This window comes from Amphibalanus amphitrite, unplaced genomic scaffold, assembly GCF_019059575.1.
Source record: "Amphibalanus amphitrite isolate SeventyFive unplaced genomic scaffold, NRLGWU_Aamphi_draft 000278F_arrow, whole genome shotgun sequence".
Taxonomy (NCBI): domain Eukaryota; kingdom Metazoa; phylum Arthropoda; class Thecostraca; order Balanomorpha; family Balanidae; genus Amphibalanus; species Amphibalanus amphitrite.
In genome coordinates, this window is record NW_024881773.1 from 550,127 (window position 1) to 668,577 (window position 118,451).

At 50.3% G+C, this 118,451-nt stretch overlaps 3 protein-coding genes and 1 long non-coding RNA gene across 9 annotated transcripts; 3 read left to right on the top strand and 1 right to left on the bottom strand.

Annotated features, from left to right (window-relative positions):
- Window positions 1-260: 260 nt before the first annotated feature.
- Window positions 261-1,432, bottom strand: LOC122387242. Its single transcript, XR_006257533.1, has 2 exons — window positions 1,325-1,432; window positions 261-828 (listed from the first exon to the last, which is right to left on the bottom strand). It is a non-coding gene; the product is annotated as an uncharacterized LOC122387242 (long non-coding RNA).
- A 3,932-nt stretch (window positions 1,433-5,364) lies between these two features.
- On the top strand, window positions 5,365-12,486 carry LOC122387241 (DCN1-like protein 3). Of its 2 annotated transcripts, none has more exons than XM_043377290.1 (3): window positions 5,365-5,526; window positions 7,767-7,879; window positions 10,302-12,486. In XM_043377290.1, exons 2-3 carry the CDS (start codon window positions 7,792-7,794, stop codon window positions 11,144-11,146), a joined length of 933 nt encoding a protein of 310 aa, XP_043233225.1. In that variant the 5' UTR covers window positions 5,365-5,526; window positions 7,767-7,791; the 3' UTR covers window positions 11,147-12,486. The 2 variants fall into 2 exon arrangements, with proteins under 2 accessions (XP_043233225.1, XP_043233226.1); XM_043377291.1 differs by having other exon boundaries at window positions 5,368-5,520.
- A 1,158-nt stretch (window positions 12,487-13,644) lies between these two features.
- On the top strand, window positions 13,645-87,555 carry LOC122387238 (cytohesin-1-like). Of its 4 annotated transcripts, none has more exons than XM_043377286.1 (10): window positions 13,645-14,058; window positions 48,954-49,027; window positions 69,754-69,818; window positions 75,649-75,764; window positions 79,788-80,051; window positions 83,167-83,289; window positions 85,108-85,245; window positions 85,859-85,977; window positions 86,478-86,656; window positions 87,040-87,555. In XM_043377286.1, exons 1-10 carry the CDS (start codon window positions 14,031-14,033, stop codon window positions 87,116-87,118), a joined length of 1,185 nt encoding a protein of 394 aa, XP_043233221.1. In that variant the 5' UTR covers window positions 13,645-14,030; the 3' UTR covers window positions 87,119-87,555. The 4 variants fall into 4 exon arrangements, with proteins under 4 accessions (XP_043233221.1, XP_043233220.1, XP_043233219.1 ...); XM_043377285.1 differs by lacking the exon at window positions 13,645-14,058 and adding an exon at window positions 15,934-17,294; XM_043377284.1 differs by lacking the exon at window positions 13,645-14,058 and adding an exon at window positions 42,495-43,374.
- A 6,599-nt stretch (window positions 87,556-94,154) lies between these two features.
- Window positions 94,155-109,161, top strand: LOC122387246 (glycine-rich cell wall structural protein-like). 2 transcript variants are annotated; one of them, XM_043377301.1, is made up of 5 exons: window positions 94,155-94,166; window positions 107,335-107,529; window positions 108,107-108,189; window positions 108,433-108,489; window positions 108,796-109,161. In XM_043377301.1, exons 2-5 carry the CDS (start codon window positions 107,524-107,526, stop codon window positions 109,043-109,045), a joined length of 396 nt encoding a protein of 131 aa, XP_043233236.1. In that variant the 5' UTR covers window positions 94,155-94,166; window positions 107,335-107,523; the 3' UTR covers window positions 109,046-109,161. The 2 variants fall into 2 exon arrangements, with proteins under 2 accessions (XP_043233236.1, XP_043233235.1); XM_043377300.1 differs by lacking the exon at window positions 94,155-94,166 and adding an exon at window positions 94,533-94,554.
- Window positions 109,162-118,451: the final 9,290 nt, after the last annotated feature.

Consider the following 118,451-nt stretch of genomic DNA (forward strand, 5'->3'; position numbering starts at 1 on the left):
AGTTAAGTTTTGTATTGCTGACCTTGCGTCCTGTAATTCATGACGCCGATAGAGTCATGTTAGCATCTGTCAATAACTCAAATTAATTTGAGATAGCGGGTCAGCCCAATGGACTCGGCAAGACCTGCCGGATCGGATGATATGCGACAGCCGACATTACCTCACTTTGACCAGCCTCGTGACCTGAGAGGTTCTGACCTAACCTTGACCCGAAGGCCGGAGCCGTTAACAAAATACGGTTATATGTCATAAAACGCTGATTCACGTTCAAGTATACTTTTATTGTCCAACATATTATTATTCATTATCACGCTATCAAGATGAAACCAGTTTATTGTCATTGGTACACATATTTCTCCTTGAGTCGTGGGCACGATGCAATGACAACTAATGACGAAATCTATAGCACATTGGTTTTCAGCAGCACCTCTACGAGTGATGAGCATAATTTTAATTATTTTCAACGATTTAATCGTCATGCCCCCACTAACGCCACATAGCAAGTCAAAACGCTCGGCTCCCTCAGGAACAGTCTCATTGAGAACTTTTCGAATCTCCTTTCCCGAGGACCTGCGACAGTTGTACATATGCAGCCGGTGCTCAATCGTCGGAACTGTCAGAATCTTCTGAGTTCGAGAGACGAGAGGGGCGAGAGACAGCCGACGAGCCGCGAGAGGGGAACGAGGAACCGCGAGAGGGGAACGAGGAGCTGCTGGAGCTGAAAGAGGATCCTTGAGAGAAGGAGTTTTGGATGTTCTGCAGCTGGGTGTTGAAGAAGCCTCCTAGTGGATTTCCATTGTTGAACGTGTTGAAACCGCTGTTAGATCCCTGCGAAAAGAGGTGTGATTTCGGTTAGCAGCATTTTAGATGGAACGATTATACGATTTAGCAATACCTGTGCAGCGTGGATGGGGTGAGTGAGGGACACTACCTTAAGTGAAAACGTACAAACAGACTTCATAATGCAACCTAATAAAAGGACAGCCGATTAGCGAACTAGGTTATTATAATATTCATTTAATAGCTCTGCCTGATAGTTTTTATTTTTAGAGCGTGGCCTGAGACTGGCCTCGTTTTAAGGGTTGTGTCTGTGCCCTACCAATCACGAACACATTTTTTATAGCAACCTGATCAATAAACTTCATTATCATTCATTATCATCACCTTGAAGCGGAAACAACACCTTTAGAAATAAATCATCAGCACTCTGCATAGTGCACACTGTGTTGCAGCACAACTAACGGCACTACATATCCGACGTTAACCCTCGCCCACAGCCTGCCTGACTTCAAAATTGTAAAATAACCCCCCGTCGACCACTCACCCCACTGAACGAACTGAAGGACGTCACTGCTCCGGGCGCGGAGCCGACGCGGTTGAACCCGCTGCGTACTCCCAGCCGTGTACCGGTGCGGTACCCCGGTGTACCGGCGGCAGGGCCTCGGCTAAGGAATTTTGACTACTGGGGCAAAAGTGTGTAAGCCCGCGCCCTGCTGGGGGAGGGGGTGTTTGAACATCCCCTCTCATTGCTGTTTTTCGCGAATATCTCAAAAACGGCGGCATGGAGCGCCACCGTTTTCGGCACACCTTATCATCAACCAATTCTACACATGTTGTAAAAATGTCAGACCAAGGTCATTCAAGGCCAGGTCAATACAAGTCTTATCATCAACCAATCCTACACATGTAAAAATTTTAGGCCAAGGTCATTCAAGGCCAGGTCACTCCTCATAAAATGTTTCGGTATATGCCATAGCTACACCGAGTGACCGATCGCTTAGACCCTTTCAGCGATCGATAACAGCAAGAGCATGTACACAATTTTTATCTCGGAATTAATTTTCATATTGGTGACCAGTCAATTTTGCGACCTCTCTAGGTATTTAAGTCAATGGGAGACAATTTTAAACCACCTTTGGACGAAAGTCATTCTAAACACTCTCAAGTCTCAAACACTGAATTACAAGTAGGTTTGACACACTGAACATGAAAATGGCACCCGTGACCCCTGTTTATACCCTTGAGGTCATCTCAGGTCACGAATGGTATCTAACAGTTTTTCGCGACTAACTTTTGAAAGAGGCATGCTAGAGCGATGAAAACGCCCTATGTGTTCATCTCAACGATACGGATCCACTGATATGCAACATGGCAATTTCTGGTTAGATCATGAACTTTACCTGAGGACAAATTTTCAAGTTGTCTTTTCATGTAAAATTAGAGTTCATTTGATGCGTCTTGACGAGAAGTTAACACGATGTCGGTAAAAGAAAGCTCGTGCAAGGCTTGAGTCAAAAGTTATTGCAGGAAAAACCGTTCCCGAAAAATCGTCTTTTTTGGAAATGTTTGCCCCCTGCAGGGAAAACCGTTGACGTTAGTCAAATCTGAGAGAAATACTCAGAAAGAACACTAATATGGCTATCAAATGCGCTTCTCCGCGGCGCTATAGCTCTGTTGGTTCCCGAGTTATGATCCGGCATCTTGCAAATTGTCGATATTCGACCTGAAAATCGGCGAAATTTGGTCTTCAATGACCCCCAGGACATGAACTTTGACCTGACCAAAAAAGTCGCCGAAGTACTTTCCTCATTATTTTTGACGCTCTTTCGAACGAAGGGCAGCTTCTGGATTATGGGGATGCAAAAAGATATGCTTGCCAATGCACGCCTATGTTTTCTTATGAAAACTGAGAGTGCAGCTGCACACCATGCACCCCCTTTTCCTCCGCCCCTGATTTCTTGCCACAAACGTCTTCAACTGCTCCCGAGTGAAAGAATGTACCTACGTTAATATTGAGATATACTCATTTTGTGGAGGTTGGGCAAAACCTGACCACTACTGGGGCATTCCTTGACTCTACTGGGGCACTTGCCCCAGTAGTTAACATGTTAGCCGAGGCCCTGACCGGCGGAAGAGGAGCGTACCGTCCAGCGCGGTACGGTACGCTGCGGTGTACCGAGCGCCGCAGAGCACAGCAGGAGCAGCAGACAGGGCGAACGCATGGCTGTGGCGGAGGGGAATCAGTTGAGACTCAGGTGAATGTGTGGATCGTTTGAAACAGGTGAATGACTCGAATGAGACTTGCTGAACAGTGAACACATTCATTACTTTAGACGGATGCATGGCTCAAATGTGACAAAAAGACAAAAAAGAGCGAATTTTTCGGTATCGGAAATTACAGTTGAGATATTACTTGCCTGCCCTAACTACACGAGATTAAATCACTAAAAGCATAGAATATATTATTAATTAATTGAAAAAAAAAACGCATGAAATTTACTCGCGCACCTGCGTGGACTTACCGAATCCAGCAGCTAGAGCGATCACGAACAGCGGACGTTTGGACTATACCGGTCCTATATACCTCACACCACTTTATACTGCTCTAAATACACCCCGCCTTCCCAGCTCAGATCACTTCCAGCGATTCACCTGGAATTCCCCGGTCCGGTCCCCCCCTCCCTGTCCCTCTGTTAGTCCTCCGCTGATTGGCTACAACCTCAGCCAATCAGAACGCCGGTCAGGAGAGGCCGAGATGTTATCCTGTTCCATCGTCCCTCTCTATATCAGGTTTACCGTCGGTTTTTATGCGTCTGTTTTTAGGACTGGGAGAATGTTTATTTAACGGCCCCGCATAAATATGGATTAAAACCAGTGTTCATTAACCTCTTGCTGCACCGAGCTGCTGCGTAGGTGTTTCATACCGTGCGAGAAACAAGGGTCGCTTAGCTCATTTACCTATTGGTCTGGTTTATTTAGTCGTACGTACACTCATCTACATAATCAAGGATACCCTGTGGCAGAGCCATTCTTATATAGGTACATGTGTTTGTAATGCACTAAAGGAAGCAGGATGATAGGAGAGGGTTATAAGGGGCTCTCTGTCTTTACATTACACCTATATCAGAGGGGAGAAATAAGCGATTGTGACGTTTCCCCTCAACGGAAAGGTTCAGCAGGCAGAGTAACGTAACGTTTTTGTTTTGATGTTACGTTGGAGTAACGTTATGTTGTGCAGGTTTGACCCAATGCAGCTTAGTGTAGGATTAACGCCACACTGGCGATATAAATATGCTGCCGCCCTACAATAACTCTGGCCCAATGACAGCAAATTTTCGATGTTAGCCAACCAACCGTTTTGGATAGAACCTAATTCAATTTGACTTGGTAATAGCTAAACACCATCCAGTCCAAGGTTATCAGAACATGGGAAACAAGTGACCACACCCATTCTGGAAACGAAGCGAATTAAACGGCGAACGCAGATGATTAGGTCAGTTTCGGATTTGTAGCTATGTGTGGGCATGCCATAATCTATTGAGCATCTACTGTCGAGAAAGTAAATGCAACTATTTTGTGCAGTGTAGGTATCTATCGTTGTACTAGGTACAGTCCACAGCAGAAGTACATGTAATGTGCGGTTTCAGTCATGGGTATTTTCTGCTTCTGAAGCTTAGGAACGATTAGCCAGACTACAATGAAACTTTGAATGTAGGTAGCTTATATGTATCGTGATATCGTCACCCTTGCAGCTGCAACTTTAGCTATTGACATCTTCTTTTCGATCACTCCGCATTAAACAATCGCCAGTCAAAGCCAACCGATTGGTAAAACCCTACATTACTTTAGCGGTGGGCTGTACCTATACTACGTAGGCCGCGTACCCAATATCCATTCGGCTTTCTATGATACGGTAACTAAATAACATCCTACAAGCGCTCAACTCGTTAGTCGAGAGAAACAAGAATCGGCCCGACCTTGCCGGGGCTCGGCTCAGCTGCATGCAACACTTATAAGGCTTACATCTTCGCAAACGTACGACCGTTTGACATACCGTATTCTATTGGATGGTATCATTCTTTATCTCCAGTTCGATTCATACGTGGTTGCCGATGTGACTCTGCAAGCGATCCTCGGCTCAATCCTACGGACAACGTGTTTCTGGGTATAGCCTGTTCAATCTAGTGAGACCGTTTATTGCCGCGGGATGAGAAGGTAAGGGCCCGCAGAGTGCGGACCACTGGATAGTTCACGTCTGAGCGACGGGACCGAGCACGGAGCCAATTCAATTCCGTTTGAATGGGTTTCCAAATGAGGTAGCCACCCAGCCAGCCCAAGATTCCTGTACTACTCCCCACCCAGCCCGCCCAACCAGCCACCCAGCGGCCTAACGTGCAAGATGAGTATTGTGAGCAGGGCCAGAAGAAGGACATTTTTTCACTTCTGTATCTTCTGGGAATCTTTTGGTTTATTGATATGCTGCCTGGCGCCTGCCATCTTACGTGAACTTTTGGGCCTCGCAGGCTAATGTATTTATAGGCAATCAGAAATTCCTTCACAAAAATCCTTTACCCTTTTGGAGCTACCATATGGAAAATGCTTCCATAGAAATAGAATTCTGTGTTGTGGGGCAAGGGGGCAAGGGAGGTTCTGGCCATCTATAGATGGCCTTGGGTTCTGGAGTATAATTGCGCGTCAAATTATCATTATGCCTGCCTTCACGCTTGGCATTTCTCTGTAGTAAGTGTAAGTGGAATCGTTTTAGGTGTTTGGTAGTGTCACGCTTTCATCGTTTGCTGAAGAGAGGTGTCAAAAGGAGCCTGTTGTTCTGCGCCATGATTGTCTCATTTTGTCTTTGTACTCCTGCTTGCTCGATTTAGTAATTTTGTGCTATTTTTATTGTATTTTCGAGCTGGGAAGCGGGTTCTTACTTCTTATCATGCATTGCTGATGATATGCGGGAGTTAAATGTTAAATGACCTTCTTCCAAAGCTTTGATGGCTCAATCAAATTCAAGCCTGATAACCAGATATATTAAAGCTTAAGAATAAAACATTGTTTCTCAACCAGTAACCCTTACCTTGGCCAGGAATGCTGGCAGATACCTGTAGCAGAGATTGAATGGGATGCCAATGTGCTCGCATCCACGTAACTGTCAAATAAACAGCAGCTTGACTGTGATATTCTAAAATCCATTGCCGTTTGATGGGCATTGTCGATTCCCGAATTCATGCTGCCACTGTCATGAAACATGCAAGCATGTGCTTGTAACAACCTGTGGCCACTTTGTGAAGTTATTGTGGCTGCAGCCTTTACCATGCTGTTTCAGTTTTGTGTGGTCTTTTGTGTCATAACCTCTGCTCTGGTACCTATGACAAACATTTGTTGTTCTCCCTGACTGACTCAGGCCCTGACCCTGTGATGCAGCAAGGTCCTATAATCAGTGCCAATTAGTGATGTGAATTTCAGATAGCTGGGAAACTGAAATCAAACTGAGGACACGCAAAACAATCTAATTCAGAAATGAGAAATAAGCTGTACCTATATCACATTTTGAACATTGATAGGTAGGTATTCTTAGTGGGTTCACACAACCAGCGAAATACCTCAAATGTGCTTAGTTTCAACCAATTTTCTAGAATTTGATTTTGGTTTGGTGTGCTCCTGAAGAGATAAAAATTCTTGGATAAGAAGGAAGTAAATTAAATACCTATATTATTATACCTATGTCTAGTATCATGTCAGGATCTTCAAATAATCTAAAATAAAAGATATGAATGCATGAACTATCATGAAGCTTGGTTGTTCAGATGCATGGAACATTGTTTTCAAAGATTGCTATTTTTTCTGATTTTCTGGGGATGAAAATATTTTTCCCCTAAGGTTTGATTTCCCACCCAAAATTCTGAAAAATGGAACAAAATCACACTGTTCAGGTTTCAGATGAACATTCTCAGATTCCTTGAATAAATTAATTTGAGTAATAAACAGTAGATTGCCACAAAACATTTTTTAGTACCCTCAAGTTCATCAATTTCACCCCTATCCTGTATCCTCAAAATTCATGTCCCCATCATAAATGACATTTAACATCTGGGCCCAATCTTACCAATGCCGTGAATAGGATATGGCAGCACTGGCCGGAGTTACTGGTAATAATATAAACGGTTTTATTTTTATTTACGTCCAGCTTATCTGGTCGAATAAGCTTCAAGGTGTGAATGATTAAGAATGTTGCCTGAATGAATGAATTAATGATTGTGGAATAGTTATGAATGTTACCAAATGCTGTGAATGCACATTCACGGCATTTGGTAAGATTGGGCCCTGGTCAGTGATCAAGGCTATTGACATGAGATTTTGACTCCTGAGTTGAACAACTTTAGGACTAGCCTGTGGAGCTGGTTTAGAACACTCATTTGAGCATTTGATAGCTAGTTTCAGTGGCAATGCAGCATGCTGTGGAGCTGTTAGTGACAGTTAACACATTTTATAGATTGCTGGTGGGATGCCAAATGACTGACCTGACCTGAACTTACCTGGCCCAATCCAATTTCATGAATAGATCATCCATAAAAAACAAAATTCGAAATAAGCATTAAAAAAACCTCCACATGGAAAGCCCCTGGGGTACAAGACCTGTTCTAACAGGTCCCTATTTTCCCAACATTTCAGCCAATGACCTGACCTAGGATAACCAAGTACCTAGGACCCTAACATTGGCCACATCGGTTCCTTCTTGTCGCGGGCAAAGCGCTCGTTGTTTTCCACGATGCTCCATCTCCATGAGGGGCTGACTGGGAGGGACCGTGCGATCGAACCTCCCCTCCCCGTATACGCTACCGCCCTTGAAAACGCCGATACGGGCGAGGGATATAAAAACACCTTATCCATATTACATTGCTCTGGTATTTGTAAGGACGATTTTTATCCGGTTGCCATGTCCAGTGTCGATGTGTGCTGACGTGACGTCTGTCCTGCGGCAGAGGTGCGGCGGCCGTCGCCGCGGCCATGGGCCAATGTTTCTCCTGTCGAGAAGACGAGGAGCATGGCCGGCCCGGCTCCTCCAAACACAAATATGATGGCGTCCCCATCACTGGTGAGTAAAAACTGCAGACTCAACCAGTGGCAACTGGGTGGTCTAACTCGGGGCTGAAATGGTGGATAATGATGCATTTTTATCAGTGGTGAAGATAGTTGTTTTTATTTGTGTTTTAATGCGAGCAACCTGAACTAACTAGGTTTGCATGTTTCTCACCATTGTTTTGTACTTGTGCCCATGTGTGTCCGTCTTAATCAATGTCCGGGTTAGTAGCGTCGTTTATCTCGCATGCCTCTTTATATTTTGGACGAGCAAGTCGTGAGCACAGAGCAAATCATCAATGAAATGTCGAATTTTCTCTCATAATGAGGCTTCCTTTTCAAACCCGTGAAACTTTGAACTCAGGGTTGGCAGAGGGTGGCAAAAACTGGTTTTTGCCAGTGGTTTTAACCGGTTTAAGCCGGCTGGCAGAAACCATGGTGGCAAAAACTGGCAGAAACTGGCAAAAACTCAAGTGGCCAAAACTGCGTTGCTTGCCTAAAAAGCAATCGGTTGAAATATACAAAGTCATGTCTGTCATTGGGACCCAGTAAGCATTGTCTCGCTAGTTTACCGCTGCTTAAAGGTAGTGTGCCAGCTTTCCTGGACCGTATGGAGTTAATGGCCCAGATAAGGAGAACCGGATTTTTAGAACTTATCCATACCTTCAAAACTCATGGAAACGTCTTAAATTCTTCAAATTTTGAGTACCCCAGTGCGAAATTCGCCCCGACGGGTTGTCGGTCGTACCCCAACCACATTTCACACCACTATGAACAATAAATGCACACACTGAAATCGCTTTTACCGATATGCTCATCCAATCAAGTTTCGATAAACCCGTTCATCATCATCTGCGGTTTCGAACACGCCTGTTAGGTGGTGCGGTAGACCGCGCCCAAAGCCAGGGCCCCGGTAACGTGAGGTAGCCGAGTCGGGGCAGCGTGCGCTGACCCAAGCCGGGGCCGCGCGTCCTCCCGGTGTCATGTGATAGCCCGGGGCTGCCCGCGGGGATGCGGTAGACCGCGCCCAAAGCTGCGGCCTCGGCTTGGGTCAGCGCACGCTGCCCCGACTCGGCTACCTCACGTTACCGGGGCCCTGGCTTTGGGCGCGGCTTCTGCTCATACTTTGTGGTGCGGTGGTGGTGCGTCGGGCCGCGCGCTCTGACTTCGGCCAAGAAAAATGCGTCAGCTGATCATTGTCATTTCTGCCACTTGCGTGTGGTGAAATGGGGTCATAACTTAAGAGACGGCTTCTTCATATCAATTATTTTACATAAAATCATATTTCAAACCATAAATAATGTTCGACAGCCAAATAAAAGAAACAATACCAATACAGGCTTACAGTTTAAGGCTCGACATTGTGTTGTCTACGATTAGACAGCTGATAACTCATTCCCGTACGTCGTAACTCTATAATGACCTTTGCTTATTGTCACATGTGCGCCGCATTCGCGATTGTTGCCGACGCCTGTTTGCAGGTCAGCCCACTACAGTTGTTATACATATCGAAAAACCGATAAACTTTTAGGCGAAAAGGACACTATTCCAGGCCCATTTTTGATTTTTTTTTTGTGATATTAGGTGAAAACAGAAGCTTCTTATCCTAGGAAAAATAAAATGGGAAATCTTTCAAAGGTGGCACACTACCTTTAAAATGTCTGTCGGTAGTCAATAGATGTCCACCAGGAAGTGCACTTTCATGCATCGCTGTTGGTGTGCTTCTGCACATGAGCATATGCAGGAGTCGTTTCCGACCAGACCTCGAGAATGGCTGGGTCGATTGCGCTCAAATTGGGACACCGTTAGGGATTGATTAGTAGGGTGTCGTGCATAGTCGGTCGGGGTCCATTTTGCACATGCGCACGTGCGGGGTGACGCTTCCAGATTGGGAGAACGGCTACGTCGACTAAGCACAAATTTGGCATTGACACTGTTAGGAACCGGTTCGTAGGGTCCGGTGCACAAGTCAGTGGCAGATGCCCTTTCCCACTTCTTCAATACTCGCCGCCCACCGGCGCACTTTCTCATTTGTCTCACCAAAAAGGCGCCTTATTGGTTAATTATAGAGGACTCACGGAACTATTTAACACTAAAATGGTCAAGATACCACTTCTGTTTGAAAGCATATTGTATTGACTGAATCCTACTTAAAACGTGTCCTGCTCAAACGCATGTAGAGGCATAGCGTTTTGACTGTTTTAGTTTTTGCCAGTTTTTGCCACTTTATGCCGGTTAAAACCGGTTTAAACCGGCAAATGGCAAAAACTAGTTTTTGCCGGCAAAAATGCCAACCCTGTTTGAACTATTGACTAGCCATTAGTCGGTCAGCTCTACATCAGCTGATCATCCCACCAAGACCTCACGGTTAGATTAGAACTGTTCTTAGCCCTCCATCACGCGTTACAGACACTCTAACCTCCCTCTCCCTACCACAGACCCTCAGGTTTCGGCTCCCGTCACAGCACCCATCTCGCTGGAGACGATCACCGCTGGAGTCTGCGCTCCTCCACCACCGCCGCCGCCCCCGCCGCCTCCCTCCACCGCCCAGCGGCCGACCGCCGTCCTCTCCTCGGAGTCCATCCGCTCGGACAAGTGGAGCTTCCCCCGCGTCACCACCAAGCGCGGCGGTCCGGAGGCGCGTCGCTCCGGCTCCCGGGACGTATCGGACGCGCGGCTGGCGGCGCTGTTCGAGGTGTATCGGGACCCGGCCGAGGACGCTATCCTCGAGGACGGCGTGGAGCGGCTCTGTGCCGATCTCGAGCTGCGCCCGGACGAGTTTCGGGTGCTGTTGCTGGCGTGGCGGCTGAACGCGCAAACCATGTGCCGGTTCAGCCGGGCCGAGTTCGTCGGCGGCTGCCGCTCGCTGAAAGTGGACAGTATCAGAGCGCTGCAGGCGCGCCTACCGCAGGTGGCCGCCGAGGTAGCCGCTGATCCGGTCAAATTCAAGGACTTGTACCACTTCACGTTCCGGTTCGGTCTAGACGCGGAGCTCGGCCAGCGGATCCTGCCGGCGCCGATGGCCATCAGTCTGTGGCGGCTGGTGTTCTCACAAAGTGAACCGGCCCTGCTGGAGCCGTGGCTGCGCTACCTCGAGAAGCACGCGCAGATCCGCGGCATCCCCGCCGACACGTGGTCCATGTTCCTCAGTCTAGTGGAGGCGGTAAGGCCCGACCTGGCGGACTATGATGACACAGAAGCGTGGCCGTCGCTGTTCGACGACTTTGTCGAGTTTCAGACAGATCAGGCGAACCAAAATGTGAGTGATTGTGATCGGGAGTGACGCGATGGGCGGGGACGTCCCACCAGAGGGGGGGGGGGGGCATGCGCCTCGATCGGCGCTGTGCTCCGAGCCAACCTGTGTTCAATGGAGCCGCGGAGCGACCGCCGTGGCCAGTGTTATCGCGTTCAACCCGGTGTGAGCGAGTCTGCGAGTGAAAGAGCTGGGCGTCGCAATGACACGTGCTGCATAACTGAATGCTGGCATCTCTGCATGTGTGCGCGTTTGGAAGAAAAAATACCTATGCGTGCTTGAATGTGACTGTGTAGTGCTATGTACACATTATATGAGTGTATTAACACCTGAATATGTGTTTACCCCTTATGTGTGTGTACTATTACCTGTGCTGGTCACGCAATGCCACGGTCGCTTACATCCAGTCTGCATTGAGACATGTGCTTTGATAGTACGACCATGGGCAGCCAGTGATTCGGATGGCATCTGGGGCTCGCGGGGTATCCCTCTCCGCGGCGTGGGGTACTCGGCCGCTCCTCCCGTCCCTCTGCCCGCCCTCCCACCCCTCTGTCTCCGCCGGCCGGTGTCCTCAGGTTGTGTCCACTGCTGGGTGGGTGACTCCCCAGGATATGTCGTGGTACCGGGGGTCTCACCGTCCCGCCCCCACAGACGCACCCGCCTCTGTCTCCCTGTGATTGTCGAGGTCAGGCTGGCTCCCTGAGTTGTATGCATTATGTGGTCTATGTGTATATATTGGTGGAAGCAGCCACTCACCGCGCTGGTCGCGGTGACGAGTGTGACGGATCGGCGACAAAGTAGACGCAGAATGGCTGCTGCATGGCTGCCCAGTCAATGGTTCAAAATGGTGTTCGCTGATGATTGCCACCAGGCTTGCATTGATAACATGTTGGGAAGCATGCGCCATACAGTTATCTGTGGAATGGAATGTTTATTGATGCGGTGGCTTTAACCCAAAAACGATGACGATTTTCGATGCCGTAATATGTGTGTACCATGCATTGTTGTGACAAATATGTCTGCGGCCGTGAAGCGATCCGTTGTTAATTTTCCTCGCGTTCAGACACGCCAGTCTGCGCCGGCGGTTGCCATGGCAACATACTGACGCCATGTCCTCGTCCGATGTGTCCCACTCGAGCCTTTGCTGTTTTATTAATCTATATGGTGGCGCTGACGGCGGCTGACCGGACGCTGACCGGCCTGTCAGCGGCCCGCTGATCTCGACTGTTTGTGTCTCTGTTGTTTCTCGGACGGAGCGAGAGTGTGCTTGTTTCGTTGTGTTTGTACCCCGGCGGCCAGGCCGGCACTGTCTCAGTTGGCCGCTGGCGAGCCAGCTATCGCGCCAGAAAATACAGTTTTCCCAGTTTTTATGTTGCGAGTGTGAATATCACTATCAGGGATACTGGTGAATAGGAATAACAGCTTGGCTTGACTTTGTCCGTCAATCTAGCAGCAGATTGATATTCGCGAATCTACTGTTGCCGGTCAGACCGGGGCCGAATGTGCTGCTGTGGCAGCGGTCGCGCAATATCTGTATGCAAGCAGCAGATTTAGAAATTCGCCAAAGGATCTGTGATGGCCGTGGCATCTGGAGATTGGAGGGACAGTTGCAAGACGTCGTCTTATGGGAAATGCGACTATTTAAAGTAGATTTTTCGAAGTATATGCCATAATATGCGCGCCATGCCACAAGCGATTGTTTTAGGACCTCATGGTTTTCCAAAATTGGATTTACCAGTGATGATCATCGAGTGACTGCCGACTGGACCTGACGCACCTGTGCTCTCAGGCCCTGGTAGTGTACTCTTCCGGCGTCGCGAGATGTAGCAGTAGACAAAATGCCCAATAGGTGGCGTGAGAATCTAAAGATGTCCGCCTGTCTTGAGGCGATAGCGACAATTGTGACGCGGCCTAATTTCTATTACGGCCCAAGGCCCTATATACCAGGTAGGGTCGTCCGGCGATTCTACCTTTTCGTGACGTCAGCTCGTGACGTCATTTGGAGTCAAGTCTCGAAGCCCCGTTCAATCCCCATGTAAATGAGCGATTTTCGAAGCACTGTAGAATGAAGTCTGCACAAGATATATCAAACCTAAGTATCTTATCGGAAAGAGCAGACAATTTTCTGCAAGTTATCTATTACGTGTTTTTCGCTAAATCATTTGCTTTTTTCACAAAAGCGTAAAATGTCCCCCATGTCTCCGCAGCCTCCCTGCCGCCGGCCGCCGCGCGGTCGCGATAGTGTAGTGGTTAGCGTGCCCGCGCAGTATTCCAAAGGTCCCGAGTTCGAATCTATGCGGTGCGGAACTTTAAGTGCGATTCCAAGCTGAATATACGCACATCCATAATAAATTATTATTCGTATAGCTAAACTGTCACCAAGCTATCCATATAAATTGACTTCACCCAAAATATCGGCAAGATTCTATTAAAATATAAATTCAAATATGGCGGCTTGGACTGCCGCGTGCGTTAGGCTCCGCCCATAGCTCCGCCCACATGCGTGACGTCATTCGTGTTAGTGGACACGCAGAGAGATAGGGGACGACATGGGCCTGTTACGGCCTTGATTTCTATTGTGTGTGAATTTCCAAAGCGAATTTACGAGTTTTTTTGGTTAATTTGAACTAGGGATTCTCCGAACATTCCTAATTCATAGTTTGTTGTGTTTCTGGCTTGTGATTTTGCTATCTTTGGAGCTGAACGTTACCCAGATACCCAGTGCTTGAGTCAGAGTGGACTATCATCACAAGGTTCATATCTATTGACCACTATTGACTCATATCTATCAAGTACTATCAGTACTGATAGGTGCCCGTGACTTTGTAGGAGTTTCTAGCTTCACTATCAAGTCTTCCAGTCTCTTCGAGATCCAACTCTCTTTCAACTTCAAGATCAGATCAAGATAGTCACCATGCCAGGGGCGGCATTCTACGTTTCAGGTAAGTTCAAGCTGAATCAGTTATACTTTATAAATGCTTGTTTTATAAAGTTTGCAGGGGTGTTTAAAATGAACAAATGGACAAAGAAACATCCTACACTAAAAAGAATGTTTTGCACAGGCCCCCTTTTTAATCGTCTCATCTGCTAATCTCAATCTGAATTGAATTCAAGTGATCTTGATGCTCAACTTGCAAGAGAGGGCACTGGACACCTGACCCTAAGCTGGGATTTCCTTGTGACCCAGCATTCAAAGTAATGAAGCTCCTAATGCTCAAGAGCTATGCTGAACTGATGGGATGGACCAGCTGGTCAAAGCAAGCTTGGTGAGAGCAGCGACAGCAGCCAGTTGAAGTCACTGCACTGGATGGATGATGTCCAGCTTGGATAGGCTCACTAAACCTTGAGGTAAACATTTTTGTGATTCAATCCAGAATTGCCAATTGGATGACAGGGGATAGGGGTCACCCTGCACAACAAGATCTGCTTAGGGTGTGCTGCTGCTCTTGTCAATCCTTAAACATTGATGCTAAATTCACAAAAAGTCATTATTGAAGACGTGAAGTAAAACTCGCAACTTGCTCGATTTGCCAGCCCCCAGGTTGTCAAGCAATATCCCGCCATACGGTATGTATGCATGACTTTTTCAATAAAATTGCAAGAATAACTGAGTGTCACTTTGCGATCGTCAATGCATTGAACCCCATTTTTCTGTATCTGTTCTGTGGTTCAGTGTCCACTAATGGAGGTACCCATGTCACAGTTGCCATGACATTTGACCCTGACCTGTCACTCTCTGTTCCTGCCTTCCGTCCTCTCGACCCTCCACTTCCGGATAAGATTAGCCGCTTGGCTGCCCGCTGGTGTCCCTTCCGCGAGCTGGGATTGTGTTTTCTTAGGGGAGGGCCACACTGCGGGGACCCGTCTTATGTTTCTAGTGAATGTGAAGTTGGATATACACTACAGATGTTTGTTTTCAGTTGGAGGTCCTCCGATGACCTGACCCGTGTACACTCGGGGGGCAGATTGATGTTCCACCACTCCCTACCCATCGGGCTCGCATGGATCAGCAGTGGCTGCTGCCAGTGTTGCCTGCCCTCAGCACTGCTCAGCACTGCCTGCCAGTGCTAGTGCTGCCAGTGCTGCCACTGGCAGCAGCCAGTGCTGAGTCATGGGAGCCCGATGGGTAGGGAGTGGTGTAACATCAATCCGCCCCCGAGTGTACCATGTGATCGGTACTCGCCAACGTCCCATCACGAGGGGCAGCACGACTGTCATGCAAAGCCACTGATGATATTTTCACGTCCCCCCACACCCACTACAAACCACCATACAGCCCGGGTCTACATGACTGCCAGCATGGGGCACGTACCGTCATACTGGGCACTGGCTCACGTATGCTTTAGGAACCCGCGTGCCGGCTAGGCGGGCCACGATCACACGGGTACTCGTATGTAGAGTATACAGACTCGTACCGCCACAGGAGCTGACGTGGGCACTGCCAAACGGACGCTGTTCTCAGCGCTCAGCGTGTGTAAGCACTAATATCCGACGCTTTCATCCCATTCTAAGTCCGACAGCACAGTTCCTTTTACAGAGATTGATTGCTTTCTTGGAGGCGTCACCATCGCTACAGCCTTTTGATGTTGAACAGAAAATATCTTCTCGTCTTGTCTTGTCGTTGTGATTATTTGATTAATGTGAGGCTATGCCCGATTTCCAGGGCTATTACATCGCGCCAACATTGTGCACAACTGAACTGAGTCCAGTGCGCATCGCTATCAACCCAGTTTTTGGTCTTATCGCCCGCAAAAAGCTCCAGTGGATGCGACCGATAAAGCTATGGGAGGCGCGCGACATGACACTGCAATGCTGAAGACGTGTCAAAGGAAAATCGCGCGCTGGCCTGCCCTCGGAATGCTTTGGGAACGAACCCGTTGGCACTGTTTGATGACCGATCGCAGCGTACTGCCGTGCTACTGAAAGTTAGACGATACATGTACATACATACGAGCGATACGTACATGAGGCCCTCCGAGAGTTGAAGTTCGCGTCAGCTGGAAGTTGACCTAAAAATCACGTTATTTATATTTGTGTGTCGACCCACCTGAAAATTTTAAAGTTTAATCGCGTTGCTGATAATTTACTCTAACTCATGCTGACTAAATTTGATCACTCTCTCGCTTGACTTTGTATGACAGTTTGTATCCAGGGAATAGCGCTCCGTTTTTGTTTTCCTCGTTATGTGTGATTTATGGTCTCCACCAGACCAGCCGTTGGAATCCCCTCGGTTCCCAGCCGTTCATCACCACGGAGCGTGTCAAGCGTCCCACCCGTCTCTCCTTCCCCTCCATCTCTCCTCACCCATTCCTCACCTTGTCCCCCTCCCCGTGTAACCGTTCCGCCTCTATTCGTCCAACCTCGTTCCTCGCCCACCCTCGTTCCGACCCCACCGCGACTGTCATCGTCGTCCGCTCTCCGGAAATTTGCGCAAGTCGTCTGCCCTCCTGGATGCCTGCCACGGTCCGGTGTTCGGCTCGTCGCTTCCCTCAACTCGAGTCGAGTCGCACCGGCGCGGTGTGGGGCGGGCGAGACTCGGCGGCGGGCGACGGCGAGCGTCAGTCATCGCCGTGCCGCCGCGCGGGCCGGAGCGAACCGGAGCGAGCGAGCGTCGGACTGGAGCTCGAGACGGTGTGTGGGGATCAGTGGCGAGCGAGTGGTGACGCTGTGGTAGACGGAACAGCAGGAAGAGTTTTGTGTGAGTGTGAAGAGTCTGAGGTACTGCTGCGGTGTGGGGAGAAGCGTTGTTGACGTTGCTTCCAAAGGCTCGGAGTGATCGAAACGAGCTGTGAGCTGCTCAGTGACGTATCGGTAACCTGGACAAGAACCGCGTGGTTGTGTGATTTTGGACTCTTACGGAGCTCCAGAAAACCAAAGCGCTGGATTTTGAGTGACAAGTCTGCCGGCAAACCAGTGTCTGGTCGCGAGTGGGCGTATCTGTCCCACGTGTCCCACAGTGACTTCTGAGTGGGATCCAGTCGTACCCCTAGCCTGACCTGCCGCCCGGGTCGGGTCGGGTCAGGTCGGGCCACCGCGCGAATGCTTGAGCGAAGAGCCATGGTGGCGCGGGTGATCTACCCGCCACCTCCTCCGCCCCCTCCTCCACCACCTCCCCCGCCACCGCCTCCACGACCGCCTTACTCTTCAGTGGATGTCACGGAGAACCTCATCAATAGATGTAAGTAGCGTCGCCCCGGCCCAGCCGTCGTTTTCAATAGGGTCATCACCGGCTTCCGGCGAATCCGGGGGGGGGGGGGCTGACGGAAGGTCGCAGGGCATCGGAGGGTAGTCGAGACCGGTGACAGGTGTGAGAGGATTGGATCGTTACGATGGTACTTTTGTGGTAATTTGTGTTTGGAGTAATATTTTTATAGCGATTGGCGACTCAAGAATGCGTGCTCTTCGCTATATTCTCGGACCATTCCTTTCGTGGAGAATTTGCATTCGTGAAGAAACCAGTTATTTTCAGCATTTGGATCCAGCAAAGTTAAACATTTTAGCTTATCATCCAAGTGTTTTCTCTAAACTCCTGATCAACCCCTCTAGACATAATCCGAATCCACGTGACCCTATCCCGTTCACCTATGGGTCAGTGAATGGGCTCGTGTCACTCCCCACAAATTTGTGATGGTGGGGCGTAATAATGATAGGCGATTCCTGCCGAAGCCCGAAACAGTAGTTTCATAAGGCCTTCTGTACTGGGGTGCTACGTAGAGGGCTGCTGCTGCTGGACCCCTGAGATGATGGAATCACTGGACCTCGTAATTGGCCGTCTCTGGAAATAATGGGTTGCAGATTTATTGGCGCTATTACTGGCTCGGCGACCATGTGGCTGATTTGTTACCCGCTGGTTTGTGTTTCTCCGACCATAAGGCGTCCCTCGTCTCCGAAGGCATAAGAAGACCCTCCCTGTTTCGCTTGTGTTTGTAAGGGGTTAGCCTTTTCCGTCTCCTTCATTATTTGGCCATTTCTGTCCGTCCTTTTCTCCAAGAGGCGGGTCTCCCTTGTTTCATCTCCTTTTGCACCAGTCTCTTATTATTATCCGCAGCAATCTCTGTCTCCCCTCTCGGTGAGATGAAATTCCGTGTCCTGCTATCTGTGTGATACCACCCTCCCTTTTTACCTCCCTCCCGTATTGCACGGGTGTTGCGGGCGTCGCTGCCGTCACAAGACCGACACCGCCGCCATGGCACACCGTTTTGTCGCCTTGAAAATGGAGCGGCGGATTCCGGCACGGACCACCGGGCCCCTCGCGATAACGGTCGGCGCCGGGGACTCTGTGGACTCCAGGGACTCGCTTCGGGGTGGGGCGGACGGGAGGACTCCGAACGGGGGCCTCAGGGACGTGAGATGTAGTGAGAGGGACGAGCGGGTGCTGTTCTTAGGGATGCTGGGATTGTCTTGGACGGAAGTAGGTACGCCATTTTGGAAATGAAGTGTGTTCGTGGGTTCGGTGACAACAGGCACCTGAAATGGTGATGCTGATGCTGCTAAACAGATGGATCATTTACTCAGTGCTTTTGTTAGGTACTCTTTCTTTCGATACCCGCTTAGTGAAGTACTGTGGAACAATGCTATCATCAAATAAAATATTTTAGTCAGTCATGTCCTGTTGGTGATTGCAAATATCCAAGGAACTTCAGATATCATGTAGAAATATTATTTAAAACAATACAATCATAACTGTAACTACTGTTCAGATTTTTCGCTGTTCGGCTCGGCTCTTGTCCGGTCGGATTTCCTTCCATTCTTTCTTCGGGGGCTCGGAGTTGAATCACCCATCGCCTGCCTGACCCATGCCGTAATAGATGTTGACACCAGACGTTATCACCCGTCTGTTCGCCTTATGCGAATAATGACAATGACAGCCGATCATGGTAGTCCAGCCGCCCTTTGACAAACAATGACAATGCATGCGATCAGCCGTCACGCCATTGTCGCGCGACTGGCGGTAAACAGAATGCAACTATCCATGGATCATGCAGGGAACTTGCACTGGGGACAACCCGAACACCGTCACGGACAGAGCGAAATGCTGCAAATATTTTCCTCACATTCTTGGCACTGCAGGCCTGCGAAGCGGTCAGACCCAGTATTGGCTGCCCGACCTGTCAGTGCCGTCGCCACAGTGTGGATTATTCGTCCCGTGCCGCCTTGGCTTGCGGTCTCCCGGCATCGTTCAAAGTATTACCGGAGAAAGGGATGTGTCATTTAAATCCCGTCTAATTACCGCCACATCTGTAGATTCGTGGTGACTTCGGGATGTGTAGATAGGTAGCTACTAGCTACACGTGGGTGTTCTGCATTCCGGTAGATGAGCAATAGGCTCCCGCAGCGTTCTCTCTCAGCTCGCAGTCCGGCGAGACCTTCCGTTGCAGACTTTCACCGTTTGCGATTGTCATCTCTGCCGCTGTTGAACCGAGGTTTCCCAGTTCCGGTCCGGGCGACGATAACGCCGTCACGGACCGGCCTGTCAGGCGACAGGTTACTGCGGGTCATGCACTCGCAGTGACCCGCTGACTTGTGTGTATTGTTCAGCCTGCTTGTGTGTATTGTTCAGCCTGCTAGCAGTTTGTGTTGGTCAAAGAGCTGACTGTTTGCAGTAGTCGCTCACCTGGATGCTATCAAGTTAACGAGTGGACTATTTTAGTCGCTCCAAAGCGATAACCGAAGTTAACGTAATTTGATGAGCACCTCGACGCCAATCCAATCCACTTAGGAGACACTAAATCATAACCAAACCGCTACTCAGGGATTGTAACACACATCAGACACGGGCTCAAAATAGCTGCCATCTCTGACATTTTGCTAAGGCTACCTCACCTCACCACGCAACCGGTTTTGTTGGCTCTAGTACCGCGAGCAATTTAAGACGCATGTCTAGGGACGATTTTGGCGCGCCAGGTCGTTTGCAGTACGGATTTGAGACCATTCTGGCACGGCGAGTGTCTCGACTCGCGTGCCTCGGACGTTTCTGGCGCACCGCGGCGTTCGCGGCATGAATGCGGACAGGAGTAGCCCTGTGGCGCGCCTGTGCGACTATTCTGGCTCGTAGTGTCGTTTGTGGGCTCGGGTGTGGCGATCCTGAGACGCCGTGTCGTTTGCGCCGTGGTGGCAGCGATCCTGACGTGTTTGCCGGATGCCCCCGGCTGGGGGCCACAGGGGCGCGGGAACTACTTTCAGACTGGGGGGGGGGGGGCACACCATAATAGAGATCAACCTAGGGTACCCCCATATCTAATTTTCTGACTGGTTTTAGGCCACTTATTTTTCATCCCTTAGCTTTTTCAACAAAAAGAAAGCATTTGCAAAAAAAGTGTGGTATTCCGTCTCAAAGCTGTGGGGGTACCCACGGCCCCAGAGTTGGGGGGCAAGCTGCCCCCACTGCCCCCCGGCTCCCGCGCCTATGGGGGCCCAGGTGTGTCGCTTAACGATTTTTCGTTTGTTTGTTGATCGGGAAGTGCGGGAAACCATCGAAGCACGGCACTGAATTCGAAAACCGATGTCGAGCTACGCCCACCTTTTTTATCCTTGTATCCTGATCACTGCCAGTGCTGATGGCAGCCACCGCGCCATACCCTTCTCTCACATTGTGTTCTGTCGTGCCTCCACCGTTCTAGTACGGGGACGTTCTCCTGCACCGCTAATGCGATTCACCCGGCGCCCCTCTGATCCTTTCAGGACTTTCCACCGCCAGTGAACGCTCTCCGCTGGCCGAGCCACGCGTGACCTTCGACACGGGTTTGTCGAGGTTTGTCCCGCATCGACAGGCGCCTCAGATGGAGGGCCGATAGGATAGAAGTGCGGCCGTCCCGTGGTAGTGGTTAGGGTTTAGAGCTGGTGCGCGGCTGAGCGGTGAACGGCTGTGATAAGTGAGAGGCGGTGATGGTGATCCTCGGCTGGGTCCGGGATGAGCGCGGATGAAAGGAATCCCTTTTTGTGGAGGGTCTTAAGCTGCGGTTGCGGCGGAGGATAGGCTCGTTGATGATCGTCGATGAAGGTAGTGATTTTTAGGGGGTCACAGAAGATTCATCTCCGTTTTCTCTCGTTAGATGTAGTCAGGCTGGGCTGATTTTTAGTGGTTTGCTTCGGACGGAGGCGAAGGTATTAATTACTCCTGTCGGCAGTCGACAATTTCTTGGTCTCTTGCCTTGGTGGTGGAGAAATGTGCGATGACCTCGAATACCGGACACAGGGTATTACCGACGAAGGCGAGTTGGATTTTTGATCAAAGTAGCTACGTGACATGTAACACATGTTCACAACTGGAATCAGTCTGGTCTCAGGGACTTAACCCATTCTCAACGCACTTACCCCTCCCTTCCATCCGCACACTACGTCACCGCTGCATGCTCTAGGACCGCGCCTAGAGTACGGAACCGGGTGTCCCTCACACCCCTCTCCTCCCTCCCTGCCTGTCTGCCGTACGGAACCGGCCGCTCCCCGAAATCTGTCCGTCCGCCGGCCGGCGCCGTTGCCATTCGTTCCATTCGGATGTTCCACTGCCCCACGTGTCCTCTGCGGCGGGACCGGCCGCGTTCGGAGCAGCTGCCGAACCTGTTCACCAAACCGGTCACCGCTCGGGCGGCGCGTGCCACACGCTCGGGGCGTTCCTGGAGACCGGCGTGGTGGTGACTGGTGACTAGCTGACGACCGGAGTGTGAGTGCTCCCGGACGTCGGTGTGTTAAAAGATACATAGCCCAATGATATAGCGCTATTGTGGGCGAACAGTCCGGAGACTCACAGTTTGTAATGATTCGTAGTAGGCAGGGGTGTTCACCAGTATTTCTGGTTGAGAACTGCTTGGTTGGACTGACAGTTGAAGTTGTGTCGCTGCGGATATTGCGAAACGGAGGATCTCATTTGCATTTTAGGTGCGCTTTCTCACCAGGTGTCGGTGAATCAGCTGCGAATTAATATATTGGTCTTGATCCGTACCGTATGTGTGAGTCATAAACGCATCTTGTCGCGTCTTATTGCGCCATTCGTCATTCATGATTCGTGTTATTAACTTATCTGAGTCGGAGCAGTATCCCTCTGATGTTTTTCTTCTGGTCCGCTGCCATAGGATAGGAAATGTCGGTCAGCTATGACACCGTCCTCTGATGCGCGACGAAGAATGCGGCGTTTGCCGCCGCCGCGTCACCGTCCGCCGCCGCCGCGTCACTGTTCGCCGCCGCCGCGCCGTGGCTGTCTCCAATGAGCCGTGTAATCTGTGTGATTGGCGGCGATGTGTGATTACGAACGGTGCTGCGGACGTGGCGCTTGGCAGACGTCAGGCTGGGCGAGGATCGTCCCGGGACCTGATTCGTCACCGCGCGCAGTTGATCGGTCTTCTCTTCGGACTGCAACGAGAGTAGTTATGGATGTGTATAATTAGTATATGATACTCAACGGCTTTTGCAAGATACGAAGTTTTCATGGTTGATAAAGTTTTGAAAATGGAACACCATAGCTAATACGCCGTAACACAGCAGCTCATCATAGCTGCTACAAGTTCACGGAGAAGCAACGGACAAAACCGTTTCGGAATTTTTACCCTGCCCATCTTTGACTACCAGTTCCCACGGGTTCTAGTCGATCCCTCCGCTGTCCGGGCGAGGGTCCAGGTGTCCCGTTCGGTAGATGTCTGCGGTCGAACACGCGGTCGTACATGTCCAGGTGTCCCGTTGGCTGGGTGGCTGCGGTCGCTACACGCGGTCAGACATGTCCCGGTCTTCCCACGGTAGTCCTTCTCCGGGAGTTCTGGTGTCTCACGACGGACTGGGTCACAGTGGCTCGCCGCGCTGGTACTGTGATGTCGATGGTGGTGGGATGGCAGGGATGGACCCTAACGGACCACCGTGACGTCGTCCTGGTAACTGTCAGTGTGAAGTAGTGTGTGGGCATGTTTTCAGAGCCCTGCGCCGTTATTTTTCTCCTGGGTTGTCTGTGATAGTGAATTGCGTACTTTTGATTGCTGAACGCACAATGTGCACTTGTTGCCATTGTACCGATTTCAACTTGAAGCACTGGACGCTGCATCTGATTAGCAGTCGGCCCCTCCTCCAGGACTTGGGAACCAGAAATCGACTAGCCTGACCTCAGTAGGTCAAGGTCACAAAGTTCATAGCTATGCGGTTCGCCGTTCGCCATGCGCCGAGTCGTGATCGCCACGCGACGTTTGTTGACGCCTTCCGCCTGATGACGTGTCAGTGTTATCTCCCGCCGTTCCGCGTCGCTTACCAGCGCGTCGGTCATGTGAACACGACAATAGTTTCTACCACGTGGTTTACGTGGCGATGCAGTTCGTCCCGGTTTTGGCAGGAAGATGTCTTATGTTCTGTGACCAGTTTTTGACAGCCGGTCTCCGTTAAAGTCCTAAAGGTTTCGTCTCATCTCGTGTTTGACTGACGGACATTCGCACCCGCGCTGTCGGCTGGGTCGATGGAGATGTCCGCTATGTCCTCCCTTCACTTGGGTGACACAGTGACCCTTGCGCGCTGGAATTGAACCATTTGCATCGTCTGCCTTCGCCTCCGTCCGTCCACATCCGCGGTCGTCTCCGAGGTACTCGGAGCGCGGAGGGTCACGATATTAGACTTGCTGAGTGACGTGTCGCAATGCGGAGTTAGATCAGCTCTGCTAGTTCTGTGGGTCGGGGCTGTGGAATCGAAGTGATACCTGTCTGATTCGCTGTCGCCCCTGTCAGTGTCGAGGCGAGCTGAAGGCCTGGCAGCCTTTTCGACTTTGCACTAAAAGTTCAGCCGAAGTTAAGCGACCCTGGGCGTTTCGGTTGTCAGGGACCGACTATTTGGAACCGAACTCAATGAGCCTGCAAATCGAGTTGCCTAAATTCTTGGAAGTCCGTCTGATCTGCATTGTTGCTTGGGGGAGTGTTTAAGGGGAACTGGATGGCCTTGCAAATGGGATAAATTTAAATAGCAGAGTCCAAGGACATTCGAGATAATTGTATGCGAACGGTACATCAGTCGCCACACCTATGTGATGACTTCTGAGTTACCTACATGTGATCACACTGCTACCACGGTTACCACGGCTGCAATCTACGGGAGCTAGGCGACCCCGGGTCATGACGGCTAGCAACATGAACTTGCAGCTCCGTCTACACGAGTTGTCGGACTGTGTCCACTGTCCATCCAAGGTACGACAGGCCGCGGCTGAGGCCGAGAACATGAACCTTTGGTGGTCGCTTGGTAAAGCTGTGATCGAACCGACCGTACGGCTTGTGCCATTGAGTCGTCGGCTCGGAGACAAGTGTTGTATTTCATCACGTGCGGTCCCACTCCACCCGGTCTGAATTAATGGCCCGAATGGAGGCCAGTTTCACTCAGCAGGCTATCGGATAGTCGTGCCCACTGCACCTGGCAACAGGTCCATTACATGACCATTGGAGCCCGATCGGCTACTGCTATTCCGAACATGCCTGTGGATAGCGTGCCGGCACGACGCCAACCTTGTCGCTTTGCTTTTCACCTGAGGTCACTGAGAGCTCGTGTGGTGACGCCGGTCTCTTGACGGTCTCTTTTCCGTCCATTCTTGTGTGTGTCGCATCGCGTGTGCCCTCTTGGGCGGTTCTTGTCGACGGACGACCATTGAAGCGACATGGCATAAACAACAGTTGCTGGAGACATCTCACCTCGCTACCAGCTCTCCCATTCCTGGAGTTTCCATCCATCTCCCAAAGCCTGCAGTAAGTTATCGCTACGTCCTCTCCATCACGCGCGTCGTTCAATCAATCAACACCCTGTCAATGCCAGACACGGAACTTCGCTGGGGCACCACCTCCAATGAGGAGAAGCCGCCATCAATTACATTACCGGCGCCGTTACCATACACTAAGCGATCATTATGAGCCTTATTGGCTCATTGAGCCCACGCGGGCCCGGCTGGTCCCGCCGACCACCTGGCTCCTGGCAGCGGCTGCTTGCCAATCGATCGTGGATCCTCCTTCGGGGCTATCGCCGGACGGCAGCCGCGCGCGCTCCGGGACGGCTGAGTGACGCCGGGAGGGACACGCCCCGGTTATAATAACCGCCGGACGGTCGGGGAACTGGCTGGTTGGTAGACAGGTGAGGCTGCCTGGCGGTGACGGCGTGATCGTTACTCGTCGGTGGCAGCTGGTGGATGGTGGTGATGCCGAAAGTTGGTGGGATGGTCGTGGCGTGAGAGCCGGCACTTTGAAGGCGTGTGGGACGGGTGCAATAATGTTGGGTAGAGTGATAATAGACTCCTGCAGGTTCGATGGCTCGGAAAAAAGCGGGCAAAGCTGTGTTGAAGTGATTCTTCACGAACACGCAAATATTATGCTGTCTCTAACGAAATTGGAGGTCTTCGGAGGGGGCATGGGTAATTTCTACCTTGCCACCTGGTATTTCTGGGACTCAACCCGGCAGACCTCTACGTCATCTTGCTATCAGCTACCGTACCACATGCCTGACGGTAGTGCACACATCGTCCCGCTGGCGTCAGTTCACACGGTAGCTGGACCATGGCATGCTGTGACCGTCTGATATGCGACCCGTTACTGGTGACCGGTAATCTGTAAGTTTAAGTTCGTTACCCGTAACATTTGACCTATTGTTTGTCAAGGAAATTTATGGAATGACTTAAATGGAAGAAACATTGGTTGCAGTTTATGTATTTACGTACGCGTCTTATCACTAGACGATATCTTCTGGTATTTGCTAGTCATTAGTCAAGACACATGCGAAGCTTTAACCTCTTGCACTTATCACCTTGTCCTTAAGTAGTAAGCAGTACTGCAGTGGTGTAAATGACAGGCAGCTGAGCCCTTTATTAACGTCTCCTCGATAATTCAGTCTGAAATGACTTCAACGTGCAACAAACCTAGGCTTTGATGGGGTCGATTATTCCGCACGTCAACTCCAATGTCGTTGCCAGCATCCCAAATGCAACATTAACGACAAATGGACCACGTTTGTATCATATTGGTCACGGACAGACATCTTTGTCTGTGCTTTTCAACGTAAATTAGGCGTTTCTTTGAACAAATTGGTCAAAGGGCCGACCTAATTTCTCGCAGGGTCTTTCTGAATATGAAATGACGTCGCAGATGGACTGTGCTCTGTGATGTAGATGTGGTCATTTGAACCTCGATGACAAGGCTATGATGCGACTGGAGATCAGGGTTGGCCAAATGCAGACTGCGTCTATTCGGGGCTTTTTGTCGGCATGTCTTCTGACGAGCGACATGACCTTTATCAATTCAGTGTCTTTTTACCCTCTGACGCCACATTTACGTGTCCGGAATCCGACCATCCAAATTGTTCATCATATTTTTCTTCGTGAAACTGAAGAAACTAACTAAGTAAAAAAAGAAACTAACTTACTAAGTAAAGAAACTCTGTGACTTTATGGATGGCGCTGGGAAGTCCACTCGCTTTCTTATGTAGGCAGTTCTTGATTAAACTGGCGGTCTAATTCCTTTGCATGCACAGCCGATCCGACGCAGATCCACCTCTCTCACACATCCGGCAGACGTCGCCAGGTGCTGCGCCTACCACCGCGCCAGGTGATCAGACAGTCTGCAGGCTGTGACAGTCCGGCGATCGTGACGTGTCGGGTGTGTCCGCCCGTCACCAGCCGTCACACCCGTCACGACCGCCGTGCTGGACACTGTGTGACAGGGCGCAGCTGGGGGATATGGCGCCTGGAAACCTGTTCGGTCCTTTTTTGTGGTTACGCAGCTGGATTAACATCTCGCACGTGGGTGGGTAGTGACGCGTCTTTGGTTGGAGTTTAACCCAAAAATGCGTTACATTTTACAAGTCAGACCGATTCAAGATTATATTTTACGCTGCTTCATCATGTATTCTGAGACACCCTCTCACCTAGCACTCTCCTCCTTCGGTCCATCTCTATCCTCCCCTCCCCTCTGCCTCTCTCCTTATCCCCGTCTTTCCTCCCTCTTTGTCAACCCAATCCGTGACTGACTGTGCCGTGACCGTGACCGAGCTTTTGTCCCGTGACATTGCACACACATCCATAATATTTCTCCGACACTCCGTGACATGGCCCTGATGGCGTTGTCGTGCCGTGCGAACACTGCTCTGGTTTCGCTCGCGCGTTTCCCGCATCCTTCACTAGCACACCGTCAACCTCCTTGCCTCTCATCTCATTTGAAATGTGGGATCATCTGACATGAACCATCTCCAGTGTTTAACTGCGGGACCCACGACCTTGACCTGCAGTGGCTTGCTCCGGGACCCTGATGACCTTGCCACCATGTGCCGGTTCCAGTGTCTCCGCGGGCGGCGCGAGAAAGGTCACATTTCCCGGGGTCGAAGGGCGGGGTCTAACGCGCTGCCGTAATCCGTGTGGGAAAACTGGCTGAGATGTCGTGACGGTAGTCTAAGCACATGTCTCTCGAACCTACACTCGGGCCGTGTTCCATCTGCAACAGCAGTGCTGCGTTATATCCTAGCATGGTAACACGAGTGTTGATAATCGCAATATTCATGTGCAGGAGGCAACGTGGGTATACATTTCTAGGAGTTCCTTGCCGTAGAAATTGTGACTGCTTCATTTTAAAGGTACTAGTGAAAGTCTCCATTCTTGCACTTGATGTCGTGAGGCGATCCAGGGCGTTGTCGTGTGTGCTATGGTCGGCACACTGTCCCTGTACGACCCTCCCAAGTCCATCGATAGCTTCATATGCCGAATTCCAACCCGATAACACTCCAAGCTGATGAGCTGATAGGTCTGTAGTTGTACGAACTACGAACCCCACCGGAGTGCGGACGTGCTCCTAGCAACTTCTGCTGGTTACGATGTCGGCCAAGTTTTGTCAATACCACCGGCGACACGAGGGCTCCACCCGTGAAGCGGTCGCGCCAGGGCCTCATTTTCGGGTGACGTTTGGCCGGTCGATTTGGAGTGTCGCAAACCGGTTTCATGAGGAATTTACCGGAGCCCGAGTGCTTAAATGTCGGTCTGGTTTCAGTAGCGGGATTACGGTGAAATGGTAGACGGGAGCTTTGCAGTCGATTGGTCCAGGAATGTGCTGTTGAATGTCGTGTGTAGTGTGTTGTTGAATGTCGTGTGGAGCGTCTGGCTCTTCAGACGGCTATGTTTTCCTGCATGGCTGCGTCACTGCCTCAATGGGAGCCGTAAATAGCTGTGGTGATCGGAGGCCATTTTATTCCTCTGTCCCAAGTTTGTTAAGAGATAGCTTATTGTTATCGTCGATGACCACTGGATTTAGTACGCCTTCAATGTCGAATGTTCATGTGGGTCCCCAGCTGGGATATTCGCTCGTGTTTTGGTTAGTGCCTTTCTACATCACTTTCTTGTTCGCTGTCGAGTGTCGCACCATCCCTGAGGCGGTACTTTGATACCGTTTGTCTTGACCGTGTAACATGTGTGAACCTCCCGACTGACCGCAGTCAGTCGAAACTTGTGAATTGTGATCAATGTATGGTTGCGTGTTGTGGAACGTTTCTGTTGTCTGTTACCTTTTGTCTGACCAGCTTTTATCTGTCCTTTTCAGGTGAGTACCGAGTCGTCAGTCGGCCTGTCTTTGGCACACCCAACACCAACCTCGCTGGACCTGAATCGCTTTGTGGACCGGCCACTCTACCTGGATAAGTACTCAGACACGCCTCACTAACACATCTTTGATGCACTTACCTAGGAGCTGTCGGTTGCTAGTTTGTTGCGTATTTAGCACATTTGCCACGAACTAGTCAGTCAATTCTTCGGTGGGTGTATTTGTCCTCGCGTTCCTATGCCTCTCGTTTGGTTGCCATCGTACTGAAGGACCATCGGCAAGACTGGCACGCGACGTTGGCGGTGTTTCATGAATGTCAGGCACGCTTTCAGCCGACTTTCACTGTTTTGTATCGCGCTACATTACTTTCTATGGAGTTGAAGGTGACTGATATCGTTTAACAAGATCGAAACACTGATGGTTGCCGCAGTCGGTTTTCGTGTTAATTTTGAATGTCGCTAGTGACTGCTGGCTGTGCCTGGGCCCAGCCTGCCGCGGATCCCTGTTCTTCTATTGAAAGAAACCCTGAAGAAACTCCCTGACCACCACCCATTTCCCGCGCCCAGTCTCCGCAGTGGAACGTGGGTGGCCTTTCCATTGCTGCATAGTTTTCCTGCCGCTGACCGTACCTGTGGCGTGGTCACTGGGTAGTGGACACCATGTTTCTGCGTTTGCAGCCGGTCTGAGTCATGGGACTGGCACGCCTCTGCGGGCAGGGTGTACCACCAGAATACCGCTGCGTGACGGTTACAGCTAGGCTAGCTGTATAGTACAGCTGTAAAATAGGCTAGCTGTACTGTTTTGTTTACTTGGTGTAGGTGCGCATTGCGCAATGTTCCCGGTGCAGTTCAGCTAGGCAACTTCTCACTATATTATGGCGAGCGAAGGGGTTGTCTGCAGTGAATCCAGTCACATTTTTTTAGTTAAATCCATCCTTGAATATGCAGGAAGTTACTTTTAGGAAGCATGAGAGTTAGGGTAATTTTCTTACTATTTGTTACTAAATCCAGCCTATCCCAGTCATATGCCAAACTCTTCATCTAGTTACACTAGATACACATCTTCACACTAGTTAGACAAACCAGCCAGACCAGACTAGACGGCGCATTCCCAGAGCCGAGCCGGTTACGACTCGTCTCTCCAGTCTTGTCTGGTGAGACTGACAGGACGGAGTCGAGGGGTGAAGGGCGTGGGAACCAGCCCTCGCCACCTCACGACCCCACATACCTCCCGACTCCGCGACCGCACGGGTCGCGCCGCGGCCCAACGGCGGGCGCGGTCTCCGGTTTTATTTGAGACCGATGTCTCCACCCCGGGCCCGGCCGGCTGCGTTTTATGAGAGGACCGTCGGAAGTGGTGCTCCCATCGACGCCGTCTCACGATTGAGGAGGTTGGACAGAGATGGTGATATCTGTCGGCCGAAATTGGCAGAATAAAGGACGGGTGATGACCGACGACTGAAAGGATGGGAGACTGAGGATGGGCGACGACTGACAATCGAAACTGAAGGGGCTGAGGGATAATGGATCGAACTGTGGCCGAATCTCGCGAGAAGGGGGGGGGGGGGTCGGGGGGGGGGGGGTGAACTTAGTCAAGGTTACGGGACTGAATGTTGTTTGACGATTTTAGCTTCGATGTTGGATACAAATGTTTTTTGTGAGTCTGTGACTCATGGATTTTGTTTAACGTTTGATTTGGATCCCTTTCATATTAATTTCTAATGATGACTCGCAACAAGTAAAATTATGTGCTCATGAATAAAAATCTGTTTTGAAACTTACATTTATTAGTTTTATTTTGCTTGTGCCAGTGACGTTAATTGTTAGTCAATCAATGCCATTCAAAGTTGCGCATTTCCAGCCTATCTCGGACATCTGCTCATGTTTCCAAAACCATCAGTTTTCCCGCACACTCCACCTGTGACACACGGCTCCCTCCATTCGAGCCGCCTAATTGAGCGTCTGCCGTTTCTCACCGTAACGACCTCACCTGTACAACCATATCGAACATCTCAGTTGGCGTAACGACGCGACGTGAATCCGCCCGCCGCCCGCCGCACCGCGTGTTTGTCATGTCCGTGACAAACGGCCGCCCTCCTCTCCATCTTGGTCAGTCTGTGTGGGTACTTTGGACTGTCTGGGCGGTTCGTGGACCGTTTTCGACTGTCTGCTGTTGGACAGTGTAATTTACCGTCTCTGGTGTTCGTCTATTGGTCCTGACCGCGCCGGTGCGGTGCGGTACGCCAGTTTCGCCACACGAGATGGCGACCTTCTTCCAGGTTCAAACGTCCCGTACCGTTCCGATACCGTCCCCTGAGGACCGGTATCGCTCCTAGGTGGGCAAATTTGGGGCGGACCGGCCCTCCATGAGGTGGCGGGGAGGCGCAGAGTGAGGTCTACCGACACCTCAGCCCACGGTCTGTTCACCAACGCTGAGCCGCCGGTGTTCCTAGTGGTCCAAACGGTCGGGATGAACCGTTGCTCCCCTCCCCGTCGTGGCGTCGATGCGGTGCTCCAAGCCTGTAATCACTGTCACTGACGACGGGTATGGCGTGTGACGTTTGTGCTGCCGCTTCTAGGCAGGCGGGCCCGCCCCAGACCTCAGTCTCGGCGGAAAGGGACTCGGTCCTCGGCCGGTGGCGATAAACTCAGTCCGCTGACTCGAGACAGTCAACGGACCGGCAGTGATGACTCGCCGGCGAGTTTGAATCGGAACAGGCGGTGTGCCTGACCCCAATCCGATAGACAGGTGGAAATGATGCTCGCCAAACTTCTGCCGTCTAGCATGCCTTTGCGATAGGTGAGGTTCTCTTAGCAGATGACGCCCTCCTATATAACGCCTGTCCTGACGGCTACTAAGACAAGACGCCTCCAGTACCCTTTACTCAATATCGCGGCTGCTTGTGTTTGTTTTCCTCTGAAACCTACCAGTGTCGTGCTCTTGATGACGTCTGCCATGTTGATATCTGTCTCGAGTCTCGATGACGCCTGACTGGCTGTGCCATCACGTCCTGGCTCGGTCGTCACTACGTCTGACAGCGGCTACGTCACTGGCGGCGCTGACACGGCGAGCCCCAGTGACCTCTCCCCAGGCGCCGTGCGCTTCTAATTGGCTGGTCAGATGGGAGGAGCCAGGCTGTGACAGTATTGGCGGGGCAACGTCGATGATTGCCTATACCGCAGGGCTCTAACTATCGACCTGCGCTGTAGAGTAAACATCGTTTTCCCATCATTGGTCCCATGGCAAACATCCCTCCCACACTTTGCCGACCCTTGATTACCACCAAACTTTCCGTCTCCTCCTTGGCAACACCACCGTTCAGTAACCGTCCCCAACTTCCCACCTACTTCCCCACACTTTCCGGGAGACCCAGATCGGCTCGAGAGCGTGCGTTCCCTCGGCGGAGGCGGCGGCGGCGGCCCCGCCCCGCGCGTCACCGAGCCGATCGGAGGCGGCGGATCCGCGGTATGGGCAGCTACTGAACCGGTCGGCCGGATGTATCGGCCGGAGTTCGATTGGTTCGGCCGGCGCCGCCGAGCGAGGGAGAGCGAGGGCGGCGGCGAGGTAGAGTAGAGGAGGGAGGCATGTGGGGAAGAGTGGGAGCGGCTGCCGGGGAGGAATCTGGGGGAGGGAGGGATGGTGAGATGTAGAGGGTGGAAGAAGGGATATAAATAATGGAGAGAGAAATTGCGGCATTGAATGGATTAGAAGAAAAAGTGATTACTTATCGGTGCGCTACATGAGAAGATGTAATATGCGAGCCGCCAGTCGACAACATATTTGAACTGTTAAAGGGATAAGAATACGATTAGGTAAGTTTGATCTTAGTTAGCAGCAGTTAGACCTCTACTAAAATAAGAAGGGAAACTTTAACTGTGTTAGAGAGCAAGCAAGCAACCCACACGGGTCCCCTCAGAGCCCTCTCGCCACCACGTGCACCGTTCCATTTCATTCCCGCCAGCCATTTTAATTCTCTTCATTCCTTCATAAGACGGCTCACATTCATCTGCGCCAAACGTTACAGGAGCGGCACCCCGACAATAGCTCCCTCCTCCAGTCTCGATCGGCTCTGTGATCGTAAATTGCCGGCATTTGTGCCGATCGGCGCACCTTTGGGGTGTTTCACTCCACTCACAGTTTAGCGCCTTCCCGTGGGATGTCGCGTGTAATGAGATGCGGACCGTTTGGGCCGCCGCGCTGGGGTTGTCCGCGGCAGCTGGTCGTCCTCTGGTCGGGGTCGCGCTCTGTCTCCCCTCCCGGTAACCCGTCCCGGCTCCCACAGGTATCCGTGTCTCCCTTGTGTCTCCCCTGTGTCTCTCCCGTGTCTCCCTGCAGCCGTCACAGCTGCATTGTCTACCTCGGTCCCGACCGGCTGTGGCACGCTCGGTCCCGTCCTGTCGCGCTCAGTCACCTCACACGGAGTCGGTCGTCTGCCATTGATTGGTAAGTACCGGCTGGATTACCTGCTCGATGGAGGGATATGCGACCGGTTAAGGTGTGCCTGCCGATTCCACCGTATCCTCCCTCATTCACCCTCATACCGTCGTTCCATCTGACTTCTCTCTCCCATGCTCTTTTCTGTCTCCTACGTCTGACGCCCTCACCGTCATATCAGTATTTCCTCTAATTTCTTCTCTTTCCCTTCTCCTCTTTAGTCCCCCACGTCTGGCGGCCTTCCAGCCTAGCTGTCCCACGTCCCAACCCGGTACCATGTGTCCAGTATAACAGACGGACCAGACACAGACAGGCCGACAGGACCAGACCGGCCGGCTGGTACGAAACTGGGCCGGACTAGCAGTCGCAGACACGGGAGACTCGGGAAGCGTTCAGAGTAGACGGAGCGGAGCCGTCGACACACGGGTGCGACTCTAGAATGACAGACTGGCGGCGGTAGGGAGGGTGAGAATGGCTCCGGCCAACACATCGGCACAGCTTTACGCTATGACTGACGAGCGGTGACGCGGTGGGATGGGTAAGAGAGGGACCAATACGGTTCCACGTTCTGACAGGCTAGATGTGACAGGGTGGGATATGGATGAGAGCGACTGACGGGACGCCGGCTGGGCGCGGCCTGGTAGCGCGGCCCAATGCTTCATGGGAGATCAGGCAAAGGGTGTGTTCCAGTCGCACTTCCTAACACCTCTAAACTCCTCCAAGATTGCTTCCCTGTTCCAGTGGCAGCTCTAGCCCCTACAAAGCCAAGGAGGGCCCTGCTCCAACCTCCTCTATCTTGCTCTTGGAGGAGTTTAGAGGTGTTAAGAAGTGCGACTGGAACAGACCCATAGTGGATCACACCAAGCGTCTGCCAACCGTCCAGACGCCGCTGACGGTCTTTGGGCCTGTTCTGTGAAGATGGTGCTCGATCCAGACAATCCGAGCCAGGCACGGTCGTTGGCTAGAGTATAGCTGGTCTTGAACCAGGCTCAATGCGATCTGCATGTTCCTGTTCTGGTGCTCCTGCCACGGACGGCATTTCGGAACGACGACTATGATCGTTCACTGCTGAGCTGTAAAATGGTGCTCCGGTGCTGTCTCCTATTACTCCCTCCAGTCCTTTGGCTCCCTCTCATCGTTCTCCTTTTGTCCTTCTTCCATGGCTGTCGACTCGACTCGATTGTCTTCATTCGCTTTGGCTGCTTATCACTGATAAGCTCCTATTAATTCAGTTCTAACCTTTTCCATATTTTGGTTTCCCGGTTTTTGTTTGTCCAATGCACTTTGTATGGCTGGATCAAAACAGACGCCCAAAGGAACGCAAATATTTGCCTGCTCACGGCACGTGGCGTGTGGGCTGCAGCACCACCTGGCACACCTCGATTTACAGCCAACGGCGGGCTGGAATCCGCACTGCTTCGCTTCACTTTCCGGCTCTCATTGTTTGCACAGCCTGGCTTCATCCGCTCGCCGGTGACCTCCTTTGGACGCGCCCCAGCCCTTTGGGTGCATTGTTTGACCAACGAGCCGTCAGAGATCGGGGCCAGTGTCACAGCGGGTATCGTTCACCCTCTAGCAACGGCGGTCCGCGCGCGCCGAACGCTGAATGGGTCGCGCCCCTCCAGTCGTCTGTCCTCGGGGGAGGTGCGACTGGTAGGACAGGCCGGTTAGTTGGTGATGAACGAGCGACGATTGTCGGGGTTTGAAGCGGTGAAATAGATCGCGTGGGATCAGTGGGAGGGGAAGATTGGATGGGGAGGAGCTGAGGTGCAGAGGAGGGAGTGAAGGGGTGAATAGGTGGAGCGGAATGGTGAGGTTTGAACAAAGGTCGGGAAGTGGTGGGGCGGACTGAACTGGGACACGGTTCGGAGCTGGAGGAAAACAGATGACTCGGCTGATATGAAATCGGCATTAATCATGCGTGATATGACGCATTATATGCGTTGTTACAGTCCAATAGTCTCGCTCGTTTTGCGGCAGTGTAACGGACACTGCAGCCCCCACTTGTTCCCGTCATGGCCAGTGGATGCAACATTGCAATCATAGCCACTGAGCGGCGTTTGTGGTGTCCACTGGGATAACTGTCACGTGTCATTTCGCTAACGGCTTGGCCGAAAACTATATCACAGGGGCAAACCGGATGCTACAACGGGCTGCTTTTTAACGCCGCGCTGGGGACTCGAGCGCTGGCAGAATAATTCAGATGATGTAACGTTTTCTTCTTCCACGCCATGCCTGCCGACTTACCTCCCCCACTGGCACTACCGTTTTCCATTTCTGTCTTCCGACCTTGTATGCCCAAATTACCTCCTCGCCTCTGGGGACAACGCTAACCGCAGTGAATCGATCATCCCTCCTCTATAACTCCACTATCTGTGTATCGCAGACAGTGAAACGGACCACCGTTTGAACGTCCGTCCTTTCTCACCTGACCCGTGACCCTGAGGGATGACCTTGACTCGGCGGCCCGGCGCGGCCCGTTAATGAGCTATCTAAGTTTGAATGGCGCACCGCCACCGGCCGAGGTATGTGTTTTCTACGGAGTTTTGTTGTTACAACACGGCCGACGATTATGCCGTGAGTGGGTTGGTGCGATTTTACGAGGTGTTTAGCCTTCCCCAGTCGTTATTCCCAGCTATCTTCTGGTCGTTAGCGAGGTGGTAGAATGGTGATGATGGCACTCTTTGAAGGTTAGCGACTGCTGCCGTGCCAGCGCGGGCTTGCTGCTGCCCGCCAGACAGAGGGACATTTGACAGACAGGCTGGAAATAGTGGCTGGGGTCTCAGCGGAGGGAGGGGGGGAGGAGGTTTCACTGTACCGCCCAGTGCCACCCTGCCGAATGATATCACCCTTCTCGTGTTCGCTGAGTGTCTGTCCCTCCAAGGCCCAACTTTGGAGGGACAGACAGCCAGTCCATCGACCCAGCGACCCAGCTAAGCCAGCGGGTTGGCGGCGGTCTGTTATAGCAGGAAACTCAAGGAATCAGCTCTCGGTGGTCCTTTTAGTTTTTTTTTTCCTGACTAGCCGCTTGGCCAGTGGAATCAATGGGATTGTCGCAGCCGGTACCGCCCGATTTCAACCATGAACTGTGCGCTCTTCCGCCGCCCACGCCGTCAAAGCCAGGTCATTGTCAAAGCGTGCAGTCGCCGGTATTCTCCGCGCCTATTTACCGCCATATGGGCGACGGCCGAGCCCAGATGACTGCCATGTATCATACCGACGTCAAGTCACGGGCCAGGTGGAGAGCCGTGGCTGATCGCTCCGTCCACAGCCGCCAGATGGCGCTGCCGACTCGGCTCGATCTGAGCTGTCTCACTTCGGTCGTCTAAGTTAGTCTTTTATCGGTCGTCTCGTCCGTCTCAGCTTTTCTCGTTCCGTCTTACCCTGTTTTGTATTATTCCGTGTTGTCTCCTTCTGTGTTGATCTATTTCGTTTGTTTTATCGCAATTTCGTCTCGGCTCGATGGGGACCATTTCGTGTCATTCTCGACAGTCTCGTCTCTGTTTGTCTCGTGTCGTCTCAGTTCTCATCTTGGTCCATTGGTCCTTCTGATCTCATCCCGTGTGGTCAGAGTTCCGCGTCACTCGGCTCTGTTCAGACAGAAGCTGGCTCCTATGTGAATCACCGGACACACACCGATTGCTGAAGGAACAGTCTGATACTCAGAGCCGATAGTGCAGAGCAAACGGGACAAGAGCGATTGCCGCGACACCTGGTGACGGAAGTTACAGGTGGCGCTGGCGTTGGGTGCGAAGTCTCTTGGCGACTCGCTGCATCGTCCAATGAAAACCTCTAGTTCCCGTAACACCACGTGGCGGCGCTGGTGTTCTCAGTCGCAGCCTCCCATCGCTATATTACTGGTGCCTACGCAGAATAGCTGACAGGTCATGCATCTTAGTAGCAACTCAAGAGCAGACAGGGCCTGCTCGTCCACATATTGGGTCAGCGCCGGGGCAGAGGAATATGTCACCCCACCGCCCCACTCAGCAGGGGCGCGGACTGCGGTCCCCAAGTCTGATCTCTGACCTCCACCATCACGGCGGCGCGGCTGGCCACCACCTGCCGTCCTCGGGGACGGGACGGGGGTGGCAGGGGACCCACCGGATGTGGTGCCGCCCGAACACGCCGGAACGGGTGTCGTGATTTGTAGGGCGCTCAGTTACAGGCGCATCAGACGCCATTACCACATGGGCGGGTGCCGCGGCGTGGGGGAGGGCGCTGTCGTAATTAGCAGCGGTGTAGTGCAGAGCTGAGGGTATGCTGCTTCGTGGGTGGTGTGATTTATGCTGGTGAAGCTCTATGTTTCCTCCAGCTATTGGGCTTAGAATTTATGAATAACTTTGATGCATCTCCGTTTGTTCTTCTGTCTTCGCCTTTTGATTGGATGTGTGAAATTATTTCATGCTTCTGTATTCCTGCCCTGCTGTCTCTTCTGGTCTCTCTTCTCTCGTCTCCTCTCCTCGCCTCTGCTCTGTTCTGCTCTGCTCTCCTCTGCTCTCTTTTCCTCTCTCTCGCTCTATCTCTCTCTTCTCTCCTCTCCTCTCCTCTCCACTCCTCTCCACTCCTCTCCTCTCCTCTCCTCTCCCCTCCTCTCCTCTCCTCTCCTCTCCTCTCCTCTCCTCTCCTCTCCTCTCCTTCCCTCCCCTTCTCTCCCCCCTTCACCACGCCTGTCGTGTCTGTTCCCACTCACTGATTTGTCGCTCTGTTTACTCTCACCAGCTGAGTAACCAGCTGTGATTTGTCTCTCCCCCTCCCCCAGCCCACGCACACACTCCCGCCCCCTCACAGTCTCCACTGTGTGTAGTGGGCGGCGATGACAGCTTGGTTAGTTATGGAGATGCCTTCCTGGTGCCTCACGCGCCTACACGCTGGTGTTGTGTGATGTTAGTGTCAGTTGTGACTCGTCGGCTCTTTTTATCTGTGTTGCTCACAGCGTGAGGTCTGTTGATGCTCAGGTCCTACTCAGCTTCAAGTGACGTGTTACTTCTATCGCGGATGTGGGACATAGTATTCAGATAAGGTTAATCGCTTATCACACCTGTCCCTCGTTCGTCGGCACAGAGGCGGAGGCTGTTGGTGGGTGTAGCATCTCCCCGTGCGCTAAGCCTCCTCTCCTCACGGCTCCCTTATACTACACCTTTTTGCGTTGTTCGATGGCCAATCGTCATAACCATTTCGGCATCAGTTTGGACAAGCGTCATTCAGAATAACCCATCGGCGATGTGCATCACTGTTAGACGGTCGGCAAAACAGGCTGGACTCCATTTAACCATTCTGCATAACTCTTTGTCATTGAGCACAATGTTCGTCATAGGCAAAACACTTTGTCAGATTGTCATAATGCTTCGACATTTCACAAAACGGTTAGTCGATGTGCAAAATTCATCGGTACTGTGCGTAAACAATGACTGTTTATTTAAAACTTTCGTCAATGATCAAAATGTCAATGATGTAGTGCTTATCTAGCCATATTCAATGTTTAACGTTAATCACGCATTCAGGGATGAGGCTTATGACAGTTCCAGCGCAATTTGCAACCAATTAACCATTGAATTCCGAAAAAGGCAGTTATACCATAGCTACGAGGAGACTGCCGGCGCCATACCGAGTAGGCATGTAGATTCTTGAGCGTCGGACTCCTAAACGCTTCGATACAAACCACGAAGTCAGCCGTCATTATCGCGTCACTGCCCGTGCGATGTCATGGGACAACGCCTCGGGCGGCCGCGCCGGTCGGACTCGCGAGGGAATGGCTGACAGATGGCAAGCCGGGCCCTGCCGGCCGGACACCTTGGTTTTTGGGGCGGGGCTGACTTATCCAGCCTGTTGCCTGTTCCTTGGTGTTTGAGGCGGGGTTAACTTATCCAGCCTGTTGCTCTGTTGCCTGACCATTTTTCAAACAGCCGATAACATGTCAGCTACGTCCATCTACATTGTACCTATGGCGCTCATGAACGCTACCGATTTTTATGTAGATCAATGGTCTACAAGTTTCGCCACCTATGCCTCGCACTGCACTGTATAAACGCGGTCATATTTATACTTCTCTGTAAAGGGGCGATCTGTTTTTAGTTTTGACGAAATGTTATGAGGAATGCCGAAATTAGCATGGGGATGTTTTGGTGAACGGCGAAGGGATATTAACGAAAGACGAAGCATTTATCCAAATCGTCAAAGGTTTTGCCGGAACTCAATCAGTTATGGTGAATAGCGAAGGTAATACCAACTGACGAACTGTGGAGTGGGATCAGCATTCCGTTTTGCCCATATGCTGAAGGTTTTGCCGGAATGCCTCTCACTGGCGCCACCTATGTGCTGATCGGACGAATGGGTTTTGCTGATTGGCCATCGAACAACGCAAAAAGGTGTAGTGCGTCCCCGACCACGCTGCGCAGTGCGCACCATTCCATGACAGTACCGCCCGGCGATGGCTCCACTCCACCATTCTGTCTGTGGTCGATTCATTGCAGTGGGCCACACACGGCGCTGCGCCGCAGCCCGCCGTGGCAGTGGGGGCACTCACCATGACAATAGTCTGGCGCTCAGCCGCCGTGCTGACGGCGCATATGGCGGTCTGGGTTGGCGCGACGGGGCGGGGTGACATGCCATGCGTGCACACTGGTATGAGAAGTGTCTTGCTGGGCTGGGCCCGGCAATAAAGCAGAAGGTATGGAAGGAAGGATCCTGGTCGGGGTAACAAGTATCCTGATCGTGACAGATTCAATCATCGAGCACTAAATGGAAGTATGCTATTCTGGGAAATAGCCTAGCTGATACCAGCAGTCGCGACAGTGTTGGAGCATCCTTACTTTAGTCGGCGGTCGTGATCGGAGCCAGTATGGATTATGGAATTCTCTAGTCAGCTCCGCGGCACGGGCCAGTATCGAAGTACCCTTGTTGATGCCTGGTTACGTCCCCAAAACCCTGCCTGGCCTGGTGCGGGCGGACCGCATTGACGTCACGGGCATGCATCAGCCAGCGCTGATGTCATGAGGTCCAACTGGACGGCTGTGTCCCGGTGCAGGATGTTGTCGATCTGTGTTGTGTTTTATCCCCGCTCGGACGGTGATCTACCCGTTGTGGACGCTATCGCACAGTGTGTGTCCTGTGAGGTAGCGGTTTTGTCGCGGTGGAGAGCTGTGATTACCCTGACTAAGCAGGTAGTTGGTTGTTGGGCTCCACGAACCGAGAATCCCAGAGTTTGACGAATGGAGGATAAAACGGGGTGGTATTCTGGACCTTTATGCATTTCAAGTACCGACATTGGATACCATATCGCTGAAATTTTTATCATAGACGCTATAAGCTTAAGTAAATATTTGAGATTTTATCTACGCGTCAAGTTATCGAAAAACGAACTTTTTATCTAACGAGCTTTTTATATATATAACTTTTTTATCTTTTTAATTTTTATTTTATATTTTTATATCAGTTGGCTGATTCACGCTTCCCCGACCTTTTTATTTAGGGTTGCTCATTAATACAGTGATTCAGCAGATCCGGTTTCCCAAAAAGCCATTAGACGATCCGGGCGATCCAGGCTGTCCCATGACTTTCAGTCATTCACAAATAAACATTGCCGGCTATTTTTGCGCGTCGCTCTCCGTGTGACGCAGGACGGACTTTTGGACGGATGTTTAGCACCTGTTATGTCTGCGTGGGCGTGGCCTAAGGCGTGTGGGCGTGGCCTGGGGCCGACGTCACCCCGCCCCAGCCGCCCCCGGCGGTGACCGGCCGGCTCGACCTTCAGAGGTCAGCGGGGGGGGGGGGGAGCCGTCACCCAGCTGGCTGACTGCCAAAGTCGGACAAGTGGTAGCGATGGCCAGAGCTGCGAGCCTCAGAAGCTCGGCCCGACTGGCCGGGAGCCTGGCGAGCTAAAAGCCGCTTGCTATTGAGGTTTTCTCTGGATTCACTGAATGTAGTCAATCTGGTTAGGACAAGCTTCATTGAAGCTGGAACTTATTTTTAGATTGCTTGCATAACTTCTTCTCGTTATAAAATAGTCTTGCGCTGCATGCGGTTTTGAGCGGCTTCATAGCAAAGCTTATATAACAGTGCAAGTTCTGGTTCATTTGCTCATAGACGGTCGTGGGAGCCTATTGCGCATTGCATCTAACTGTCACTGTCTCCCATTCTGTTCGCTTGTTTTCAGCCATCGGTTCTCAGTCCCAAAGGCCGAATCGGTACATACTTCGCACCAGCGCGGCACTTTAAATCCGATCAATGACCCTCGTTGAGCTCCGATGACGTCACTGCTCGTAGATGACGTCACACCTATACCCAGCGACGCAGTACCAGACGGCCGTTGAGAGTCGTCCTTGTAAGGCGCTTGGCGCGGGTGGGTCGGTCGTCTGACGCCCTCTCCACGCGGGTGGGCCGGTCGGGTCGTCTGAGGCGTCCGGGTCGATTTGTCTGGGGTGAGGAGGCGACCGTGGGACGTTTTCACGGAGCTGCTGGAACTTGGAAGCCAGCTGGGAGAGGCTGCTGAAGTTGGGTCTGCGAGGAACCGGGTCAGGGTTGAGAGTGGTATAGGGGTGGGCTGAGACTCACATCTGGTCGGTGAGTCTCAGCCGGGAAGCCACGGTCAAAAGGAAACTGATCTTGGGGTGGGGACAGTGACAAAGTGACGTTATCGATCATTGTGGCAGGTTATCTACTATTGTCCTTGGGCACGGAATAAGTCATGTTTGGTGCTTGCCTTTAGGAGCCTTGGCTCATTCACAACTTTCATTGCAAAGAAGGGAAAACATGCTTCAAGTAAAACATATTCTAAGCGGTTTCGTAGCCTTACTCTGTCCGAAAAGCCTGAGGTGCATTGTGCATGATGTGCGATCAATACCCATATGCTGAGCCAGCTTCGGGACAAATGCCCCCTGTGGTCCCTGCACTATGCATTGTGTTTGCCAGTTGGGTACGTGTCACCGTGCCAGGGTACGATGGAGCGCCGCCGGTCACTGACCCTGTTCCGTCCCGGGCGACGCACCAATACAGGTCGATTATCGGTCGTACTGGGGGTCGGAGTCGGGGTCGACACGCGGCCGCAGTGGGAGGGAGGTTCGCTGTCGCTTTTCGTAGTTGCGGAGCTAATTCGTTGGTGCTTTTCTGTCATCTTATGCTTCTGTCTGTAAGCCTGTGATTTTATCAAGCTGCATCTGTTGACATATGAGGAGGCGAATGTTTTGAAAGTTTCCGCCACGCACAAGTTTAAAATTTATTTCATTTTCTCACCATTTTTCCATCCTGCTTTAACATTGCGTCACTGATGTTTTGGAATGCTCCAGTGTGCGTAGTTAAAGATAGTGCTTGTCCTTGTCGTTCAGTCCAGCTATCAGCTTATCAGTTCCCTCCGTCACTCTCTCTTTACACCCCGCCCTCTGCCCGGTGACTTTGACCCGTCACCGTCGTCCCCGATGACGCACCACGCGTGTTTTGTGCTTCGGGGAGCACCGCGGCGTCACTGGCACGCCTGAGCTGCCGCAGCCCGCTGAGCTTCGCGGGAGGGCCGGGCCGGAGGGGAGGCCGGGGCGGTGAGGTGCCCTCTGGTGCCGCCGGTCCGGGGCCCGGCCGGCCGCCCGGCGTCAGTGGTTGCGGCGCTGTCGACGGTGGCGGTAGTGGAGACGTCGGCGCGGTCGGTGGTGGTAGCGTAACGAGACTGGTCAGCAGTGGATACGTGTGAGGCGCTACGCTACTGTGGCAGAGCCGTGCTGGGGACCGTGAGAGTGGCTGCTGCGTCCACAGACGAAGTGTGCTGTTTCTGGGCTTTTTGCTGCAGGTGGTGACGATCTCGTTGCTGAAGTCGCCCGCAGTTAGTTGTCGCCTTGAGTTGAGAGAAGGCACGACCCCGGCAGCAATGTGACTTTACGCAGTGATAGGACCGTGAGCTGAAAGAGTGACAATCCTGAAACTAATTTCTCTACAGCTGAAATCATACTGGTGTTATTTCCAGTGTGAATCCGAGAGTGTCAAACAATCTTTGGAGACTTGGCTTGTTATCGACCCGTACAGGACTGAGTTTGCTGGGCGGACTATAGCGACTCCACTGTGAGCGAGAAGCCCTCTTGGAGACCGCTGGGCGTCGGCCGCGAATCAGCTCGCGTCAGCTCGCAGGTGACGTTGCGTCGTGATATCATCTCGTTGATAGTGCGCGGAGTGCAGTACAGTTCCGTTGACCGCGCGTGCGGAACAAGATGAAGGAGGTCAAATCCCGTACCACCTGGTACGTGTGTCCAGAGCTGGGCAGTGAGCAGGAGGGACAGCAGGAGGGACAGCAGGAGCAGGAGCAGGAGCGTCAGGAGCAGGACGCCGAGACTGGTCAGTACCCCGCCCTTCTCAGCTGGCGGAAACGCGCCGCCTGGCACTAGATCGGTTCCCGTTAGAGGAAAATTCTGTCGCGATATGTTGGCATGACAACATTTCGGCTCAACTGTTCCCAAGAATGGGGCTGTCCTTTTAGATGTCTTCACACCTGCATTGCAGATTTGTGGTAAGCGTTATCACAGTTTGCGCAAATAGAAGATTGCATCTCAAGTGTTCCGTAACGCCACTGTGACCCCTCGTCGCCTCCACTCTGAGCAATCGTGAACCTAGGCTTGGTCAACACTTATTTCGGCAATGCAAGGAGTTGCGAATAAGCTATCCGCAAGGCCTCAGTTCGGGCGTCTCTGCGATCAGTCCAGTGGAACGTTGGTCACCACAAACGACTGAGTCGGGAAATGGCGAATGATGTAATCAGCGAGGTAGCGGCGGAGTTCGGGCCCGACCTTTCAGCCGGCAAATGATGTAATCAACTTCCTCAGATGGGATGAGCGAGCTCCGAGCTTCGCCGCTGTCCAGACACTTGCGCTTGTCGGGTGTCCCGTATTCCGTCCCCTGCTCTCACTGTCCACAGCGCGTGGTTGGCTTGGTGTGTTTTGTTTAGTTTCAATGCTTTTTACTCTACATCCGTGTGCTTTGTGGGACACTCATGGGTTGTGCGTATAAAGCCTCGTAGCTACGTGTGATTCAGCTATGAGCGCCATAGATCACTTGCTGTCATGATAGGACTTGTGACTATCGGGACTTGGACATGATCATGCAGTCCTCTATCAACGTGATAATGCGGGTGGAGATGCCACCTGGGTATATTACTAATCCAATGCTGGAGAGGTTTATAAGTGCGCCGAGGACATTTCTCGACGACTAGGACTTGGTTTTCCATATTTATATCGCGCATCTAGATATTGGTACATCGGCGGGGATTTGCGTGCGTTGCGCGGACCCTGATAGTCTGTCGGAACAATGTGATTGACGCATACTCGCCTGTCGGACAGGCGTAACGAATGCCTAATGCAGCAGCCAGGTAGCCCCTCGGACCGACTGATTGATCGGAGAAGACTCTTGTAGGTACTAGCACTTACCTAGCACTTGCCCACAACCGGATTTGTGGCACGGAACTATCAACACAAAATTCATCTTTGTTCATTCGGAAGCGACTTTTGTATTTCCGAGTGCCTGCTCTCTCGACATAATGACGTCATTTTGATGCCCTCGCACATCTCTGCTATCTGCTATCGGCGGCATTTCTGAGATCATCTTATTCAGATAGCTATGGTGGAATGTTGTGCGTGCTTGCTGGCAAGAAACGCAAGCGGAGACGAGGATGTGTTTCGAATTCATGACCCAGAGACCCGGATACCTGGATTGAGACAGCTAGATAAAGGATATCTAACGATCTATTAAATAGCTATATTATGATACGACAATGGGCTTATCTGGAGTTGGAATGCCGAAACGCGATCTGATGTTTCCCGTGGTGGCCATAAGGACACATTACTTCTCTTTATGATATCCTGCGCCCTCGGGAAGATCTTGTGACCCCGTGCGCTTCCTCACTGGCCTTGAACTTCGGGACACCGTGCACGGGAAGCCGGCTGTGGAGAAACCCCACAGCGTCCGGCGCCTGACCCCGGGGCGGACCCTGTCGTCTTGTGCTCGCTGTAAAATCTCACCTCAGAGCAAAACAATTCAGTCATCTGGGAGAAGACGATAGGAAAGGTATTCTAAACTCAGGCTTCGTCATATCTTTTTTTTCGCACTGAACACTGATCACGTTTTGAATTAACTGCCTCGAACCAGAACATGATTTGTGTTCACCCCCGGATGTTGTCCCTATCGCCACTCTGCAGCTGACCTCGTCCTGCATCCATGGGCCTACGCTTTGACTTTTTCGCGTTACATTGGACGATATTCTGTCACCACTGGTTGTGCTGCTTAGTATCAGACCTTGACTTCACAAGCGTCATTTGACGACATTGGGGTCTTCATCTCCCCGCTTGGCGTCATCGCTCCTCACGCCGCCCTCGGTGTCTGTCCTCGCAAACGCTTGTCTGCTTCTGTGGCGCTCTCCAGTTTGCCTCCCGGGGTCAATGTGTGTCTTGCATCACAGCAATGACCCTGCACGTTTGGTATGGTCCCTGGTGAGGCATACCGTTGACCCTGGCATGCATGACCATTGGCATCTATCCAGCTACATCACATAGAGGAGACACCGCATACATCCTGGATGCCATTCACCCGAAAACGGTGGTGTGCCCCCGAGACCATTCCTGTCGTCTCCTCAAATAGACAGTGGAGTCGTGATCCTGTGAGAAGGCATCTCCATAATGAAAACAGCACGGGTAGCTTCTATCGCTGATAGGAGCCTGAGATGCTGGGGATGCCTGCGATGTTTGCGATACTTGGTTCAGCTAGTTGACCATGCGACCGGTGGAAGGGGACCAGTAAACGCTCGTTGAGCTGATCGACAGAGAAGTCGAACGTGCTCTTGTCTGTCGCTATGTCAGATCAACAAACACATGAGACGCCTCCACCCCCTGGACTGGTCCCGTTGAACAGGATATATCTGGCCCGCTGTTTGTGTTTGTGGGAACGGCCCGCGTCTGGTTGTTCTCCCTTTGACGTGGCAATGGAACATCTTTGGTGCTGCCTGGATCCTGTGATTGATGGTTGACTTATTTCTAACGGTTTGTCAGTTAGGCCTGAGTGAGTTAAATTTGGGTCATTCGAGTGAATGAATGAATATTGTAGTTTATACGAATAAGTTGAATGTATTAATAAGAAAGTTTCTCTCCTAGGCTTCCTTATTTTGAAAGTATTCCTTCCTTTTTGCTTCTTTTCTACAGTTTTTATTTGGAGGGGGTGCTAGGATGCATTCTGAGCTGACAATAGCTTGCCAAAAATAGTCAACATTGATCAATGCTGATCGTAAATTCCTCTCCCTGCTTCAAGACACGTTGCAGGCGAGTTGAGGGAGACAGCTCAGCGCCAGGGAAGGCACTATGGTGATTTCGGGGTCAGTTGGAGAGACATGGGGTGGGGTGGGGGAAGGGGAAGGGGCTGTAGTGACTGGTACTACCAGGAGCAGTTGTGGTGTTTGGCGTGTGTCCATATCTGAGACAGGTGCGAAAGGTGGTACTCTGTCTGACAAACGTTTATTGTTGATGCCATTGTTATTGCATTGATCAAAAGTCGACATTTAAACGATGTCTTTTGATTCAAAAAGACTGCTAAGCAGTTTTACGAGGCCCGTTGTTTACCACTCTTCTATATCAATATCATGACCACTACTGACCGACGCGATGGTAATCCTGTACCTCGGGAATTCCTCGACATCCCCGCACGCAGAGAGCGGGAACGGTGTTATCGCCGTCCCCCGACGTTTGCGGTTGCAATGACCATTGACCATGCTGGAGCCATTGCTGAATGGGTGGCTGCCGGGGAGCCCAGGGTGTCCCCCGCCAACCACTGGACCGGTAGCTTCGCACCGGTAGCTGGACACTGGACAGTACCTACTGTGGGTCTCTGCTGTGGCTATGAGAGGCTCAGCAGCGGGGGTAAATCCTTGGGAAGCCTCGAGGGATGTGGCCCCTGATAACTCGACCGCCACTGACCGATGCACCGGTGGGCCACCACCGAGCTATCGTAGTCCTTGGGTCCGGTGTGCGGTCTGTGGGTCCTGTGTGTGGTCTGCGGGCCCCGGTCTGTGGTCTGTGGTCGCCGGACGATGGTCTCACTGGTCTCTGGACCGTCCGCATGTTTGGCTGCGGGAGATGCATGCTGGATAACATGGAGTATGGACAATATGACAGGGAATCCATGACAGTGACGCCTGTCTCCTAAATCCTCTTCTGCCAATCATGATCTGCTGTTCCTTAGGCTTCTTGAGCAGGAAGAAGCCATTTGAGACTGACCTTGTCTGTAGGTGCTGGGCTTCCTAACAACATTGTGGAGATTTACGCGTGTCCCTGAACGTAACTATATGTAAGCCGGGCAGCATCACTCCCAGGGAACGTAATAGTGAGTTTAGCGTCAGCGTGCGTATATTGTTTAACAGTGTCATGTAAAAGCTTCATCCATGCGTGACGCCTTGGTTAGGGATGGTCGGGTTTGAGGTCCGTTGTTTGAACGCCTACACATGTCTAAACACTTCACTCCCGTTTATTTGAGCTAATATAAACGACACATGAAAATAAATCAAAAGCAATTATCATGCCATTAGCAATCCGTTATGTTTTCTTACTCGGTCTGTCCGTTCATCATTTGATTGATGCTCTTGTCGTTAACAGACGGCGTCAGAGCTACTTGTGTGGCCGTGACCTGACCTGGCTGTCTTGAGACCCTGTCTTGTTGGGTGCTTCTTCTCTCGGGATGTGTGCCCTTCAGCTGACGTGGTTTTGTCACCGCTAGCTACTCGAGCCTCATCTCGTACGAGTATCCGCTGTCGACATGCCTTATTGAGCCATACTCACACTCGATGGGTAATGGGTATTGGGTATGGTCGAATGGTGTGATCTTGGGAAGAGTTGGAGTTGTAAGCAGGCACTTCCTCCGTCACCGAAAGGAAGGATATGTTTTTTTTTGTGATGGCGCCGAGCAGTGATCGTATTCGTAAGTCGCCCGGTTCAGATGTCTGTTGTGAGCGTGATATACCCACATTTAAATGCATGCGTAGCGCCCTCACCCATCCTCGCATCTCCCTATCTACCAGCCTATATCATCCGCCCCCGCTTCTCCCCAAACCCCGGGGACTGGGCGCTGCGCTGAATTACCAAACGGTATCACAGGCGCGCTTCCGTAGGGGACTGTCCCCTGCGGCCAACCACCGAGTCCCCTCACACTGCGTGTCCACACTAATGGCCTATGACTCAGGGGATGCCAACTGTGTCGATACGACTACGACTCCCCCGTAGTGAGTCACACTGGGGCGCGTGCCGCCCCCCCCCCCAGGGGAGGGAGGGGGACATGGGAGCTGTTATCAGCCAGGTGAAGTAGGATTGGTATGTGCGGAATTCACTCGCGGCACGTGAAGTGACCGCGGCGTTCCGGACTTTGCGGGCACGGTTCAGATGGCAGATGGGTCTCGCTGTTGGAACTGAGCCATTCGATGGGTGTTTTAGGGCGGCCAGAGTGAATTCCGGGAAGTGTTTAGTGAATCAGCTTCTGAGAATCAGCGAGAGCAGTGTGTTCGAGGTAGCGGTGTTTGGGGGGGGGGGGAGCTGCGGAAGAGGACTGCGGAATTTAATTTGTGGAGAGAGCTTTGGCTGATAGGAGGCAAGCTGCGACGTCATTCGCAAGATTGACGACAGTGTTATGATGTTTGTTTCACGAGGTTTTATGCATCGTGTTTTTTATTACCATTTCATTAAGACATTGTTGCGGTTATACGTTGCACGCTTATGGTCACATGTTCGGGCGTGTGCATCTACGGATGCATTAATCTAAGAGAATTCACAGCGCACTCAGCCGCTCACTGCAAAGATCTATCCTAAAGTGACGTCCAAAAACTATAGCCTCTGCGGTTTGAGATGTCGTCGCCCGCCACCCTCTGACGTAGCTGTTCTGTTCTGTTTCAGACCTGACTGCCGAGGAGCAGCAGCTTCTGCTCGACATCCGACGGAGGAAGGCCGAACTGCTGCAGGAGATCCAGGTCAGTTCCAGGGGTCAACAGGGTCCAAAGCCAGTGATATTCAAGTCATATGAGGTCAACGGTATTTTCAGTCACACAGGACGTAAGGGGTCACATGTAAGCCACACAGATCACATTAGGTCATGTGCAAGTAACATAGGTCACATGAAGCCATATGGGAGTTGCACATGTCATACGGTCAAACGTCAACCATACAGGTTACACGAGGTCAGAGATCGGTTATATCATATTCATATGAGTTCCAGTGTTCATACGAGCTCCAGTGTGTCCTCTTCTGCTCCTCAGACCTCTGTTGAGATAGCAGGGCATGCTTTAGTGATAAGTCTGCTGCAGCACCTACGATGTTGTCGCTGTCGGTGCGTAGGTTTCCTCGTGGGCTGGTCAACCAGCGGAAGCGGAAGAAGCAATTATCCGCGCTCCGCTAGGTGTGTTTGGTGTGCTCATCCAACGCACATCCGGGCAGTGCGCTAAGCTTGGTCTCCTACGAGTTGAGCCGAACTTACGTACTTCCTATCCGGTGCCTGCGCCCACACACTGACTCATGTTGTTACGTACGGTGACGAGCAAACATGACGCTTCGATAACGCTGCGCCACTGCGGATGACGGCCTTATGTGCGATGTTTGGTTCGTTTACGACCGGAAGTGACCCTGAGCGGCACCGAGCGACACATGGGCCTAGTGGCGGTCACAGCACAGTCCCACTCCCAGCCTACCTGAGACTAGCCCGGTCTACCTCAGAGGGAATAGTCTCACACTGACGCCTGAGGAATGAATAAGGTTTGGGTAGCATGAGAGTGGCGACGAAGACGGGGTCGGTGAATGTCCCATGCTTGATATTTGCGATGGGGCGGATCATCCGTTGGATTGTGTTGGCTGGCACCTGGGTTGGCGCTGGAGGGTTTCGTGTGGAGAGCAGTGGTTTGGCTAAGGATAAGGTCAGATCGCGGTCAGGGCTGAAGGCTCGGGCTGCAGGTTTTGGCTGGCCGCGCGAGAGGCGTTGGCGACGGTCGCTCTCACGATTACTTTTATCAACAGAGTTCTTGATAATTTGACAGTCGAAGGGGTTGGTGACCTTTCTCTATTATTTCCGCCCATGTTTAATGGTGCCAACAGGTTAACACCATTGCACGAAGCTAACTTCTTGAACTTTCCCTAACCTTTATAACGACAGTAAGCTAGTCACGTCGCCAACACGCCTTAACTTCGACCTTTCCCTGACCTTTGGCGACCTCAGCCCAACCTTAAACATCCGCCGATCCTCAACCAGCTTGTCTCGGTCCAAAATAGCCTCTGTTAGCCAGAAATAGCTGAGCTGTGGCGAGCCGACCGATACAGAGCGGCTCTAAACCTGTCAGAGCTGTAACAGCCTCTGGCAATTGCCGCTCTCGACAGCGGGTCAGCTCAGACGAGGTCGTATCGATCGCGGTCTGGCGGCGGGATGGCGAGGGTCTGGTCTGTCTGGTGACTGCCAGATTGGGGTGGGTAGGAGGATGGAGAGGGGTGTAAGACTGACAGGCGTCTAAGTGGTCCCGGGTGGCTGGCCGGCTGACCGCTGACAGGGATTGACCGCTGACGTATGGCTGCTGACTGCTGACGGATGACGACTGGCTGACAGATGCTGACCGCTGACCTCTAACTGCAGACCGAAGTGGGAACTGGGAAGGTGGGGGATGGGGGTAGGGGGGGGGGGCTAGTGTGGTCACCAAAATGTGAACATATCGACTAAAAGGCAAAAATTGGTTGGTAGGTAAATTTGTTTGAAAATGATTAAATTATGAGGTTTCCTGTCCAATAGTTCAGGTTTCGAGTCGACACACTTTCCTTTACCGCTGGCAGTCGCCGCAGTGGCTCCTTGCAGCCGCAGCAATCTCGTCATCACAGCTCTGAGGTCAATCTGCTGCAAACGCTACGGGAGAGCTCTGACTTCATGGCCGTCGCGCTGCAGAGCTGTGAGCTCACTGCACATCGCTGGACGGGAGAGCTGGGAGTGCCTGTGTCGCCCGTGACCTCATGGCCACTGCGAGAGCTGTAGTCTGTAGAGAGCTTTGAATTTTCTGGACGCTGCCTCGCTCATTTCATTTGGAAAACGTCGCACTGATGGTATGGTCAAGATAAAACCCGCCGCTGTTCTGGGAAGCCGTAAAGCAGCGAGCACGTTCCGTACGCATGAGATTGGTTGGGAAATGGTCTGCGTGATCCCGCAGAGTGCGTCTGTCAGAGGCGGCTACGACTGCAGAGACGACCCATGGAATCGGACCGTTAAAGTTTTGATGATCAATGTAGGACAAACTGCGAGCAGTGTTTCATCATTTAGACCGAACGACTTACGTGCAGAGAGAAAATCCCTTCCTGGACCAATGCTATTTAGAATGTCTCCTTTCTGTCGCTACTGAAGCCACCACCAAGCATCGTCCACCGTCCACCGTCCACCGTCCACCGCCCACCGTCCACCGTCCACCGCCCATCCGCAATCCACCGTCCATTCCAACACCACCCGTGCGGTACGCTCGTTCATTACTTCCCTGCTGGTACCGACCCCACTGGGAGGGACACGTGCCATAGTGGGGGTGACGGACAGGGGGGGAGGGGTCACTGGTGGCGTGCAGTCTGCAGTCCCTGCTGGCTGCCCCCCCCCCCCCCGAACCATGTCAGTATGTGGCGGGAGGGAGGGGTCGTCGTATCGACCACTGTTGCCTGGCCCCCGATCTGTGTGTGCGATAACTGGAAGGCAGGTGGCAGGGCCTTGAAGTATGGAGTCCTGAAATTAGCGGTTATGATCCACTGTGTCGCTCAGGTTCTGAGTCTCCAGGTCACTAATGTTGAGCTGCCTCTTACCTCTATACTGGTTTGTGAATCCATTTCGAGATTCAGTGGTCACCAGAGCGTATGGCATATTCTGGGTACTCCCTATCAGGTATCGACCAATATATGGGGCCATCTAATGACCAACGGCTCTGGTACGGCTCACGGAGTGTTTCACATTCAGCCTATTTTGGCCTTGAGGTAAATGACCCCCTCCCCTAGCAGTGTGTCACAGAGTCAGTCGGCCCTCCGTCAGGCACCATTCGGTGTGGCGTCGATTGGACCCGCTTTGTGTCGCATTGATCGGCCAGTCTAGCGCCATTAGCAATCGAGGGCTCGGCTCCCTTTGTGGTACAAAAGCGATTTATTGCTCGGGCAGAGGTGGCACGGAATGTTTTCCATGTTTCATAGCTTTTTGCGTTTTGCCAGACATTGGAACATAAGGCATGGTGAGTTTTTGTGGTTCGCTAACTATTCGTCAGGCAATTTGTGCCTCGCTTTTGTTCCTGTTTTGTGACGTGTCATTCTGGTGCGCAGTTGTTTCATTCGTTTTTGTGGGGTGGTACTTGGTACATGATAAGCAATGCCAGCGCCGTGTGTCCTCAATGCTCCCTCATTGCAGTTTCGTCCAGTGTCGCCCTGTTACAGTCAGTCGGGTGACTGAGAGATCGTTGAGTACACCCCCAAAAACAGAACATCGTTAACCGCAGAGCAATTCCATATAAATTTTATCGCTCCGCGTTTGGGCCGTTAGCGGAATTTTACAACTATCAAAGGTTAGCTAGCTCATTACGGTACAGGCGGTACTGCTTGATAATTTTGTTTTGGGATATGTGGTGGGTAACTGGTGACGTAGATTGCAGAGTGGTGAGGTCGGCTTGTCCGTACAGAGGGCGACATTTGTGGCGGTCAGAGTATCGGAGTCAGATAGAGACTGGGAGCGTCTATTGATCGCTCGCCAGTGCCGGCTGGTGGGAATATGACCGTGACCCAGACGGGCCACCAGCAACCCTGGCAGACCGCTCATCCTATCTGGCCAGACGCAGATACCCGCCGCAGTCATACCCGACATTGACATACCCGCGGGTGTATTCCGCTTTTGACATTGCCGATGGCATAAAGCCGCAAGACAGCTGACAATCTGTGCTCGGGAACTACGTAAAATTTGATACTCCCTGTATCGGATCCGTTAGAAACCGTTAGCAGGAACACTTGGTTTGTGTCACTTGAATGGCTCCAATTATTTGCCTGGGCACGACTCAACCCAGTGGTTCTCAATACTACCGAACTACGCTGGCTTCTATTCAGGGTTTGAAAGGCACTGGCGAAGGTCCAGTCTGCGCCAGGCAATCGAAGTCAGACTGACCATCTACTGGCGTGTTTGGTTGAGCAGGTGGTGGTTTGCTTTATCAGACACGTCTGATTCAGTTATGCATTGTTTATTTGTCGTGCTGTGGGCTCTGCATAACGCACCGCTTGAAACGCCAGCTGTTCAGCTACAAAACAAATAAGACTTGACATGATGCAGTGGTAGTACCCGTACTTTGCTTTGAGTTGAGATCACGCCATGTAACAAGACTAGACTGACGCTCGGACGGTTACGTGCACATAACATGCTGCATTAGTGAGGCATATACAAGGTGAACTGCATCTGGTGTTACTAACATGTTTGTGCACATTTAACCGTGATATCGATGGTTAGAGAGTTGGCGCAATCACCAATGATTTTATAAACAATGAGCTGCTGCCTGCTTGCTGCCTGCATATATGCATATGAGTCCTGCTGCCTGCCCCCGCGTCACCGGGCTACTGCTCGGACAGCTAGCGACATCTAGAGGGGAGACGGCACTAGCGCCACCTGGGACAGTCGAGCCACGATCTTCCTGAGGCCTCGGGTAACCTGCGCGCCCTCTGGGAAAGCATTAGTTTCCTCTCCTCTGAGCAGATGGCGCTGCCGTCGGTAGGCTGCCCGAGTGGCTGACCAAGAGTGCTGGTCTCAACTCGCAGGTTAGAAGGAATCACTTCTTTATTTATCGTCTATTCAATTTTCTATGTCTGGTCTAGAAAGCAGGTTTTGAAATACGTAGACGCCTAAACCTCTGCTTCACTGTTTCTAAAAAACTTGATAGCCTGTATCCATCACATTAGGTATCGCTGCCCGCGGCGATCACTGCTTGCTGGCGTTCAAAACAACGGTCATTGCTTTTACAAAACCTTAACGTTTCGTTTGATTCTCTTTGTTTCAGGCCTTCATCCGTGCTTCACCCTGCATTCATGGATTTCGTCATTGACTCACAATCATCCTCATTTGTCTTTGTTCATGATGCATTCACGTCCCTTGGATGATGAAATCACTAGCGGCTTGTCCAGTTATATATTAAATGCCATCACTGGTAAAATGCACTCTCCGTTACCTTGGCTGCCTCGAGGCTAGGTCCATTTCCCCATTTAATTACATGTAATGATTTATATAACAAACTGCCGGATCATGTCACTCATAGCCGGATAAACTGTCAACTAACGCCGGTTTTGAGCATTAATCTGTTAACGTCACTGTGGCTTATTCGTGTCCGGGTGGTACCAACGCGAACGGTTCAATTCCAATGTAAACGGCTCCTGGCAACGACTCACGATTCTACTGTACGCTATGCAACTCCGTGGTGCTCGCCAACCGTCAGTTCCCATCGGCTAATCCTGCAGAATTTGAACCGAGATGAGGAAACTCACGGCAGATGTCAACGGCCGTTGGGGCGGTTAGGGCCGCTCTTGACAGGCTTTCCTTCAGGCCGAGGTGGTGTCACTGGCGTTACCAGTTGATGCCTGTTGTTTCTAGCCAGCTCTCCCGTTACCCGACTTTGAAGCTACCGACTTGCCTTGTCATTAGGCTTGGGGTCTCGTGAGCTATCACAACTCGACGCTCTCATCATGCTCATGTTAAAGACCGTGCTCAGTACATTTGTTAGAAATTGTTATTGAAATCATATGAGGATTTCAGCGTTGACATTTCTACTTTCAAACAATTTAAGATATTCTCTTCTGGGGTGTGACTAAAGAATCCCGCTTCGAACATTGCTCTCCTCTTCCTTTCTGCCTACGAGTACCCTGGACAGATTCCAACGCTCTCAGGCTGGCTCCGTACGCCGGCGATACGGTAATAATGACAGGGTTACTGAGCACACGGTATGCCACACACCGCGACTTCAAAGGGCTGTCTGTGCCAAAGAGGCCAGTTCACGGCATAGTGACGAGCTAATGGAGCGACTCGCACCGTGACCCAGACGTGATCCGAACCGTGACCTCGCCGTGACCTGGACGTGACAGGAGCGTAACCCGTACGTGACCCCGGCGTGACACTGGTGTGAGACTTCGGTGGGCGGGACGTGACATGAGTGTTACCGTGATCCTCAGACGGGATTGGCTCGCACACGGTGAAGAGTAGTGTTTCACGGACCGATGGATAGGCTCGTGAAATCTATACGCCACCCTACTTGGGCCTGTAGTTCTCTGCGCACCAGCGGTTCTTCTTGTGTTTTCTTAGCGTGTGGTGTCGGATTTTCGTTTTTACCGGTGAACCTGTGAATCAGTTCCAGTATTCATGTCTAAGCTGCATCATTGCACGCAAATATCGCCGTTTTTGACCGCAGAAAGGCGTAAAAACGTGCGAGTAAATGCGCGCCGCGACACGGGCCTCGAACACGTGCTCGGCTGCTGATTTTTCGACACGTCTCAGCGGCCCTGGCAGTTTGAGGCAAGTGGCACAGCGCCACAGCCAGTCTGGGTTACTTCATCCATGATTTTGGTTGAGTTAGTTGGTCTCGCTCCCAATCGGCTTGGCTTCGTTGCGGTAAAATGCGTACAAATTAACCCTTCACCTCACTGGTGCCGATAGTTCGTGCTAACGAAGCCAGTTTCTGAAGTAGCGAATCGAGATCCCCTCATGGATGAAAGATGTGTGAATAGTGAACTTTATGGGTGAATGAACCCCTTCATGACGTGGCTCATGGCGCGCCCCTCCCGCTGCGTGCAGCGTTCGTTTCAGTTTTCATCTCGTGCAGACACCGTTAAAATTCCTCCCTAAGCCTTTCAGCATGTGTTTCTGTTTTCCCCGTTGCAGTCTGTGTTGAAGCTCCTCTCCTCCCGCCGTGCAGCCCGGGGACAAAGACGGCGGTTCTGCCGACCGTTGGCGTTGGTTCCCACCGTTCGCCCGGCCGGCGGGGCGAGTCGGTGTGTCGAGGGTTGCACGGCGGCTGTAGGCGATCACCCTCCCCGGGCACAGAGCCTAGCGCGCCCGCTACGGCACACTCAAACGTACAGCTGAGATCTGTGGGGTGTTGATCATGCTATGTCCGCTTTCACGAAACTGGTCAGTTTGATTTGTCTAGACAAATCGGTTACAGACTCGCTAGACTCGCTTGGAATTTCTGTTCGCGGGGTGTTTGACCTGCTTGGACCAAGAATGGACACGATTGCTTTGCACGTCATGTTAAATCACCGCCACGTCAGGTAGATCACCCTATCAGCTTCCATAGGAGGCAGCGTCGACTGGTAATCGGCTGCAGCTCAGCGGCGGGCCGGGCGGACGACGCGGCGCCGCGTTCCGATCCAGTTCATTGAATTCATTACCTGTCTGCGGTATAGCCAGCCGCCCGACTCGCTCCCAATAAGGAGCCCTCACGCACTGTGCTGCGTGCCAGTGGCGCATGCCATCAGCAGTGAGGTCATGCCACATTGTGAGGCTAGTGCCGGCCGGCAGCCGCCGGTGTGGCGCCGCAGGATCACAAAACACCCGGGCGCATCAGCCGGCAAGAACGCATCTAACGGACGCGCCTCACTGGACGGGGCAGGTCGGGACAGGGACGTAGAATAGCGTGCCTCTGCCCTGCGGCTGAGGGTGGTGGGTTTTTGTTGCACTGTACGGGAGCGTTGCGGTGTGACCTGGCACTGACTGGGGTCACTCGGACTGATAGGGCTCCAGTAGCAATGCTGCGCACAGGCTAACAATCTCACTAATGGCAGCTCTGGTTGAGGTCTCAGTAAATAAGAGCATCATTATTGCTAGAAAACTTGTTATTTGTGTTACAAAGAAGCAGTTTACCGCTCTGAAAATGTATTTGACAGAATTGGTAAGCAACCGCAAATAAAACAATTTTCAAACCTCAACCGCCACAACTGCCTGCCCAATTCGATGCATCAGTAGCAGTGCTTCTTACTTCCCCACCTCCCCACCTCTCTGTTCCTCTCCTTCCACTATTTGGTCCGGGGGCGCTGACCGGCGATCGGGACTGATTGGAGCGACTGCTCAGAGGGATTAGTCCTCTGATCTGCGGGCATTAGGGGCACAGAGGACGCCGAGTGCCCGAGGCTGGCGCGTGCCGTCTGCCTGTCGAACGGTCACCGGGCGTCGGGTGGCGTCGGGTGGCAGCTGCGGGGCGGTAGCTCAGGGGAGGTGAGGGGCAGCAGGTGGTGGGCGGCTCAGTGCGCAGGGCTGGAAAAGTGTCCCAGTCAGTCCCCACCGGAGACGTTGGGAGTGGAGCGTTCCTGCGCTGACCGACCTTGCTGTCTGTCCTACATTCGGCCTTGCGTTGGATCCCAGCTAACCCTGCCATGCATGCTGTACGGAAGGCTCATATGCTCTATTTATGTCTTATTTCACTACCATTTAATTGCAACATGACTTTAGGGTCATTTTCAACACCATGATATTCATAAAATGATTCTCAAAGAAGCCATCGCTCACCTACAAAGCTATGTGTTTTTCCAGAGAGGTATTGCTCTCGCTATCGGTCCTGCTTGGCCTACATCACCGTCCCTCGCTCCCGCTCCTGTGTATGTGGGCCGGCCGGTCCCCTGTTTGTCGTCGGCCGCTGCTGAGGACAGGCTCTGACGGCTGGCAGACACTCCCCGCCAGTTGTCACTCACCATTCTCAGCCGTCTCCCGAAGGAGCGGACCTTTTGTCACCCTCTGTTTGTTCCCGAGTTCGTACGGACGCCTTTGTTGGGTGTCGCCGACCCCAGAGGTGGCTGAGGTCCGTTCTATGGCATACCTGCCGCGCGGCCGCGCTGAGACTTGCAGTGAGCGAGCCGTGACGATGTGACGCCGGGGTGACGTTCGGTGACGTGTGGGGAATGCCGACGTGATGATGAAGGATGGGGTATCGGGTGTCGTCAGTTTTCCGTCAAGATTACGGGCCGGTCTCGGTGTTATCCTGGTCGCGACTCACGGTTTTGCCTGGCGGCATATAGCGGCTAAAACGCCAAGGAAGGTAGATGGTAACCCGTTGTCAGCACGGGGTAACCAAGGGACTAAAGCTGCTTATGGATAGAGTCATTCCACGCCATGTCTTGGCGATGATGTTTTATTGATTATGGGGAGACGCTCAGTGCAAGCCGCCTTATAGAGCGTTGACGACACAGCGCGTATGTACCGAAATGCTGAGGGAGTATCCAGTGCACTAAATATAAATAGCCTGGGAGTCATGCGGTGTCGAACTGACATTCGACGGCCACGTGGGTGATGCGAAGCCGACTTCTGTCGCCAATTTAACTACCAGCACCGTCCCGGTCCCAAGATCGTTGACACAGCGAGAACGACCTTCAGATGTCCTCCTGCCATTGGTGGACAAGGTGACATTGGTGCATCAGTGACACCTGGCTCGGCTCGTGGTGACACGGGGATGGAATGACACCTGTCTGACATAACGACTTCTGGCACTCTGGAGTCTGCTAACGGCGGGATGGTTTACGACCTAAGCCACTGATACTATTAGGTATAACGCCAGGTAAAAGGTGTTTTTAAACCAACGACATCCCCGAGAAACGATTACAGACAAAACTGCCTCTCCGAGGGTATCGATAGTTTGAAAACAGCAGCCCTAAATGCCACCGGGTCCATCCCCGGGAGGTGATCTGGGACAAGCGATACCTGAAAACAACTTCGCTTGGTCCGGGACCGCTCAATCACTGCCAGATTTCACCCCTCGGACGGTGGCGGAGGGGAGGGATACCCCTGTGGTGCGTGAGGCGAGGGGATGTGCCGCTACCAAGATGGAAGTTTTCCATCAGATGGACCACAAGGTCGTACGGCTGGACTATGGCGACCTTGATTTTTGTTCGGACGTGTTTTATGTAATGGGACACGTTGGTGTCTTAGTGGCCGAATATGAATGTTTACGCTTACAAAGCTAGTGCGGTAGTGCTGCAGGCGCTGAGTAAAGCAATCCGGAAGGGGTCTTCTTTTCTCACTCACCCGAACCCCGGGCCGGCTGCTGGGGGTTGGCACCCCGTTGCCTTTGTCCCTTTGTCACCGTTGTCACCGCGAGTCCTCTTGTTTACACACCTCACCCGCTCAAATGGCCACGCATGGCCCTTACGACCGTACCTTCATGACAGGTCTGAGCCTGCTCCCCTGCTCCCCGCCGCAGACTGCCTGGGCACCTTGTTTACTCGGGGACGTTCAGTAGGGGTGGGGGAGGACCTTTGCGTTCAACGGTGGGTCGAGTGTCGCATGGCGCCGCGAACCCTGACGTCTCCCCACTGTGCGACCCACGCTGACATCTGCGGTTCCTGACCACTCAACTGGATAGCGCCGGGTCCCTGGCCGGCTGCTGTGTGCGCGGCCGCAGGATTTACCTCAGCTGTCCGTGGGCTTGCCATCTGCCCTTCTGCAGATAAACGCCTGTATGCGTGTGCCGGCCGGGTGCGCGTGGCGAGGGACAGCTGCGTGCAGATCCGAGCGGCCTCGATTGGCACGTGTTGAGCTGATCGGCAACCGGCGGGGTGTCCGACCCTCCGCGGGTCGTTCTACAGCACCTGCTCTCGCCCCAGTCAGCCGAGCGGCGGCGGTCCGGGCTGGTCGGACACCCCTGAAGGCCGGCGCTCAGCTGTTTCGATAGGTCCCCCGCCGCCGCCACCGCCGCCGCCGCCGCCCGGCGGTCGGACGGCTCGCCGTCAGTTGTGTGTGACGGCCGGCGGGCGGCGGACGGTGCGTGCGGCTGTGGACGGCGGTGGTCGTGAGGTCGCCAGGGTCGCAGTGTTGCTGGGGCGGCAGTGACAGGCGACAGGCGGAGACTCGCGGTGCTAGAGGACCGACCAATTGTCCTATGAGGATTGAAGAGCGGTTAGTGTACTCCGTGCAGAAACTTTGACGGAAGAGACAAATTATACACTCACAGGACCAAGTGAAACCAGAGTTAGACTACCGAGTGGGGTCCGGAGTTGAATTACCGAGCGGAGGCCAGGAGTGCATCAGCGCCCAGTGGCCACTGTTCCTTCACATCAGGACTTGTAGGGCCACCTCAGGAGCCCGCCACACAGTCACCATGAAGGAGGGCTGGTACGGGAGTCTGAAGCGGATACGTAAGGGGAAGAAGTCACGGAAGGAGCCCCCGCCTCCACCTCTACCGGTACCGGTGGCGACTGACCCAGACACAGGTCAAGGTCACCCGGTGACCGGCGGTGGTGGAAGCAGACTGTCCGCGCTGCGATCATGTCGCTCCGAGATGGATCTCAGCATCAGACAGGTGAGGGGTGAACGAGATTGGTTCCGCACTGAGGTCGGGCTGAGCCAGAAAAGGGAACGTCTGGTTCCGTGGAGTGAAGTAACCTTGTGTGGTGCGCGATTTGATGGAATTGGGCCGGTGAGGTTTGTATGTAGAGCTGTGGTCGAGTTCGTGGTGGCGTGCCGACCGGCTGACTCAGTCAGCTGGGATAAGCCTGCTGTTTTTGTTCAGGTTGCGTGCACAGGGTGGAGAAACACGGTTCGCTAATGCCGATCTGCGGTATGTCTGTGGGGTTTCGTGCCGTGCGGAATGTAAATCGATCTTCGCCGTTGTGGTCACTGGTCGTCGTTCACACCGTATTGGCGGCCAGATGTAAGTAGTCTTCTTCAGTGGATCAAGTTTGCCGTCTCGACCTGCTTCCGGGTGTTCAGTCCAGCGTTCTTCTCATATTCCATCTGACTCTTTCTTTACACTGTCTTCACACTATTTTTATTCCTTCTGTAGCCCATCTTTATCATATCCTCGCGCTGTCGTCACCTTCATCCACCCGGTCTTTTTCCTCCTCTCGTCGGTTTTCAGCTTGTCCATCCTGTCTCTAGTGTATATTCAGGCTGTCATCTGCCTTAGGCCCTGCCCTCTTCCATAGCGGTTTGTTCGATGGCTGACCGGGGTAGGCGTTGGTCCGCTTCTCTGACCTCTCACAGCGTGCCTCTCACGGCTACTGGGTCAGTCATGTGACCCGTTACAGACCGTCACGTGACCCATCACAGCTTCACAGGCCGTAACCACGGGCGGTCATGTGACATACCATAGCCGGGCGGACGGCGGCCACCGATGGTCACGTGACTGGTCACAACTTCCCAGACTATGGCCGCTGATGGTCACGTGAGGTAGCGCTGTTCCCAGGCAGCGTGATACAGGTCCACTGCGTGACCTGCCTCGTCTTGTCCAGTCGGGCGGACAGGGAGGTGTCCGGCTCAGACACTGGAATGTGTGGCATCGTGACCCTTGAACTTGATGTCGCCAACCTTGCGGCCGTTATTCCGACTCTTACAAGCCCGGCTGACTTCAGACGCCGGCTTCCCGCTGGTAATGAATCTGGAATATGTTTTGTTCGCCGGACTTCAAAAAAGATACGCACACGGCAAATCACATGGCTGGTTGCGTGTCCTGATATTGCACATTGATATTGCACAAGCTCCCCCAACCTTCTGGCTGATTTGCCGGAAGGGGCGGTGAGAGTGCGGCGATGGGATGTCCGCGATCTCATCCCTTCTGGGGAACTTTGATGAGGTGTCGCGTGCCATCTGCGGTCGTCGCCGGCGAGCCTGCCGAGTTTCGTGGAATGCCTGTACGACACGTCTCGGTAGGCTCTGCGCTGCAGTGCCAGTTATCAGTGTCGCCTCCGACAGATGAGTGACTCGGGCTGACTGCTACACCGGAGGCAGGGACCTGGTCAGACCGTGTAGTGCAGTTGCTACATGCGTGTTGACAGGAGTTTACGATATGCTGCCTGTCAGTATGTCTTCCATGTCAGAGGAGCTGTTGTATAAGCAGTTGCTAGGTGTTCCTAGATGTTGCTAGAGGTGATGGCTGGCTGGTAAACTCGCATTTAGCTTCCCTTGATAGCTTGGATTGGCGTGAATGGAACCCGTGAGCTGTATATGGAATGTGACAATGAAACTCTCCAGGGTTTGCGAAATATCCAATGTTTCATTTAATTTCAATCATATCAACTCCTTTCGCAACATTTCAACTGATCGTAGGCCGAGCTGCCTGGATGCCAGCGCAACATCACATTCTTCTCATTCTTCTCAGCCAGGCAATCTCAATATCCCGGTCTGGGTAGTTCGGAAGAACTGCTCCTCATTAAGCCGAGGCATTCATCGATATCCGTCTTCCGTTTTCTCTCTTTCTCTCGTCCGCTCTGCGGTCCGATTCTGACGGTCGCTGGGAAAGTTGACCGGATACCGCCTGTCTGGCGGTGCGGCGGTTTTTACGCGGGTCACCGAACCGGTCCGCCGCGGGTCCGGCGCCAACCGTGGGGTCAGTTGGACCCCGCGGGATCCATTGGACACTAGGACCCCGCCCGGTGCGACTAACTTCGCGCCCGGTGAGCGTCAACAGGGGCATTTGTCTGAGTTGGGATGAGCGAGTTTGAGCAAGTAGTCCAGATCCGGTTTGGAATGTGGTTTGATCTGGGCTGGGAGAGGAGGGCTGAAAGGACAGATCGATGTGAAGTGTGTTCCATCTTGCATTTGGCTCATGCAGATAAGACTCATTTTACAGTGGTGTTTCTAAAAGTGTTCGTCGTAGCTGAAAATATATTACCTCGCTTGGCAAATTCATGGTACATATATTTTTAGGCTTTCAGTGGCGAGGCAAGCATAAGTCCGTTGTGATCCATGACGATATTCGTTACAGTTGAATACTGGAGGTCTTTGCAGCTTTTATATTGGTCCTCAGTTTAAACATAACAGTGTTTCTGGTATTGCTCCCAAATCCAGGCGTCCTTCGGGACACGGACTAAGCCAAACATTGAGTCTTATCTGCTCTCTCCCGGCGGTAAGTAGCTCCCTCTCATCTCCGTGGCGTGGAGTCGAGTTGCGGCTGGCACTGCCCGTCAGGATCAGGCTCCACCTGGGACTTCCCTATGTCCTGGCCAGCCCAGAGTGATATAAGCCAGCCTCCAGCTCTGGCTCGGAGTTCCGAGAACGGAGAGTTTGCGGAGTTTTCGCACGAATCGTCATCGCCTCATTAGTTGATGCAATGGTGTGGAGGTCATGTCGGGGTCTGAAGATAGGACAGGCTTCCCTCGGTCTGGTGCCTGCCCCGGTCTGGTGTCAGCACACCCTGGCTCACCCCTACATGATGGACACCGATGATCGGCTCATGCCATCGCCGGCTGTGTCTCTGTCTATTGCTCGAAAGAACTACACCCCTGTGTCATTGAGCTGGTGCTGTTACGTGTTCATACTTGTCAACGGATGTCTCAGGAGTCTGGAATGTTGAGCCTGGGCAAATGAAGTTGTTCCTGAGTGGGAAAGAACATCTATCAAGAATGGGGCGGTGGAGTTCTGATGTTCCACGGGGAACGGTGCAGGAGCGCTCAAGGCAGTCCTGAACGTTCATTTCTGATCCAGGAAGATTTGTCTATTCATGAGGGCTCTGCCAGGTGCATCAACGTAAATGTCAGAGGGCGCTTGCCAAATGATTGTCGGACTTCAGCTGACACTGAAGGGTACTTGTGGGTCCCGAGGAGCTGGTGTGTTGTTGCAACTTGCAGCGCTGTGACCACCACCCTGTCCTTGTGGGATGTGTTTCGGGTGTCCGGAGATGTCTGGTCTTGTCATCGAACTGTTGTCTGACGAGTCGTGACTCGGGCCCTGGGAGTCACATATGTCATCTGCCTCACGGAACGGTGCCAGGGGCTGGCTGGCTCGGTCCCAGTGTCGGGTGGTACGGGTCGCTGAGGTCGCCGATCTGACGCTGGACGTGTGGGCAGCGATAGCTTGAGGGATTGCTGTAGTCGGGCGCCTCAAGAAAGCCGGTTATATCCCCGGCGGCTTCTGAGTTCGGGTTTGGACCATCAGAAGGGGAAGTTCGTGGGGCACGCTGGTGTCTTGGAGAACGGGTCAAGGGCATCTTCTCTGACAAGGAAGAAATATGTATATCACTGTATTGTACCGGAATTCATGCCATATAATAGTTAATGAATTATTTATCAAACTTACCATGAAATGGCTGCCACATTAGTCTACAGTGGCTTGGGAGGAGCATGAGCTCACTGGCTGTGCGGATTCTGACCTGTCTCCCGTTTCTTTACGACTATTTGTGCCGGGCCATCCATCGGTCAGTCGCTCGCTCCATGTGTCTGCCTGCTGTAGTATCCGTCCGTCAGCCCATCCGTCCACCTGCCTGCCCTGGTCTCCGCCAGCCTATCGGTCTGCCCGCCTGTCCTGGTTTCCTCCGGTCGGTCCGTCGGTCTGCCCATCTGTCGAATCGTGTTTTCACGGTGGTCAGCGAGCCCACCGCATACTGGCCGGTGCTCTATGGGCCCATAGTGGCCCGGCCAACAGGTTCCTCTGTCGGTATCTTCATGGCCGGGCGATCGCAGGCATGGCACGGCCTTGGCCAGGCCACTGATTTCCGCATCTGTGTACGGTATCGGACAACATGCGCTGTGCTCTGCGGCTACCGGGAAAATGCCGTCCAGAGACCAGTCTTTGAAATTGGTCGTGCAAAGTTTGCGATAGTGACATTCGCAGATTGATGTCTGGGTTTTGGCTGGCAGCCACGTAGGTATGCTGTTTGGCTTCCAGGTTGTTGGTATGCATGGTTGATCTGCGTTCGCGAAATATTATCTCGTATCAAGTGGACATGTTTGGAGTTATTGAAGGAACCAGGAAATAGCATCGCGCCGTAATGGTTTCATAAAACAAATATCAAGCTAACAAACACCACTAAAATCCGGGAGGCTGTTTGGGCTCAATTGTCAGCTGTTTTATGGCCTGTCTGAGGCTGTCGTGCTATAAATAAGCCGTTTTATCAGCCTTTCGATTGACTCGTATAAAAATCCGAACGTAGCGCAGTGAGCAGGAGCACGTCTCGCCAGATCCGCCCAGGGCGGCTTCTGGCGGAAATGTTATCGGTTTTTGTGACCACAGCTGTGGCCTGTGGTCATGGTGTCTGATGGACATGTCAATCACCCTCCGAATCTAATGATAGCTGTGTCCATGGCAGTGGGGCTAGCGCTAGTGGTGGCGTTGGACGGGGTGTTTTCTGGCAACCACATGTTGAAATTCTCCCGCCTGTTATTGTGCGATTGTTGTGATATTTATCTGCTCTCTGTTACAAGTGTCCAAGCAGCGTTCCTATTAATGGACAACAAAATTATTCTAGGCTTTATTATAGTTTGGTGGACGGTGCATGCATATGACTGGTTTAGTGAGTGGCACATCTGGTCCATTTGACGAGGAACCTGAGTTTCGCTGTAAGTACGTGACGTTTCATGTAGTGGGACTCATTTTATCTGCTGTTTTCGTTCCGCTGTTCTGCACACAGCTGGGCGCATTGACTGCAGACAGGAACACAGATAGGAAAACACAGAGATTCGCCGAGCGAGAGCGTTCGTTTTCTCTCCGCTTGGCGATGCGAACCAGCTGTGGCCCAACGGCGCATGCAGAAACGCGATGTAGCGCGGTGACCCAGGCTAGACGGATGAGTCTCATTCCAGCAAACATTCCTTCGGCATTCCCCACAGGCATTCCAGCTACGGCCATCAGCATTGCACCACCGCCAATCGCCAAGAACCGGGTCGAGCGCCCGTGTCCGTGAGGTGCCCTGTGCAGAAGGCCACGTGCCCATACCATTTCACCCATTGCACTGGTGTGGCTGCATGCCTGGCTGACTTGGAGCGCGATACCTGGCGCCGTGCGGTCGTGGATTGCGATCGGCAGGTACTTTCGGGGGTAGCGGCGGGGCACCGGCGCACGCGCTGAGTCTAAGCGGAGAAGGAATACGTGAGAGCTCGGCCGTGCCAGCATCGTCGTCCGGCCGGCTGTGGTCGCTGGCTGCAAACGGACCGTTTTGAGGACAGGCCGGACGTGCCACCACCTGGTGCTGGTCGGTCCTCGCCCTGCGCCGGTCTCAGGTCCGGTCCGGGGCTATCTGAGGTCTGTGCTGGCCGCCCGGAGTCCGCATTGGCCGGCCCATCCCCAGCGCGCTGGTCTGAGTCTGTCTGTGGTCTGTGCTCGTCTCATGCTGCTTTTGCCAGTCGGGAAGTTTTTTTCCAACGCGAGCAAACATCCCACCGACACCTTTAACTCATTTGTATCATGCTGTTATCACATTTTCCCACATCTATGCCGCATCAACTGGCCAGAAAACCACCACTGGCAGTCTCCCATGACCTATGTCTTCATGTAAATGCTCATAAGAACAGGACTGGACCCTCCCACGAAGGGTGGGCGCATATTTACGTCTGGACAACGAGTTGCGGGGAAAAGTGCTGGTTTTGTTGCAGTTTTAGGAGCCGGTGATCAGGCTGGATTTTTGGGTTACTTTTTCGTTCCGATTCATGTATTTCATGATGTTTGGCTTTTGAATGTTTTAGTTCTTTCAAATAAATATTACTTGCCTTACAACTTTTGTAAAAACGTTTATTTTTCTATAAGCCGACGTTCAGAGTCCTAAAAATACATCAGCACTACAATCATTGTAAACAAACAAATGGAGCACCACTTTGCTCTGTTCCAAGGCCATTTTTTAGTTTATCTGATGGTTTTCTTACTCTTATACGTCGTTTTGTTGGATGTTTTGAATCTTGACTTACATCATATTTAAGAAGCATGTTGACTGAAAACAATCCGAAGTATCCAGGAGGCTGACAGAGGTCCTGACTCCTGAGCAATATCAATATCAAGTTGAACAAGTTATGAAATTTTGGTTGATAAACGCAAGTTGATTGGGCTCATATGTCAGCAAGAAAAAGTAAAATTAAAAGAGCGTATTGGCCAAAAACAAGCTATAATATTGCAGACCTTGGAGCAATACTGAAGAGCACGCTGAGCAGGATCATGCCAGAAAATGTTGACTGATGAGCGCATATTGATGTATTGGTATGAATATTGAATAATAACTTACAACAGCAAGATAAATTAGTGCAAACTATCAAGTTAAAAATCTAGAGTGAATGGACTTGGGCAGTTTTACTATGCTTAGATGCTATGCTGATTGTAATGTGCATCAGGTACCTACTCAGTGTCTGGCAAATGAAACATGCGATCATTCCATTGCTACTGGAGGAGAAAGCTTGGATCACTAAATCCACTTTATGTTGATTTTGATGTTAATCATCACTGTACTTCTTGAAAAAGGATTGTAGTAAAATTGTCAATGTGACAATCCATGCAACGATGTGATCATATAATGTGTTCATAGTCATTCGTGATAGTGATAATTGGTCCAATATACAATGGCAAAGCTCTGTCTCAGTGTTTCTTCCTGTGGATGGCCAGCAGTGACTCAGAGCTTAGAAGTATTAGTTTTCTTCACAGGGCTGGGATAAAAAGTACTGAGGGTAATCTTCCACCAAGGAACTCTACTTTGACATGGTACGAGATGTAGGCACAAGTAGGTAGGTGCTTAGTTCCTATAGTCAGTAGTTGTGTATGCTTAGTCGGGTTAGCTTAGATTAGATTGTTAGTTTTTTTATTTTGCCAAGTGTCCATAAAAATGTGACCTGAGCAATGAGCATAGGTACCTGACTAACCTGACAGCTGACCTAACCTCAATCATCACACATATTTGCAGCCTACCCAAGACCTGCATAGCAGTAGCACCCAGTTATAGGTAGGTAGGTACTCACCCTAACTCAATCTTACGTGCTAACCTTCAACTTGCCAAAAGTTAGCTCACATTGCCAAGCTGCATCCAGGGAAACAGTCAACTGAGGAACTGGCTCATTGGGTGGCTGGTGTTAGTCTGTGCATTTAAAGTGTTTCTTCTCTGAAGCTGCTCTGCACTGCTGTATGTCATGTTAGCTGCTCAGAAAATGTGGGAAATGATTAGGTACTAAGCTACTTTGGTGCTTTGTTAATGCTCGAGACAAGTACAGATCCTGCAGGGTACAGGTATGAGTTAGATGCTAGGTGAGTATGTTATGTGCATGTGCTGTTCCCTGTTTGACCAAGTATAAAAACAAGCACAGGGTCACAGTTATATTCAATCTCCACATAAACATACAACAAAACCGGCCATATAGCCTAACTCCGAACACACCACAGATAACTTAAGCCTTTGCAGGCACAAAAATGTTTTGATTAACAGGACAGGTATACAATATATCCTCTGTCCTTGGGGGATCTTGCTGCCAAGTTGAGGTACAATGACTGGACTTCAGGATTGATCAACCTTTTCTTAGCCACTGCTTATACACAAGAAAGACCAAATGCTTGTTTGTTTTGATTTACAGGACATGTATCAGTATACAATACATCCTCTGTCCTTGGGGATCTTGCTGCCAAGTTGAGGTACGATGACTGAACTTCAGGATTGATCAACCTTTTCTTAGCCACTGCTTATATACGAGAAAGACCAAATTGAAATGCTTGTTTGTAAACTGCGTTGAAAATTTAATGATCCACCTTCAATTCTGACATGAAGGCACAAATGAAATAGTTCCGTCACCTTTTGGAATACACAAAGCAAAATATTTAATAAATTTTAGTGGATGGACAAGAGCAATTAGCATAGCCCCCCCCCCCCCTCAAGTTAACTTCTGGCACTGATGAACTGAACTGATGAATTACACTGACGCTTATTCGCTTCATATTTTGTAACAAACGCGCTAAAACTGCAATATAACAGCACTATATGCTTCTTGACAAAATGCATTAGTAGTAAAAATTTAGTCCTGATGGCATTCATTCTTGGTGGAAACGTAATTACAAAATATTTTGTAGTAACTATTAAATTCCGGCCGAAAACAGTGCACGGTTTCCAAAAGAATCATTCCAATGACGGTCCATTTTTGCGGTCCTGAAATCGCCACTATTTCCGGCCTCTCCAACGCAACTCGTTGTCCAGACGTAAATATGCAGGGTGGGCAGTGCGCTTACCCCACTCTGTGGCAGTGTGCAGCCCAACCGCAGCTGTCTGACGATGGCTAACAGCGGGAGGTACCGCCGGAAATCTCGGAAGAGTGGCCGATGACTCATTACATTCTCTCGGAGGTCGCCGAGCAGAGGTCACCATGTGGTCACTGGACGTCTCAGGGAGAGCCTGCGACGCCATGGCAGGGGTGGCAGCCGCGCGTCGCTAGTCAGAATTTAATTCAAACGGAGGTGGAGACTCATGGGATCGGCATGTGATAAGAATGTTGACCGAGCTTGCAACGCCGGGGGAACACATGTGGTGTCTTTTCCTCTTAATGTTTGCCAAACTGTTCAGCTAACCTCAGCAAACACGTTGACTGATTTATTCATTCGCTGATCAGAGATTCCTGCATTATGTACACACGCGTGATATCATTGGGCGTATAAACTCACAGATATGCTTGCACATGTATGCAAACATCTTTCGACCATGCTCACCACCACCTTGCAGTTGATAACGCTTGCTGTGTAACGGGGAAGTGGTATCACACATGCGCCAAGGCACCCGCCCCGTCCTTCCTTCCTAGCGTGGTTGAACTGGGTGGATGTTGACAGTTCACACCTTGTTATCGCTCCATAGTTTTGTGTGACTACATGGGCTGAAGGGGTGTGATAAGGCTTGCTTGTGGAGCTGTGGCTATGATTGGATTTTGTGGATTTGTGTGGGTTTACTGGCGGGATAGTCTCACGATCTCTCGTTGTGTATGTATGCGTGTGTGTTGCAGCGTGCGTTGGTGAACTGACTGATGCGTTTCTGGTTCGTTTCAGCAACTGAAAGATGAGATCAGCGAGGTTGCAATGGACATGGAGTCGGTGGAGTCAGGCGAGGACGGGTGAGTACCGTGTACTTGGTATCCTTGTAAAAAGGACAGGGTACTGGTTAACTAGTACAAAGTACCAGGCTGTCTTGTGTCAGTTGTAAAGTATCCTAACCCCACGTAGCGGGAGTGCCGTCTGCAACGGCCCTAAGTGTGTTCGTCAACAGAGGGTGTGCGGTGAAGTACTTCCACTTACCGCTATCTCTCTGCCATATCTGCCAGTACTTTATGAAAGTTTATTGGCCAGCGTTGGGATGTGATCCGACTTACAGATGCCGATCTGATTACGGTGAAATAACAATGACGACGGCTGGTGCGGCTGAGCCGAGCGGACCTAGCCGCCAATCCTCTCAGTGCTGACCAACGGACGGAATTCCCTAACGGATTTCCCATACCGTCCCGCTATTCTAGCATCCCTTCGCATCATGCTGCTACAATATCCTGCCCCGTCCTGTGCTGCTCTAGTGCCGCTCCTCCCATCCCCCATTCGGTCGGCCTCAGGTGTGCGCGTGTGGGCTAACAAAGCTAATGTGGCTGGGGAGTCATCAGCTGCAGTCGTATCGCGTTTCACCGTATTCATGGCGTGTGTGTGGGACCACATATGCACACAGTTGGCACTGACGTTTCTTAGCCAGAGAAAACGTCCGCCAATTATGGACCACCACTAGTATTGTCTGGTTATGTATCGAGTCCGTATTTATAAATAGAGGGAAGTTGACACTTCTGAACAGGGAGATGGGTGCGTACCCACGAGTCGACAGAGGTCCTTGAGATTGGCGCTCCCTGTCCTGGAGATCGGTACTCTGCGCCTTCCGCCGCCAAGCGCCAGAGAAAGTCCGACAAACACCCGGCCACTGCTGCCGTTATTCTGACCGTGAAACTCGTCACATCCGGCGGTGGTGGTCGCCGCGAAATGGCCTTCATGCGGACGCTCTCTCCGTCTCTCGTCGTGGACGGTCAGTGGACGCTCCGCAGAGGACTGACCGTCTCTCCGTGTTGGAGCTGGAAAAACCGAAACGCCGCGCTGGTCGCCTGTGTCGCCGCGTCGCGCGGGCGCAGCTTTCGTAGAGTTCGTGGTGGACAAATTGGCACTGGAAAGCTGAGGATTTCTCTCAATGGTGACAGCGTTGATAGTATTTCACAGGAGAGATTGTGTTCTCAGCATCACAACATTGCACGCTTACAGTTCTGGTTTCCACGCATATAAATAGGTAATCATATCTGCTGGGAAGGAAATCCATTTTGTCGATGTAATTTGGCATGCATATCTCCGGGAGGCCTATTATAGAATTAGACTTCACAGCAGCCGCCACCGTTTCCACTGGCGTCCGGCCGGTCCTTCTGCGGTCTGGCCAGCCAGATGGTCGGCGTCCCAGACAGTCAGACCCACCTGCCGGAGACACCGGGACCAGCTGCGGGACCGGCCCGGCGCCGCATCATTTGCATCGTTAAGGCTGCGCTGGACCGGCTGCTGTCCCCTGTCGACAGCGCTTCGCCGAGGGGACGTCTGGCGAGATGTCGCGGTGTTGACTGACCCGCGTGGCCCGTCTCGTTGTGTGTTGTTGACGAGGAGCGCTGGTGATGCTGGGTTGGAGGACATGTAACGGTACTGCGAGGGTTGGCCAGGGGTCGATGTTTGCGCCTCAGGTTTCGTCTATCGGCGATCCGTCTGACAGATGGCGGCGTTTTGCCTGGTGTCTTGTGTCAAGGTGTGCTCATGCATCATTGAGGTACCGGTCGATTGACGTCACGTGAGCCTGCAATCTGTGACGTGCAATGCAGATGAGGTCTTTCGTTGCGGACGGATCATGGCCAAGAGTTTGGGACGGTTTTCTATGGACTGGCAATTTACTGACCTTGGTGTAATGCCGGAGTTGTGAGCCCTCCACTGACTGGTCAGGTACTTACGAGGGCGTTAATCACGGGTGGCCTCGGCAGACCATGGGAACTCGGTGGGTGGTGGTGCTCTTTGTGTCTTCCCCTAGACCCGGTGGCCTTGATTGGCCAGCTTCTCGGGTGGACCGGGCCCATCGTCCGTTCGCGCCCACTTCGGTACTCGTATCTCTTCCGCTTAGCTCAGATAGTCGCCCGTTGCAGCGATCTTTCCTTCAGACCTCCCAGCCTTGCGAAGATAGCGGGGCTGAATTAATACAAACTTCCTCATAACTATTTGATTTTGTCCTGTAGACCTGTGAATCAAGTCGGTTCATTGTGAAATTAGACAGTTATCAGATGACGCAACGGACATCACACTTTGCACCTACGTACCTGATTCACCTCCCGCCTGCTCATTGTTCTAATCTGTTTTTGATGACGCATTGATGGCGTACCTACCGATGCACTAAATGGTTGTAACGGCTAGTGTTAGCTGGCTTCGCCCCCTACAATCTGCTTGTCTCTGCTGGCTACATACCGAGTTCTCTGTCCATCTGTGTAAAGGTGTGGTGAATTTATGGACGTGATGTATTTTACTACCAACAGGTGTGTGCTGTTGCCTCTATATAGGCCTGTCTCTATTTCATCGTCTCCAGGAGCCTGTCTGTCTTTGTGTATATCTAGAAGTAGCTATGCGGTCGTCCGTCCGTCTGACGTCGGACGACCTCCGCACCGGCCACTCCCTGGTATGGCCTCCGGCGGGCCCGGTTCCTGCCCGACCGCTGCCGCCTGGCCCGTCTCGACCTCCACGACAATGCCGCCCAGCCTCAGCCCGCTGCTTACTACGAGTGTTTCTCCAGTGGTGATCCGCTGAGTCACCGGCACGATCAGACGCAGCGGGAAAAGATGGGCCGATTGAGTGGGGTACGGCGCAGCGCGCGCCAGTGGGGTTCTGCGGTGCGCCAGGTCGCGTGCAAGGCTGAGTCATCGCCGGGACTCGGTGACGTAAAGGAGACTGGAATGCCGATTTCCGGAAGGTAGGTGTTCATTCATTGGTCACCGGAAGTTGGGATTTTTGTCTACCACGAGCTGAAGAACTTGTGAGTCCTTCGTTTTGAATAATTTATACTGAATCATGATACCATGCCCGAAGGTGACCAACATTCAGTCATACTGAGCGAATGTCTCCCCTGCATGTTAGCGGACCATATGCGAAGGATTTTCTCCCTCTTCATCCGCTCCAGACTGTCTGTAGAAGCCGTCGGTGGCTCCTCAGGAAGGATGTGGTAGCCGGTGAAACTCACGGCGATGACTGAGGTCCTGAAGTCAGCGGCGGCCGCCTGTGAGCGATAACTCGGCCGGTGGTGGCGGCGGCTATCATATCAGCAGTTTACCGCCCTGAAAGGCGGCATAATAATCCCCGTAATCTAGGCGGCGGTCTTGTAATCGGTGGTGGGCGGGTGGTCCAGCGTTTGTGGCGGTACGTGACTCACTGCTGTCTGGTACCGAGGTGAGGGAACCCCTGTACAAGGGAACGAAATGGATACCGTCCCCGCTATCAACGGCCTTACTGAGGAGATTCCACGAATAAGAAAGAAATAATAAAGTAGGTGTTGAAAATGCTAACTTCAGCAGGCTTCTAGTCAAAATATCCAACGCCTCGAGAGCTCAGTATTGAGCATTACCACTGCATGTTAGCTAATAGCTAGTGCTACTGCTTGTGGCGGATCTAACCGAACCTCAGCTGAGCTTAGAGCCGGACCTGTGCAGAACCCATGGAACCTTTTCGGAACCGGTACCCGGTCGGCCGGCGTCTCGGGGCCCGCGGCTCTCAGAGCTGCCTTCTGAGCGGGTCGGCTGAGCCTCCGCTCGGCGCGGTTCGTGAAACTCCCTCCCGCCGTGGCCGGCTTTGTGGGCAGCCACTCCACCGTACCCTCTGCTCCGCAGCCTTGGCAGCGGCGGTGCAGTGAGCTGCCTCTCTCAGACGGTAACCGGGCTGTAAAACGGGCCCGGGGTGCTCACGGCGACGGGCAGGTGCGGGTTGACGGTGGGGAGGCGCCCCTCCCTCCCCGGGAGCGGTTTGGACAGGTACTGACGCCCGGGGGAGAGGGTAAGGAGAGACCCCCGCTGAGGCTGGCACCGAGCAGCCGGAGGGAGGGGAGCGGCGCCGTGCCCCCACACCTAGCGCGGCGCGAACCCACGGCCAGGCAGTGTGGGCGGCGTACGCTGGGTGCTGCCAAGGGTCGCCGAGGGTCACGGAGGGCCGTCAGGGTCTCGAGAGGTCGGTGTTCAGGGTCACAGAGCCGTCAAGGGTCACGAACGAGGGAGTGGGCAGGGGCTAGTGATGGAAACGAGGCTCGCCAAGGGTGGGATTAGTCACGGGAGGCCAATGAAGTCCCGCGCCCAGTCCAACAGTCTACCCTGGTGCCATGACCGGTCCGAGACGGCAGCCAACTCTCGGCGGAGGTCATGGCAGGGGGCCGGCCCGGAGGGCAGTGGAGGGGGTCCTCCTGATCCATCTCCGTCGGGTCGCTCCAGCTGGCGGAGGGCTCCACCTCGGGAACTGCGCACCGCGGGTGGCGGGGAACGCTGGGTGGCCTCAGCGGGGTGGACAGGCGGAAGGGAGATGAAAATTGAGGAGGGATTTGGCATCAGTTGGATACACATTCCTAGCATTTAGTGGAATTAATTAGTAATTTAAAGATGATCAATTGAATTTATACGACACAATTGTTTGTGCTGTTGGAAGTTAATCTGTCCGAAGAGTCAACATTTGTTTTGTGAATGCATCCAACGGCTGTTGGATATTCTGTCACTGTTCAAGCCAAATAGCATGATATAATTTACCGCAATGACGTATCATCTGGGGGTTAACTATAGTGGTTTCTTGCACTGCAGGAAATGACCTGCTTTCGGGGAAGACGGCTGCCCCTCATTGCTAGGCCGATAAATAACGTGTAATTGCTGGCTGAGAACTGAGAGGTTCGCAACTGTTCCCTCTTTGTCGGAGCGCTCCTGTTCCGTTCCACCAAGCTGCGAAGGAGGGTGGTGTGTTGAATGGCGGCAATCTAGCACGGTGACCGGCTGTGTGAGCGTTAAGACGTCTGATGGTCACTGCAGACAGAACTATCAATCACGGCGGGGATCGTTGAGCTGTGTGTCACGTGAGATGTGACAACGCGCTGAAAAAGTGTTGATAAGCTGGTCACGTGGGATGTTGTACGACAGTGTTTCGTCAACGTGGGATCCTCTTCATCTCACGCCCTGGATTAGCTCGCGTGAATGACGTTTTCTTACATCATTGGCGCCATTTACTCGAGCAATCTATGTCTGTGCGGGCGTGCGTGCAGTGGTGAGGTGATCCGACTCGGGCGATAGCACGTAAGAGCCGAAAGGTGCTGCGATTTAAGCAATATTGCTTTTGCACCAATTGGCAAGCATTGTTTTGTACGTGTTCTGATTAATGTAATAAATTTATTCTATTCTATTCTATTCTGTAAGCTGTAATCCTTCACCATCGTCACCCACATCAGCAGAATGATCTGCTTGCTGGTGTGGTGTATCTCGCACATTTCTTTGGCAAGATCTCTGATCTGGACTCACGGACGTTAGCAATGTTTGACCTTGTTGTGCACGCTTTCCGTGCAAACATGTCTATCGCAGAATGTAATCACCGGAATATGTGGTCTGTCTCCTGATCTGTGATGTGTTAGCCCTTCTTTGTTTTACTTCTTGCGCCTGTGTGCGCCGTCTTATGTCCTTAAGCTCACCCTCTTTGCTGGTTGGAGTGTCCCTAGTGGCATTGTGCGTACTGCGTATTGTAGTGAGTTTGGTGTTTTGTGTGTCCTGCGTCCCTTACTTCGCCAGTGCTCTGTAGCCGGAGTTTACACGCCGGCTATCCGTTCCTACTGCTTACCTTTAGTTAGGTCATTCACACCACCCTAACGTGACCCCTTTGGCCTGCCCGCAGGAAAAACGACCAGAAAAAGAAACAGCTCTCCATCGGACGGAAAAAGTTCAACATGGACCCGAAGAAGGGCATCGAGTTTCTATGTGAACATGAGCTCCTCAAGAACACCGCTGAAGGTAAGAACGACGTCTCATGTGTAGATTGAGATTGAACAGGCCTTACGGGGTCTACGAACTGGGATTTGAAATATTTGGATGACTGTCTTCTTTTGATGTTTGTTTTTCAGTCACTTGAAGTGATGTAGAGAGTAGAGACTGTATGAGCGATGATGAACTTCCGTGCTATGCTTCTTCACAGATGCCATTTCTGGGTATCCTTTTGTTGTCTTTTTGTCCGTGTTTTAGTGAACGTTTTTAAACGCTGTACACTCCTGAATGGTTGCTGAGAGAACGAAGTATGCTGCTGTTTTGCTGACCTGATCTATGAAGTTTTTCAGGAAATTGTCATGCTGCGCTTTAATGAATATTGAATTAGTTTATGTTAAAAATGATTTATTAGCCGTCGCATCCAATGTCGGTCGGCTCCAGGCGGCACTGCGTTTGATCCCGCCTAACTTCCAGGAGTCATCTGTCGCAATGCTTTAGCGTGCAGTGATCTGGATCATTTTAGTTTGACGGCTGCGTCCGATATTGGGGCCATTCCATACGAGCTTCTTCGGTGGAGCGCTGAGATGAAATCAGGGCATGTCAGTGTGAGCACGGCAATGACGAATTTAAGTGAGATGTGCACTCAAGGCTATCTTCTTGAACTATTGCATTTTGGGATTGATCTGCTTCTCCAGTAAAGCTCGGTGGTCCTACTTTTCTGGCGGTGCGGCGAAAGTCTAACTTAATCTGTCAAATATCCTACAGAATAAAGCTCATTTATTGATGCTCTCAGAATGAGGTTACCCTTCCTGTGATATAACACAAGTTAGTCTAATCGGTAATCAGCACGTGTTTGTGACGTCATTTCGTTATCTGTGACGTCATCAGTTATTATCAAGTGGAGTCACGACTCTTGGATATCTCACCCTGAATCAGGACGGCAGTGTCTGTCTGTCTGTGGGTGTTTCTGTCCGTTTTCTTGCATATCTGCTTGTCTCTCTTATCAGGCTGTATGCTTGGAGGTATGTGTGTAATATGCATGTATGTTTGTCTGAACTAGAATGCGGTCGAAGAGCTGAGCTGGGGAACTCGTGACTGACGCTGATGTGGCCGTGTGACGTGACGTGACGTATGATGATGTGACTGATGTGACTACACCGCCCAAGTCTACTGATATGGCGGGTTCCGGGAAAATTGCCCGTGTGTTGCCGTGCTGACTTGTGCGCTGCATATTACCTGTCTGCTGTGTCAGTAATGGTGGGGAAAGGGAGGGGTTGAGCTAACCAGCTTTGGTTGACCAGTTTGAGGATAGAATAATGCTAGCTTAAGTGATGATTTAACTTGTTGATTAGGCGCGGTGTCCCGACTTTCAAGTCAGTCAGACCTGAGTGGCCCGGTGTTACAAATGTTAGGATGTGACCAGTGTTGCAAGTCTTTTGTACACTGTTTGAAATCTTCTCCCTTTGAGGCTCACACGAGCGAGTCTTGTAGACCTAACGGTGTCAGGCGGTCCATCCACCATCTTATGATGGAGCGGAGGTAATCAGGAAGCGGCGCCACAAACTCATAAAGCGAGCTCATCGCCAAACAGCCTTCGGCGGCCGTGACTCGGTTCGACAACCACCGACAATCTCGATACTCCCTCCGGCGCGGCCGCAGGACAAACGAGAGGTCCGTCCGTCTTCCCCGACTCTGGACCGAGCTGGATAAACCCCAAACCCAAACCGAAAGCGTTGGGCTGTCTATGTGACGGTCCGGCTGTCCGGCTCTGGCCAGTGACTCAGAGAGACCTCGCCGCCGCGCTGGGGTGCGGAGCTGCGCCAAATTATATACAATTCGCCGGCGACGTGCGGTAAAAATCGCCGCCTGTGTCCGCTCAGCCCGGGCTGTGGAGCGGTCAGAGACCTAGTTCGGGCAGGACGGGACTGCTGCTCGTCACTCGGGGCAAGGGTCACGGCAGCTGCGTCACGTGGTAATGGGTGGGTGCGTCACGGGCCGGGTCACGGGTCGCGTCACAGCGTGGGTCACTCCGCAGGTCACGGGGCGGGGTCAGCAGGCAGCTTCGGGTCACCAAATTAGAGGAAGTGAATAACTGCAGGTGAGCCATGTGTCACTCTATTCGGATGTATGAATGGCCCGCCGTCACCTCGCCGGTGAAAACGGCGCATCCTGTGGGCTGGAAGAGACGCCTGCTTTGCGTGGTTTGAAGTTGAGGGTCTCCACAGCGATGTTTGCAATAAGTGTGTCACTGCTGACCCTCCCAGCTCCTCTGATGACCACACCGTCGCGTCGCCTCTGAACACCAGAACTCCCCCATGGTTCATCCCGGCGTCCAGAGCCTGGCGCGGAGTCTCGGGTTGTCTCAGAACCCTGACCGGATGGTGACAGAAGACTGACCACTCTGACCGCAGTGACGTCTGGGACGTCTGGGCGGCAGTCACCGCCAGCCAAGTGCCCCTTTTAACGGCCTGCCCTTCCGTCCACCAGTCAAGCAGAGGTTGCGTAACCTGTCGGGGCATTAGAGTGGATCTATATGCGTCTGCACGGGTGGTGCCCGACGGTGGAAAATTGACTCGGGGCGGCGAGGTGGTAGACTCATTCACCGAGACGGTCCGATTGAAGCTAGTGTATATCGACAATGATGAAACATGGAGCTAAACTGTTATGAGGAGCCGCGGTAGAGGCATCCCTGCACCGTTGTCATTTTGCTAAACATTGGCTCGCGGAGAGTTCTTTCTCGGATGATCTTGATTACCTCTTTTCCCCGAACCACCTGGGATAAATTTTATCTCCGTCGTCTGTGTGTCGTCGCGCGTGCTTTCTCTGTTACCTAGCTCGCCTCAGGAGACGTATGGGTGAGCTGTTGAATGGGGAGGGCACTGCTCGTGGGCCGCTGCAGACAGGTGCTAAGTGCCGCGGTCGGGGCTCCAAGCGGGCCGCGCGTGCAGAGGGTGCGTGGTGCGTGGGACTACCGGCTGTGGTGGCCGGTAGGTGACATCGGATCGCCCGGCAGCGTAGCCACAGCCGCGGTCCTCGCCACAGCCATAGAAGCCCACACAGCCGCAGACGCCGGCCACAGCCATAGCTTAGTTTAAGCTGTTTGCGCTGCATCAAATTAATCCTTTGCTAGGCTGGCTGGCTAACGTATGCAGCTGATATGACGCATGAGTTGGGTAACGCTGACTAGCTTGGGTTCTTTGTCCTTTTGCTAAGACCGCACAATAAAGGCCAATGCTTTCACGTCAGCACGTGGGGACAAAAGGCCGCGCTGAAAACAGTTTACCATTTGAAATCGGCATTGTTTGGTGTTATGCAGTTACAGCAACCCCTCCGCAATCGTTTCCAAAGCAATCTGATATGTTTTACCCGCTTCCATTCATTTCACGTTTCCTTTCGCCGTCCATTCAGTTTCTCCTTTGGTTCTATTGATAATGGGAATGGAATGTCGGTAGGCTGGCTGGTCGTCGTCGTTTCTATTTGGGACCTGCTGGATGCCAGTGGTGGCTGCCACCTAAAGATAGCCGTCCAGGGGTTATTTCGGTGCCGGGCCGGCGCTGCGCGATATGAAGAGCTGTGCCAACTGTGGAGACGCCCGACAGTGTCAGAAACCCGGCTGTGCTGGCGTTATTAGCGACTGGACGGGCTTTGGGGACAGGTGTGGTGTGGTATGTGCTAGAGCTGGAACAGGGCAGGTGTGGTAGGAGCTGGGACAGGGTGGAGCAAATGGGACATGGGCCTGAGTTGGACAAGGGTGAGGCTAGGCACGACATTTCACAATGATCTGAACATCAACACGTTGACTTCTGGTTCATTGTCGTGTGGGGAGTAATTATACCGACGTTCCGACGTTCATGTGTCTCCGTAACGCCTGTCATTCCAGGACACAACGCTCGTTGAATATACTTTTGTGGCTGAGACGCTACCAGACGTCATCTAACCTCGTGCTAACCATCTGACTCCCTCTTTCTTCCTTTTATGACATCGCTAAGCCTTCACGAAAGTTGAGGAACCCTGCAGTCACCATCAAACTCTTCTCTCTCCCTCCCTCCCCAGATATCGCCGAGTTCCTACACAAGGGCGAGGGCCTGAACAAGCGCGCCATCGGCGACTACCTCGGCGAGCGAGCCGACTTCAACATCGCCGTGCTGACCGCCTTCGTCAACCTGCACGACTTCAGCGACCTGATCCTGGTCCAGGCCCTGCGGCAGTTCCTGTGGAGCTTCCGGCTGCCGGGAGAGAGCCAGAAGATCGACAGGATGATGGAGTGCTTTGCCAAGAGATACTGCGAGCTCAACCCGGATATATTCACCAGTGCAGGTGAGTTGTTGTGGGGAGAGAGGGTGAGGGTGAGGGAGAGAAAAAAGAGAGAAGCGGGGAGGGAGGTAGAGGGAGAGAGGCAGAGGGGGAGGAGGGAGGGGATTATGTGTGTCCTGATTGTTAGTCATTACCGCAATGAGATGATGGCGCCGATAAGGTAAAACCGTTATCGATTTGATGGGGTTGGGAGGGGGGAGGAAGGGACTGAGGCCCGTTGGTTGCTAATTGTTTGGTGTAGGGATGACGTGCGTTTTGTGTACCTGATGAGATTTGAAATCACAGAGGCTTTTCGAGGAAAATTACGGTCACCGTTGGCCGTTTGTGGCGTGCTGTCTGTCTAGTGTGCGTGCATGTCGCCAGTGAGACGCCAAACTATACCAGGCCCACCTTCCTCTCTACATATGTAGTATCACCCCGCCTACTCTGCTGATTCCTTCCCATTCACTCCCGTCTCCATCTGGCCCAGTGATAGTCGCCATCCGGTCACACCCACCGGGCTATCATAGTGACCATGGCCACAATAAGATCACATTGCTTCAATCGCCGGTTCCGCCAATTTGATAGGGTCAATGGGACGGCGTGCTGTCAGAGATGGGGGCGAGTGTTGAACGCTTGATTAATGATGTGCATTATACACTCCATAAATACACTCCTCAGTACATCTCACTGTAGTGTGCTTAATGCGTTAGTATAATACTATATTTTCCGGTTAGGAACACAAGCTTATCCCTAGACACCAATTCATTCAGTAGTCATTACCATTAAGTGACAGGTATGCAGATGTCCCCAAAGTCAACACGGTATCGCACTACATTAGATAACTCACATTAATTACTACGTAGCATTATACTACACCGTATTCCTCTCATTGTGATGAGGCCCAAAGGTATCCTGTATGTTTTGCTACCGTCATCAATCTTGTTGACATCAAACATCGCGCCCTTTCTCCACACCCCAACTGACCCGCATAACAGCACAACTGCGTTTTGTGGCGACATCCTTGTCCCTAGACGATGTCTCAGGCCACCGTCCGTACCCACACAGTCGGTGGGCGGTGCTCTCGACCAAAGGTCACTTGGGACTGACCCCGCTAGCCGCGTGACACCCGTGACGCCTGTGACTGGCACGTGACGCTCAGCCCCTCTCTATGACAGACAGCCCTGTGACGGGTTCTGTGACGTCCAACTCCCTAGTGACAGAGCCGCCACTCTGTGTTACACTACCCCCGCCGCGGCGCCAGGCTGCAGACCTTTGTTTGGCCCCCGCTGTGGCACCCGCCGAGGGATGACACACTGGCGCACGAGTCGGCCCGCGCCGGCACACGCCGCCGCCACGAGGCCACGAGGGCCCGGGCGAGCAGACGTGTCCAAATGACGAGCGTCAGTCGACAGAACTGACGGACCGACGGCGGCTGAGACAGCACTGTGACGAGACCCGTAGTGTGGAGCGGCGCAGAGTTTAGTTTTTGCTGTGTTGGAGACATCTCTGCCCTGTGCCGGGTTTGGATGGAGCAGGCAGTCCCGGGGCTGAGTCACCGCGTATTGCTGATCTGAGGATAGTGGAGGGTTTTCTGCGTGGACTGGGCTGCGCTGAGATGCTGAAACTGTTGGTGGACTTCTCGGACCGAACTTTGTAGAGTGTCATTGTCAGAAAATGGCTAAGGTCTGTGGCCCATGTGCCTTGCCACCGAAGAAGCCCACGCGATGTCCAAGAGGCGGTCATCTCCCAACATTGTGAAGATACCACGCGGTCGCTATCTGTGTAGTATCTACGGCCTTCCGCGGCCCATTGACCTTTGAACAGAACGATGACGTGATGTGCGATTTTCCCACGTCTTATCTATTTTCACAGAAATAAGGTGTAGATATACCTGTCAACTTAATTTACCATATCACTTATCACCGGAACTATTGTGATAACATAAGAAAACTGACTTCAATCGACCACTCGCCTCTTGTTTTTTTTTTTGTCATTGTTTTCTCGCCGTGAATCCAGTGCATCGGCACCTGTCCTGCCCCCCCCCCCTCCCGCCTCCCCCGGTCGGCTGGCAAAGGTGTTATTTGTGGCCCGGGGGGCTCGCCACGGCGGCAGCGGCGGTGGCAGCGGTGCTGGCTGGAGAGGTGCCCTTCCGGCGCTGTCACGTGGGGTCGGCCCGCTGCCAGCCGCTCGAGTAATTTTGTCGTCGACCTGTCAGAATGCCACCGGGGGGAACAGGGGGGGGGGGTGTCACTAAATGCCAGAGCACACGTCGGCTGGTGAGCTTGGCCAGCGGCCAGGGGTTGTCACTGTCTCTCGGCTAACCGGCTTTTTCAACGCCGATCCGCCTGGGCTGTTTGTTGTTTTAGATTGTTGTGTGTTCATCAAACATGTGAAAAATCTGGGGTTCATTCTTGGGGAAGAAAGGCGTCGAGCGAAAAGTCAAGTTGAACGAATTGAATCAGAATTCCTGAATCAGTTATGCCTGGACCCTTAGTCGAGAAGCTCCTTCGGCGACCGATTCAGCAACAGTGGCCCAGCCCAATCCCCTAGACAATCATGTCGTCTCGACTCGCCGTGCGAACCATGACATTTTGACCTTGCTGAAGCGTTTGCTCTTGAGTCGTTCGAAGGAATGCCTTCTTCCTGTGAAGCCGTCTGGGGTGGCTCAGTTCATGTTAGTGTAATGATGCTCTGTCGTCGCAACTGCCGCGTTTATAGCCGCGATGTCGGAAATGCCCTAAAGTTGTGACACCTCCTCGTCTCATTTCACTAGCTTCCACTAACCTATTCTCAAACCATTGACAGTGTGTTCAGACTTGGTTCCGATCACTTCCGTCCCTTTGTTACTTCATTTTCGTATAACGCACGATGTCAGACTCTGGACCTAGCCAATTCAAACCTCAGGGACGTCGGATCCTGTCTTATTTTGACTCGTATGCCATAAAAAGTACGCACAATGTCTCATGTTATCCATGCTTACCCATCGTTTTCGTGCACGGTGGAGTTCTATAGCCTTGGCACGGTGTGATGCCTTGGGATGCCAGCCCACATTTCTGTAAATGCTTCCCAGCAAGGCCATATCTTCCCAGTGATGGCATGGTGTCTAATTGTTGTCATTTTCTGTTTTTTTTTTCAGACACGTGCTACATCCTGAGTTACGCCATCATCATGATGAACACGTCACTGCACAACCCCAGTGTCAAGGACAAGCCGTCGGTGGAGCAGTTCATCAGCATGGTGCGAGGTATCGACGACGGAGGTGAGAGGATGGAGAGAGAAGGGGATAGAGGGAGTGACGGATGAAGACACGGGTACTGGTAGGTGGCCAGCAAGGCACACAACGTGGTAAATAAGTATTGAATACAGCAGTCGGCGTGCCGTGAACCTTAAAAAAGACAAGCGGTTTTGTAAGGACATTTGACAAATGATGCGAAATAAATTGTAAACATTGCTAAGCCTGCTCGCCTACTTTGAGACACTCGGATGACACAATCCATTTGGAGCATTCGTATGCACGAATATCGTCCGATCAATATGAGTGTCTTTGATCATACTTTGATCAACATGTAACAATGTCCCAAAATTTGTCGATTTGGGTGGGAAACGACATCCAAATGAAATTCATTTCCCACTCTCACCACCAATTTTTAAGAGCAATTTTCCACTCCCAACCAAGAAAACCTAGATTTTTTACCTATAGAAAGAGCAGTTGTGTGGATGCCCGGTTTAGCATGAAGCATCCTACACCTTAGAATAAAATGCATGTTTTTTTGTCATTTTTTACTCTTTTTGGATCTAATCGAATCAGCAGTTTTTCACTCTCTCCCCTCTTTTTGGTGGGCAATTTTCCCCTCTGACACCCAAGACAAAACTCAATTTTGGGACACTGACATGTAAAACCAAAACAGATGGTTCAATTACCATGCACCATATGCTAAGGAATATTCGCTATTCAGCAGGCGGAATAAACATGCACTAGTCTCAGCTACCCCATTCGAAGCAGGCGGTCTGACGCAACCGTAAGAGACACCGGCCGGTTTGGGACAATGGCTGCGTCCCGTTAGGAAACCCCCGTGCCGACCAAACGCATTTTATTACTGCAGCTCACGGAATGCGTTTGGCAGTGCTGCAGTTAGGCGTACTACATGATAACAGGCGGATCCGTCGGGGGCTGATTGCCATCATACTTTTGACACCACGCAATGTAACACCATAAATGAGCATATTTTTACACAGCTATCCAGTGTTGTGGTTTCGCTCACTCCTTATGAAACCATAGCCATCGCACCTGGCTTGTAAATTGACGTTATTTGCAACCTTGACTTCTCTTTAGTCGACTGCGCTTCCGTAACTAATATTGTTTCCGTCATTGCCATTGGTCATTCTAATCATGCCATGAAATAATCAACAGATCTGCTAGGTCTCAACAGTAACCACTAGGAATCTGCATGCAGTAATTAGTCATGCTTTGGAGAACATTTACTGCATTGTTGTTTTTAATGGCAAGTCCATGCACTTTGGCTGACTCGAGCTCAACATCAAGCGATAGGTGTGTCCGATTAGATTGACGTTAAAACCTAGCGTGGCAAATGTGAAGGTCTTTCCCAATGGCGGCAGACGCTGGCGGTTAATTGCCAGGGAACTGGTGAAAGCCTTCTCTCCCGTCTCACGCGATATTTGCATTAGCCTCACTCATTACCTGCCTAAACGCAAAGTGAACATGCGGCCACCCGTGTTTGGTTCAAGTTATTCATCCAGTACCTATAGCCTGACGGGGTCTGTCGTCTGACCCCGTTACACATCTAACCTGTTCTTGGTACTGTTAATCAAAACATTGGTTTTCAGGGTATTCTCTTCTGGCTACCTAAGGAACCTGCCCTATAAGCTGCTGTTCAATCCGTTCGCTCACACTGTCCTCTCGTTGCCTAGGTAACCTGTTATTTGTTAACGCTGTTCTCCCGTTGCCTAGGTAACTTGCCGTGGGAGCCGCTGGTCAGTCTGATTGGTAGGCGGTAGCACTGCCCTCCTGTTGCCTAGGTAAACTGTCGTTTGCTCACACTGTTCTCCCGTTGCCTAGGTAACCTGCCGCGGGAGCTGCTGGTCAGCCTCTACGAGAGCATCAAGTCTGAGCCGTTCATGATTCCTGAAGATGACGGCAACGATCTTATGCACACCTTCTTCAATCCGGACAAAGAAGGATGGTTGTGGAAACAGGGTGAGTCTTACCGGGACTAAATGTGAAAACTGGGTGGTTTTGGAGGGACAGACAGATGCTCAGAGTGCAGGCTTGGAGAGTGGTACCAGTCCTTTTAGTTGATAGACTGGAGAGCGTAAGCCATGAACCTGAGAGCTGATTTTAAGCCAGCGATTCCTGCGCCGACGCGCCGTATTCCTGAAAAGGCGCCGAGAGTTTGACGCTGATGCATCGGGAGCGTTTAATGTGGGTCGACGGGTGGCTGCCCCCTGCCAGGTGGAATAATTGGAGGGCACTCATTCACTGTCGGAGTCGTCTAAAACGGGTGTTTGGACTGCGCAGAGTGCCTCTTTGACTCTGCTTATGAAACGGTTCAAGAATTTGCCTCTCTGTCAAGGCTTGTGAAAAGCTCATTAGTCTCGGGTCAGAGGAAGTGAGTAAAAAGGCACTCTCTGAACCTCTCTGTCATTTGCTCTCGATATTTTTCTCCCTCGAGCTAGTGAAGTAGGACAAGGATTGATGGCCCTTCGAGCTGCTGATTCACGTCTCACTCGTGGCGATTCCTCCAGTCTGTGCTGTCTGACGCCACACTGCGGCGGTAAACCCAAACTAAAGTTCACCGTTTCACCGCCAGGTGGCCGCTACAAGTCGTGGAAGCGACGGTGGTTCATCCTGAATGACAACTGCCTCTACTACTTCGAGTATACGACGGATAAGGAACCGCGAGGCATCATACCGTTGGAAAACATTCAGGTACGTGTCAGTCTAGTGTGGTCTGGTCTGATCTGGTTTGGTCTGGTTGCATCTGGCGTGGACTCTGGTCTGATCTGGTCTGGTCAAGTTAGGCTGGTTAGTTAGTTTTGGCTGGTCCCGTGGCATTCGGGCTAACACGAGTAGGTACTGAATGGGATTTGATGAATTTCGTCGACGGAACGAACAGGTGAAACATTGTGTTGAACCCTATGTAAACCCTACTCGCACTGTGTCCTTTATGTGTTCTCCGCCGATGGCCTGTGCCCATCTCAGGTCTAGTGACCCCTCTTGTCTCGTTTTCTCCTCTCATGTCCGTTGGGTAGCCCATAGTCACCGTTACAGTTATCTGATTCCTGAAGTGACCCCCCAATGACCACCCATTAGCTCTGGTCCGTGAGGCAACGCCTCCTGACACGCCGCTTGTCTCCCAGGAGCATCAATGACCTTGCCTTTCTGAGGTCTGTGAAGTCGCCCCCAATAACCCCTCTCCCCTCCCTCAGGTCCGTGAAGTGGAGGACCGCAGCAAGGCGAGCTGTTTCGAACTGTACGCCTCTGGCACCGACTACATCAAGGCCTGCAAGACGGACAACGACGGAAAGGTGGTGGAGGGGAAGCACACGGCCTACCGCATGTCGGCGGCCACCCAGGAGGAGATGAACGAGTGGATCAAGGCCATACAGTGAGTGGAGAATGGCGGAGAGGAGGGGGTGGAGGTGGGGGTGATGGTTGGAGCCTGGAGGGTGATAGTGGGCGATGTCATCGGACGGAAAGTTTGGTGGGTGGGATACTGCCACTGGGATAGTGGGGTTGATGGAGTCATCGAGATGGAACGAGCCTCAAGGACTGAACAAGGCTCGGTTTAGGATATCTGATGAATGATATGAGTGGTCACTCTGAATTTCGCCGGTTTTGGATCTGATGCATTCACGGGTGTTGTGTATTTCACGTATAATATAAAGACTGATCCACTCGACACTTTTCGCAGTTGTTCCAGCCAGTCACCATGTATTTGATTGATTGTCATGGAACATCTTCTTATATAATTTCCCTTCTCGTTCACAGGCAGAGCATCAGCCTCAACCCATTCTACGACATGCTCGCAGCCCGGAAGAGGAAAGCTCAAAAGCCACCAGCGCGGTAACGCAGCCGGCGACGGTGGCGCCGTGCCGTGGGACTAGAGACAGCTGCGAGTGCGCGCCACCGCCGCTAGGGGCGCTGTAATCGGGACTTATCGTGTGCGTCCGTGAGAAGCGAACGAGTGTGTATGATGCGAATGAAAAGACTACGCTGCGTGTCGCGAGGTGCAATTGTGGCGCAGTGCGGCGTGTGTGGTGCACGCCTGGCGCGGATGTGATAAAGGCGCCGATGTGGGCGCATTTTATACGTTCTACGACATTCCGGAGGGATGCTATGCTGACGGAGTACAAATGGCTGATTCGCTGCGATGTAGCGGGTTCGTTCAGAGATTGAGGGTGATGTGTGTGAAGTGTGAGGCTGCCGAGTGGCGAAGCATCTATTGTATTTAAATGTTGTGCTCGTAGACGGTTACATAAGTGAACAATAAACTGTGACAGAAAATATGCCGTGTGGTTGGTTGATGACTAAAGGCGACGTGAGATGAAGGTGGAGGACAGAAGTGCCGAAGTTCGTGGTTTTGAATGCTTCCCCCCCCCCCCAACACACCGCCGAGTCATCTGTCATCTGCACCGGCCACTACTGGTGCTTTTGAAACAATGCGCAAGATTCGTCCGCTTTCTTTGCTTGTCTTTGAATTCGCAGGCATCAGCCCCCGGGGTGGGCGATGTGCATCTGAATGTCTAAAGGAAAGTTAGCTGACATCTAGAGGCTGATTGAGTAAGCCTTCGTGATGCGGCCACGAGGGCGGTCGCGTGCTTCGTCTGTCCCTGAATAGCGGACAGGACAAATCAGTGACCAACATTTCACGTCATAGTACTTACATCGGGTCTCACCCGGTGAAGAAAATCTCGCAATGTTCTTTTTTCGAGCGAGGATAATCGGGCGAAGAAAGATAGCCACGCAAAGACTGATAATTGAAATAATATGTGCTGTTGATTAAAAAGTGAATTGCAGCCTTCGCCAATTTTATTTGCTAGGTCATCTTATTGAGATGAACAATTCCAGCCTTGCCACGGCGCCTAAATTCATGCTGGCTGCTTGAAGCACTCGTGCGTTAAAACCACTTACATACGGCCAATCATGTGTTGATATATTACTTCCTAAGCATGAACAATGCTGTCTTTGTCATTACAAATCCAAGTCTGCACGACACTGCGTTTCAACATGACACATCCACGCATCAAAATTATATAGCACTGAATAATGTATGTTAAATCCAATGACTAATGCCGGCTATATTAGGAGTTTCGCGAACACCCGAGCATCAACAATGACTTTTGCCCGGTTACGTGTTCTGTTATGGAGTTTCACGCGACCAAGTTGCCCTGACTGCAAGTTCTCGGGAAGGGATTGTCCGTGTAATTCTCAGATATTGTACAGTGTACACCTTTGACGTAATCTGTATAATGAGTCCAACATGACACGCTATTAGGTGATATAGTTGCTGGTCTGTAATGGCGCTTTCCGTACAGGGAATGAATAGATCAGTCGCACATTAGACCAAATATGGATTTGATGATGCGCCGTGAATGATTTGTTAGCAGTGTTTCCTTTGTTTTATTTGTTCACCAATTACATACAATAGGAAGGTGCCTAATGATGCATACGTAGGTGCCTAATGATGTGCATTGAATAATATGTTGCACATTGGCATATGAAACCAAAGTAAACAATGCATGCAGTGTATCGTTAAGATCGACACAACCTGCATGAGAGCTCTGTTTTACTAATGTGCAATTATCATTTCATAAGGTCCTCTGCATGTCATTCATCCATCACGCCAAGTCTTATTCTGGATACTGAGACACGGCATTACCGTTTATCAGTAAATCAGTTGTTATGTTCCGAATTTCCTCTGTTCCGTATTGTAATTAGCGACAGCACGGCACAACTTGCCTTGCCCACACGACTGCAAGACCTGACTTTATCCTGACTCGGCACATTGCAAATATATCAATGGTACAGTCAACTGGGCAAGACGTAAACTTTCATTTATCGGGACTGACGATGCATAATTGGCTTAATACTTTTAGTTCCTTTGCGCGATCTCCTTATTCCTTTAGCACCTACTACATACAGTCAACTTATTTGAGGGATTACCTGCAAAGCAGAACTCATTCATCCACACTACATACCTATGTCATTTTAACAATGGGGCACACATAAATCATAAACGATGTCCATGGTTTTTACTCTAAAAAATAATAAACGAATATATCCCTGAACCCCTACGGCATGTGATGGCCGTATCGATGCATGCAAATTGCAAATGTTAAAGAGCCGTACTATGCGCTCCACAGCACCGTAGCATCATAGCGTCACATCCCACACACCTCAGCGTCATACCGCCGTGTCATGCACGCCTTAGTGCACGCCTTCATGCACGCCTTAGTGTCATACCGCCGTGCTCAACACGCCGTAGCGCCGTAGTTGTATGTATGTATGTATGTATTGAAGATCAAGAGCAATCCACAATCGGCGTTGCGATTACACTCTGGCGTGGCGTAGTTCGGTACCCCGCACGCCGTAGCGCTGTACGGCCGTGCCATGCACGCCTTAACGCCGTACCGCCGTCGTTACACGCCGTAGCGCCGTAGCTCTGTACCCCGCACGCCGTAGCGCCGTAGCGCCGTGCCGTGGCGAACCGGTCTGGATTGGGCATGAGGTGCCGTGCCCGCTCCTCCCGTGAACTGCAGGCCGAACCGGACCGGACCGGACCGGACGGCTCTCCAAGGTCACCTTAATGCCATGACTGTGCAGGATGCAGGACGGTGGTGGTGCCGTGGTGCCGTGGTGGTGGTGGTGTTGCTTATGGTGATGGTGATTGCTGTTAATGATTGTTGGGGTAATGGTGAAAGCGGACAGAGATATGGTGGAAATACGAAACCCAGAATCACATTTATGAGCTGTCGATCATCGAAACATTTCATTTGAATTTGAAAGTTTTGGAATTAGGAACTTTGAATAATATTTAAACTTCTATTAGTTGCAATGCCGATATGTTCTATTCTATTTGGCACTATCACACACAGATAAAATGATAAGATCTGCGGTGGTATCAAACCATCCCGCCACTTCACGTGACGCGGCACGGAGCAAGCGCTACGAGGAACGTGACGCCGCAAGAGGGGGAAGGGGGGGGGGGTGTCGGCACGCCCATCTGACGCTCGTGCACCCTGGGTTAGGACGAATCCGTCTATAAGGAGCCGACGGTGCGCTCTTGGGCAAAGGCTAGGCAGCAGGCAGTAGGCACATGACCACAGCAGGTGAACCGAATGCAGATGCCCTGCTGAGTCGCAGAATAACACTCGTTACGTCCCTCACTCAACTCAGCGAAGGCTGTAGGTTGCTAAGACAATTCGTGCACAGAGTGTGATAAACAACACAGCTATTTACGCTGTAGATGTCACGATACCCGGCGTCGGCTGTGCACCTTTCTAATGGCGCTGTCGTGGAGGTGCACTCTGTCGTGATTGTTAGAAGATATCAAGACCATCTTGCAGTCGCATTTATCCAGCGATTATGGTGTCTCAGCGGGCTAACAGAGACGAGGCCTCACTTCATGGTCCATTCTGTGGTGTTACTGGCGCTCTGTGACGTCATAGGTGTTATGTGACGTCAGAAGTCCTTTGTGACATCACTGGTATTATTTGACGGCACTGATGAGTCATCGAAAAGGCTGTAGCATCGAATGATATGCTATGCCGGTTAGGTGTTTGTCTGGACATTTTATTCAAACAAACGGAACTGATTTGCAATTAAAATTGAATTTCTCCAGCAAATACCTACCCATTGAAAATCGTATACCTACCTATGCTTTTGTACAGGCATGTGCAAGGTGCATGTTCTGATTTCTGAACAAAAATTAAGCGAAATTTGTAAGATTACGTACATGTACCTGCTGGGTGAATAATGATAAATCTATCATTATTTCTTTGACGCGCGTATCAAAGTTCAGCTACCCCAGAAACGAAAGCCGTTTTTCTTGCCAGTGGTGTTCAGTTCAAAATATGCCCAGTCATCCGACCAGCAGCCCACCTTACATGTTTTCGTAGCAGCTCTAAGCATGACGTTCAAACTAATACTAGTTTTTATCATACCACGAAGCCGGTGCTGGTTGAGCGCTGTGATTTCGATGACCGTCGCTAATTTAATGTTCCGGGCGCTGCTGAATGCTTTGATACCTTACACGCGATCAGCCAGGAGCGCATAGAGGAGCGCAAGTGAGCGATTTATCATTGGTGATGATTAGAACTAGGAATCGAGGGACTTCCCCGTCCAACGCCGATTTGCACTCTTCTGTAAGTCACGCCTTGGATGCTCGTTTTGATAAACGAAAGAAAACGGCTGTTAAAGACAGTAATGAGAATGTCATTGGAAGTGCGAAATAAATGAACTAAGAGAGGAAAATTAAGTCATCGAAATGGTTAAAATGTTTTATGATCCAGCATACGCACATGATGAACATGTTTGTAGCCCTTATCTAGACTAAAACATATCAGACTGTTGAATAAGGATGAAAGTGCATTTAGAATAGGTATGTCAGGAGCCTTGAGGTGATCCTAACACTTGGGTGTCAGGCGAAAACGACAAATGTCTATAATCTGTCGTAGTAACAAGCTTGAGGTAATGGGAGCGCTATCTCTTACAGAACATCTGCTCACTTTGATACATTTTTAATTACAGCTTCAAACCACACGGTGGTAGTGGAAATCACTATTTATAGTCACCGTGGAAATCACGAGTCATGCGTAGAGACATGAGAAATAACAGTCTCCTCTGTCTGTTCCATCCCATGAATGACATCATCGTGAGAACGAACGGACACAGTCGGTCATACCATTTGGTGTTAGTCAAACATAATAGATACAGGTCAGGCCATCAGGCGATGGATGGTTAAAGTCGAAGGACGTTTAAAGGGACCCTCCCACCTTAACATTAGATTTGAGTTGAGATAGCCAAAATGGGGTCCCTGGCTCACAATTACCGGTTTCGGCACTCACAACATCGAGAAATGCCTTAAATCGGAAATATTGAATTTCAAAATTGCAGCATTTTGATTCAGAGGGGCTAATGCATAGGAATACCCCTCTGAATGTGTGACGTCAGCGCAGATATCTAACGATTTTTAAATGTTTGACTAAAACGTTTTGTAGCACGCGGTGGTATATGCTGCTTTGCGCGCAACAAATGCCGCACTTTCAAATAAAGTCGCTAGGAACAGCGGAGATCCCAAAAAGTAAACAAAAGTGTAAAAGTCTAATATCTTGAAAACCGGTGAATATTTTTCGATGAAATTTGGTAGATATTCGTTTTTGCTCTTTCTGAACCGAGCGACATCACTTTCATGCCAATTCATTAACTTTTTTGAAGGTGGGAGGCAGACTTGTGCCGGGATCAAAAATCAAGATCCAGGATCCTCAAGGTCCCACGGCAAATTCAATTTTTAGAATCCAAGGTTTCCAAGGTCCAACGGCAAATTCAATTCCTAGAATCCAAGGTTTCCAAGGTCCCACGGCAAATTCAATTTCTAGAATCAAGGTTTCCAAGGTCCCACGGCTAATTCAATTTCTAGAATCCAAGGTTTCCAAGGTCCCACGGCAAATTCAATTTCTAGAATCCAAGGTTTCCAAGGTCCCATAGCAAGTATACTTTGCAGGGTCCACAGTCCCCAAGGTCCCACGACAAGAATGCATTGCAGGATCCACAGTCCCCAAGGTCCCACGACAAGAATGCATTGCAGGATCCACAGTCCCTAGGGTCCCACGACAAGTGTGAATTTCAGGATCCACAGTCCCCAAGGTCCCATGACAAGTACACACTTCAGAGTTCAGGGTCCACAGTCCTCAAGGTCCCACGGCAAGGATACATCTCAGGATCCAAAGTATTCATGGTCCCACAACAAGAACTTAAACAAACTAACATTCTGATGAGCAGACTTACTTCTAAATATTCTGCCAACGGATGCCCAGAAACATTGAAAGGGGCAGAACCTATGCAACCCTGTGGACTGGGGTGGTTTTATCGTTAACCAACATAGGTAGGGGGAGCTTCAACACAAGTTAAAAATGAATCATAATATCAATATCTCCTTCTTTAACCTGACAAATTCATAAAAAATATAGGTAGGTAATAGGTATCTTGCAATTTGTATTGTCATGTCCCTTTCAATTCAATCTTACCTTATCAGTAGGCATGTAGGACAGCACCTTACAGCTATTGAAGACAGACATTCAAGTATTCTTTCAGGCAATATAAAAAACCAGAAATAAAACCTACAGGCTTCATAGAAATGGAAAAGTTGAATTGGATAGGTATATGCTTTCGATTTTCTGCACATTCAGTTACATAATACCCAGTGCTGCCAGATGGGGAAGGCTGTAATCCTCTATATCAGTTACAAAAATCCTCCAGATTCCTCCAAATCCTATTGGTAGATATAGAAAGGCGGTCTTGGACGCTGCGGGGGGCTATACCCCCAAAAAAGTTTCACCAAATACTAAAAACCCATCGGATTTCGAATCTTTTCGCACTGCTGTGCAGTTTAAAAGATACTTTTCTTATAAAAGTTGTTGAGTTTTCGTTTTATCTTAAAAAAAACGAAAATTTTCGTCGATTTCAGGCGCTGCAGGGGGGCCGGGGGCATTTGCCCCAAATGTCCCCCTTAGATCCGCCAGTAGTTTGGTACCCTCGTAAATATAGCTACAGACTGAGACATTCTGCAGTCTCACGGTGATAAAGGACGTGATATATCCTAACGGGTAGGGTGACGCTGGGCAGGAAAATGCCTTTTTAGTCTTGAATGTGTTATATTTTTCCATGAAATTGAATATAATAATCGGGCGACAAATCCTCCAGATTTTCCTCCAGAATCAAAAATCCTCCAAAAGCGAAATTTGTCCGCAAATAGAGTTCAAAATCCTCCAGATTTGCGGAAATCCTCCAAATCTGGCAGCACTGATAATACCTAGGATAAAAAGTAAAATATGTTCTAAGTCTTGTTTGCGCGAGCGCTCACAGAAAAACTGATCGACTAAGCCAATAGATTTCGAGTATCAGCGAGCGTAAACCTTACTTACTGTTCATTCACATTAGATTGAAGGCTCTGAACAAAATTCCATCTGACAATTTTTTCGTCAGCCGGTTATTCGTCGGCAGATTTTCGTCTGACTTTTTCGTCTTGCATTTTTTCGTCTGTTCGAATTAATTTGATGCATTTTTCGTCTGAGTATATTTCTGTCCGGCATTTTTTCGTCTGGACGAGGCGGGAAATGTCCTTATGAAAATAATGCGCGGACTTATAAATGCACAGACGAACAAATGCATAGACGAAAGTCTGCGGACGAAAATCTGCAGACGAAAAATTGTCCGACGAAAACCTGCTAAACGAAAAAGTTGAACTGTCATGGAATCATTGCTTATATTGCTCATTGCTCAATGGTGATTTGATGAATTGCAAAACAAATAAGTTTGACACTTACTTGGTCAGTGGGTAGCTTCCAAGTAGCTTCAAGCCCGGCATATCACAACCCAGAATGAGAAAATATGTGAGCTGAGATTAGAAAAGAACTTTCCAAACCACCACTGTCCACTGTTTGACAGTTTCATAATCCATGTTCATTGATAATGTAAAAAGCTACCAGGTCTCTTGTTCCAGTTCTGCCTCACAGCCATGGCAACGATTTTGCTCTATAGGTGTATGTCTACACAGTCTGGTTCGTTCTCTTCGTGTAGCTATCTAGCCCCTTGCAGCTGGTCGCTCAACCATAGATATTTATTGAAGTGCTTACAGACAAAACCTAGTGCAGTGTCCTTAGTGGCCCATGTGCAACATAAACCTCATGGTCCAGCTTCCAGGATTCTTGAGGTCCCTCAACAAAATGATGGTGTAGGTCCAGACCGTTCTCCTAAGATCCCATGACAAATAATAAAACTGGTACTGAAGGTCTGCATTCTGCAGGGTCTTGCAGCATACCAAAATTTTGAGGTCCTAACCCCTGGGTTTCCATGGTTTTAGGGCATATGAAATGTTGAGGTCCTGGGTTTCTAAGGTCTCATGTCACATGAAATGTTGATGTCCTGGGATTCCAAGGTCTCACGGCATATGCAAATGTTGAGGTCCTGGGATTCCAAGGTCTCGCGACATATGCAAATGTTGAGGTCCTGGGATTCCAAGGTCTCGCGGCATATGGATGTTTTAAGGTCCTGGGATTCCAAGGTCTCGCGGCATATGGATGTTTTAAGGTCCTGGGTTTCCAAGGTCTCGCGACAAAAATGACAATGCAAGGTCCAGGATCCATCAAGGTCCCAGACCTTGGACTCTGCGAACCCTGGATCTCGGATCTTTTTGGGACCTTGGCACAAGTCTGGTGGGAGGGTCCCTTTAAATCAGCAACTAAGGAAACAATGCTTTGAAGTGAGTTTGAAGTTTTAGATGCCCAGTGGCGCAGCCAGAACTCTGGCGACGGGGGTGAGAGACGTTCGCGATGGGCCCCCCAGCAAAGTGGACCCCCCTCAACCTAATGGGGGCCCCTTACCAACAACGAAAATTCAGATCATTGTCCTGATCATTACCAGCCAAATCGGGGAAAAGGACAAATATCTCTTGATCTGAAGAGGCACGTAAAAAACAACCGCATATTTACAGAAACACGACCATTCTGCCCATATTTGACGGACAGCGTGCAATTGATGGCCAGCGGCCACTCAAATGTTCGGGCTAGGTCAAAAAGCTTTTAACCCGCGCCCTGGTGTGGGTCTGAGCCACCTTCGCCCTGGTGGGGGGGGGGGCCAAAATGACCCCCCCCGTCTAACTCGAAAACGAAGAGGGCTAGGAAGACGCAGAAAAAAGCAAACGAAAGCCCATAACAAGTACGTTCGAAAGTATTTCGGTCATTTTTTCGCTAAGGTCAATATTGAGGTCGCTAGAGGTCATCATAGGTCAAATTTCAGTGTTTTCGGTGTTGCCGGACATATTCCGCTGTAGCTCGGAAACTAGAAGAGCTAGAGAGCCGCGGAAAAAAGCAATCGATAGCTCTTTTCAAGCTCTTTCGCCAAGGTTCGTCAGATTTGACCTCAGCTCAACGGTTTGGCCTACAGAGGTCATGCAAGGTCAACTTGGCAAATTTCGTTGAAAATGTTTTTAACTATAGCATGCATTCACGAGAAAATAGAGAAACGATTCATGCACCATCGTGCTTGGCTCGTCGAGACGCGTCGAATGATATATAGTTTGACCTCGAAAGGTCATTTTGAAAATTTGACCTCAGGTCAAGGTCATGACCTTACCGAAATAGGTCATGCTGCATATCATTCGATCCGCATTGACGAGACAAACACGATAAACGTCGAACGGAGTCTCTATCTCTATTCAATAACAAGTAAGTGCAGAAAAACCGCTGGTGACCTCTGGTGACCAGGGAGATGACCTAGCGTGACCTCAGCGAGGTCACAAGCAAATGGTTTCACATGGGCTGTGATTTGCTGACCCAAGACACTTCAATAACGAAATATAGGAACAATCACGCCCGATTTAGCTGAAAAACAACTACTTTTCGATTCTCCCATTGACTTATAATGGGGAGCAGCGATGACCTGACCTGACCTTAGGTCACATTTATAAAAAATCCGAGATAGCCATTTTGTAGAGCTGGGTGACATCTTCAAGTACTGTAAATTTTACATCGATCGGATAAAAGCTGTGCCTTTGAGAGAGCTTTGAACTTTTTTAGAGGTGGTGTCAGTTTTGGTGACCTTGTGACCTGACCTGACCTGACCCGAACCCCCCAAAAAAGGACATGATGTAAAAATGTTGAATAAACAGCTATACAAAGTTTCAGGGCGCTAACTCAAGTGGTTTCTGAGTTATCGCTGAAAAACCACAGGGGGGGGGCCAAAATGGCCCCCCCCCCCACCAGGGCGAAGGTTAAAAAAGCTCAACATCAGTTTTTCGACTATTACTTTTGATATAGGAGACGAGGTAGAGTAATGAAATTGTCTTGAAGGTGTTAGATCATACATACGGATGAGTTGATGACCATCATGAACTTCTCAAGTAGGTAAGGGCATGACCTTGATCTGCGGTCACATTTTGAAGTTGAACTTTTTATGTGCAATTATAGGTGTTAACATTCGATGCATGTTAACGAGAGAATGATGACAAAGTAAATGTCTCATAATTTTTCTCACCAAAGTTCTTGCAAAAGTTTTTAGCAAAACTATTTTGGTAAAATGCGACTATTTAGATGGTTTTGCCCTCTGCTCTGTAGCCAAACCATTGATATGAGGCATTGAGGTCAAATCTTAAAAGCGACAGCGTTTTGAAAGGCCTATCGAATGAGTTGTTCGGCGAAGCTCTAGCTCTTTGGTTCACGAGTTATACGGTTATTTGTGAAAATATAAAAACTAGAATTTATTCGTCGTAATCTTGTCTTTGTGTTTATCATTATTTTATCATAAATTCATCTTCGATGACCTCAGCGATGACCTAATCGAAAAATGACCTCTACGATTCTGAAGCATCCTACAGCTATCTGTTGCTTTTCTCGTCTTTCTAGCCTTCTTAATTTATGATCGGGTCGACGGGTTTGGCCGATACGCCCCCCCCCGTCCATGGCTGATTGCACGCGTTAGAGAGCTATCGAACCCACTTGCAGCGCGCTATAGCTTTATATGTCCTCGAGTGTCGAAATAGGCGAAACTTTTCCTTCGATGAACATGATGGCGTGGGCTTTGGTCTGAACTGCAACATGACTGAAGTAATTTCTCCATGATTTTCGACGCTCTTTAGAAAGCCGCCTACCGCCGCACTTGTCGCTACGTGACCCTGGAGTCAGGTTAGAAGGGAATATTCAAACACCCCTCAGTGGCGTAAAACTGGAAAGCCTGGGGCCCTGCTCTGCGGGGCACGGTCGAGCTAGGCTAGAGCCAGCTCGGGATGTTTACAAGCCCACGTAAAGCCCTCAAGAATCTGCATAGAGCACAGGCCTTCCAAGACTTGGGGGGTTAGCTATCAACAATCGACATGGTCTTTTGAGACCTGCGTGGTGGCTATCAGAGGTCGGTGGGCCCCTCAAAAGCCGGTGCAGGAGCCTCAGGTGTCAGTTTGGAGCCATCATGGACCGGTGTGGTGTCCTGATGAATACCTAGGCGTCAAACCCCTAGACGTCAGGGAGGGGCCGGGCGGTGAGGCAGGCACAGGCCTGAAGAGAAGAGGAATTTTCAGATGTCGGCTTGGCATCTTAACCCGCGCCCTGCTGGGGGTCCTGGATTTCCACGCCCTGCTGGGGGGGGGGTGTTTGAACACCCCCCCCCTTCTAACTCGGCTCCTGGGCCACGTAGCGATACGCGGAAGGCGGCGTTCGAAAGAGCGTCGAAAATAATGACGAAATCACTTCGGTCAATTTTTAGGTCACCAGAGGTCATTAAAGGCAAAATTTCGCCGATTTCCAGGTCGAATGTCGAAAATTTCCAAGAAGCCAACGCATAACTCGGGAACCAATGGAGCTACAGCGCAGCGGAAAAGCGCATTCGATAGCCCTATTAACGCCCTTTCTGAGTAATTTTCTCAGATTTGACCTAACGTCAACGGTTTTGCCTGCAGGGGGCAAAAACTGCAAAAATAGCCGATTTTTTTTGGAAACAGTTTTTCTGCAATAACTTTTGACCCAAGCCTTGTACGAGCTTGCTTTTACCGGCATCGTGTTCCTCTCGTCAAGACGCATCGAATGAACTATAACTTGACCTTGAAAGGTCAACTTGAAAATTTGACCTCAGGTCAAGGTCATGACCTGACCGGGAAGGGTCATGTTGCATATCAGTCGATCCGTATCGTCGAGCTGAACACATCTGTGGCGTTTTCATCGCTATAGCATGCCTCTATCAAAAGTTATTTGCGAAAAACTGTTAGATACCATTCGTGACCTAAGATGACCTCAGGGCATAAACAGGGGTCACGGACACCATTTTCATGTTCAGTGTGTCTAAACCACTTGTAATTCAGTGTTTGGGAGTGTTTATAATGTCTTTCGTCCAAAAGAGGCGCATTTCAATTTTCTCCCATTGACTTATAATGGGGAGGTCGCAAAATTGACCTGACCTTAGGTCATCGATATCAAAATTCTGAGATATACATTTTGTACATGCTATTGCTCTTAGCAATCGCTGAAAGTTTCAAAGCGATCGGTCACTTGGTGTAGCTATGACAGACATTGAAACTTTTTATGAGGTGAGGTCACTTCAAGTGACCTGGTGACCTGACCTTGAATGACCTTGGTCTGAAATTTTCATAACATGTGTAGAATTGATGTATGATAAGGTGTACCAAAAACGGCGGCGCTCCGCGCCGCCGTTTTTGAGATATTCGCGAAAAACCACAAGGGGGGGTGTTCAAACACCCCCCAGCAGGGCGCGGGTTAAGGGCCCTGCATGGCCTTCTCAGAGGCTGACATATCGTGCTGCGGGACCTCCATGATCCTCAAAAACCTCTATGGGCCCCCTCACGCTTGGGGTATGCTTGCTTCCTAGTTCCTGAAGCATAAAATCTCTGAGTCTTGAGATGGGCCCATTAGACATGAACTGGGCCATCAATATACATGTGGTGAGTTGACCTATATCAAACATGATATCGGCTCAATCAGGATTGGGATATGCCCTCTCAGACCCAGACCAGGCACGGAGTACGGACCCTCCCACACATCGGATGATCATTTCATTCCTGGGATGAGTCTTCTCAGGCCTGAACTGGGCCCTCTCAGACCTGAAATGGGCCCCTCTCAGGCCTGAAGTGGACCCTCTCAGGCCTCAAATAGGTCCTCTAGGGTCTGAAATGGGCCCTCTCAGGCCTGACATTAGCCCTCTCAGACCTGAAATGGGCCCTCTCAGGCCTCAAATAGGACCTCAAGGGCCTGAAATGGGCCCTCTCAGGCCTGACATTAGCCCTCTCAGATCTGAAATGGGCCCTCTCAGACCTGAAATGGGCCCCCTCAGCCCGGAAATGGTCCCTATCATGTCCAAAAAAGGGCCCCTCATACCGTAACTGGGCCATCTCAGGTCTGAAATGGTGCCTCTTATGCCTGAAATGGCCCCTCTCAGGCCTCAAACGGGCCCTCTCTGGCCTCAAACGGGCCCTCTCTGGCCTCAAACAGGCCCTCTGGGGCATGAAATGGGCCCTCTCAAGCTTGAAATGGGCCCCCTCAGGCCTAAAATGGCCCCTCTCAGGCCTGAAATGGCCCCTCTCAGGCCTGAAATGGGCCCTATCAGGCCTCAAACATGCCCTCTAGGGCCTGAAATGGACCCCTTCAGGCCTGAAATGGGCCCCTCTCAAGCCTCAAACAGCCCCTCTAGGGCCTGAAATGGGCCCTCTCAAGCTTCAACTGGGCCCCTTCAGGCCTGAAATGGGCCCTCACAGACCTGAAATGGGCCCTCTCAGGCCTAAAATGGCCCTCTCATGCCATGGAACGGGCCCTCCTAGGCCTTGAATGCACCCCCTTAATCATAAAATGGGACTATAAATCCTAAAGGGGGGCTATCAGGCCTGAAAACTGTTTTTTCAGTCCTATGACGGACCTTGACATTAGTGATAAAAAAATTGTCAGGCTGCATAAAGTTACAGTTCGAATCGACGGTGGGCCCCTAGGATAAGAGACGGGGGTGAGATCTCACCCCTTTCACCCCCCCTGGCTGCGCCACTGTAGATGCCATTTGAGAAAATTGAAAGCGAGAAATAGCCCATATGCTAGAGGAATGAGACGTTATTTACAGGCTTGTGTTTCAGCCTACCTGCTATGCCTACCATTTCTACAATATTGCAGCGTCCCATGTCCAGAAAGGTGCATGTTGAAAGCCTCAGCCTTAGTTTTCACCTTGCTTTTCGGCTATCGCCTATCGGCATTTATTCATTTCTGCAGTGACACGGCAAGTTTCACATGTAATCATTCAGAACTGTCTCACGTGCCGTGATTGTCGCCAAAACCTCCCACCATGATGCACTCGTCGCGTGCTTCTTGGCACTAATGGCAGAATTAATCGGCAATTGAAGCATTCCGACATGAGATCCTATTCTAACAAGCTGAGATATCTGACGGGGGTGAAAAGTGCCAATTGTTCCTAACTGACCTTCGCAGGCTTGCTTTGGCGACATTAATTTTTATTCATGTAGAAGCCGTGTCCCATGCTAATTCATTGAAAATAAGTAGCTCTCCAGCAAACTTTAAGTTCTGACCTGGGATAACCTTGTGTTAAATTCTATTAACTCAAGTAAGCTTTGGAAATGCCAATAATATCCGTAAGCACGTATATATGCGTGCCACATCCTGTACCTGCTTCAAGACAATCGACGCGACGGTGTCTTCACTCATATAGGGATATAGGCATTTCTGCACATTATTTACCTTCAGTTTAACTGACCGTGTAGGGCGTAGGCTATATTCGTTTCACACATATGGCAGATGCTGTTCGTGGTAACAGAAAACTGGCGCCCTCGCAAAAGGCCTGCATCGTTAAATAATAAAATGACAATATGAGACATGGAAGAGTACAGCATGACAAGGAAAATCGGACATCTTCCTGGAAAAAATAATCTGCGATAACCAAATACGCTTCTTCCTGGTGGTTCGTGTCGTGTACGATTGCACTTTGTGATGCTGGTTTGTCAGTTGAAAAACAATCTTGAACTCAATGGTACTTCCGCAATCCGCATGCTACCACTGTTTTGCCCTAGCGAGTTTCTCACAGCTAGAATGCAAATGTGCCCCGAAATGCTGCTGCTCCGGGGATCTTTCAGCACTATGTAACTCTGATTGAAACCATTTCCCGTGATGCATATCTGGAGTAAATAAATGCGCTCTTTTTCTGTTTAAACGCCTATAGGAATAGTTCTCTGCACAAGTGGCTCACACTATTTCATCGAAGGAAGTCCCATCTTAAACTGCACATGCCGCATTGACGTCATGTTTTGGGAAGGCTGCTCCCTTCTAGAAGCGGGATTATATGTACTCAAACAGGCTTGCGGATGTGCTTCCTCCTTTCACACCAATGGATGGAGTCAGGAGCGTGATAAACATACCTATAAAGGATACTTGAGTGAATAAAACCAAAACAAACAGACGTCATTTCATCCTAATACAATCCTTTCAACACTCAAAAACTGAGTGAAACAAAACAGCGGTCACACAGATAGGAGGATATAGGGTGCATACCTAACTGTGCGTGTATGTAGGCTGCAGATAGTTAGATGTTCTTGCTTCAGATGAGAATAACTATATACTTCTAGGAGATGAACGTTTCGAAGTAATCAATCAATACGAATATATACGTGTCGAATATAAGAGCAGGTATACCATGTCTGATCTCTACACGCTCTACACGCGGCATCTCAAACTTCCCAAGAGCTGTCAGACAGAGCGATGAACAGTAATGCATGCTAGTCGGGCATGTCGTATCGCTGTTGCCGCCCTGTATATGTCACGGGACGGGTGTGTTCCTAGAGGACCGATTCTGGGGACCGTGAACACCTTCGGTGAACGCTGCTCGGCGCTGCACGTGGTTGCACGTGGTGCACCTTGAAATTGAACGTGGTGCTCATAGCAGCCTCGAAATTTTCTGCACAACAAACGCAATGGGGACATACAGTCGCACATAGGTGCCTGCAATCTGCTTATATCTGCATCTCCATTTTGACAACGGCATCTCTTATAATAAACTTGCATACCTAAATCTCGGCAATAGATGGGTGATTATTGTATCCGTTCATGAAATATCACGAAAGGACCATGATACATATTCCATTATCCCACTATCCCCGGCAGGTATTGCATAGCGTGATACCTAATTAGAAAACCAACTGACTTAAAAGTAATGTGTCGCTAATTCCAGCTCATCCAAGGCTATACAGCCAAGGATGGATATCTTCATTAGCAAATGCTCCTATATTTCACGAACTGAAGGCTTGTGCTCAGCCTCCTTTGGCGGCAGTTTAATACCTGATTAGAATCATTCTGCACACCGACCTGCATTGTTTGTGTGGGATCAACAATCGAGGCGCCAAGTGGCGTTCCGTGATCAGGGAGTGCCCGCGGCAGCATGGATTTCATACTCTGTTTGACTCTGAGTCATGCTCAAAAGCACCTCGAAGTCTGGGTGCAGAAGATGGAATATTGCCGAATCTCGACCGAATAGCAAACAATTTCGAGTCTGTGATCGTAAATCGTGATTCCACAAGCGCAATGTCTTCCGTGGTTCTATCCAGAACCTGGTGAAGACTCACGGTCAAATATTCACATGTTGCCTGGTAAGACAGACCTGACCTGTGTTGTTTTGTGATATTAGCACAAACAAACCTATTATTGTTACCATACCCAGCATCAAATATGGGTTTATAAAATAGTCCATGAACAATGATTTCTTTTAGGTTTTAGACATGCCCAAAAGTTTCGTTCCAAAGCCAAATTGATTGCTGTGAGTCCGAGTGCCCTAGCTCTACCTTACCTTTGTCGCCGTACCGTCTCATTGAATTTCTGCGCTGAATCAATACACGTGACTCACAAAACAAGTCTCTGTGTTTTGCCTTATACTTCTGATGTCAATCTTAATCAGATGTATAGTTTAATGAGTAATTAACAGAAATGGCGCTATTAAGTCGTGTCTGGCCCAAAGTGACTAATGCGACCGCCAAAAATGAACTCAGTTTTGCTTCTGATAAACAAAATTTCAAGTTCATCATTTCCTCATTCTTGTTGTACGGCCAGACAAACAATGCTCTGCCGGCTTCCCACGTGAAAACGCTCGTATTGTTAAGCGGTGCTTAATTGCTTAATAAGGAAATATCTGTCTTTTAAGGTACACGAAAACTAATTGGAGATTAATGTAAGGCGTCGTGTCGCCTGTCGGCCACTTTTCCTGTGGTGAGGAGGAGGCGTGCCATGGATGACATGTCGCCGAAAAGTGGGATTTGGACATGTTTTGAAACCACAAACTGGCTATCTGTGCTTCATCTACATCGCTCATTTTAATTGCGGCTTCTTTCCAGATGTATTTAGGGGCTGCGACCCTCAGTGGACAGTTAGACGGAGCCAGGTTCTTGCTCTGTGTGCGATTGTAGGACAGCTTTGATCAAATCTATGAAAGTTCAAAATTCCCACTGACCCAGATATATTTTCTGAGTACCTACCATATAAAGTGCTAATCTTATTCATGGTCTCGCGACCTGTCTTAGGCCCCGCATACATGCTATTTGATCAATATAATAAGCACATAAATCAATATGATCAACTAAACAGGGGGTTGCTTATAGATTATTTTAAACACAGTTCTGGTATAAGTTCATAAAATGTCGTGGATGTATATTTTCTTCCACGAGACATCCAGCCATTGATTACTGTTCTAACCAGGCGGGTGAAGACGCCTTTGACTGGCTGATCGTTCGGTTATTGGAGAAAAGTTGATGGCCGTGACACATGGTCTTCCAAAATAAATTCAGCCTTACGCATTACTCGAATGTTTTTTTTTCAGGTGTTTCACCATCATGAATGGCTTTTTAACTTCACGGGCTTTATGTATACTAGGCCGCACCATTTGCATAATACATGTGATCTCACAATACATTTTCAGCCATAACACACCAGCCGGATGCCTAGAGTGTGTAAGTGCATGACAAGAGACATAAGTCAGGCAAACTCGTGCATTTTTAAAATGTATTAGCTTTCTTATAACATTGATACACCATCCAACTCAAACGGCCCATGATTTGTGAAAGTTGAACGTGAATGCATTATTGGCTATGACTTATAAGAGGATTCAGTTTGTTTACAAGAAGTGATTCGTCGCTGAGTGCTGACACATGCAAACTTAAACACATAGAATGTTCTACAGAGTACACATTCTTTAACTTCTCATGTATGCATAATTGTATATTATGCACGGTGGCTTATGTCAAAAGACTACACAGTGCCAACACACTATAAGGATAGGGATGCTCGCCGTGCAAACTTCAATTGTACGTCAACGCCAACGGCCCAAGATTGGTTCCAGTCTGACGAAGCCGATTGTGCGTCACAGTTAAAGGGACCCTCCCACCTTCAAAAAAGTTAATGAATTGGCATGAAAGTGATGTCGCTCGGTTCAGAAAGAGTGAAAACGAATATCTACCAAATTTCATCGAAAAATATCCACCGGTTTTCAAGATATTAGACTTTTACTTTTGTTTACTTTTTTAGGATCCCCGCTGTTTCTAGCGACTTTATTTTAGAAGTGCGGCGTTTGCGGCAGATGTTGCGCGCAAATAGCATATACCACCGCGTGCTACAAAACGTTTTAGTCAAACATTTAAAAATCGTTAGATATCAGCGCTGACGTCACACATTCAGAGGGGTATTCCTAAGCATTAGCCCCTCTGAATCAAAATGCTGCAATTTTGAAATTCAATATTTCCGATTTAAGGCATTTTTCGATGTTGTGAGTGCCGAAACCGGTAATTGTGAGCCAGGGACCCCATTTTGGCTATCTCAACTCAAATCTAATGTTAAGGTGGGAGGGTCCCTTTAAGACAAGACGGGATTAATCGGGCTCAGTGAGAGCGATCTTATAATGAGGGATAACATGCTGATGCTGGAATCGGCACGGGTTTTAGGGACGTTTACCGGGCTAATGTAGGCTCTGTACGGCCTTTACAGCAGGCATTAACAGTGCAAATCCGACCATTTAAGGATTTTCTAATTTCAGTTTTAGAAGGACAAAAATCGGAACGCGCATTGAAAGGAAATAAAAAGTAAAAAGACCGTATTTTCATTATGAAAACTACCTATATCTGCAAAATTAAATATAGACGACAGACGACTCAAAACCTTCTTCGTGTAGAAAACCTCAACCTATCAGTATCTAAGTTGACATGAAAAGCATCGCTTCGTGAACGTTTGCCATGTTCCCAGCGGTCACAGTGGACCCCTGTGCCGTTGATCACCACACGAGACTCGAGCGCTCGGTATTCTGTATGGATGCTCTGAGCGATACAGCACGTGCCGTTGCAACCCGGGACACCGCCGCAGTGTCGTGTCGAGCCGGTCATCCCGGAGGTGGGATTTATGGGCACCTCTGCCTGACAGTGCGACAGTCCCCCCCCCCCCCCCCCCTCCAGGGCTAATGTATGCAGACCTTGACTGCGCGAGCCTGACGCCCTAACGGATCACGCCGGGTTGCAAGAACTCCATTTTTGCTCGTGGCTTGTGTTTTCTGTTGTCGTGTCTGGAAAAGGATTTTATCGAAATTCACGAGGTAAAAGTGTGAAGGTTCTCCGAGATCTATGTAGCTTTACGACATACCGAGAATATTTTACCATGCTTGCGTATGAAGCACCTGCGTTCTCGTCAGACGCGACGCTGGCTCGGGAGATCGCACCATCGGGAGTGACGCTGCTGTAACGTCTGCTGCACGTGCAACAGGATTTCCGGAAAATGCATTTGAAGAAGTATTTATTCAGAACGGCTTTACTTTGCATTAATCTAGTTTGTGAAAAGAAGGCACATAGAAACAAAAAAGGCATTGCGGTCAAGGAATTAGGAAAACAATCATAAACGCTTTCTCTGTTATCTAAGATTGCAAAAAGGTAGTCTGGGAACATGATAAAGGGCTTCTGGTTTTTGATGTAAGAAAAACAAATATGGAAGGCTAGACAGTAGACATGATATTAAACTTTCTCCTGTGGAATACTCAGAACACAGCTTACCAGAAGATGGCCGTGTTTCACTGCAAGACGTTTCAGCGCAAGACATTGCTAACCGCATCTGTTAACCGAACACCGGCAGCCACTTGCCTTTAGCTTAGACCCCTGGCTAGCAGAAACTATGAGCAGCTTTGGGAACAAAGCAGCAACCATGACACATACGGATGCCAAAATATCTGTAGATTGTACGAACACTAAATTAACTTCAGAAGGACATGCCTCGAAGTAGGGATATGCACACCTAATCGCTCAAGTGCACCTCTTAAGAAGCTGTTTCTTTTCGTCTCAACTGATCATACGTCTTGGAGTGGTTATTGAAGTCAACTGGAACTTACAGAACGTGCCGTGTCATAAGACACCTTGACCGTGACACAACTCTTACTTAATCCGTGAAGTTGTTTGTACCGTGTCAAATCCAAACCGTGACTATCAGTCCCCCCAAATGTCGTTAGCACGCGTTTGGCGCAATGGTTGTGCGCGTGTTGGCACTGTTGGACCACCGTCAGGGCTGACTGCGCTCCGGACTGCTGAGTGGCTGACAGCGCGTGGCGCGTGTGACCTCGGCTACGCTGCGTGTCACATGAGGTCACGATCAACTGCGCCCGAGGGCAGGACCGGTATATAGAGGCGGGCTGGAACGGTGGAGGTACAGTCAACAGTGACCGGTCAAACCGACAACTCCTCGGATCACAAACATGAAGGTGAGGCACCGAGCACTTGGTCAGATGTGTTCTGAATCGTTTCAGGAATAAGACCACATGAACCCTATGTTCATAGAAATGTTCTCTTTTTTCCTTTTTATAACTTTCACCGTAGCCATTCTCTGAAGTGAACTGACTTGTTTGTCAGCGTTTATCTGGAAGTTGACTTCGAGGCCAAATCTAGAGTGACTTTGCCAGTATTTGTCATTGTTTCCCTCACTCTATTACAGTGTGTTGCCTTTCTCACTCAGTAGATGTCCAAGTATTCGATGTTTTCAGTGCTGTGTTTCCTCTGTTTGGGTGCGTTACCCTCCTCTCTGTATGGTAGTGTTCAGTGATGTGTTCCCTCTGTTCCAGTGCGTTGCCCTCCTCTCTGTATGGTAGTGTTCAGTGATGTGTTCCCTCTGTTCCAGTGCGTTGCCCTCCTCTCTGTATGGTAGTGTTTCAGTGATGTGTTCCCTCTGTTCCAGTGCGTTGCCCTTCTCGCTCTCTGTATGGTAGTGTTCAGTAATGTGTCCCCTCTGTTCCATTGCGTCTCTGTATGGTAGTGTTCAGTGATGTGTTCCCTCTGTTTCAGTGCGTTGCCCTCCTCGCTCTGTGCGTGGCCGCTGCCGCTGCCGACGGCTATGGAGGCGCCCAGAGCCACGCCTCCGTTGAGACGTAAGTAACAACTTCTTAAGAAATAAATATGTACTGTCCAGTGTCCAGGGTCGGTAAACTTTACCAAAAATATTTTATATTTGCGATAAATGTTAAGTTTGAACGTATGAAACCTGCCTTGATCTGCCTGGAAAGGATTGTTTTTCTGCTAAATTTAATGCAATTTCATTCAAAAAGCGCCAATTCCTGTTAATTGGACGAAAAAGTGTTCCCCAATAAAGCTGTACGAATGTTTGTTTTCAGGTACAATGCCTGGGGCAGCAGCAAGTACGGTGTCAAGAACGTGCACCCTAAATATGTGTAAGTCTATCGCTGTTCCGCCTCCACAATTCCTGAATATTGTTTAGATTTAACGCTTCAAGTTCCTTCTGTTTATTAAATAATTAAGTGCCTGATGATGGTACTTTTGAATTTCACTTCATTTTTATTAATTTGCTCCTGATCGCCTCCAGAATAAGCTGAATGTAAAAACTATCCGCGTCAGATGTTTGGCGGCCTTCATCTCGATTCTAACACGCCTTGCGACTACTTATACACCCAGATCATACCTACATACAAACCAAAAACTCCCTCGATCCCCCACTGACCAATGACGTCACGTTTCAGGGCCGGCCACGGCGGCGGCTACGGCAAGGGCGGCTACGGCAAGGGCGGCTACGGCAAGTTCGTCGGCGGCCACGCCCAGATCTACGCCCAGGCCAAGGGCACGGCCGGCTCCGGCTACGGCGGTGGGCACGGCGGCTACGGCAAGGGCGGACACGGCGGATACGGCGGTGGACACGGCGGATACGGCGGTGGATACTCGTACAAGTACAGCGCCGATGTGGGTCACGGCGGATCCGGATACGGTCACTGAGCTGAGAAAGGTCTGGCGCTGAGCGCTGGCGCAGCTTTCTGTCTTTCAGGTGATGACGTGTGGGACTTGATACACTGCGTGTGTACAATACATATGCATTGACTACAATGATTTTCTATTTGCATTTCAATGAAAAGACACGTTCAGTTTGGACTAGTAGATGATCCTCCACTGCAAACGATGGCTGGCTATGTACCGATCACAGTTATTCTTAAACCCCTTTTAGCCTCAAAGGATTTAAAGGGAGATAATGAGCTTTCTTTTTTCTTTAATAAAAATTACTCGACATCTATACTATTTCTACTGTAGTTTCTATAAAATATGAAAATTTCCTAGCACATTTTCGTATGTGAAAAAGGTTTTTATTTTTGCAAAAAAGAAGCAGTACTTGCAGTACTTGTAACACCCACCGAAATGCGTTGTCCTTCTTGTCCTTCTCTATAAAAAAGTCGCAGTATATGGCGCTTTTGTTTCAAACAGCGACGCTTGGGTTTTTGTTTATGTTATCGCCTTGTCGTTGCTTGGTTGTAAGGATTCTAATTTGAATTAGAGTTAATTCGGTTTAGAATTAATTAGATTCGTACATAGTGCCTACTCTTCTTTGTTTCCAAGTATTATTTTGCGCCACAAATGAACGGCATGCGCCAGAAACGCAGCCAAATCTTGCGATTGCGACTACGAAATTCATTATTTTGGCCTCAGAGCCTGAAGCGAAAAATACAAGCATATTTATTTCAAAAAGACTTCAGGTTTGTCGAACGGTGTTATGAGAATTTTGATAACAGTACTGCATAAGTTTTTCAGTGATGCCGCAAAAGTGTTGTATCTATCTTCTTTTATTGTGCAGTCGGCGGGACCGATTCAAAATTGAGTCGTTGCTACTAAAATAGCAGCATATGGCCTCAGATGATGAACAGGAAAAATAGTTGCGTAAATTTAGACATAAACCACCCCCAAACCATGAATATCTTTTGAAGGCACTATAGACGACCATTAACTAACTAGATGTGATGAAGATCAAATGTAAGGAATACGCTCATTTTACAAAATTACATGCAAGTACCAAAAAGTGATGTAAGTACTTATTCAACGGTCATTTTCAGCGCTCCCCGCTAACGTGACTTCAAGTTGAGATATTTGCGGCAAGGTACCGCATTGAGCAAAATGGTTTTAATTTACATTATAACTTGTTGTGTTTTGTCAGAAAATGATCCTAACTCAGATTTTGTGGAAAAAGGTCATTATCTCCCTTTAACCCGCGCCCCACTGGGGTCTGCGTATAACACGCCCTACTGGGGGGGGGGGGGCTATTCATACCCCCCTCCTAACTCCGAAACTACTGGGCCGATCGTCAAAATTCAAACGGCGTCTGATAGCCCCGGAAAAACTGTCGAGCGAAACCTAATTTCATTGACCTCGAGGTCACCGATGACGTCACAGGTCAGGTCAAAGTAAAAATTATTAGCATTTTGGCTTCTTCACGTTTTGGGCTCTGGCCGCCGACTTACAAGTCAGATCAGGCTCATTTTTGGTTCACACACTCGTGAATAGATGCTCTAGATACTCTGAGGGTACCAAACTTGTACTTTGATTTTCAGGTCAAGGTCAGGTCATCACAGGTCACGAAAATATTATATCATCCATCGGTCACGTGACACATGTTTTATGGTCCATTTAGGTCAGAGATTTCGAATTTGATGTCGTCTGTGTCATTCGAGGTCATTTTGAGTCAAATTTAGCCCTCGCCGGACCTATTGGTTTTCTACATACGCGCCGGCCGAGGGGGGGAGGGGGCGGGTACGACCCCCCCCCCCTCGCCGTTTCGCCCCTGGTGGAGCTAGCGCGTCGCGGAAAAAACGAGCGTGTGCGCCGTTACGAGACGCAGAGATTGGTACCCGATTTTAAGGTCCTAGGTCAACCGGTGACCTCTGAGGTCAGGTCAAGTGCCCCAAGGTACGGTTCAGTTTTTGGTGAATAACTTCGCAAAAAACGGCCGCAGAGCGCCGATTTTGGCAGCATCGTGTTCGCCTTGCTCAGGCGCGTCGAATGATATACTTTTTGTCCGGGTCAGGTCAACTTGGGGTGTTGACCTCAGGTCAAGGTCAGGTCAGCACCCCCAGGTCACGAAGTTGGTCGAAAGAGGTCATGTCGCATATCATTCGATTCGGCAGGCCCTCCTGAGTCCATTGGTGGCTTTCCCGACTCGCTAGCTCAATTTGATCAAGAGTTATTGACGAAAAACTAATATGACCTTGATGACGTCATAAATGACGTCACGAAAGGTCAACATTGCAAAAGTGACGCATCTAACCTTGCAAGGAGTGCACCAAATCACGATTCTGTGTGCTTGAGATAGTTGGAGATCGTTCCCGGCGCCAGAATAGCAGTTTGAATTTTTCCCCATTGACTTATAATGGTGAGGTCACGAAAATGACCTGACCTCATATGACCTTTAGGAAAAATCCGAGATATACAAGTTGTGTGACTCATAATGGATACTAGATCCTGCAAGTTTCATTTCCCTGTGACATCTCCTCTGGCAGTGAGGGCGTTGCGAAGTTGCGACATCTGAAGACCGTGCAGAGGTTCACTTGTGACGTCATAGGTCAGTGACCTGACCTGACCCAAAAATGCAGTTGGTGTCAAAAGATCCGGCTTGGATCAAAGGTCAGGTATGCCAAGTTTCAGCTCTCTATCGCCAGCGTGTTCGGAGCTATCGCGAAAAAACCCTATGGGGGGGGGGGCGGCACCCGCCCCCCCCCCTCGGCCGGCGAGGGTTAGCTCAGGTCAGGTCACTTTCAGGTCAAAAAAGGTCAAATTTTGAAGTTAAAATTTTTCAACAAAAAAGGTGTCTATTGGATGCAGTTTGAGCTCAGGAACACGATGGTGCTATTTATATTGGCGTACGATGTCAAATTCATGCTGAAAAACTGATTTGAAAAATTAATAATTGTTAATTTTTTGCAATAATGCGTATAACTTGGCCATTTTTGAAGATATTTAGCTAAAACTTGCTAGAGTTAGTTATACTAATGCGTTCTATCACATATATTCCGGTTTTTCCGAAAAGTCAAAAATTTTTTGAGAAAAATGTAAAAATATAAATTTTGAGTTTTATTATATAAAATTTTCGAAATTTTCAAATTTTTTGAAATCCGAGATAGCAGTTTGATAGCGCAGAGTATTCTGAGTCCTCTCATGCAAAGAAATTGGATCTAGCTTAAAAACTGAGCTCTTGGGAGCGATTGCCGCGGTTCAATGTTTTGCGTCGAAATCGGCCGAACATGACGTCACTCTGACGTCATTTACGGCCGACCTATGGTAGGTACGAAGTTCAAATTTTGACACAAGGTGTCAAATTGATGCAGCCGAAGGTACTGAAAGTTTGGCGTTGATACGTCGAGCAGTTTGGAAGTTATTGCAGAAAAACGGGAGGGGGGGGGGGGGCTATAAATAGCCCCCCCCAGTGGGGCGCGGGTTAAGAGGACAACGTTCTTTTATTTAGAAGGTCTCTTATCCAGACAAGTCTATTTCAATGCTAAGCGAGTAGCGTTGAAATTAATGCAGATGGATGATGTCACATTTAAGCTTTATTCATGGGCTGTATCTAAATAGTAAATAGTATCCCTTACTTGCGAGCTGTCCTGCAAAGCGTATGCAGATCATTAGCATGTGCTTACTGTCTATCTAAATGCAGTAGAAACAACGTGTGCATTGTGCAGTATGCATTGTTTATTGTCAATGCTAGAAGTGCTTGCATTAGGAAAGCTTTAACATCCCTGCTCCTGCACAGCTCCAATCCATGGCACACACAATACTTCCACGTGGAAACAAAGACACCTACGTTGCAGTGAACTGAGCAACGCATTCAGGGTTTTCCACGCTGATCTGTCTACTTATAAGGAGACTCGGGACGGTTAGGTCACGTTCTTGGAACTACGACGGCCTTGAGCGATAATTAACGAGATAGGAGGACCCAAGGCAATGCTGAGGGCTCTGAAACGACACGAGACTATGAAGCAACAGTTGGGGTGACCGGCGATATTATTAAGACCCCTTAAGTTTAGGAGTAAAGTCAGGAATAATAATGTTCAATGTTCACCGCATTAAATCTGGAATAATGAATGTAGTCATCAAGCTACGTCCCACATAGGAAAAATGAAATATAAAGTAGGAAGTAGGCACATACTCAGAAAGAAGGAGTGTGCAAACAGGTCTTCTCAGCTATCTGCTCTGCATAAACTGCGTATTACTGTTGTCCATTTAATTTCTCACAAACAGTAAAGTATGTAGATGTCAAGTTCTTGCTCTCATGTTAGGCTATTTGCCGCATTATTGTCATCCATTTTTTCGAGCATCTTTGTCACGACATGTTGTTTTTCAAGCCGTGGACAGGGCATAGCTTTTAAACTGGTAGCCTTGAGTTAAATGGTATATCACGGGACCCATCTGAAGTGAAAAGGCAATCACATGTCCATTTATTTCCATGCGACATGTAAGCGGACGTCAATAGCCCGGCACCGTATCACGGTTTCAGCTCGAGTATGTGGCACTCCCTACCGATAACCATGTATGCAGCAAAAGCATGCCATCCAACATGTTAGCACCGCTACGGGAGGGAAACAAAAACTGGCTAACAAGCGCTGTGGAAAAATGATCCCGCTTCACTGCGTCCTCTTCCCTATTGCTCACGCTATGGTTTGATTGGAATCTTGCTGTTCTACTAAATGCATTGAAGTGTCGTTCGGAAGTTTTTTTTTGTAGGCAGGGCATAACTCATCAAGGACAAAGTAGCTTGCAGATAAGCCCGATACTAATGACGTCCAAATTAGATCAGTGTGGTATTCGAAATATATTCCAAGTCTCTACTATGAAGGGCTACAGCACACACGCACGACAGAAAAAGAGGATCCAATTCCAAGTTCAGTCTACGACTTACTATTTGGCTTTTTTTAAATAGAAATTAACTATATCTCGGGTATGATACAATGACCGATGTATCCGCGTCTCAAAGCTGAAATAAATAACCAATCGGACTTGCGGTCTCATGCAGGCGAGGTCGAATCAATTTCGCACAGCGTTGGTAAAATAAATAAGTAACTAAATCGTTATCTCATGTGCCTCAAGCCGGATGGACACCCTTCGAGACAGAATGTAACTGATATGAGGCTCAGTTACACTGAGCTCCATCCTTGTGAAGTGACGAACCCATGGTGAAGCCCAACGCCTGAGCTGGGGTTAGGACAACGTTTTGGACATGTTAGCGACATTGTTTTTGCATTTATCTTACTTCAGTGGGGTAGCACTCGCCTACATTTCATACGTCACCTGAGCGAATTTTGTTACCTTTGTATTTCAAGGAGTTAGTTCGTTTTTTTACCCGCATTCTTTGAAGCACGATCACATCGTAGAATAAACCATTCCGTTTTCGTAACAAAATATTTCCCATTGTCCAAAAGGCCTACATCCGGAGATTCAAGGCTTCTATGCATATGCTTAGTTTTCATACCCCCTACATTTGCATACCCTGCATTGATCCTTTCTTAGATACATCTTTTTGCCTTCATCGATGGATGCAGAACGATATTCAAGGCTCGGAAATGCAAAGCCTGCTTCAAATACACAAAATACGCTAAGAAATGCGGCTTTATCTTTCGACACCAGCTGATTTCCGAGAATTTCACCGACTTCATCGTTGGTATGAGCTCACTGATACTGACGATCGGAAACGATAAAGCCACCTTTTTTATTGAGCCGAGTATTCCGCTAATAGCTGTGTCATTTCTGAGAAAAAATGAATCACTTATGTGATAAAGTGCTCATGACGCAAGCTCACGCTGTTGTCATGAGTTACTCCGTGCCACATTGCGCAGCATATAAATCCACGGCTGGCCTGTGTGACACAAGAGCTCCTGAAAGCCTGTCAGCCAGAAATTCATGTACTTTGTCACCGGAAGCTGGCGACACAGTCGTGCGGGCCAGTTCAGGGAGGCAGCGTTCCTGTGGCTACCGCTGAGCTTCACTGGAATGAGCTCGTAAGTGAGCGATGAAGTCGGCTGGGTGTAGATGCTTTGGCAGCAAACAATTATTTCTGATGACATCATGTGACTAAATGATCTGACAGCTGGTGACAATATGATCTGTCAGCGGATGACCATTTTATCTGCCAGTACTTGACTGTGCATAAAAGTTGCTATCAGTCGGCGTGCACGATCAAATTATGGATAAAGTGATGAAAAAAAAACTTTCTAAGGCAGCCCCATGCTCAGGCTGTAATTGATTCATGCTTACGGTGCAAACAGTCGTACTTCTTGATTCGAAAACTGCATGTGCGTTTTCCTTTTTAAATTCTTTGTAGGTCTATTCATAGTAACCAGCTATAGATGGCAACCATACAGCGAAACAGCCCACTCCAAAAGAATTTCAGTTCTTTTTTCAACTGCTGGGCGGCGCTGGCGTTTGCATGTCCCCGTAAAGATTGTTAATGCCACAGGTGAGCACCAAACTTGCATGCAGCTATGCATGTTATCTGGAATCTGGCTTGAAAAATGTAGCAACGCAACTCACGATTTTCTTCCGAAGTGGCGTCCTGCTTGTCTTTCTTTGAATGCAGTAGTATCTCTGCTCAAGTTATTTAAGCGCTTCTTGTGTTTGACAAAAAAAAAAAACGCGAAAAGAAACAAAACAATAACGACACACTTCCAAATGAAAGCTGAATCCAGATCCTTGGTTTATAATACCACCAACAAGGATTTTCGATTGCACACAAATCTTCAGGAAATTCTTCGGAGGCCTGCCATAGGTATGGCACCCGTTGGAGTCGACTACTGAGGCAGTATCCACAGAGGACATAAAGTCCGGCCAGCACTGGGCGCCACTAAGCCACGCTGCGCGCCCTCCTCGGCCATAAACCCCCTTCCTGACCTCCCCCCCCTACACAGCGTGTCGGTCGCTCTGCCAAAACCAGTTTTCGCAAAGCGCCTCAGTGTCCGTATTCCATGCCTGAGCCTGAAAAATGCCGCACGAAAAATGCGGTACGACGCCGAGTGAGGAGGGGGGGGGGAGGAGACGGTCGGTACCATGAGCTGGAGGGGGGGGGGGGGGGTTGGACTGGGAGCGGGGTAGGGGAGGGAGCGTGCGGCGTGCGCCAAGGCGAGGTGGTCTTTAGTGCTGTCTTCGATATGCTGAGCTAAAATGCATGCAGAATGTAGGCTGTATGTGGAGCTTTGTGCAATGTTTGGTGTGGTCAGCTCAAAAATCGTACCGATGCTGGTTTTACTCGTCGTACAAAAACTATCACATAGTGTGCAGTTTGTCATGAACTGCTGTTATGACCGCCTACTCGTACATCGATGTCTTTGCCTGTCTGATGATTGCCTGATACCTGGATGCCAGTACCAATGCACAATTGCCAAAAGTGCATTGCGGGTGCCCCGTACTACAGAAGTTGCAATAATATTTTCCTGCAGACATTGATTATCCATAACGTCTCTTGATTTCCGGTACTATATAAGATCAAAGCCCTTAAGGCTTTTATCATGCATTTTAGGCAAAATGGCTTTAGTTTGTCAACACCGGGAAGCTCATCTCATACCGTGAACACTTCACAATTACAAATCCGACACGTGAAATTCCAAACCCATTTTTACGTGAGCACAGCCTCTTGGCTGGAAATTCCCCGTCTGGCCCTCTGAAGTCGTTGTTGGGTGGCTGGCTGGAGGTGGACGAAGGGCCGTGAGAGTGTCGGTTTCTCCACAGGATATCCACAGTGGACAGTTACACAGGTGGACAGGACTCAGCGGACTCCATGTGGACAGTTCCACAGTGGACAGTTACACAGGTGGACAGGACTCACCGGACAGATGCTCCATGTGGACGGTTCCACAGTGGAAAGTTCCTAGGCGGACAGTTCACATGCGGACAGTTTCACGCCGGTCGCCTGTCACTGAGACAGACGTGGCCCGTTATTTGTTCGGGATTATTACACCGGTCTGCCTAGCACCAACCTGCCATGGCCATGGATTTCAAAACAGGGCACCGGTTCTACATGGCCGAAAAATAATAAAACTGTGCAGAAAGTCACAGTAAAAGACACTAGGCTTTAAACGATTGTTCTAGGCATTAGAAGCTCGATATGTTAGATGGACTGGACCAGATACTTCACTAATCCGGTGTGTTTTATTGGATTTGCAAATTGTAAAGTTACATTTTGTGATGTATATCAGGCTGATACAGTAATTTGCTTCCGGGGCTCATTATGCTGCCCATCTATGTATCAAGCAATGCCTACAATGTCAATCTTTGCAATGTCGGTTAAGTCATGCAACACGGATAAGGAGACATAATTATTAATTACCAAGCACGTGAAACTGTTCCCTTGATCCAGATCCACTTTTTAGGATGGCAATACTTTTTTTTAGGGGGAGAGGGTGCTAGGAGGGATTTTTATAAGGCCTTCGCTAGAAATTGAATAGCTGAAAAATTTTATTGTATAATTGCCGTACTGCATAAGATAAAATAACAGTGGGTACTATTGCGTAGAACAAACATTGCCATTATACTGTAAGGTAAGTTTCGTTTTAAAATTCCCAATTGGAGTGATTTGCCACCATCAATCAATCATTCTCTGTCACTCAGTGCCCAGTGCTCAGGCTTACTGAAGGGCTATCGGTCGTTTTTATCCTTTTTTAGCTAATGCCAGGGCCGCATAGTTGTGTGCATTTTTAAAGATAGCGAGGCTTCCATGCCATGCGAGTCGGGAGGTTTCATGACATTCTGGATAAAAGTTGTCACCAGACTCCTAGTTGTCGAATTCTTGCAACCATATACTGGACATCGTTGAAATATTTGTGTGACTTATAGGCCGCATGAAAAAGACCATTCCTTCGAAGATTACTGATTGTTATATATCTAACAAAATTATTGTCTGTGATGCACTATTATCAAGGGGACTTTTTTCCTTTGGGGAATTATACGTAGGTATGCGTCTGATGGGTGCGAAAATGATGTGATTTTATTTCAAAATTTAGGTATGGCTATTTACGTTTGACATGCACGAGCGGTTTCCATTCCTGACAAAAATAACCTCTTATTACGAATTCATTCACAGCCATGGCTGTCCATTGTCATTGTTCCACAAATAATTGATAGCGCAAACGGAAGAAAACAGAGAACCAGACACACAGAGAAGACCTCTGGTCAAATGTTATGATTACTGGACTACCTCGGAGATAAAGCCAAAAGGGATCAATAAGGGCCGCCGGACTGTTCCATGAACGAATTTGTATCTGTTGATATTTTCGATAGCCAAACGATAAAACCAAGGCTGATTTTCTTTTCTGGAAGGGGACCATGCGCTCACATGTTGTAGTAGCGTGAATAATTATAGAAAGCAGAGGTACAGCAG

Excerpts from the sequence above, each read along its gene's own strand:
- LOC122387238 (XM_043377285.1), top strand. The coding sequence starts at position 17,156 with ATGCTTGAGCGAAGAGCCATGGTGGCGCGGGTGATCTACCCGCCACCT. Across the intron at positions 49,028-69,753 it reads AACTGCTGCAGGAGATCCAG|CAACTGAAAGATGAGATCAG; the intron begins GTCAGTTCCAGG and ends GGTTCGTTTCAG. Across the intron at positions 83,290-85,107 it reads GCGAGGTATCGACGACGGAG|GTAACCTGCCGCGGGAGCTG; the intron begins GTGAGAGGATGG and ends CCCGTTGCCTAG.
- LOC122387241 (XM_043377290.1), top strand. The coding sequence starts at position 7,792 with ATGGGCCAATGTTTCTCCTGTCGAGAAGACGAGGAGCATGGCCGGCCC. Across the intron at positions 7,880-10,301 it reads TGATGGCGTCCCCATCACTG|ACCCTCAGGTTTCGGCTCCC; the intron begins GTGAGTAAAAAC and ends TCCCTACCACAG.
- LOC122387246 (XM_043377301.1), top strand. Across the intron at positions 108,190-108,432 it reads AGCCACGCCTCCGTTGAGAC|GTACAATGCCTGGGGCAGCA; the intron begins GTAAGTAACAAC and ends GTTTGTTTTCAG. Across the intron at positions 108,490-108,795 it reads AACGTGCACCCTAAATATGT|GGCCGGCCACGGCGGCGGCT; the intron begins GTAAGTCTATCG and ends GTCACGTTTCAG.